This window comes from Notechis scutatus, chromosome 3 (assembly GCF_049901735.1).
Source record: "Notechis scutatus isolate UNSWTSFEM ecotype Mainland chromosome 3, rNotScu1.2, whole genome shotgun sequence".
NCBI lineage: Eukaryota > Metazoa > Chordata > Lepidosauria > Squamata > Elapidae > Notechis > Notechis scutatus.
This window is the reverse complement of record NC_142011.1, coordinates 3,821,811-3,958,727: the sequence shown is the minus strand read 5'-3', so window position 1 is coordinate 3,958,727 and position 136,917 is coordinate 3,821,811. Positions and strand designations below refer to the sequence as shown.

General features: G+C 46.5%; 4 protein-coding genes across 7 annotated transcripts in view; 1 reads left to right on the top strand and 3 right to left on the bottom strand.

Annotated features, from left to right (window-relative positions):
- The first annotated feature begins 8,495 nt into the window (after positions 1-8,495).
- SNPH (syntaphilin) lies at positions 8,496-44,126 on the top strand. Of its 4 annotated transcripts, none has more exons than XM_087959139.1 (6): positions 8,496-8,599; positions 8,807-8,985; positions 31,445-31,529; positions 35,415-35,522; positions 39,183-39,332; positions 40,354-44,126. In XM_087959139.1, exons 3-6 carry the CDS (start codon positions 31,486-31,488, stop codon positions 41,594-41,596), a joined length of 1,545 nt encoding a protein of 514 aa, XP_087815265.1. In that variant the 5' UTR covers positions 8,496-8,599; positions 8,807-8,985; positions 31,445-31,485; the 3' UTR covers positions 41,597-44,126. The 4 variants fall into 4 exon arrangements, with proteins under 4 accessions (XP_087815265.1, XP_087815263.1, XP_087815266.1 ...); XM_087959137.1 differs by having other exon boundaries at positions 35,316-35,522; XM_087959140.1 differs by lacking the exon at positions 35,415-35,522.
- Positions 44,127-53,910: 9,784 nt separating this feature from the next.
- SDCBP2 (syndecan binding protein 2) lies at positions 53,911-83,170 on the bottom strand. Its single transcript, XM_087962380.1, has 9 exons — positions 83,090-83,170; positions 78,093-78,281; positions 74,021-74,111; positions 72,188-72,297; positions 71,071-71,232; positions 65,514-65,689; positions 62,822-62,993; positions 58,518-58,609; positions 53,911-55,530 (listed from the first exon to the last, which is right to left on the bottom strand). The coding sequence occupies exons 2-9, from the start codon at positions 78,144-78,146 to the stop codon at positions 55,476-55,478; spliced, it is 912 nt and encodes a 303-aa protein (XP_087818506.1). The 5' UTR covers positions 78,147-78,281; positions 83,090-83,170; the 3' UTR covers positions 53,911-55,475.
- A 12,163-nt stretch (positions 83,171-95,333) lies between these two features.
- Positions 95,334-118,786, bottom strand: FKBP1A (FKBP prolyl isomerase 1A). Its single transcript, XM_087962415.1, has 5 exons — positions 118,630-118,786; positions 118,446-118,493; positions 99,924-100,036; positions 96,970-97,135; positions 95,334-95,401 (listed from the first exon to the last, which is right to left on the bottom strand). Exons 1-4 carry the CDS (start codon positions 118,664-118,666, stop codon positions 97,007-97,009), a joined length of 327 nt encoding a protein of 108 aa, XP_087818541.1. The 5' UTR covers positions 118,667-118,786; the 3' UTR covers positions 95,334-95,401; positions 96,970-97,006.
- A 14,392-nt stretch (positions 118,787-133,178) lies between these two features.
- NSFL1C (NSFL1 cofactor) overlaps positions 133,179-136,917 on the bottom strand; it is a 25,800-nt gene continuing 22,061 nt past the window's right edge. Inside the window, exons 8-9 of the mRNA XM_087962372.1 lie at positions 135,682-135,846; positions 133,179-133,820 (exon numbers count right to left, since the gene is read on the bottom strand). Coding sequence (XP_087818498.1) covers positions 133,658-133,820; positions 135,682-135,846 — 328 coding nt within the window. The 3' untranslated portion in view covers positions 133,179-133,657. The remainder of the gene's footprint in view (positions 133,821-135,681; positions 135,847-136,917) is intronic.

Below are 136,917 nucleotides of genomic sequence, written 5' to 3'. Positions count from 1 at the left end.
ACAGAAAGCTGTTTGAAACACATGAATGGTCCAGTTAGCTCAATTTTGCCCGAGGGATCTCCTGCCATGGTACCACTGAGCTCTGAAGGCTCTATTTTGATCCAGCATTTGCCCCTGCCTCCTTTTTTTCCTCTCAATTTTTAAGAAGAAGCTGGTATGCCAAGAAGCAAAGTATCCTTCTCAGCATATGCCTAAATTTCCAACTTGCTCTTAGGAGTCCATTGAGACCCATCATCAGCCTGGCGAAATAAATAATTGGAATGTGGGATCACAGGTCCGGTTACAGCAGCAAATTTAAAAGGGACCGCAGCGTATTTCGACATTCCCCAGTGTGCACCATTAAACGGCATCTAACCAGCCGCGTTTCCCAACTTTGCAGAAGACATTTCCGAGCTGTTTTTTGTGAGCTTCCAGGCATAACGCATAAGAGCTTTTACTTCAATCCCTTTTTTTTTTTTTTTTTGCAATATGTAATCGCAGAATTTTTACGGGGGAGAATGGCAGGAGAATGGAGCATTCCAGCTGGCAGTTAGAGAGCAATCCGAGGAGGAGGAGGAGAAAGGGCCTGCTGTGAAGTGTTAATACCACTTTATAATGCCTTGGTAAGGCCACCCTTGGAATCCTGCATCCAGTTTTTGTCGCCACAGTGTAAAAAAGATGTTGAGACTCTAAAAAGAGTGTGGAGAAGAGCAAAAAAGATGATTAGGGAGGCTGAAACATACAAAAACGGAGGCTGAAACATACAAAAACGGTTGCAGGAACTGGTTATGTCTAGTTTGGTGAAAAATAATAGATAGCAGATAATCAGAGTTGGAAGGGACCTTGTAGGTCATCTAGTCCAACCCCCCGCCCAAGCGGGAGACCCTACACCATTTCTGACAAATGGCAGTCCAATCTCTTGAAAGTCTCAAGTGATGAAACTCCCACAACTTCCGAGGGCAACTTCTGTTCCATGGGTTGACTGTTCTCCCTGTCAGAAAGTTTCTCCTTATTTCCAGGTTGAATCTCTGCTTGTTCAGTTTCCATCCATTATTCCTTGTCTGGCCTACAGGCGCTTTAGAAATTAGCTTGACCCCCCTTCTCCTCTCTGTGGCAGCCCCTCAAATATTGGAAGACCGCTATCCTGTCTCCCCTGGTCCTTCTCTTTAGAAGAAGGACTAGGGGAGACATGATAGCAGTCTTCCAATATCTCAGGGGCTGCCCCAAAGAAGAGAGACTCAATCTATTCTCCAAAGCCCCTGAAAGCAGGACAAGAAGCAATAGATGGAAACTAATCAGGGAGAGAAGCAACCTAGAACTAAGGAGAAATTTCCTGACAGTTAGACCAATTAATCAGTGGAACAACTTGCCTCCAGAAGTTGTAAACGCTCCAACACTGGGAGTTTTTAAGAAGAGATTGAATAACCATTTGTCTGGAATGGTATAGGATCTCCTGCTTGAGCAGGGGGGGGGTGGACTAGAAGACCTCCAAGGTCCCTTCCAACTTTGTTATTCTAATCTATTATATTCTTCCTGCTTAGTTCCAGACTCAAAAGTTGGAGGCCAATAAATGGCACAGGGACTTTAGACTGCCACGGCATCTTCACAGTAAGGTGATAAATAATTTGAGTCCGAAAGGTGCTTTTTCAAGAGGCAACTGGACTTTCTGGTTTTTCTTTGAAGACATTTTGCTTCTCATCCGAGAAGCTTCTTCAGCTCTGACTGGAATGTGTGTGGGGCGGAGGGGGGGTTGGAAGTCTGCAAGGAGTGTAAGTCCTTCCATTTCCTACCATCCAGTAAGAGCTGAAGAAGCTTCTTGGATGAGAAGCAAAACGCCTTCAAGGAAGAACCAAAGAAAGTCCAGTTACCTCTTGAAAAAGCACCTTTGGGACAACCATGACCTGGATGTTGGAGAATCTCCGTAGACATTTAAAAATCCGGGTGTATTTACAACAGTTGCAGCATCCCAGGGGTCACGTGATCACCATTTCCAACCTTCCCAGCGGGCTTCCAACAAGCAAATTCAACGGGAGAAGCCGGATTTGCTTAACGACCATGTGATTCACTTAACGACTGCAATGATTTACTTAACTGGCAAAAAAAGTTCGTAAAATTGGGTGCCACTCACTTAACATCCTCTGCTTAGCAACGTTAATTATGGTCCTGATTGTCATAAGAGAAGGACTACCTGTATTCTGAGAGATGCAATTTAGGCTTATTTCATCCTTCATTAATCCATATCCGCTAATATTTGATTAGCTTTTATTTTTCCTCCCAAGAGCATGACAACAGCGTAATAATAAATGAGTAAAGGGAAGGGAAGAATTCACACTGTGATGAGGCTGAGAGAAAGCTATCTAATAAAACATTTAAGAGGAGAACATTATTACTGCTAAGCAGGTGATGTAAACCTCCAGGGAATAATAGCACACAATGAGGAAAAAGATATCCCTGAATTTAGAAATGGAAACATTAGAGAACCACAGAATGAAACTCTCTTCACCAAACTACTAGGAATTACAGGTAAACATCGAGAATACAGAATAACAAGAACTGGAAGGTCTTCTAGTCCAGTCCACTGTTTAGAGCAGGAAACCTTATATGATCCTGGTTTTCCAATCTGTCTTTGAAAATCTCCAGTGATGGATCACTGATGAAAGCAAGCCTTTCCACTGATTAATTGTTCTCACTGTCAGAAAATTCCTCCTTAATTCCAGGTTGCTTCTCTCCTTGATTAGTTTCCACGCATTGTTTCTTGTCCTGCCTTCTGGTGCTTTGGAGAATAGCTTGACCCCTACTTCTTTGGGGCAGCCCCTCAGATATTGGAAGACTGCTATCATGTCATCCCCCTAGTCCTTCTTTTCATTAAAGTAGACAGACACAATTCCTGCAACCATTCATCACGTATTTTAACTATCATGCTATTTCCAAAATAATATCTTTATTTCATGTATTGTGTTAAATTTTTAAGACACCAAACTCCATGCCAAAATTGATTAAATAAATATCGTTTTCCCTTTTGTAGGGGATTCCTGTATGATCCGGTACTAACAAGTCTACTAACACCTCCAAGTGTAACTCCTTAGCTACAGTCCTTGACTTACGACCACTGTTGACTCCGAAATTTCTGTTGCTAAGCCAAACAGTTGTTAAGCGAGTTTTGCCCCATTTTTCGAACTTTCTCCCGCAGTTGTTAAGTGAATCACTTCAGTTATGAACATGGATGTTGAGTAAATCTGACTTCCGCCTTGAGTTTGCTTGTCACAAGATCACAAAACATGAACCCAGGGACGCTGCCAAGGTCATAAATACATTCCATTGCCAAGTATCTGAATTTTGAACACGTGACCATGGGGATGTTGCAACAGGCGTGAAAAATGATCGTAAGTCACTTTTTTCAGTGGCCTTTGTAACTTTGAACGGTCATTACCAAACGGTTGTTAAGTTGAGAACTGCCTGTATTTGAAGAAGTAGTGATACTCTGGATGTTTCACTACCCAGCTAAGTAGCATCATCAGTGCTAGAAGTGAATGGAGTTTGTGTAGTGAAGGCAGAGAAGGACTGTGAACTCCTTAAATGGTTCCTAAGCTTGGTTGATTTTTTGCAGACATTTCATGACCCAGCTAGGTAACTACATCAGTGCTTGAACAAAATGGGGTTTTCAGAGTGGAGGAGGAGGAGAATTGTGAGGTCCTTGGTGCTCTTTGGGACACGTTTTCTGGAATATCATGGTTTGTTTTATTATAAAATTCCCTTCAACAGGATTTTCCATTCTTACTCGTGTACTCAAACCCAATATTTTACTAAAATGTACTAAATTTTGTCTGTCTGTCTCTGTCTACATGCTTCTGTGATCTGTCTCTATTATCTATATGTCTGTCTCTACCAGTGGTGGGATTCAAAAAAATTTGCTACCAGTTCTGTGGGCATGGCTTGGTGGGTGTGGTGTGGCTTGGTGGGCATGGCTTGGGAGTGTCAGGGGAAGGATACTGCAAAATCTCCATTCTCTCCCCACCCCACTAACCTGCTTTCCAGCTCCCTTCTCCTGTGCAGGGCAACCAAAGTAGACCCAGCCGATCAGCTGGGACTCAATGGGAGACAGAGAAGAGATGGGGTTGATGGGGCCAGTCAGAGGTGGGATTTCCCGGTTCTCCGAACTACTCAAAATTTCTGCTACCGGTTCTCCAGAACTGGTCAGAACCGGCTGAATTTACCACTTCTATGTAGATGGATAGATAGAAAGAGAGAGAGAGATAATTTATCTATCTATGTATGTATCCATCCATCCATCTATTTCGCTATCAAATTTATATGCTGCTTATCACACAGTTTGGTTTTTCTCTGGGCAGCTTACAATATAATAAAAAAATGGAGATATAAAAACAATTATAACATAACATGATTACAATTACAAAAGACTAATACAGACTGAATAGTGTATGTAAAGATAGATAGATAGATAGATAGATAGATAGATAGATAGATAGATAGATAGATAGATATGTGTGTGTATAATTTTTCTACCTATAAATCTCATATACTCTGTGCATATATAATAAAATATATCATGGTATTTAGGTTTCTTCGGGTATTTTCCCACGTATATCAAGGAACTATCATGTTTACCGATCAGATCGTGAAATTCGTAGAGGAGGTGGTGTTGCTATCTTCTATAAAAAGTCCTTACATCTAAAAAACATCCAAGTTACCCAGGAGCTTGCTCTTCCTGAGACCATCATCTGTGAACTATCCTTAAATATCACAATTCGATTCTTACTATGTTACAGAGCACATGATTATGACATCGAACATGTAAACAAGCTAAATACATTACTAACATGGGCTGCATCCTGCCCATACCCTTTTATCTTTCTTGGTGATTTCAATCTACCTCATATTGACTGGACCCTAAATGAATGTACAACTGAAATCATACACACAACTTTCTACAATGCTATTACAAATCTGGGACTGGAACAACTAGTAACCAACAACACTAGACTAAACAACTGCCTCGATCTCATCTTCTGCAATAGTTTGAATTTAATTTACGGAATACAAACTAAAGAACCTTTTTCCAGCAGTGACCACAATATGATTGACTTTTGTCTCAACATACACCCACACAAAAATCACCACAATGATGTAATCCCCAATTGTAACTTCAAAAAAGGCAACTATGATCTTATAGACAACGATCTCTCATCCCTTGATTGGCAATTTCTATTCACTGGATGCAATACAGTTGAAGACCATTACAACATATTTTTACTTAAAGTCAAAAGAGTCATCAAACTATATGTACCAACAGCAACTCCCAAAACAAAACAAAAAAGCAGATTACCCATAACAATAAGGAAACTTCAATCCAAAAAGAGATCACTCTGACGGAAAAACAAATCTGGTCACGTTGCCAATTTCAAAAGCCGATACAAAAATTTATGCCACCAGATAAAGACCGAATGCACCAATTATCACATTAAACAAGAGGAAAACCTTCTAAGCACCAATTCCACCCGTGCTTTTTACAATTTTGTAAACAACAAACTAAAAGACTCAAGGTCCATCCCACCCTTGATAGGACCTGATGGTAAAGACTGCAACGACGACACCATTAAAGCCAACCTCTTTAACACATTCTTCGGCTCAGTATTTGTAAACAGCAATGGATCATGCCCAGTATTTCCTAGCCGTACCACAGATAACAACAATGATCTAATACATATCGATTTTACAGAAGACAATGTTGAAAAAGCACTACGCAATCTAAAACCATCTCTATCTATTGGACCGGATGGAATATGTGCCTACTTCTTAAGAAAGCTATCCACTGCCATAGCCAAACCTCTAAGCATAATCTTTGAAAAATCTTTCAGGACCAGCTCCTTGCCTAACCTATGGTCACAAGCCACTGTCATCCCCATCTTCAAAAAGGGAGACCCAAGCCTAGTTGAAAATTACAGACCAATCTCCTTATGCTGCGTCACCTGTAAAGTCATGGAATCAATTATTAACCAATCCATCATCCTCCACTTAGAGACAAACAACCTACTCTCCAATAAACAATTTGGTTTCAGAAAAAAACTATCATGTAATCTGCAACTCTTACACTGCAAAAACGTATGGACGACACAACTTGACCAGGGCAAAGCAATAGACGCAATCTACATAGACTTCTGTAAAGCCTTTGATTCAGTGGTACACGACAAACTACTCCTAAAAATAAAATCCTATGGTATCTCTGGACAACTGAATAACTGGATAGAAGCATTCCTGTCAAACAGACAACAAATGGTCAAAATTGGGAGCGTCCTATCAAATTCTGTACCTGTCAATAGTGGTGTCCCCCAAGGCAGTGTTCTAGGACCAACTCTCTTCATACTCAATATATATGAACATTGTAATATGTAAGCTTATTAAAATGTTTTTAGTTTTTTCTATTTTAGTTTTTTTTAAAAAAACATTTAATATTATTCATTTTTCATATTCCACCCTTACAATGGTCTATGATCCTAATAACGATTTGATTGATATTCCCAAGTACATTACTTGCTTAGCTCTTGCAGGGAGGCAGACAGGAGAAGTCAGAAGGTGCAGCTGCATGAGATTCAAACCCAATTGCCAGCTGTCCTTCTAAGAGAATTCATTACTTGGCTGTTGTCTTCCATTAGACAATGTCAAGATAAAATGCCTTTGACCTTCTGCTCAACCCATCTTGCCTTATGAAATCTCACTTCCAAATATTTCCCATCAACCCCACCACTCACCCGATTTCCAATGAATAATAATAAAGCATGAAGTCATTGTAATGAAAGCTTTGGACAAAGGAAGAAGGCAGAAATACCCTCAGAAACAGAAATACAGGTAGTCCCTGAATTACGACTGCAATTGAGTCCAAAAGTTCCCTTGCTAAGTGAGACATTTGTGAAGTGAGTTTCACCCCCTTTTTATGATTTTTCTTGCCACAATTTTAAGTGAAATCATTGCAGTTGTTAAGTGACGAACACGGTCATTAAGTGAATCTGGCTTCCCCATTGACTTTGCTTGCCAGAAGGTCATAAAAGGGGGTCATATGACTCCAGGACACTACAACTGTCGTAAGTACGAGTCAGTTGCCAAGTATGTGAATTTTGATCACATGACCATGGGGAATGCTGCAACGGTAAAAAAATGATCATACGTCACTTTTTCCCATGCCATTGTAACTTCAAACCGTCACTAAATGAACTATTGTAAGTTGAAGATTACCTGTACCTTTTAAAACATTGATCTCCAATAGTGCCTGTATTCACTCCAAAAATCACTTTGGATTGTTAATGTGACAGTGCAGGGGGAAATGTGAAATACATAGGATAAATTATAATTAACTATAAAATTAGATTTATTTGCGTAATACTAACTGCTTCTCTATTTATCTTTTTATCATCTTCAAGCCACTCAGAATCCACTTATAAAGAAGCATATATATTTAACTAATTAATAAATTTAATCTGATGGGACTATTTATCGTGGAAAAGCAAATAAGATTTTAATAAATGAATGCTTTGAACGTAAATTTAGACAGTGAGAAGGGTGGCGTATAAATTTAATTGACAAATAAAATAATACATCTTTAGATATAGAAATGGAATCAAATTCAGCTTTTGCATGAATCTGTGTTTGCCTCTCTCTCTCCCAGCATTCCCTTAATCCTTTGCCAAGAAAATTATTTAATTAAATTAACACTAAAACTATTAAATTCTTTATCAGTTGTGGCCAATTAATACATTCAGAAATATCTCCTTTGCTAATGATCTCAGATAAATTCATTTTCAATATCAGATGTGGATCGAAGGTCTGAAAATAATCTTGTCATACCCCCATCACAGAAATAACAGAATAACAGAGTTGGAAGGGACCTTGGAGGTCTTCTAGTCCAACCCCTTGCTCAGTCAGGAAACCCTATCACATTTCAGACAAATGGTTGTCTAATCTCTTCTGCCTATCCCAGATCCTTGAGAAGGACTCCATGAGCAGACAAAAACGCCAGATCCATTCTAAGCACCTATGTAACCAATAATAATAACAATTTACTAAACGTATATGCTCCCCAACTCTCAACAACTCTGGGCAGCTCCCAATAAAACCCCAAAAACTGACAATAAAATGTTTAAAAATAAATAAATAAGGGAAATAGATGGGAACTGCCATGAAGTGATTCCATTCACAAAGGGGGATTTTTTTGCTAGTGGCTGTGGTGCTTTTAATCACAGACGTGCAGAAATGAAGTTTTTGCCACATACACACACACACACATAGACACGAATTGATGCAAAACACTTTCACCCTTGCTGGGCTGAAGACGGAAGTGAGAGCAGGGGGACCCATTTAAAGGTATAGCCATAGGTGAGAAATTCAATCTAGTTGGAAATCCCTTTCAGGGAGCCGGGTTGACGGTCGGCGGTCTCTTTAAGACGGAGCCAAAGTACGCAGCTGCCTGGGCAAAGCCATCCTCCTCTTCCTCCTCCCCACCCTTCTGGGCCCCAGACAGCGAGAAGACCTCAGCTCAGCTGCCTCTCCTCCGAGCACCCACCCCCCCTTCCCCAAAAGCTCAGCACCATGGAAGGGGCCAGCAGAGGAGGTGAGGATGCCATAATGTTGGTCCTTTGATTACGGATGCTTTTTTGGTGATGGGGAGGAAGAGGGGAGTGGAGGATGCACCTGAAGGGCTGGGGGTGAGGGAAGAGCATCCTTCATCTCTCCACCAGCTGCATCCATGTGTGTGTGTGTGTGTGTGTGTGTGTGTCTCATCCCCGCCTTTTCTCTTGTCTTCCTCGGCTGTCGACAGGGCACTAACCGACTGGCAAGCATCACCCGCCTCCTATGAGCACTGCAGTGGGGTTGCACGCTCCCCCCCCCTCTTCCTCTCTCTTCCTGTGTCTCCCAGGCTTTCGAAGTGCTCCCCAAGATAAGATCTGTTTCGGGGCATCCATCCCTGCTATCTATTTCCCAGCTGGCCTCTCTCAGGTAAGTACCTCTGTTGTCGTCATCACCGCCACCGGTGCAGTGGTCCTGAGGGGGAAGGGGTTAAAATTGCACGGGTGGAGAAGTTGGGACTTGTGCAAGTGTGCAAAAGGGACGGGTTTGGTTGATGTTGAGGGGTGGGTGGGGGGGGACATTCGGTTGTCACAGATCAGAGCCCGGCGGGGCGTCAGCATGACTCACATTTTCCCGCCGGCCTTTTGCAAGGGAAAAACCGTAAAGGTGATCGATGAAAGGCAGATGGTTTGCTTGCAATTTAAACAAATAAATAAATGGATTTTTGCAAGCAGGAAAACTGACTCTGGGGGTTGGGGGAGTTTGCAGGGTTGTGCACAGAAGATTTCTGGATCTCCCTGGGGGGATATATATGTATATTGTTAAATCTTTCCCTGGTTAGAAAGGTGGGTGGATGGCTGAGGATTCTTCATCGTCCTTCCCTAGAACATCCAGAGGTATCTTGGTTTGGATTACATAGCCCGTAAATAAGCAACAATGCAGGGCCAAGCAGGGTTTGAAACAAGCCAGAGCTTCTCCTAAAATTTTGCTGAAAAATACATTTTGGATTCATTGCTGCAGTCTCTTAAAATGAGGACGAACTACCGAAATTAAATTTGTCTTTCTGGCCTTATTCTCCCTTTCTCCATTCAAGGTCATTGGTAGGTGTTCTACCTTTAGAATAACCTTGCTTAGTTCTGGTTTAAAGGGGCGTGAAACAGATTGGTTAAAAAGCAATGACTTCATTGGGAATTGGTGTGGCATTTAAAAGAACATTTTGTTTCTCTGACCTTCCCCCTGTCTTGGACACCCCAAAATCTTTCAGTCTTAGCCCTGACTTTTGCATCAAGTTCTCTGCGGTTTCCCAGGCTTGTTCAGGCGTAGGATGGGAGGAATCGCCTTCTGTCCCCAGAGAACGGTGATTTATAATGGTGGATTTAGTTTCTTCCTTGGGAAACCTTTAATTTTGCTATTTGACACCCTCTTAAGCACTGTTCTCAGTCGAGCAGGCCCTCCTTGGATGCAAAGGTGGCATTTTGTCTGCTGTAAACAACCAAATTCTGCATCTCATGACTTCTGAGTCATCAGTAGGTCCTTAGCATCCCTGAAGAGGTTGGAATAGATTTTCAAATGTTATTAACGTCGTGGCCACCTTGTTATGTAGGAGATTTCCTTCCCACAACCTTGTCAAAGGATGCAAGCTTGGGGGTTTTCTGATGACAGTTGTACGTGCCATAAGTGATCACGTGAAAAGAATGCAATAACAGAGTTGGAAGGGAGCTTGGAGGTCATCTAGTCCAACCCCCTGCTCAAGCAGGAGACCCTTACAGAATTAGAGTGGAAGGGACCTGGAGGTCATCTAGTCCAACCCCTGCTCAAGCAGGAGAGCCTTACAGAATTACAGAATAACAGGAGTTCGGGGCAAGGGAGGGAGGAAAAGAGGAAGGGAGGAATGAAGGAACAAAGAGAATAGAGGGGAGGGAGGGAGGGAGGGAGGGAGGGAGGAAGGAAGGAAGGAAGGAAGGAAGGAAGGAAGGAAGGAAGGAAGGAAGGAAGGAAGGAAGGAAGGAAGGAAGGGTGCTTCTAAACAACATTATTTGTGGGTCCTTAGTGCTCTCTGAGCTTGTTGTTTTCTTTCATACGTTTCATGACCCAACTGGGTAACATCATCAGTGCTAGAAGAGAGAGGAGGTTGACCTCTGTTTATATGCAAGTGGCTTGGCCTGGCAGTGTTGTTGGAAGCATGCTTTTTTTCTTTCCTAGTTCCTTCACTAGGATGTTTCCTCCTTGATTGTTTGTCTGGTGTTAATCCATGGTTATCTGGTTTTCTCTTTCTGTGGAGTCCTTGGTACTTTCTGAGCTTGGCTGTTTCCTTGCACACTGTGGTCAGTATGTTGATGAAGTTCACTAGTTGGGTCATGAAACGTCTGCAAGAAAACCCCCAGCTTAGAGACCCCCCCACAGTTCAATCCTGAGCTGCAAATATTCTCTCCTATCAGTACAGCGTTACTTGCATTGTGAGTCACACAATCACATTTTTGCTAGCAAGCCCCTTGTAGGACTGAATTACTGCGACACCATGGGGCTCAGCAAAACTTGGGAGAAATGCACCAATTCGCTAAAGATTTCATCAAATCATCCTGTTGGGCCTTGTGAAAATTGTCACACATTATCCGGATAGTTCAAATATCAAAAGGCAATGTTGCACGTTCGTTCCCCAATAGAGAAGGTTGGAAATTGGGCTGAGTGGCACGATGACTTTGTCAGCCCCAGTCAAGAATTCAACCACCTGATTAAACTTTCTGCCTATAAAGGTTCTTCTTGACTGACTAAGCCAGCATTGTTTTAGTTCACCTTCGTTGTTTTGTTCTCTCTCTGTTTTTTGACCTGGATGAGCCACAAACCTTTAACTGGTTCTCTCTTGAGCTGATTGTAAATGCTTCTATGCTGGACTTGCCAACTCACCTGGAAAGCAACTCTCTAGCTATGGACTTGTCTGTTTACTTTGTCCTCCAGGATCAAACCATCTTCTTATATTTTGCATAATTGTGGCACCATAAGTCTCTCAATAATAAATAGATGGAACCCAAGCAAGGAATTTAACACAGTGGCTTGAGGATTTCTGCTTTTAAAAATAGAAACTGGACAAGAGAAGGAAGGAAAGAAGGAAGGAGCAGGGAGGAAGGAAGGAGGGAGGAAGCAAGGAAAAGGAAGGAAGAGAAGGAAGAAAGGAAGGAAGGAAGGAAGGAAGGAAGGAGGGAGGGAGGGAGGGAAGGAGGGAAGGAAGGAAGGAAGGAAGGAAGGAAGGAAGGAAGGAAGGAAGGAAAGGAGAACAAGGAAAAGGAAGCAAGAGAGGGAAGGAAGATAAAAAGGAGGGAGAGAACAAGGAGGGAGGGAGGGACGAAGGGAAGGAAGGAAGGAAAGAACAAGGAAAAGGAAGGAATAGAGGGAGGAACGGAGAAAGGGATGAGGAGTGAGAAGGAAGGAAGGAAGGAGGAGCAAGGAAAAGGAAAGAAAGGAGAGAGGCAAGGAAGGAAGGGAAGAAGGGAAAGAAAGGAGAAAGGAAGGGAGGGATGGAGGAAGGAAGGAAGGAAGGAAAGGGGATCAAGGAAAAGGAAGGAAGAGAGGGAGGGGTGAGGGAAGGAAGGAGAGAAAGAAGGAAGGAAGAGAGGGAGGGAAGGAAGGATAGAAAGAAGGGAAGGAAGGCGATAGAAACTGATTGGGAGGAGCCCAGTAGGAGAACCCCACACTGCCGCTTGAGCTGGTCCAAATCATACAAACTAATTGTGACATACTACCAGTAGTAGCTGCATGAAGGTGGAGGACGTCACATGTATTCCTGCCCTTGAAAAATGCTTAGTAACCTAGGCATGTGCTGAGTTAAGCTAATCCTGCAGACCATTCAATTTTTTTTTACTACAGGTTCTGTGGGCGTACTTGGTGGGCGTAGCAGAGAAAGGATACTCTAAAATCTCCAGTCAGAGATGGTATTGGCCGGTTCTCCAAACTACTCAAAATTTCCTCTATCAGTTCTCCAGAACTGGTCAAAACCTGCTGAATACCACCTCTGCTGCAGACCAACAAACCAATGTTAGTTAGAGGAGGAAGCAGAAACATGGGAGTGCACACAGGATGCGATGCCTAAGAGATAAGCAGGCCAACGACCAGGCCAACCAAGCGTGCCGGTTCTCCTGGCACCCCAGAGAAAGCAAAGTGACATCACCCCCTCAAGTTAACTCAATGAACATGAATCGCTCAACGCTCAAGTTGGCTGGCGCCTTAGAAAAACAGTTTTAAAATGACCGGTTGCTTTTTAAACAAGTTTTTGAAAATTTGGTAGCGGTTGTTGCATTTGTTTTCCAGATGCGAGAAGAGTGAAAAGCTAAACTGTGGGTCCTTGGTGCTCTTTGGGCATGGTTCTTTTCTTGCAGGCCTTTCATGACCCAACTAGATCACATCATCAGTGCTAAAAGCAAGTGCGGTTTGCATGTATAGAAACAGAAAACAAATTCCCCCTCCTTTACAGCACTGATGATGTGGCCTAGTTGGGTAATAAAATGTCTGCAAGAAAGCAATCAAGCTCAGAGAGCACCGAGGACCCCACAGTTGTTGTCCTCCTTCTCTTCTCTGCAAATCCCCCTCCCTTCCAGCACTGATGATGTTACCTAGTTTGGTAATGAAATGTCTGTAAGGAACCAACCAAGCTCAGAGAGCACCAAGGACCCCACAGTCCTCCTCCTCCTCCTCCTCCTCCTCCTCCTTTCTAGCACTGATGATATTACCTAGTTTGGTAATGAAATGTCTGTAAGGAACCAACCAAGCTCAGAGAGCACCAAAGACCCCACAGTCCTCCTCCTCCTCCTCCTCCTCCTCCTCCTCCTCCTTTCTAGCACTGATGATATTACCTAGTTTGGTAATGAAATGTCTGTAAGGAACCAACCAAGCTCAGAGAGCACCAAGGACCCCACAGTCCTCCTCCTCTTCCTCCTCCTCCTCCTTTCCAGCACTGATGATATTACCTAGTTTGATAATGAAACATCTGCAAGAAAACAATTAAGCTCAGAGACCACCAAGGGCCCCTTAATTCAACCCTGAGCTACAAATATTCTCTTCTGTAACAATGGTAGCTAAATTTGACAAATAAATCAATACACAAACAGGCAATCAAACTTAGACTGCTGTAGGATACTTTCTGCATGGGTTCCGAAGAACCTCAGTACAGGTAGTCCTCGACTTACGACCACAATGGAGCCCAAAATGTATGTTGCCAAGTGAGGCCTTTGTTAAGTGAGTTTTGCCCCATTTTATGACTCTTCTTGCCACTGTTGTTAAGTGAATTGTGGCACTTGTTAAGTTAGTGACACGGTTGTTAGCGATTCTGGCTTTCCCATTGACTTTGCTTATCAGAAGGTCGCAAAAGGGGGAATCACTTCACCTTGGGACGCTATGACCGTCATAAATATAAACCAGTTGCCAAGCATCTGAATTTTGATCACGTGACCCTGGGGGGGGGACTGCAGCGGTCTTAAGTGTGGAAAAACCGTCTTGAAGTCATATTTTTCGGTGCCGTTGTAACTTGGAACAGTCACTAAATGAACTGTTGTAAGTCGAAGACTACCTGTATAGCATCTTTGGCAGCTGCTCGTCTGTTCTCTTCCCATTTCTGCTACGCTTCCCTGAAAATGTTATTGCAATGAAACTCAGGCTGGCTGACAGTTGCAAGGATCAAAATACCCCTAAGAGACCGATATCTTACTGTTTTCATTTCATTCCGCAAGATGAGTAGAAGCTGCGGGCATTTGGATGCTTCTCCATTATACGTCGCACAGAATTCTTTTCTTTTCTTTGTTTGTTTTTTCAAACCAAAACTGTCCCAGTAGAGGGAATCCGTTGACAGGTAGCAGATAGAATATATAGTCAGAATTAAATACTGTCCTTCTTCCATCTCCGACGGAAATAAAAACACACTCAGATCTCCAAGGCAGCGTTTTCCGTGCCTGAATATGAGCCATGTGCAAATACAGGATTGCATTGGATTTCCCTTGTCCTTCCTACAGTGTAAATTGGATTTCTGTGGAGATTCTCAGCCATCCAGAGTCGCGGTTCTCCCGAAGGTGCTTTTTCAAGAAGCAACTGGACTTTCTGGTTTTTCTTTGAAGACAGATCTGTACATTGGGGAAACAAAACAGCCACTTGACAAATGCATGGCTCAACATAGGAGAACAAAGCCATCGGGATAAGATTCAGCAGTCCATCTGCATTGAAAAGAGAAAGGCTGGTCTTTTGAAGATAGCAAATCTCACATTTTGGATGGAGTGGGGTTTGAAAGAGGGGTCCAAAAGGCCATCTATGCCAAAATTGAACAGCCCTCCCTCAACAGACGGGGAGGGATAGGACATCCTCTATCTCCAATCTACAACACAGTCCTTTCAGCAGTTCCAGGAAGGCTCCACACCCATTTGCACCACTCAGGTGACCCCGAAGACACAGATAAACCTCCAAGTGGCCTCAATAACTCTCTAAAAGGATGCAAATGACCAGTGGTCTGTAAGGAATATAAATCCTTCCCTTCCACCCCACATCCAGTCAGAAGAAGCTTCTTGGATGAGAAGCGAAATGTCTTCCAAGAAAAAAAACCAGAAAGTCCAGTTGCCTCTTGAAAAAGCACCATTGTTAATTGGATTGGACAAAGAGCAACTTGGTTTAAGAAAAGGTGCGTCGCACTGAGTTTTCTCCTTCATATCCTTTTCCAGATTTTTAGTTTCAAAAAGCCCCTGCCATTCCATGTGAGCCTGACTTGTGACATTTAAAGTCGTGTCATCTCTATTTTACGGACATTGATGCTTCTGGAAATTATCACTGAGATTTCTCTAAGGTGTAGAAGTTGTTTGGGTTAGTACGTAGGTTGCAGGGCAAAGATAACCAAGTTGCTCTTGATCGTTGCTGAATCGTGGGTTGTTTTTCCAGCACGTCAGTGAAATGTTGGCTGAGCTCTTAAATAATTAAATCTGAGATTTGGGACCTTGGACCTTCTGCCTGTCCTTCACAAAGTGCTTGAGATCAGGATCTACCATGTCAGAGTTGCCCATCAGTCTTTCTAGAACAAACAAATTCAAGATGATTATAAAATGTCCTGCCAAAAGGTCACTTCCAGCCCTTGGATTCTATTCTGTTCTAGTCTAGTCTATTCTTCATTCTGCATTCTGTTCTCTTTTCTATTCTATTCTGTTCTATTGTATTCTATTTTATTTTATTCTGCATTCTATTCTCTATTCTGTACTCTATTCTATTCTATTCTAGTCTATCTTGCATTCTATTCTATTCTGCATTCTATTCTAATCTACATTCTATTCTCTATTCTACGTACTCTATTCTGCATTCTATTCTCTATTCTACTGTACTCTATTCTCTACTCTATTCTATTCTGGATTATATTCAAGTATATTCTATTCTGCATTCTATTCTATTCTACATTCTATTCTCTATTCTACCATACTCCACTCTTTTCTATTTTGCATTCTATTCAATTCTGCATTATATTCTCTATTCTATTCTGGATTATATTCTAGTCTATTCTGGATTATATTCTCTATTCTGCATTCTATTCTCTATTCTCTACTCTATTTTATTCTGCATTTTATTCTAGTCTATTCTGCATTCTATTTTATTCTATTCTACATTCTATTCTCTATTCGACCATACTCTATTCTAGTCTGCATTCTATTCTCTATTCTATTCTGGATTGTATTCTAGTCTACTCTATTCTGCATTCTATACTATTCTGCATTCTACTCTCTATTCTACTTTATTCTATTCTGCATTCTACTCTCTATTCTACTCTATTCTATTCTGAATTCTAGTCTAGTCTACATTGTATTCTCTATCCTGTCCTATCTTATCCTATTCATCCCTGGACTTTGCAGAAAGCTGCCCACTTCAGATGTGTTTCTATCCATGGGTAGGAAAGCTTGAAATGACCAGTTCTTGCTTCTTTCAGCACCGAGTGTGTGGCTGTTTGAGAGTTGACCTAGCTTCATATCTCAGAGACATCAAACACAAATATATCCTGTAAAATTTACAATGCACATGGGAAGCCTCAAATATATGTGATCCTTCCTGGGGTTATGCAGACTAAGATTTTAGCTCTCTTGCTTTCAGATGTCCTGGTTTTGGTCTGGCCTAAATTATTAAAAAAAATCAGACTCCAGGCAGGAGACTTTGGGCCAATCGCTAAGAGATGTTGAATTCTAGTCTTGCCTGTGGCATGAAAACCAGCTGGGTGACTTTAGACTAATCACCAGGAGACAGTGAATTCTAGTCCTGCCTTAGGCATAAAAGCTGACTGGGTGACTTTGGACCAATTACCAGGAGACTGTGAATTCTAGTCCTGCCTTAGGCATAAAAGCTGACTGGGTGACTTTGGACCAATTACCAGGAGACTGTGAATTCTAGTCCTGCCTTAGGCATAAAAGCTGACTGGGTGACTTTGGACCAATTACCAGGAGACAGTGAATTCTAGTCCTGCCTTAGGCATAAAAGCTGACTGGGTGACTTTGGACCAATTACCAGGAGACTGTGAATTCTAGTCCTGCCTTAGGCATAAAAGCTGACTGGGTGACTTTGGACCAATCACCAGGAGACTGTGAGTTCTAGTCTGACCTTAGGCATAAAAGCTGACTGGGTGACTTTGGACCAATTACCAGGAGACAGTGAGTTCTAGTCCTGCCTTAGGCATAAAAGCTGACTGGGTGACTTTGGACCAATTACCAGGAGACTGTGAATTCTAGTCCTGCCTTAGGCATAAAAGCTGACTGGGTGACTTTGGACCAATTACCAGGAGACTGTGAATTCTAGTCCTGCCTTAGGCATAAAAGCTGACTGGGTGACTTTGGACCAATTACCAGGAGACTGTGAATTCTAGTCCTGCCTTAGGCATAAAAGCTGACTGGGTGACTTTGGACCAATTACCAGGAGACTGTGAATTCTAGTCCTGCCTTAGGCATAAAAGCTGACTGGGTGACTTTGGGCCAACCACCAGGAGGCGGTGAGTTCTAGTCCTGCCTTAGGCATGAAAGCTGACTGGGTGACTTTGGACCAATTACCAGGAGACTGTGAATTCTAGTCCTGCCTTAGGCATGAAAGCTGACTGGGTGACTTTGGACCAATTACCAGGAGACTGTGAATTCTAGTCCTGCCTTAGGCATAAAAGCTGACTGGGTGACTTTGGACCAATTACCAGGAGACTGTGAATTCTAGTCCTGCCTTAGGCATAAAAGCTGACTGGGTGACTTTGGACCAATTACCAGGAGACTGTGAATTCTAGTCCTGCCTTAGGCATAAAAGCTGACTGGGTGACTTTGGACCAATTACCAGGAGACAGTGAGTTCTAGTCCTGACCTTAGGCATAAAAGCTGACTGGGTGACTTTGGACCAATTACCAGGAGACTGTGAGTTCTAGTCTGACCTTAGGCATAAAAGCTGACTGGGTGACTTTGGACCAATTACTCGGAGACTGTGAGTTCTAGTCCAGTCTTCGACCTGAAAGCCAGCTGAGTAACTTTGAGCCAATCACCAGGAGACGGTCAGTTCTAGTCCCATGTTAGACACGAAAGGCAGCTAGGTGACTTTGGGTCAGTCTCTCTCTCTCTTAGCCCAACCCACCTCACAAGGATATTGTTATGGAGAAAAATAGGAGGAGGAAGGAATAGTAGACAAAATGTTCATTGCCTCAAATTGCTTTTAAAGCAATTAAAGGTGGGATTAAAATTAAATAATAAATGTGCAGAGTGTCAAGAATGGAGAATAGTGTCCGGTGTTACTTTGGATCAGAGCCCAGCTATGGTTGTGTAAATTGTCTCCTGCTGCAGAGGCATCTTCAGTAGATGACCTTTTGGCAAGGTTTCCTAATTGTTCCCTTTACATATTACGTAAGGTCTTCTCTGCCACCCATAACAGTCATTTTCCTTTCCTCCCACACATGCCAATCCTTTCCTGAGGATTAAAGGCCTTGTGCTGAATTCCCTTTGGCTTGGATCAGCCTAGAGGCATAGATGCCTGTGTTATTCTGAATTTTATACGTGGATCTGGTTGCACCCTCAGCCCATTTTTCAGTAGCTTTATTTATGTGATTTTTATCCCACCTTGATTATTGTTTATAAATAACTCAAAGTAGTGAACATACCTTCCTCTTCCTGTTTTTCCCACAACAGCAACCCTGTGAGGTAGGCTGGGCTGATAGAGAGATAGGCCCAAAGTCACCAGGCACTTTTCATGCTTAAGGCAGGACTAGAATTGACCGTCTCCTGGTTGATTGGCCCGAAGTCTCCCAGGTGGCTGTCCTGCCTAAGGCAGGACTAGAACTCACAATCCCCTACTTTCTAGCCTTGTGCCTTAACCAACAGATCAAATTGGCTTCGTCCATCTTTGGTGTCATTCTTATTTTGATGTGTTACTTCGATTACCCTCTGGTTCATGTTCAGCTTGTTGTCTGTCGGAGATCACAACAAGCTGAAAGACATTCTTTCTCTGATGTAGCTCTTCCGAGTCACGATTCCTTGTTCATCTTGTAAGTATATCCTGTTGATCTGACCCCCTTCCTAAGAGGCCGGTAGGGGCGTGCCATCAGTTGAGACTTTCAAGAAGAGATTGGACTGCCATTTGTCAGAAATGGTGTAGGGCAGGGGTGTCCAACCTTGGCAACTTTAAGACTTGTGGACTTCAACTCCCAGAATTCCTCAGCCAGCTTAGCTGGCTGAGGAATTCTGGGAGTTGAAGTCCACAAGTCTTAAAGTTGCCAAGGTTGGACACCCCTGGTGTAGGGTCTCCCGCTTGGGCGGGGGGTTAGACTAGATGACCTACAAGGTCCCTTCCAACTCTGATTATCTGTATATGTATCTGTAACGATATGCATAAGTGCACCAACGTGCCAACCATCCCTGTCCTATTGTTTCTTTTTTTATTTATTTATTTATAATTGTTGTTACATCCTCTAACCCCCGTTCCTTTACCCTTAAACTATCCATTATTGACCTCACCCTCTTCCTAAGAGGCCTGTAAGGGGCGTGCATAAGCGCACCAACATGCCTACCGTCCCTGTCCTATTGTTATTTTTTCCTTATAAGTATCTATCTCATGTATTCAAAACTATATATTCTTACACCTGTATCTTGTAAGCGATTGACAAATCAAATAAATACGAAAAAAAATACTGAAGTGTTGGTATGAATGTTTTATCCTTGATGGTTCTTTGATTAGGCTGTTGTTTACTGTTTGAATATTTGTCTGACTTGTAGTTCCTTGATAAGGGTATTGTATTGGTATAATTCTCCTCCTCCTTCTTCCTCTTCCTCCTTCTTCCTCTTCCATCCTCCTCTTCACAAACTCCTCTCCCTTCTAGCAATGATGAGCCCAAAGAACACCAAAGACCCCTCATTCATTCATTCATCCATCCATCCATCCATTGACCCAACTTATTAAGCCATTCAGTTTATATGGCAGCCCGTCTCAAAAGCATAACCTCAGCGACTAACAATGAAGCAGAGCAGGATTAAAACAAAGCATTATAAACAGATCATATTCAGCAGCCAAGATAAAAGAGATCAAGACCAAGACAACATTTAACACAACCACAAAACAGGCTGAACCGCATACATCCAAACCCAAGGCTTCTATATCAATGTCCCAGGTCAGTTGAGTTGAATACAAAGAATAAGCTTGTTTTTTCTGTTGATATTTAACCATAATGGAAGCTAATGTCCCTTGGCGTTAATCTTCTATCCTGTTTCTCTATATACTCTGGTGAGTTTGTTTCCATGCTGCAGCTAAAGACAGAACTTTGCCTAGAGTGAAAAATGCAGAATAACAGAGTTGGAAGGGCCCTTGGAGGTCTTCTAGTCCAACCCCTTGCTTAGGAAGAAATCCTATATCATTTCAGACCAATGGCTGTCCAATCTCTTCTGAAAAACCTCCAGTGTTGGAGCACCCACAACTTCTAGTGGCAGGCAGTTCCACTGGTTGGTTGCTCTCACTGTTAGGAAGTTTCTCCTTAATTTTACCAGGTTGCTTCTCTCCTTGATTAATTTCCATCCATTGCTTCTTGTCCTGCCTTGGAGAATAGCTTGACTCCCTCTTCTTTGTGGCAGCCCCTCAAATATCAGAACAATGCTGTCATGTCACCCCTGGTCCTTCTTTTCATGAAACTAGCCATGCCCAATTCCTGCAACCGTTCTTCATATGTTTTAACCTTTAGTCATCTTTGTTGCTCTTCTCTGCACTCTTCTTTTGAGGTGGAACTTCATACACTGTGTATCTCTTTTGTTTCTTCTCCCTGGCAAGTTTCTAGTCCATAAGGCTGGTAAACAGCCTTGTCTTAGCATTGCCTGATGAAATTTTAGAAATTAAGGGAAGGAGGGCTGAGACAGATGGCTGAAGAAGGATCAAGGAGGCGATCTTTTACTCCCTCCTCACCGGAAAGACCAATTTTGTTGTCACTGTGGTTCAGTCGCTAAGTCGTGTCCGACTCTTGCAACCCCATGAACCATGGTAAGCCTAGCTTCCCTGACATTGTTGCGGCCCGCCAGTGACCAGCGAAGCTGATGGCAGACTCAGACAGTGAGGAGGTTGGGAGGAACCTGGGCCAGTCCTGGAGTCTGGGGAAGGCTCGGACGAGGGCTCTGCGTCGGACACATAGATGGGGCCAGGGCTATCCGACAGTTATCAGCTGCCTTCGGAGTCGGAAGTCAGTGAGGCAGAAGAACAGCTGGAGCCTGTTCCCAGTGTGCGCATGCACAGAGCTGCCAGATGAAGGGAATAGCTAAGGAACAAGGGCTGACTCGGGAATAAAGCCACAGGTGGACAGTGAATGGCTCCTCCCATAGGGAATAAAAGAGGAGTGAAAGGAGAGTGGGGTTTGCAGAAGACAATTAGTTCAATTCATTAGGGTGAAGATCTGTTCCTGACTCCTTGCCAAGTCATTGCTGCTACAGCGTGGCGTTTGGAAACTATCGGCCTGGCAACTCTCCCAGCCTGATAAAGGTCTGTGGTTGCAATTCACCCTTGAAAGACTGTTTGCCGGGACTTTGCCAGATGTGAATGAGAGGAATTCACATTATAGCCTAAATAAAAGGGGTTTTGTCGAGACGAGGAGTCGGCTTCGTGATTTTGGGAAGCCTGGGTCAGCGCAGCCATTCATTATCTCCCGGAGTTTGCCAGAATTCATGGTCACTATGTCAATGACCCTATCTAGCCACCTCATCTTCGGTCATCCCCTTCCATCTTTCCCTTCCTCAGGGTCTTTCCCAAGGAATCCCTGCAAAATACAGGTAGTCCTCGACTTACGACTGCAATTGAGCCCAGCGTTTCTGTTGTTAAGTGAGACATTGTTTAGGTGACTCTTGCCCCCATTTTATGACATTTCAGGCCCATATTGTTAAGTGAATCACCGCGGTTGATTAAGTGCATCCGGCTGGCTTTCGCTCATCAGAAGGTCATAAAAGGAGGAGTCATGTGACCCCGGGACACTGCAACCGTCATAAGTGCGAGTCAGTTACCAAACATCTGAATTTGGATCAGGTCACCCCGGGGATGCTGCAAAGGTCGTAACTGTGAAACACAGTTGTAAGTCACTTTTTTTTTTCCCGGGCCGTCATAACTTTGAATGGTCACTAAATCAACTCTTGCAAGCCGAGGAGTGCTTGTCACTGTGCAGAAACATGCACAGCTGATTTCAGTTTTGGAATTTGGTTTTTTGGTATGGCTGCAGGATTATTAATCAGAGTGAGAGAGAAAAAAAAAGGGGGGGGAACTATGGATATAAATAAGTCTTCTAAAGCTTCTGCAATTCCGTCTCTATTTTTTTATTTCTTTTTTGCTTGCAGCTGTAATGGTGACAGTTTCTCCTTGCTGAGTCACTGTTCTTCCAAAGGCCTCTCCTAATGTTCTTCTCCTTCACCGAAGAAGGCCTGTATTTAGAGCGCTTAGTGAGGGCTTCCCATTCAATTTTTATTTTTATTTTTCTATTTCACCAGTAAATATAGGTTTAGGCCACTCATCTGTTGCACTGTATTGTCCTCCCATGTCAGGAAATGGGGAGCAAATTCCCATCTGCCTTTCCTTTGTCACAACCTGTGTTTTTTCCACACTACCAAATTAAGGGAGGGAGGAAGAAAGGAAGGACAGAGGGAGGAGAGCTGGGAAGAAGGGAGGGCGGGGGAAGGAGGGAGGAGAGATGGGAGAAAGGAAGGAGAGATGGAAGGAAGAAGGAAGAGGGAGGAAGAAGGAAGGGAGGGAGGAGAGATGGAAGGAAGGGGGAGGAAGGGAGGAAAGAGAGATGGGAGGAAGGAAGGAAGGAAGGAAGGAAGGAAGGAAGGAAGGAAGGAAGGAAGGAAGGAAGGAAGGAAGGAAGGAAGGAAGGAAGGAAGGAAGGAAGGAAGGAAAGAAGGAAGCAAGGAAGCAAGGAAGGAAGGACAGTCTGAAGTTTAAGATGGAAGGATCATAGAATTATAGGATTAGAAGTGACTTTAGAGGGCCCATGTGCACACACATAAATACCATTTAATTAAAACCCATTTTAAAAGACCAGGTTGAGAATTGGTTGTCTTGGAGAAAATCTATATGGTTGCTAAGAGTCAATAGTGGAAAATAATCAGTCAGTATGAAGACCCACCTCTCTGGAGAAGAGGGGAGGGGAGAGGAAATGAAAGAAGAGAAAAGGAAGGAAGAGAAGATTAAGGAGAAGAGAGGAAAAGGGAAGGAGGAGAGAAGAGAAGGTGGAGAAAAAAGAAGAGAAAGGAAGTGAAGGAGGAGGAAAGAAGGAGATGAAGGAGAATAGAAAATGAGAAAAGGGAAGGGTAAAGAAGAGAAAGAGGAGGGAAGAGGAAATGGAAGAGAAGAAAAGACACAGTTACGATCGTGATGGGGGACCTGAAAGACCAAGTTAGGGACCAGTTGGATGGACTAAGTTAAAGCGAGAATGGGGGCACCATTAGAAGACTTGAAAGACCAGATTGGGGGACAGATCCTCCTGGAGAAGACACACCTACCGACAAAGGAGAAGATTTGTCGCTCAGGGTTGAACTGTGGGGTCCTTGTTGCTCTCTGAGCTTGGCTGGTTTCCTTGCAGATGTTTCATGACCCAACTAGTTAACCTCATCAGTACTGGTAAGGAGTGGGGATAAGTAGAGGAAGAGGAGGAGGAAAAGGAAGAGGAGGACAACTGTGGAGTCCTTGGTGCTCTCTGAGCTTGGTTGTTTTCTTGCAGATGTTTCATGACCCAACTAGAAGGGAGGGAGGATTGCAAAGAGGAGGAGGAGGAGGAAGACTGTGGGGTCCTTGGTACTCTCTGAGCTTGGTTGGTTTCTTGCAGACATTTCATGACCCAACTGGGTAACATCATCAGTGCTGGTAAGGAGTTGGGATTGCTCTCATTTTATATTCCAGTGGCTTACCCTAGCAGTCTTTGCGGGAGTGGCCTTTGTGGTTCTTTGGTTGGACTGTTTACTATTGGCTTGGTTGCCAGTTTCTTGATGAAGGGATTGTTTATTTGATTGTTGTCTGATGTTAATCTTGGGGTTAATCTATGCTCCTCCAGGGGTGGATTGGTCTTTTTGAGCTTTCATCGTTTTTTTGTCTCCTTTTTGGCTTGTTGGTTGCTTCTTTTGCACGGCATGTAGATATTGTTTATGTCTATGTGTCTATTAATGGCCAATTTGACCAAGCACCAAGCTTCTAGAAATTCCCTAGGTTTTTTTCCCCCTTTTGGCTTGGTCTAGGATGGTGATGGCTTCCCAGATGAAACTATGGTTTATAAACCCTACCAAACAGTCGCTGATAGAGAGATGGATAGCATATGAGTTTAATAAATACATTTGAGTTTAATAAATAAATCCTAAGGCTGGAAGTGACCTTGAAGGCCTTCTAGTCCAACCCCCTGCCCAAGGCAGGGGTCCTTATTCCATCCAGGACAAATGGTTGTCCACAGAAAGGAAGGGGTCAATCTATTTTCCAAAGCATCTGAAGGCCAGACAAGGAATAATGCATGGAAACTGAACAAGGAGAGAGATTCAACCTGGAAATAAGGAGAAACTTTCTGACAGTGAGAACAATCAACTCATGGAACAGAAGTTGCCTTTGGAAGTTGTGGGAGCGCCATCACTTGAGACTTTCAAGAAGAGATTGGACTGCCATTTGTCAGAAATGGTGTCAGGTCTCCTGCTTGGGCGGGGGGGGGACTTTTTTTGGGATTTTTCCAGGGTCTCTGGTCTACGGGACTTAAAATGATGAGTTTGGTGGTCCCTGAGGTCCAAAAGGTTGGCGAGCCCTGTCCTAGTCCAACCCCATGTTCAAGTAGGAGATCCTATACCATTCTAGACCAATGGCTGTCCGGAATGTACGAATTACACATATCCTTCACACCTTCCTTTGTGTGTTGTACTGATGCTCCTGAATCTTTGATTAGATGGAAACTAATCAAGGAGAGATTTAACCTGGAAATAAGGAGAAACTTTCTGACAGTGAGAACAATCAATCAATGGAACAAAAGTTGTCCTTGGAAGTTGTGGGAGCGCCATCACTGGAGGTTTTCAAGAAGAGATTGGACTGCCATTTGTCTGAAATGGTGTAGCATAGATAGGTAGGTAGGTAGGTAGATAGATAGATAGATAGATAGATAGATAGATAGATAGATAGATAGATAGATAGATAGATAGATAGATAGATGATAGATAGATAGATAAACAGAGTTGGAAGGGACCTTGTAGGTCATCTAATCCAACCCCCCACCCAAGTGGGAGACCCTACACCATTTCTGACAAATGGCAGTCCAGTCTCTTCTTGAAAGCCTCCAGGGATGAAGCTCCCACAACTTCCGAGGGCAACTTCTGTTCCATTGGTTGATTGTTCTCACTGTCAGAAAGTTTCTCCTTATTTCCAGGTTGAATCTCTCCTGGATCAGTTTCCATCCATTATTCCTTGTCTGGCCTTCAGGTGTTTTAGAAAATAGCTTGACCCCTTCCTCCTCTCTGTGGCAGCCCCTCAAATATTGGAAGGCTGCTCTCCTGTCTCCCCTGGTCCTTCTCTTCACTAGACTAGCCAAGCCCAGTTCCTGCAACCGTTCAACGTATGTTTTAGCCTCCAGTCCCCTAATCCTCCTGGTTGCTCTTCTCTGCACTTTTTCTAGAGTCTCAACATCTTTTTTATAATGTGGTGAACAAAACTGGATGCAGGACTCTAGGTGTGGCCTTACTAAGGCTTGATAGAGTGGTATTAGTACTTCCCTTGATCTTGATTGTATCCCTGCCCGAGCAGGGGGTTGGACTAGAAGACCTCCAAGGTCCCTTCCAACTCTGTTGCTTTGCATTCTGCCTCTCCAGCAAAGCTGCTGAGATCCTGACGGTCCACAGGGATGTTTCCCGGAGAATTCTCTGCTATATAGAAACGAGACTGAGTCCCATTTGCCACCCGAGTTCCTCCGCTGGCTTCAACGCAGGCGAGGCTTTCCAAGAGAGAAAATAGTGGCCGACTTGAATTTTGAAAAAGTGCTAAAAAGATGATGAGCCAACTTGTTCTTGATGCTTTCGTCAAGCACACTGTGTCCCTCAGGATACTGTTGTAAAAAGAAGCAGTGTTCCAATAATCGAGGGGCTGTCACGGAGAAGAAAGGAGTCAAGCTATTCTTCAAAGAACCTGAAGGCAGAACGAGAAGCAATGGATGGAAACTAACCGAGGAGTAGAGGCAACCTGGAATTAAGGAAAAACTTCCTAACAGTGAGGACAATCAACCAGTGGAACTGCTTGCCACCAGAAGTTGTGGGTGCTCCATCCCTGGAGGTTTTTAAGAAGAGATTGGGCAACCATTTGTCTGAAATAGTATTATTTCAGGGGGTTGGACTAGATGACCTCCAAAGCCCCCTTCCAACTCATGTTATTCTACGTTCTAACAGCCAGTTTGAAAATTGTGCCGTCCAGCAATTCCTCACCGAATTGCAGTGAAAAATATTTAGGCATGCCAAAGAGTCTGGTCTCGGGCCCAGATTTTAATAATGGCTCAAATAAAAAGGTTTGGTGGATGCTGATCAAATCTGTGGATGACACAAACTAAATGGGCTGCTGAATATAAGATAACAACAAACGGCCTTGGTAAGGCCACACTTGGAATATTGCATCCATTTTTGGTCACCACGATGTAAAAAAAAGGTGTTAAGACTCTAGGACAGGGGTCCCCAAACTTGGCCACTTTAAGACTTGTGGATTTATTTATTTATTTATTTATTTTTATTTATTTATTTGATTTGCCAATTGTTTACAAGATAATAAGTATAAGTGTATACATAGTTATGAATACATGAAATGGGTACATATAAGAAAAATAAAATAAAAATAAAAGAAACAATAGGACAGGGATGGTAGGCACGTTGGTGCGCTTATGCACGCCCCTACAGACCTCTTAGGAAAGGGGTGAGGTCAATAGTAGACAGTCTAAGGTTAAAGTTTTTGGGGTTTGGGGAAGAAACTACAGAGTCGGGTAGAGTATTCCAGACATTGACCACTCTATTGCAGAAGATTTCCAACTCCCAGAATTCTCCAGCCAGCATAGCTGGGAGTTGAAGTCCACAAGTCTTAAAGTGGCCAAGTTTGGAGACCTCTGCTCTAGAAAAAGTGCAAACCACAAAGAGGATTAGGGGACTGGAGGCTAAAACATACAATGAACGGTTAAAGACTGGAAAGCCATTTGTCTGAAATACCATAGGGTCTCTTCCTTGAGCAAGCGGGTTGGACTAGAAGACCTCCAAGGCCCCTTCCAACTCATGTCATTCTGTTCATCGGCCCACCCTCTCCTTCTCCCCGCTTCCCTCCTGCAGGCATCGCTATAGCTGCATCCTTTTAACTCACAGCATGCAAGCAAGCCGGCTGATGATTAATTTTGGCGCATTGCTTCCCCCACTCCGGGTTTCTTGGGGAACATTATCTTGGGAGCTTTTATTCAGACAGGCAGCTGGCTCCATGCTCAGCTGCCAAACTCCCTAATCCTAAATTGCATTAACAGAGGGATACAATCAAGATCAAGTGAAGTACTAATACCCCTCTGTAAAGCCTTAGTACTGCACCCAGAGTACCGCATCCAGTTTTGGTCACCTCACTATAAAAAAAGATGCTGAGACTCTAGAAAGAGTGCAGAGAAGAGCAACCAGGATGATGAGGGGACTGGAGGCTAAAACATATGAAGAACGGTTGCAGGAACTGGGCCTGGCTAGTCAAGTGAAGAGAAGGACCAGGGGAGACAGGATAGCGGTCTTCCAATATTTGAGGGGCTGCCATAGATAGATAGGTGGGTGGGTGAGTGGTGGATGGATGGATAGATGGATAGATAGAATGAATTCTTTATTGGCCAAGTTTGATTGGACACACAAGGAATTTGTCTTGGTGCAAATGCTCTCAGTGTACATAAAAGAAAAGATACATTCATCAAGAGTCAAGAATCAGAACGTACAACACTTAATAGAGAGGAAGGAGTCAAGCTTTTTTCCAAGGCATCCGAAGGCCAGACAAGGAATAATGGATGGAAACTGAACAAGGAGAGATTCAACCTGGAAATAAGGAGGAATTTTCTGACAATTGAGAATAATCGACCCATGGAACAGAAGTTGCCTTCAGAAGTTGTGGGAGCTTCATCCCTGGAGGCTTTCAAGAAGAGACTGGACTGCCATCGGTCAGAAATGGTGTCGGGTCTCCTGCTTGGACAGAGAGTTGGACTGGATGATCTATAAGGTCCCTTCCAACTCTGATTATCTGTTATCCCACTGTTTTTAAATTCCTTTTTAACAGAGGAAAGACTAGTAACAGATTGACACCTGAAGAAGGATTCTCCTGAACTGTTTTCTCGTTTGGTTGTTATCTTGATGGCATTTTTCTCCGCAGGGAGGACTAGGGAGAAAAATCTGGCCTCTTGGATGAAAAAGAACAATTGCCAGGAAAGGTATTACAGGCGGTCCTTGACTTATGATCGCAACCGAGCCCCAAATTTCTGTCGCTAAGCGAGAGGGTGGTGAAGTGAGTTTTGCGAGTTTTGCGACCTTTCTTGCTGCCGTTGTTAAACGAGTCGTTGCACTCCATTTAGTTCGTCGCACGGTTGTTTAATGAATCTGGCTTCCCCATCGACTTTGCCCGTCAGAAGGTCGCAAAAGGAGGATCGTGTGACGCATGCGCACACACACACGCACACACACACACGGGGACATTGCGACTATCGTAAATATGAGTCGGTTGCCAAAGCGTCGGAATTTTGATCGTGTGACCATGGGGATGGTGCAACTGTCGTAAATGCAAAAAACGGTCATAAACATTTTTAGTGCCTTTATAACTTTGAATGGTCATTAAACAAATGGCTGTAAGTCAAGGATTGCCTGTGATTCTGCATTTTGCCATGTTAAATATTATCCTCTTATTTTCAGTTCATTTCCTTGGTCTGTGAGATGGTTCTGGGGTGTAGAATAGAATAGAATAGAATAGAATAGAATAGAATAGAATAGAATAGAATAGAATAGAATAGAATAGAATAGAATAGAATAGAATAGAATAGAATAGAATGGAATTAGAATAGAAAATAGAATAGAATTGAGTAGAATAGAATAGAATATTGGAATGAAGAATAGAATAGAATTAGAATAGAATAGAATATTGGAATGAAGAATAGAATAGAATAGAATAGAACACAATAAGAATAGAATACAATAAAATAGAATGGAATTAGAATAGAAAATAGAATAGAATTGAGTAGAATAGAATATTGGAATGAAGAATAGAATAGAATAAGAATAAAATAGAATAGAATTAGAATAGAGTAGAATAGAATAGAATATTGGAATGAAGAATAGAATAGAATGGAATAGAATAACAGAGTTAGAAGGGACCTTGGAGGTCATCTAGTCCAACCCCCCATCCACCCAAGCAGGAGACCCTACACCATTTTTGACAAATGGCAGTCCAGTCTCTTAAAAGCTTCCAGTGATGAAGCTCCCACAACTTCTGAAGGCAACTTCTGTTCCATGGGTTGTTTATTCTCACTGTCGGAAAATTCTTCCTTATTTCCAGGTTGAATCTCTCCTTGATCAATTTCCATCCATTATTATTCCTTCTCTGGCCTTCGGTTGCTTTGGAAAATAGCTTGACCCCTTCCTCCTCCTCTCTGCGGCAGCCCCTCAAATATTGGAATATGCTCTCCTGTCTCCCCTGGTCCTTCTCTTCCCTAGACTAGCCAGGCCCAGTTCCTGCAACCGTTCTTCTTATATTTTAGTCTCCAGCCTCCTAATCATCTTTGTGATTCTTGTTTGCATTTTTTTCTAGAGCAGAGGTCTCCAAACTTGGCCACTTTAAGACTTGTGGACTTCAACTCCCAGAAGTCCACAAGTCTTAAAGTGGCCAAGATTGGGGAACCCCTGTTCTAGAGTCTCAACATCTTTTTTTACATCGTGGTGACCAAAAATGGATGCAATATTCCAATTGTGGCCGTTTGTTGTTGTCTTATATTCAGCAGCCCATTTAGTTTGTGTCATCCACAGATTTGATCAGCATCCACCAAACCTTTTTATTTGAGCCATTAATAAAATCTGGGCCTGAGACCAGACTCTTTGGCATGCCTAAATATTTCACTGCAGTTCGGTGAGGAATTGCTGGACGGCACAATTTTCAAACCGGCTGTTAGAACATAGAATAACAGAGTTGGAAGGGACCTTGGAGGTCATCTAGTCCAACCCCCTGCTCAAGCAGGAGAGCCTATTCCAAATATTAGCCTCTCTCCGGTTAGACATGCTTTGCACTCGACAATTAGCTGTTTGGCGATCAGAGTCCCATGGTGTACTGGTAGTTCTCATCTTATGACCACGATTAAGCCCAAAATTTCTGTTGCTAAGCGAGGCAGTTGTCAAATGACTTGATCCCATGTTACAACCTTGTTTGCTGTGGTTGTTAAGTGAATCACTCCAGGCGTTACGTTCGTAACACGGCTGTTAAGTGAATCTGGCTCCCCCCATTGACTTTGCTTGTCAGAAGATCACAAAAGGGGATCATGTAATCCCTTGGAGACTTTGCGACCGTCGTAACTATGAGTCAGTTGCCAAGCGTCTGAATTTTCATCATGTGACCCTGGGATGTTTCTAATGATCCTAAGTGTAAAACATGGTAATCAGTCCCTTTTTTCAGTGCCGTTGTACCTTTGAACAGTCACTAAATGAACTATTGTAAGTCGAGGACAACCTGTACTTTATAGAATGGTTTGCTAAAATTGAGACAGTTAATACTCATCAGGTTCCCATAATCTGCATTCAGAGCTATTTAGAACAAGCTCCAGGCTAGATTTTTTTTTAAAGTAATTTTATAAAAGCATGCAATCTATGGTAGATATTTTATGGGTCTCCTCTTTATCTCAATGCCTCATTTAATGGGATAGGAACAGAAGAAAGAAAGGAAGAGAAAAGAAAGAAAGAAAAAGAAAGAAAGAAAAAAGAAAGAAAGAAAGAAAAGAAAGAAAGAAAGAAAGAAAGAAAGAAAGAAAGAAAGAAAGAAAGAAAGAAAGAAAGAAAGAAAGAAAGAAAGAAAGAAAGAAAGAAAGAAAGAAAGAAAGAAAGAAAGAAAGAAAGAAAGATGTAGGAGGGTGGAAGGTTGGTGGGGAAGGAGGGAGGGAAAGCTAAATGAAGGAAGGAGAGAGAGGGTAGAAAAGGGAAGGAGATAGGGAGGAAAGAAAGAGAAAGAAAAAGAAAGAAAAGGAAGGAAGGAAGGAAGGAAGGAAGGAAGGAAGGAAGGAAGGAAGGAAGGAAGGAAGGAAGGAAGGAAGGAAGGAAGGAAAGTTGATTGGATATGAACCCACAACTCATCTGCTAGATTTCGCAGCTGCCTGATTTTAATTCTCACCCTCAACCTTCCTCTTCCTCTTTCTCTTTTCATTTTCTCCCCATCCCAGCTGGCCTTGGCTTCACGGCCAAAATCGGTGCTTTGACTGCTATGTCCTTGCCAGGAAGCCGAAGACCCTCGACGGGATCCCGAAGGTGAATATGATTAAATTCTTTCTCCTTCCCATTTGAAGGTGGGTGGTTGCAGCAGTTGGTCCATTCCCAGCAAAGCCTCTCTCTTGCGCTTCATTCTGTAAAGTTTTCCCGTGAAAATACGTCTTATCTGGCGGTAGTGGCGGTCAGAAAAAATGGGAGCCATCACGGAGTATCAAATTCCACCCACATTTTGTTTTAATTTATGATTTTTTATTTTGTTTACATGTTTTATTTTATTATTTTTATATTATTTATTTACCGGCCTTTATCATTTTTATAAATAACTTAAGGCGGTGAACGTACAGATTTATAACGGTGTTGGAAGGGACCTTGGAGGTCTTCTAGTCCAACCCCCTGCTCAACATAATTATTCCTCTTCCTCCTCCTCCTTTCCCCACCCTGTGAAATGGGTTAAGCTGAAAGAGATTTACTGGCCCAAAGTCACCATATCGAAAGCAGGACTAGAACTCACTGTTAACTTCATGATTGGCCCAAAATCACACAGGCAACTTTCACACCTTAAGGCAGGACTACCGTGTGTTCCCCGAAAATAAGACCCAGTCTTGTTTTCTTATTGGCCCCAAAATAAGCCCCAGGTCTTATTTTCGGGGCATGTCAGCTAATCTCATTGTGCATATGTTGTACTCTGACAATAAAGGTTCATTGATTGGTTTTACCTGCTTATTTTGGGACCGCCTAAGCCAGGCCTCCCACACCCTGACACCTGTCGCACCGCTGCCCGATGTCTTCTGCGGTCGCTCACAGCCGGACGCCACAAGTTCATCATGCAGGTGCCACCACTTGCAGCAAGAGGCTGCGTGGTGTGTTGTGCCATTGCACATGTGAGTGGTGGTACAATGAGCCTTGCGGCATCCTTCTGCAAGTGGTGGTACCAGCACAATGCGTCATGTGGTGTCCGGCTGTGAGCATCCACAAGCAGCTGCAGAAGTCGGGCAGCGGAGTGACAGGCGTGTCGGGGTGTGTGGGAGGCTCGGATGCTGCAGTCCTAAGTTAAGCGAGTGTGGGGCATGTTGGGCGGCTCAACCACCCCCATCCCTGCCCTGGCTTGATTTTTACACCTGCGCCTCTCTCCACATCATACAACCAGACAGTGAGAGGGGCTTAACTGAAGCTTATTTTGGAGGTAGGGCTTATATTAGGCACAGGCATGAAACAGGGAAACATGGTAGAACTCACCATCTCCTGGTGATTGGCCCAAAGTCACCCAGCCGGCTTTCCTGCCTAAGGCAGAACTAGAACTCACCGTCTCCTGGTGATTGGCCCAAAGTCACCCAGCCGGCTTTCCTGCCTAAGGCGGAACTAGAACTCACCGTCTCCTGGTGATTGGCCCAAAGTCACCCAGCCGGCTTTCCTGCCTAAGGCGGAACTAGAACTCACCGTCTCCTGGTGATTGGCCCAAAGTCACCCAGCCAGCTTTCATGCCTAAGGCAGGACTAGAACTCACCGTCGCCTGGTGATTGGCCCAAAGTCACCCAGCCAGCTTTCATGCCTAAGGCAGGACTAGAACTCACCGTCTCCTGGTGATTGGCCCAAAGTCACCCAGCCAGCTTTCATGCCTAAGGCAGGACTAGAACTCACCGTCTCCTGGCTGCCTTAACCACTAGATCAAACTGGCTCTTTTCATAACCATTATATAAACTTTATACAAAAATAGGCAGTGCTTTGATAGCACCATCAATGCTGCCATCTTGATTTGGTTTAACCATATCCTTGGTCCTTCTAGTTCTATTTGGCTTCTGGTCAAAGCTCCAAAATGAATGTTGGGATCAAAGAAACCCATCCAGAATTAAAGAGTTGTTGGGTGACACTATACAACATGACACAAGTGTTATTTATTGGCCATGTTTCGACAAACGGTTGCCTGCCTTTCTACCTACATGAATCCCTTGTTCTAATTTAGTTCTGTGGACACAAGGGCAGATTCCTCAGCATCAGGAAAGATGGGTATCCCAAATGTTTGTTTGCCAGTGAAGTGATGTTTGCTTGCTTGCCAAATGCTTGTTTGCCAGTGATACTTTGGGAATTTGTAAAATAGGGAATTTAGTTATCCTTGGTAAAAAGACTGCCTCCATCATTAACACGCATGGATTTAAAACTGAATTGAATTCAATACTTTATCCATTCTCGTATGATTAGACACACAAGGAATTTGTCACACCAATAAAAGGCAGAAGTAAAGAACAAAAAGGATAAACAATAGCACTACAGCCACACCGTATGGGTTAACATGCATTGTGTATAAAATAAATTTGTGAAGCACTCTCTTTGAAAGAGCAGAACAATTGGATAGCTGTGTTTCTATCACACAAAATATGCCAACAATGAAAACGAAGCTTACAATTCTTCAAATCAAGCTCGTTGACCTTATACAATAATAAAATTTGGACCAACATATGGCTAAAAAGATTTCTGTTTAAATAGAAAAATGTCCATGCTATTCCAAAGATTTTGTCCCATTCAGAACCGGAACTTTTAATATTTACTGTTAGCAACAATCAACCAATAGAACAATTAACCAGTTGCCTTCAGAAGTTGTGGGACCTTCATCACTGGAAGCTTTCAAGAAGAGACTGGACTGGCATCTGTCAGAAATGGTGTAGGATCTCCTGTTTGGGCAGGGAGGTTGGACTAGATGACTTCCAAGGTCCCTTCCAACTCCGTTATTCTATTCTACGCTATTAGGGTTAAACAGTTCATGGAAGTTGTTTTTAAGTTTCTCATAGGAGGTAAGAAATATTCCAGGGTAAAACAAAGTAGATTTAAACCACTGTTTCTCAACCTTAAGATGGGTGGACTGAATAGATGGACATGATGAAGCAGATGGACATGTTTTGGCAAGGACAAAGACAATGATTTGTGTTAAATGGTATAGTATAAACTAGAGTTAGACTTCCTGTTCTTTCTTATTTTCTAACTTTCATTTTCTCATCCCTTTTTGCGTAACTTTGCTTAACCTGAAAAAAAAAAATCCTTATTTGATGGCTGTGTCCATGATCTGGAACTTCTCCAACAAGTTCCTCTTCTTTTATTTGCCTTTTTTCCCCCTCAACTTCCTTAAATATCAAGGGATCCACCCCACGTCATTCTGCTAGCTTTCTTTCTTTCTTTCTTTCTTTCTTTTTTTTTGCACCTTTTCCAAATAGTGTTACAAATCACCTTTCTGGGATCCAATGACCAGCAAGAACAATTGTTGGTAGTCCAAGGATGGGTTGCTCTGTAGATTTGCATGTTGGCATTGTGATATTGGAAATTTGATTTGCTTCCTTCTGTATGTGATGATTTAATTAATGGTAGCTTGATTTTCTTTCTTCCTTATGTGATAACTTAATTATTCATAGTTTGATTTTCTATCTTCTGTGTGTGAAAATTTAATTATTCATAGATTGATTTTCTTTCTTTCGTCTATGATAACTCAATTATTGGTAGTTTGTTTCTCTTTCTTCCATATGTGATAAATTAATTTTAAGAATTCTCTAGCCTGCATGGCCATCCCTGAGAGTTCTGGGAGTCAGCCCACATATCTGACTATGCCCAATTTGAGTTAAGGAGGGCAAGGAGGGGGGAGTGATCTGTAGACACACCCACAACCACATCCACCCCTATATGCAGCCCTCGGTCCTGCTGCTGCTACTCGTAGAGAAGCTTTTACCCGCCCCCCTTCCATTGTGATCCCCCCCTCTTCTCTCTCCCGTTTGTATGGTCCTGCTTTTTACCTTGACTCTCTTCTCCTGTCTTGTGCATTTGTGTTCCCTCGGGTTGTGGAAGCCGTGAGTTTTACGGAAGGAGTGGCTCAGCCTCCCTCTTTAAGTCTGCAACGGCCCCAGCCACTCCGACTGAGAAACAGCCTCTTCTTCCTGCCTCCAGGCGCCCCTCCCCGCCCGTCAGTATGCGCGACACCTACGGCACCTCTTCGCTCAGCAGCAGCAGCAACTCCGGCTCCTGTAAGGGCAGCGACAGCAGTCCCACACCAAGGTAACCCCCAGGGGGCACCGCTGAGCATGCAGGTCCGGCCTGAAGGGCCAGTCTGCCCAGTCCAGGGGGCAGCGACATGGCATTTACCCTGATTTTAAACCCCACGCTGTCCCAGTTTGCTTCACTTTGTAATGCTATATACTGCGATGCTGACTCTGCCCACTGTCTCCAGTTCGATTCTCAAGGTTGACTCAGCCTTCCCTCCTTCCACAGTCAGTAAAACGAGGACCCAGATTGTTGGGGTCGAGAGGCTGACTCTGTGAACTATTTAGAGAGGGCTGCAAAGCCCTGTGAAATGTTATATAAGTGCTGTTGCTATCTATCTCTGTCTCAGCTCTCTCTCTTTGTCTACGTCTCTCACTGTTTCTCTCTGTCTTTTTCTCTGTGTCTATCTATCTATCTCTGTCATCTATATCTATCTATATTTAATCTATCTCTATCATCTATTTCTGTCTATATCTATTTCTATTTATCTATCTCTATCATCTATGTCTATCATCTACCTCTATCTGTCATATATCAATATCTATATAATCTATGTCTATCTATCTCTGTCATCTATCTACCTATCTCTTTATCTATATCATCTATCATCTATCTCTGTTATCTATCTATCTCTACCTACCTACCTACCTACCTACCTTCCTACCTGCTCTATCTATCTATCTATCTATCTATCTATCTATCTATCTATCTATCTATCTATCTTATCTATCTATCTTATCTATCTATCTATCTATCTATCTATCTATCTATCTATCTATCTATCTATCTTATCTATCTATCTTATCTTATCTTATCTATCTATCTATCTTATCTATCTATATCTATCTATCTATCTATCTATCTATCTTATCTATCTATCTTATCTTATCTATCTATCTATCTATCTATCTATCTATCTATCTATCTATCTATCTTGCAGGTCACTTCCAATTTTAATAGCCTACTGATCCTCTTCATGTATGTTGATCCCAAAATTTCTGTTGCTAAGTGAGACACCTGTTAAATAAATTTTGCCCCATTTGACAGTCTTCCTAGACACGCAAATCACTGCAGTGGTTAAGTTAGCCACACGGTTGTTAAGCGAATCGGGCTTCCCCATTGACTGTGCTTATCAGACGGTCACAAAAAGTGGAACCATGTGACTCCAGGACGCTGCAACCGTCATAAGTATGAGTCCGTTGCCAAGTGCCTGAATTTTGATCACGTGAGCATGGGGGTGCTGCAACAGTCGTACGTGTGAAAAACGGTCATAAGCCACATGTTTCAGTGCCGTTGTAACATTGAACGGTCACTCAATGAACTGTTGTACGTCGAGGATTGCCTATAATAACAATACAAAAGTAATAAAAATCAATTGAAAACCCTGGGAAGATGAAACGGCCTCCGTTGGATGCAGAAATTAAGTTAGCATGGAGGTCAGGCCAGCCCTGCTGGAGAAGGACCACATGGACGGGAGGCCGCTGTCAGGGCTCCGGCAGTTCCCCCCATTTAAATCATGAATCTCGAGCCAAACTTCCAAAAGTTAAAGAAGATTTATTAGGAGTAAACATGTCCGGCACTGCCTGGGTGTAGCCAACTCTGAGACACAAAATTCATTGTCACCCTTGACCCTGGTTTTCCCCCACCGCCTGGGTGTGTTGTAATTCACATTCTCCAATGGGACACCTCCATAGCCAAGAGTCATCAATCATGCTCTCCAGTTAGAATTTTGCTCAGCAGAAACTTCGGTCACCTCGTTACTATCTTTGAAAACATTTATGGAATGCACTTTCAGTTTGCAAGCTGCCGCACTGCTCCCCCCCCGCCCTTTCTGTGGGCCACTCTAAAAAAAGACCCTAGAAACATTTTATGAGTTGACAGCCACCACAGAAGCAGCTCTCCCCTTGTAGAGGTCCACCTCACTTCGTGGTGAGGAGAAGGCCGGTTCTGGCTGGTTGGCCATGAATTTGGGGAAGAGGCAATAAAATGCAGAGTCTGGCTAGACTGGTGGTGGGGCTGCAACCGGTTTAACAGCCGGCTCTGTGAGCGCACGTTTCGCTTTCACTTGGCTGTGTGAATCAGCTGGGCTGCAAAAGAAGGAACGGTAAGGCAGGGTAGGGTGGGGCCGACTGATCGCCACCTCTGGGCTAGTCCCTCCTAGACCTGTGTCTTTTGTGTTGTGAGCTTAAAGTCCTGTCTTATGTTAGTGTTTGGGGATTAACCCCTAGCAGAGTATTGCAGCAGTAGTCAAACCAGGCAGCTAAACGAGAGTGGAAGGGCCCCAGAGTATACACACACTGAACACAAACACTGTTTGTAGTTTAAATAGTTTTTATTCCTTTTAGAGTTTAAAGCATTGTCATTCAGTCCATTAGTCATTCACAATATTTCCATCCAGTAAGACTCACTATTACAGTCCAAGTTAAGAGTCCTTGCAATATCTTTATCAGCCGATAAAGATATCTTCTCCTCCTCCGGTGCCTCTCTCCAGAGGAACAAACGCTGGATATTCAGCAAGAAGTTCAAACAGTAGAACAGTAGAATTACGCAGTAAATCAGCAAACAGTAGCAGACAGGAACATCTCAGTCACAGGCACAGTCACAGTAACACAGAGTTAGTCGCAGTAAGACACAGTTAGTCGCAGTAAGATTTCCAGCTTCTAATGCTTCCTTATATTGTAACTTCTAACCGCACCCTTAATCGGCTAATTGCCTGCAGCATTGTGCTTAAAGTGTCCTTCTAAATGTCCGTCCGGTCTTCTCCAACCCCGCCGTCCGTGCCATGTCCTTTGTCTCCATCAATCACTCTAGAGTCTCGAGCAAGGAGAAGACCAAGATGGTGGCTTTCCCCATCTCTTGGAAACCTGGGGGGGGGGGGAGGAAAGGAAGCATCTTCAGAACCGAGCAGAGCTTAAGCATAGAGCACACCTGAGTCTGGCACAAGTAGCAATGCAGTTGGCGGGAGGGAGGGACAGCAGGGTCACGCAGTTGTGTGAACACCTGGGCAAAAGTGGACAAACATCCTTGCAGGTCCATGAGGAAGGAAGGAAGGAAGGAAGGAAGGAAGGAAGGAAGGAAGGAAGGGAGGGAGGGAGGGAGGGAGGGAGGGAGGAGAGGAAGGAAGGAAGGAAGGAAGGAAGGAAGGAAGGAAGGAAGGAAGGAAGGAAGGAAGGAAGGAAGGAAGGAAGGAAAGGGAGGGAGGGAGGAAAGGGGGAGGGAGGGAGAGAAAGAGAGAAAAAGAAAGGAAAGAAAGAGAAAAAAGAGAAACAGAAAGGGTGATGTTGGTGGCGGTGGGAGGGAGGGAGGGGGATAGATAGAAAAGGGAGGGGGGAGGGAGGGAGAGAAAGTGAGAGAAAGAAAGAGAAAGAAAGAAAGAAAGAAAGAAAGAAAGAAAGTGATGTTGATGAGGGAGGGAGACAGGATAGAAGGAAAAGGAGAGATAGGGGAGGAAAGAAAGAAAGGGAAAGAAAGAAAGAAAGAAAGAAAGAAAGAAAGAAAGAAAGAAAGAAAGAAAGAAAGAAAGAAAGAAAGAAAGAAAGAAAGAAAGAAAGAAAGAAAGAAAGAAAGAAAGAAAGAAAGGGAAAGACATAGGAAGGTGAGAGGTTGATGTTGATGAAGGAGGGAGTGAGGAAGGAAGGAAGGAAGGTTGTTAATTCTGTTTTCCTTTCTTTTCAGGCGCCCCGTTAAGTATCTCCTATGTAGTGACAACCATGGGATCAAGCCCCCAACTCCTGAGCAATACCTCACCCCTCTCCAGCAGAAAGAGGTCTGCATCCGGCACTTGCGGGCCAGGCTGAGGGACACCCACGAGCGGCTACAGGACAGGTGAGCCTCTGGGGCAGAGAAATGGGGGTTTCCTCCCTGCCTGATTCAGCAGGATCTTGGGTCACTCGTGGTTCCTTGAGACCTTATTGCTGTCTCCCGTGCCACCAAGAGGTACGCGACGAACTACTTGGATTACAGCATGCTGTGGGAAGCAGCCCCTGTGCTAGCGTGCTTAGCAGCTCCTTCAACAGGAGTGGTGCATGCACTAGACAACACCCTTTGGGATAGTCCTGCAACTGATCCAGTGTTTGCCAGTAAGAAGAGAATCTCTGTAGCTCGAGGTTGAACTGTGGACTCCTTGGTAAGCTTGGTAGGGTATTTTTTGCAGACGTTTCATGACCCAACTATATAGCGTCATCAGTGCTAGAACGGAGTGGGGTTTGCGACGAGGAGGAAGAGGAGGAGGGCGACGACTCTGGTGCTCTCTGAGCCTGGTGGTTTTCTTGCCGACGTTTCATGACCCATAGAAATAACATCGTCAGTGGGAGTAAGTGTGGAGTTTGCTCATCAGTGCTAGTAGGGAATGGGATTTGCAGAGTGGGGGAATGGGAGAGGAGGAGGAGGACAATGACTGTGGGGTCGGTCGTTGGTGCTCTCTGAGCCTGGTGGTTTTCTTGCCGACGTTTCATGACCCAGCTAGGGAACATCAGTAGTGTGAGTGTAGAGTTTGCTCCCTGTTTATATACAGTCGTTTTCCCTGCCAGTGTTGGTGGGGGTGTGGTTTTCTCTTTGGTAGTTCCTTGATTAAGATGTTGTTTTCTCTTTGGTTCCTGGTGTTAATCCACGAGGTTCTAAGTCAAGGACTAACTCCTATATCAAATGGGGTCTCTGAAATATTATCCTCTGCCTACCCAAAGCTCTATTCAGCACTGTGTGAGTTATACTCTCCAGTAAGTGCAGAGGGGGTTGCAGAAAACAAGCAAAGACATCAGTGCTACCCTACGTGTAGAATTTAACCCAACCCTAAAATAATGTGCCTTGTAATCATCCCCGTGAATATCTGCTTGTTTGTCCACTGCAGGGATTCCGAGATTGAAGATCTGAAGACCCAACTCTCAAGGATGCAGGAAGACTGGATTGAGGAGGAATGTCACCGAGTAGAGGCCCAACTGGCCCTCAAAGAAGCCCGGAAGGAGATTAAGCAGCTCAAGCAAGTCATCGACACCGTCAAGAATAACCTGATCGAGAAAGACAAAGGCCTCCAGAAGTACTTTGTGGACATCAACATTCAGAACAAGAAGCTGGAGACACTGCTGCACAGCATGGAGGTTGCACAGAACGGGACGGTCAAAGAGGAAGGGCACGCCGAGTCGGCCGGGGGGTCCCCCGCACGCTCGCTCACCCGCAGTTCCACGTACACCAAGTTGAGCGACCAGGGAGCGACGGACAGGAACGTTGGCGGCTCTCAAACCATCTCGGTGGACGATGGAGCCGATAGTGGCTTCGTGGCTGCAGAGAATTCCTTGAGCCGGACAGATTTGCTGGACCACAGCAGCCTCCTGTCCTCGGGGGTGGAGTGTGGCCCCGACGATGCCTCGTCCTTGCACACCTCCTACACCTTGGGGTCCCAAATGCCCACCAGCTCCACGTACGAGAAACTGATGGGGTCTCAGCACAGCGTGGAAGCCGCCGTACAGGTTAGCTGCATGCAGGAACAAGCCATCCAAACAGACTTCGGAAATTACCAGCCAGATCTGGACACCATCTTGGAGAAAGTCATGAAGTCTCAAGCGGGCAGCCTCGCCAGTCCCACCTCAGAGTGGCCCTCTGAGATAGAAGAGGTTGCCGAGCCCACCAGCTCAGAGAGCGGCGTCCCCGACTGCTTGAACCCCACGAACAGGACGGCCCCGGAACCCTTCTCGGATGTGGTGGTCAGTGCCGGAGAACCCACCGAGAAGCCCGAAGGCCAGGCGGCCTCGCGAAACCCAGCTGTGCATCAGCCGCGCAGCGCCAGCCCATCCGTGAGCATCCTCTGTACCCCGGACGACGAGGCAATGGAGCCAGGAGAGGACACCACAGGGGCAGCAGTCCCAGCCGAGCCCAAAACTTACTGGAGCCGCCATTTCCTCGTGGACCTCTTGGCGGTGGTCGTGCCAGCTGTGCCTACCGTCGCCTGGCTGTGCCGTTCGCAGCGGAGGCAGGGGCAGCCCATTTACAACATCAGCTCTCTGCTACGAGGCTGCTGCACCGTCGCCCTGCACTCGATCCGGAAGATCAGCTGCCGGTCGGTCACCAACACGAACAGCTCCTGCTCACAGCCATAACTTCGTCCTTCTTCCCCGCCCAACCAGCTCTGTCGTGTGCACGCACATCTGCTTTGTTGCCCTCAGAGCCACCAGGGTTTCGGGGACCACGATTGTAAATCCCGTACGCAGACACTTGAATTTCTCTTCCCTGTTAACCTGGTTTATTTAGCGCACAGGCCAGTGACTTGACCGGCATCCTGATGTGCTGGATCTTGATTTATGCAAATAGCTTGGGAGAAGCCATTGCTGTGGCGACCCTGGCGCAGCGAGGACAGGATTTGAACCGTCTTCTCCTTGCTGAGAAGACGTCTCCTTTCAGGGCTGCTGCTTGTTGAAAACTCAGTTTGCTCTAGGAAACGGGTGTCGCATTTCCTACACGTTTGGCTAACTCACTTCTCCCTCTTCTCTGAATGTTTTTGAGCGATGCGGAAAATGTTACTCCGTTGTCGCAGCCTCCCTCTTCTCTCTTCCCTGCTTTTTCCACGTTTCGTCCTCTAGCCAGCCCTGAGTTTACCTCACCTTCCCTAAACCATTCCCCGTCCCGCTTTAAGTCCAGGTCCATCTGTGTTCTTCACCCTACAGGACCCTGTCTTGCAGCGTGGCTCTCTGGGGAATTCTGGGAGTTGGAAGTCCACCCATCTTTCAAGTGGCCAATTTTGAAAAAACACTGCGGTAGAAGAAGGACTGTATCTGTTTTGCAGAGAGGAGGCAGAGGGCACATGGAAAAGATGTTTGTGACCGCAGCTCCTCAAATGCCACTTGTCCCCTTTCCTGCCTCCCCTCAAATTTCCAGAGGTCTGATCATCTCCTGTCTCCTTGCAAACTGGTGGCTTCTTTCCCCATGTTTCTGGTTACCTGAGACAGAGGTCCCTAACCCTCAGTGCGCAGTCGGGACCCAGTCTGTGGCTTGTGGGGAAGTGGGCTGTGCAAGCAGTGGGCAAGTGCGCAAACGCATGTGAGGCTCCGTTCGCGAAAGCGGCGAGCACGCGCTCAAAACCATCCCCTCTCCCCACCACAGCCGCCAATGCCACTGCCAGTCTGTGGAGCCAGAAAGGGGACCACGGATCTAAGAGAGATAAAAACAGAGAGCAAACCCCACTCCCTTCTAGCACTGATGATGTTATCAAGTTGGGTCCCGAAACGTCTGCGAGAAAACCACCAAGCTCAGAGAAGACCAAGGACCCCACAGTCGTCCTCCTCTTCACAAACCCCTTTGCCTTCCAGCACTGATGATATTGCTGAATTGGGTCATGAAACCCAAGTCGTCCTCCTCCTCTTCCTCCTCCTCCTCTTCCTCCTTCTCCTCCCCGCAAACCCCATTCTCTTCTAACACTGATAATGTTACCTGTTGGAGTCAGGAAATGTCTGCAGGAAAACCACCAAGCTCAAAGACTACCAAGGACACCCTAGTTCGACCCTGAGCCACACATATTCTCTTCTAATGGTATCTAAGATGGTGCGTAAGCCTTGCAGAACCCCAAATCTTGATCTGGACATTTAGGGGGGGGGAGGCTTGCTAGAATAACATGAATCCCAATACTTTCTAGCTGACCCCAGTTCAATAATAGAATCACCAAATTTACACGCTTGTTCCATACCCACCATCATCGTCACCTGCCCTTCCGGTGCCGATATTGTCCTTAGTCAAACTACCCTTGTGTTTCCAGTGAAGAGAGTACACACCCAATCACCTTTGTACTTTGCGTAACGTTAGAATGACCCTTCGTGCGAAGAGCTGCCGTCTCACTGGGTTTTATAATGCAAACTGTAGGCCAGCCTCCACATCACGTCCACTGTTCGGATTTCTCTCTTCCCCCAATCCTCAGTCGAGTAGAGCTAGTTGATGTACCGTAGGGGGGGGGGGGGAAAGCACACTCAGCACTTTGTTCAGAGATTGTCTACTATCCTGTCGCCTCTTCCGCGAGGCTAACCCTTGACGAACCTTGCCTCAAGATTACATCCCGTCTGCAGGTGCAACACAACGCTGCACCATTTTGGAGGGTTACCCGGGAACACAACGTCGGAGCTACCCACGCTAGAGGAAATGTAGTCGGGGGGTTCCCCGTTTGCCCTGTCGGTGCCAGCCCTTCCTTTCAAGAAATGCTTGTGCGAGACGGAAAGAGGATCCGGGCGTCGTTCACCTTCCCCTCCAAGAATGTTGTGAAATGTGTCGGATCGTGCAAGGGTGCCTGCCGACGCATCGCTCACCCCCCCGTCATGTTTTGTGAGACTTTCTGAACCGTTGGGCTCCGAGCCTGCTCTGCTCTCGGCGTTTTGGGAGATGCTCCTGGGAAGAAAGACCAAGAGAAGGCAGAGATATACCTCACACGGAGCAATCTGCTGCCCCCTCCTGAGGGGTGTCAAAGAAGCCCTTAAGTTCGTCGTTGTTTAGCTTTGCACTATGTTCACTTTTGGCAAAACTCGAACGCTGCTGTCCTGGTTGATCGGCGGGGGGAGTTCCAGTCGTGGCTTGCTCTCTTCAGCGATGCTAACCCTGTCTTTGCAAACTGGAGAGGCTAAATATGGAGCAGGCTCCAGCGTACTGTGTGCCCCCCACCTGGTTGCGACTTAGGCGAGAATGTTGAGCTACCAGCTTGATGCAACCCCTTCCGTTGATCAAAGCCTGGACATGGACCATCGTTGTAGTCCCGGCCTAGGAAAATGTGCCTCCTTTGGGTTTCCATGGTTTGCTTGTAATGTCTAAGACAAACAATCAAGGGAGTAGAGAAACTGACTAGGTAGGGATTAAACTCCACATCCGTTTGAAGAGGGGGAGGGGGGGAATGTGTAAAACAATGTCACACTGTCTTAATTCCTGTTGCTACCATTTCATCCAAGTTAGCAAAAGACCCCCTATTTACAGCCCTCCGTGAGCAAATGCAACGGCTAGCTAGGTCCCCTCTGGCAAGAGAAGGCAAACTCTCTTACGATCCCTTTCGCTGGGAGCTAAGCCACACAATGACCGGCTTCACTCGCCACACTAAACTCTTATACGGCGGGCTTGTTTGTGTGGCGTGCGTGGGTTTGCACTGAATCATGAGGAAGCCAAGGCTGACTTGGCACCATGTGTGAGGCTAATTTCCGTTAGGGAAAGCCGAGGGATCGACTTGTCGGGAGGGGGGGAATTTATGCCCAAGAATAAAAGTTAGTTGCTCATTTATTTATACAGAAAATGTTTTGATGGGATGAGAAGAGTCACCTCCGCTCCCAGGTATCTGTGGACACCTGGAAAGAGCCAAAGTGATGATTTTTTTTTTTTACCACTTGTTCTGTTCCAGAAAAAGGTTATTGCAGAGTTTATTTAATTCCTGGACATCTTTCTACACAGCTGCCCAGCTCTTTCCCAAATGACACTGTGGTTGTGTTTCACACAACCTGCAAAACACAATCACACAATACCGATCCATCTTGTTGCATAGGCAGAGGAGCGAGATGATAATCCCACCAAACGGTTGGCATTGATTCTGTGCACGAAAAGCTAAACCAGATCTTCAGCACGTCATGCTGCTAAATTCACTAGACTCAGTCATGTTCTGTAAATATAGGTAGTCCTTGACTTACAACCATTTGTTTAGTGACCATTCAAAGTTACAACAGCACCGTAAAATTAACTTATGGCCATTTTTCATGCTTACAGGGGTTTTAGCATCCCCTGGTCCCACAATCAAAATGGGCACCTGACTCATACAGGTAGTCCTCGACTTATGACCACAATTGAGCCCAGGATTTATGTTGCAAAGTGAAAAAAATTCATTCAGTGAGTTTTGTCTCCATCTAACGACTTTTCTTCCCACCTTTCTTCAGTGAATCCCTGCAGTTGTTAAATGAGTATCATGGTTGTTAAGTGAATCCCTTTGACTTTGCTTCTCAGAACGTCACGAAAGATGAACACATGGAACTGTCATAAATGGGAGTCAGTTGTCAAGTATCTGAATGTAAATCTCGTGACCCTGAGGATGCTGAAATGGTCATAATGTCGGGGCTCCGGTACTGATCCCCATTTAAATCATGTGTCAGGATTCCGGCAGTTACTCCAATTAAATCATGAGCCTCGAGCCACACTCCCAAAACTAAAAAAGATTTATTTGAAGGTAGCATTCTACATCTGGCATATACCTGGGCGTAGCCAACTCTGAGATACGTAATTCACTGTCACCCTTGATCCTGCTTCCCCCCCCCCCTCTGGGTGTATCATCCAATGAAACACGTCCATAGCCAAGAGTCATCAATCATGCTCTCCAATTAAGATTTTTGCACATCAGAAGCTTCAGTCATCTAATCAGTCTTTGAAGAAAATATGAATGGAATGTACTTTCGATTCCACACTGCTGCCTGCTCTTTGAAACTCCCCCCTTTCTTTCTGTTGACAACTATAAAAAGTGTGTACAAAATGTTTTATGAGTTGACATCATGAGTCTCTAGCCTGATTTTCAAAGCTCAAAGAAGATTTATTAGGAGAAGACATGCTGGTGCTGCCTGGGTGTAGCCAACTCTGAGGCACATCATTCATTGTCACCCTTGACCCTGGTTTTCCCCCACCGCCTGGATGTATCATAATTCATATTCTCCAATGGGACACATCTATAGCCCAGAGTCATCAATCATGCTCTCCAGTTAGAATTTTGCGCGGCAGAAACTTCAGTCACCTAGTTACTATCTTTGAAAACATTTATGGAATGCTAGTTGCCCACTGCCTTTCTGTTGGCAACTCTAAAAAGACCATAGAAATATTTTATGAGTTAACACCTAAGTGTGAAAAACGGCCATAAGTCCCTTTTTTTCAGGGCCTGTGTCACTTCAAATGGTCACTATATGAAAACCATTGTAAGTCGAGGACCTTGTAAGTATTTATGACAGTTGCAGTGTCCTGGGGTCATGTGATCAACTTTTGACAAGCCAAGTCAGTGGAGAAGTCAGATTCACTGAACAACTATGTTACTAACTCAACAGCAGCAGTGATTTGCTTAACAGCCGTGGCAAATAAAGGTCGTAAAATGGAGCAATTTTAAATTGTAAATTACGTAGGCCAGAGTGGGCTTGCTATCAGGATTCCAGCAATCACCCTAATGAAATCATGATTCTCGAGCCAAACTTCAAAAAGCTTCATAGGATTCATTAGAGGCGACCTACTGGCCCTGCCCTGCATGAAGCCAACTCTGGCCTACGTCATTTCCAGGCCCCTGGGACCCTGTTTCCCCCCTCCCCCCGGGTGTCTCCTAAACTTGATTCTCCAATTGAGCACCTTCACGGGCTGGGTGTCATCAATCGCATTCTCCAATTACATTCTGGGTGTCATCTATCACATTCTCCAATTACATTCTGGGTGTCATCAATCACATTCTCCAAATCAATATATTCCCGGGCAAAAGCTCTGGTAGTTTAGTTACAATCTTTTAAAGATAAAGAGTTGGAATATACTTCTGCTTTCAAACCGCTACACTGCTCTTCCAGATTTCCTTCCCACCTCCCTTCTTTTTTTATGGCAACTACTAAAACAGGCATAGAGATGTTTTACGAGTTGACAATTCACTTAACAAACGACTCGCTTAGCAACAAAAATTTGGCGCTCAATTGTGGTCGTAAGACAAGGGCTACCTCCGAAACCGGTGTCTCTGACACCAGACTGGCTCCCATCTACAATGGCAGGCGGTGGGATTTCTCATTCTGCCCAGGGACTGGCTGGAAGGGTTTATTTATTTATTTCTATTTGATTTATCAAATGTGTATGTCGTCCATCTCATGGTCAGGTGACCGTGACTCTTGGTAGTTTATAACATCGTAAAAGCAAGTAAGTCAAAAACGAACAAGAAACATTTAAATAAGTTAGGGACCGATTCCAAAAGGTTGCCCAAATTTCTTACCCTGGAGGCCAGTTTTCCCAACCATTCATAGCTAACCGGGGATTCTCAGAGTCAAAATCCAACATATAAAAATGCCCCAGGATGGGAAGAACGATATAAAGCAATTCTTTCTTTTTTTAAAATGTTTATAGCAATTGTGTTAATTTATGATATAACGGGGGGGGGGGACACAAAAGCAAAAAGGAGGAAAAATAGAGAAGGTGTGGGGAAAAAAGAGGAAAAAAGGCATTGACTTCCGACTCCCTTTGGTGCAGTAGAATAAGATAATAACATCAACCCACAACGTTGTACTTTTACGCAGTAATTTAAACTAGCCATTTCCGTAACTCCGTGTCTATCTAATCCAGGGATCTCCAAACTTGGCCACTTTAAGACTTGTGGACTTCAACTCTTGAGTTGAAGTCCACAAGTCTTAAAGTCGCCAAGTTTGGAGACCTCTCTGATCTAATCAGTAAAGCCCACAATCAAAGTTTTATATATATTTTCTACCTTGAGCACAAAGTCCAGAAGTGGTTTCCAGGTAGAAACAAAAATATTTGTATTTATTTTTCCTTGATCAAAGCAATCAATTTAGCCATCTCTGCTAACCCCATTTTTGCAGCCATTTGTCCATTGTGGGGATCGAAATGTCCTTCCATTTTTGAGCATAATCTTGCGGCCATCAAAACATCAAAGTTCCCCCCCAAAATTTATTTCCAATTTTTTTTTCCATTAAGCCCATTTAAAAGTCCCTGGTTTTATGAGCTATAAAGCAATTCAACAGATTTCTCCCCAAGAGCTTGAGGGAGACCCACAGATCTGGGACATGCTGAGTGTGCAGATTCCACACGAAAATGCTCTAAAACATAAAAACATAGAATCCTACGGCTGGAAGGGACCTTGGAGGTCTTCTAGTCCAGCCCCCTGCTCCAGGCAAGAACCTCATACAGACAGTGCTGGACTTACAACCATCATTGGGCCCAACATTTATGTTGCTAAACGAGATAGTTGTTAAGTGAGCCTTGCCCCATTCTACACCCTTGCCCTGCCACTGTTGTTAAGTGAATCACTGCATTTGTTAAATTAGTCACACGGTTGTAGAAGTGAATCTGTCTTTCCGTTGGCTTTCCTGGTCAGAGGTCACCAAGTGGGCGGGATCTACATGACCCCCCCAGGACGCTGCAACCGTCGTAAGGACATGCCAGTTTCCAAGCGTCTGAATTGTGATCATGTGACCACAAGGATGTTGCAACGGTTGTGACGGTGGTGGGATTCAAAAAAATTTTACTACCAGTTCTGTGGGCATAGCTTGATCAGCATGGCTTGGTGAGCGTGGCAGGGGAAGGTTACTGCAAAATCCTCATTCCCTCCCCCACCCCGCTAACCTGCTTTCCAGCTCCGTTCTCCTGGGCAGGGCAACCAAAGGAGACAACCAGCCGATCAGCTGGGACTCAATGGGAGGCAGAGAAGAGATGGGGGTTGGCGGGGCCCAGTCAGAGGTGGGATTTCCCGATTCTCTGAAAAATTTAAAATTTCCACTACCCGTTCTGCAGAACTGGTCTGAGGCGGCTGTGAATTCACCACCTCTGGGTTGTGAGTTGTGAAAAAGGGTCACAAGTAGTGGTGAGGTTCAACCAGTGCACAGCCATTTAAAAACCACCCAATTTCAGCTCTAAAACTTCGGCTGCAGCTCCAGTGAGTGAAACAGCTGATTCACGCAGCAATCCGCAGATCAGCTGGGCTGCAAAACATGGATATATATATAGGACAGACTAAGGCAAGGGGTGGGCAGGCGAAGCCAACTAAACATCGGAACCGGCTGAATCCCACCCCTGTCTGTAAGGCTGTGCATTTTGCACCTGGTAGACGGAGCTACCTGTGAGGAGAACAGGAGCAACCCATATCAAACAGCCTAGCCTACCCCTTGTGTTATTCTGCACCCTTCATGACACCAAGTCTGACCCGCAATTTCCACCTTTGTTGTTGTTGTTGTAGTTGGCTAAAATGTGGTGGTTTCTTCTGCCAGCATTTTCTCCTCAATGGTGAAGAGCGGAATCGCCTCTAGAACAGGGGTGTCCAACCTTGGCAACTTTAAAACTTGTGGACTTCAACTCCCAGAATTCCTCAGCCAGCAAAGCAGGTGGCAAGCTGTTCCACTGGTTAATTGTTCTCACTGTCAGGAAATTCCTCCTTAATTCCAGCTTGCTTCTCTCCCCGATTAGTTTGCTTCTTTTCTTGCTTTGGGGTGCTTTGGAAAATAAGTCAATTCCCCCTCTTCTTTGTGGCAGCCTCTCAAATATTGGACTGCTATCCTGTCACCCCTAATTCTTTTTTTTCTGTAGATTAACCATAGCCAAATTCTGCAGCCATTCTCCAAAGATTTTAGTCTCCAGGCCTTTAATCATCTTAGTTTGCTCTTCTCTGCACTTTTTCCAAAGTCTCAACATCTTTTTTTTGTAATGTGGGGACCAAAACTGGCTGCAGGATTCCAGGGGTGGCCTTACCAAGGATTTATAAAGCGGTAGTAATAACTTCACATGATTTTGAACCTGGTTTATAACAGAGCTGGGGTGGTTGGGCTCCATTGAGATGCCATTTGCAAGCATCTCTACCCTGGATAACAATTGAAAATGGCAGAGCTGTTATGTGAACACTCAACTTTGGTTCAAAAACACCGGTCTTCTGTTTAATCCAGGTTGACAAGCCAGGTTAACATAAGCTAGGATGCTGGTGCTAATCCTTGCTTAGTAGAGAGCATTCGTATCCGCCTCTCTCCAGGACAATCCAGGAGCCGAGTTCTCCATCAGCCCAACTTCATCCTGACTGGGAGCAGCCCCAATGGATGGAAACCAGTCAAGGAGAGAACCAACCTTGAATGGAATAACAGATTTGGAAGGGACCTTGGAGGTCTTCTAGTCTAACCCCATGCTCAAGTATGAAACCCTGTACAATTTCCAACAAATGTTTGTCCAATCTCTTCTTAAAATCTCCCCGTGTTGGAGCACCCACAACTTCTGAAAGCAAGTTGTTCTACTGGCTAATTGTTCTCATTGTCAGGAAATTCCTCCTTAGTTCCAGGTTGCTTCTCTCCCCCACCCGCCCCCGAAACGGAGCTGAAAAGCAGGTTAGGAATGTGGCTGCCTTGGAGGGTGTGTGTGTGTGTGTGAGGGACCTCTGTGTGTGTGTGTGTGTGTGTGTGTGTGTGTGTCTAAGGGAGAGAGAGAGAACACCGCCAGCCCTCCGCGGTTAGATCGGATCTCTCTCTCCCACCAAACGTCAGCAAGCCACCGTCACTCAAAATTCATATTAGTGGTCCGCGGGATTTAAAATTATGAGTTCGGTGGTCCCTGAAGTCCAAAAGGTTGCCGACCCTTGCCCTATACCAGTCCAGACAAGGGGCTGCCCAGTCTCTTCTTAAAAAACCTCCAGGGATGGAGCACCCACAATTTCTTGTGGCAAGCTGTTCCATTGGTTAATTGTCCTCACTGTCAGGAAGTTTCTCCCCTTAATTCCAGGTTGCTTCTCTCCTAGATTAGTTTCCATCCGTTGCTTCTTGTCCTGCCTTCTGGTGCTTTGGAGAATAGCTTGACTCCCCTCTTCTTTGGGGCAGCCCCTCAAATACTGGAATATTGCTATCATGTCCCCCCCCCCCAAGTCCTTATTTTTGTTAAACTATCCATACCCAATTCCTGCAACTCTTCATATGTTTTAGCCTCCAGTCCCTTAATCATCTTTGTTGATTTTCTCGGCACTCTTTCTAGAGTGAGGGCGAATCTATGGCACGTGTGCCACAGAGGGCACACAGAGCCGTTTATGCTGGCACGCAAGCCGCACGCAAACTTACCTCACTGCACATGCACACACCTCCATGCTGATTTTTTTTGGCCTGTTTGAGGCCTTTTCAACCTCTCGGAGGCTTGAGGAAGGCTTCAGCAGGAGGCCCGTTTCATCATTTCCTGTATTTCCAGAAATACCGGAAGTGACAAACGGCCCATTTTTCGCCTGCAAAGCCTGCAGAAGCTTTCCTGAAACCTCTAGGAGGCGAAAAGGCCTCAAACAGCCGAAAATCAGCTGGGAAGTGCAGTGTAGGTAAAGGGGGTTGCTGCCACAGATGGCACACAGAGCCGTTTATGCTGGCAGCAAACCGCACGCAAACTTACCTCACTGCACATGCACGCACCTCAATGCTGAGCCTGTTTGAGGCCTCCCAGAGGCTTGAGGAAGGCTTCTGCAGGCAAAAATAGGCCCGTTTCATCATTTCCTGTATTTCCAGAAATACCGGAAGTGACAAAACGGGCCCATTTTTTCGGCCTGCAAAGCCTGCAGAAGCTTTCCTGAAGCCTCTAGGAGGGCGAAAAAGGCCTCAAACAGGCCGAAAATCAGCTGGGAAGTGCAGTGTAGGTAAGGGGGGGGGGGTGTTGCGTGCGCCTTGCCTTCTGGGTGCTGGCACGTGAGTGCACAATTTTTGGCACGGGAGCCCCAAAAGGTTAGCCACCACTGTTCTATATTCTATCCTAAAATAGAATTCTATTTTTTTATATCGTTCTATGTAATATTGTACACCTAGAAACTTCCTAACAGAACAATTCATCAGTGGGATGACTCGCCTTCCGAAGTTGTAGGCGCTCTCCAACACTGGAAGTTTTTAAGGAGAGACTGGACAGCCATATGTCCTGAATGGTATAAAGTTTCCTGGGGTTGGACTAGAAGATCTCCAGGGTCCCTTCCAATTCAGTGAAAAAGAGAAGCCTCTACAATAGGAAACTTTCCTGCCCCAGAATCTTATCAATGTACAAGGTCTTTCCTGAAGAACTGAAATGGGATGGAGAGGCGAGAGAGAGAGAGAGAGAGAATATGGGGAGGGGGATAAGCAAAGAAACTTCTGATAGGGGCCAAAGAGGAGCAGAAGTGAAGTGGGACATAAAGTCAGCAAAGATTGAAGAATGATCTTCCGCACTTGTGTTTGGCCAAATGGCACTCCTGATGACTTCTGGCAGGGCAAACACAACCCCAGGCTTGGGGGGGTCCCCAGATAGGAAAATCTGGGGACAACCCCCCCCCCCTTGTCACTGATACACCCTGGAAATTTGAGCGTAATAAATTCTAGCTGCTGGTGGGCGCAGAAAATCGGAATTATTTGGAATTACTTGAAAGCAAGAGGCCTCGTTTCAAATGACACATCTTCTCAAAATGTGTCATTTGAAACGAGGGAGCAAGACACTAAGTCATACACAATGCCCCCCTCTGCAACATTTGGGGGTCTATTTCCAAAGTTGGCTTGCCTTTTGTGTTTATACGACTCGAGAAGTGACCTCTGCAGTGTTCCAGAATGGTCTCGTCAGCCACCGACTTGCTTTACGTCCGCCACTTTGCAAACCATTTGTCCCGAGGACAGCCGGTCCCAGGTGCTCTTTAAGCCAGCTGTGTCGGCAGTCAAGTTTCCACACCGACAACCCATCCTCAGCACCTCGGGTTCAGATTGGAAGCAACCTCTTCAAAGACCCCCCAGAATCTTCTTCCCCTAACGCTCTGGGGTGAGGCTGCACAGTCTCTCCTGCCACGGAGTTTTTTTTTAACGTCTGCCACTTTGCAAACCATTAGTCCCCGAGGACAGCCGGGCATTCTTTAAAGCAGCCGTGTCAGCAGCCCACTTTGCAAACCGGCAACCCACCCTAGAATCTCCCCTATCACCCGTGGGGCGGTGAGGCTACACAGTCTCCGCTGCCATGGACTTGCTTTACATCGGCCACTTTGCAAACTGTTGGTCCTTAAGGACAGCCAGGCACTCTTTAAAGCAGCCGTGTCAGATTTGCAAACCAGCAACCCACGCCAGAATCTCTCCTCTTTCTGTGGGGTGAGATGGCACAATCTCACCTACAGACTTGCTTTACGTTTGTCCCAAGGACAGCCGGTCCCAGGCGCTCTTTAAAGCAGCCGTGTCACAGCCAAATTTGCAAACCAGCAATCCACGCCAGAATCTCTCCTATTTCTGTGGGGTGAGACTGCACAATCCACCTACAGACGTGCTTTACGTTTGTCCCAAGGACAGCCGGTCCCAGGCGCTCTTTAAAGCAGCCGTGTCACAGCCAGACTTTGCAAACCAACAACTCATCCTCACCACCTCGGGTTTGGATTGGAAGCAACCTCCCCAAAGACCCCTGAATCTTCCTCATCCCGCTGGTGTGTGTGTGTGTGCAACTGAGAGCGCCTGGTTTGAAAATGGGCAAAAAAGGTTGAGTGCAAACTTCCACAGCTGGGCAGAGGTGGTCACTGCACATCTGTTGAACTAGCCCGTCTCGGCGGAATGGGAATTTTGTTGGGGAAAAGGTGTTTGGTATGCTAGGAAACCAGCCTCATGTGTGATGTATTTGTGGATGTGTGTGTGCGTGCGTGTGGGTGTGCATTTGTTAGGCTATCCAAAGCTCTGCCAGGAAATGCCACGTAAGACTATATTTGGATGAAGGAGATGAAAAAAAATATATATATTTTTAAATACAGAACTGAAACGGCTGTGTGCACTCCCTTGGGAGTTTAATTCCCATTGTCCTGTAACCTTTGTCTGTTTGGTGACTGTAATAAAAAAAATTGTTTGGGTCACTGGAGGATTCTATTTTTATGGGCAGCCAGAAAGGAGACACACCGTAGAAACCAAAAATGAAATACAGATAATTCACATCACTTAGCGACTATTCGAAGTTACAACAACACTGAATAAAGTGACTTATGGCCATTTTTCATACATATGACCACTGCAGTGGCCCTATGGTCACATGATCAAAATTTCAGACAATGTTGGCAACTGACTTGTCCTTATGACGGTTGCAGGGTTAAGCGATCCTCTTTTTGTGACCTCCTGACAAGCAAAGTCAATGGGGAAGCCAGCTTCGCTTAACGTCCATGTTGCTAACTTCACAACTGTAGTGATTCACTGAACGAATGTGGCAAGAGAGGTCGTAAAATGGGGCAAAACTCAACTGTCTCGCTTAGCAACAGAAAGGTTGGGCTCCCTTGTGGCTGTAAGTTGAGGGCTTACCTCTAGGATGCAGAATGCAGAATAAACAAGAGTTGGAAAGGGACCTTGGAGGTCTTCTAGTCCAACCCCCACGCTCGAGCAGGAGAGCCTGTGGCAGGGATGTCCAATCTTGGCCACTGGAAGACTTGTGGACTTCAACTCCCACAATTCCCCAGCCGGGAATTCTGGGAGCTGAAGTCCATTCCCACTTAAAACAGATTGGCTGGAGAATTCTGGGAATTGAAGTCCACACATCTTAAAAGTGGCCAACTTTAAGAAACATGGCTAAACCCAGGATGGGGGGCTTCCAAAAATTTTAGCAACCGGTTCTCTGCCTGGTGGATGGGTGGGCGTGGCCATGGTGGGCGTGGCCTAGCCAGCCTCCTGCACCATGTTGGGAGGGGGCACTTTCATCCTCCCCAGACTCCAAAGGCTTTCATAGAAAATGGCCTCCCCGGACTCCGGAGGCCCCCTGGAGGCTGGAAATGGGCCTGTTTTCGGCTTTACAGAGCCCCCCTCCGTGTGAGCCCTGCACTTACCTGGCATCCAAAATGGGCCACCTGGGATCCTGAGAGGAATGGGGTGGGCAGGGCCAATCCAGGGGTGGAATTGACCAGTTCGCCAAACCGGCAATTAAAAATGATAAAATTAGCAACCGGTTCATGCCAACCGGGGCGAACTGGTAGTATCCCACCCGCTGGCTAAACCATGTTGAGTTTTGTTCCAGCAGTAGCCACTGGGGGGGAAAAAATGGAATTTTCTCCAAAATCATATCTGAGCTGTAACATTGACTTCTTCTTTTTCTACTATTGCCGAAAGCGATAGCCAAGATTGAAACACATTTTTTCAGTGATTAGGGGTAAGGTGAATTACTGAGGACTAGAAACTTGAAGGCACATCCAAAAGATTAAAGCAATATATTTGTCCGTATATTTTTCCCCCCCTTCTTCTTGCGAGAATAATTCGAGGGAAATTCCAAGCCAGTTCCAGACAGTCGTCGTGCAGCTCACGTCGGAGGTTAAAAAAAATGAAGGGAGCGAAAAATTTATATATCGGGGACTGAACGATCCATGGACGACTTCACTAGTCCGCTTGAAAGCCTTACAAAAGAGAAGCAAAGAGACAAAAAAAAATTTTTTTTTAATAGAGGTAGTCCTCGACTTACAACAGTTCATTTAGTGACCTTTCAAAGTCACAATGGCTGTGATGACCCAAAGGGGCGTGGCACAAAGACAACACAGTCAGATAAGCAAGAAGAGTCCCTTTTATTATCTCCAACTTTGCCCCCAATGTCCAAGTTACCTTCAGCTGGAAAAAAACTGTCCCAGGAAGAGCCTTTAAGTGGAGGAAATTCAGTCCGAAAACAAGGTACGTACAAAAGGTAACTAAAAATCCAAAACAAACCACGCTGCAGTAATTAACTTGGCAGGGCAGGAGAAGGAAGTGCAGGCTTGAAAGGCCAACAAAACTCACCCAGTTGGGAAGATGCCAGGAGCCCAGATAAGCCTCGAGGATACCAGATAATTCACGATTTGCTCCTAATAGTTTGCTGTGGGCAGCTTCCCTTTACAAACACTGTGTTCCCAGCTGTGGCTAATGAAGGGAATCAGGACCCTTTCCTCCCCTGTAAGCCACACAAGCCACGTTGCTCCCTTCTCCGTTCCTCCGTTCCTTCCTTCTCCCTTCCTCCGTTCCTCCCTAGGATGAAGAGGGGGTGGGCCTGGGTCTTCCTCTGAACTCCCTCTCTCTTGCTCTACCTCTCCCTTGCTCTTCCCCAGTTTCCTCTACAGCCAATGGAGCCACACTCCCGCTCCGTCAGCTGCTCGGCCTCCCCCTCTGAATCAGATTCCGACAGGGATATGACAACGACACTGGAAAAACGGACTGATGTGCATTTTTCACGCCTAACAACTGTTGCAGCCCATTGCAGTGGTTCATGTGATCAAAATTCAGACGCTCGGCAAGTGACTCGTATTTACAACAGTTACAGGGTCCCCTTTTGTGACCTTCTCACAAGCAAAGTCAATGGGGAAGCCCATTTCACTTAACGGCCATGTTGCAAACATAACAAATGCAATGATTCCCTTAACAACTGTGGCACAAAAGGGGACCCTGTAACTGTTGTAAAATGGGGGGGGGGGGAATCACTTAAGAAATGTCTCACTTAGCAACCAAAAATTTGGGTTCAATTGTGGTCGTAAGTCGAGGATTCCCTATATCTACTGGGGTTGCTTTAAAAACAGCATCACAACTGCTTTTTCCTCTTCCAGTAATACAGGTCAGTCCTTGACTTACGACCACACTTGAGCCCAAAATTTCAGTTGTTAAGCAAGACAAGTTGTTAAGTGAGTTGTGCCCTCTTTGACATCCTTTTTTTGCCACAGTTGTTAAGCAAATCACTTTCGTTGTTAAATGAATCATGGGGTGGTTAAGCAAATCTTGCTCCCCTCATTGACTTTCTTTGTCAGAAGAAACTAACTTATGACCGGTTTTCACACTTACGACCACCAGCATCCCCAGTGTCACATGATTAAAATTCAGGTGCTTGGCAACTGACTCATACTTACGACGGTCACGGGGTCACGTAATCCCCTTTTGCGAGCTTCTGGTGAGCCAGATCCATGGGGGAGCCACATTCCCCTCATGACCGAGTTACTAACTTATCAACAACAGTGATTCGCTTAACAACGGTGGCAAGAACAGTCGTAAAACGGAGGGGAAATTCACTTAACCAATGTCTCGCTTGACAACAGAGATTTTGGGCTCAATGGTGGTCGTAAGTCTTATATACTACCTGTATGTACACACAGGGCTGATCAGCCAGTCTGGTACCCTTTGTTTGTTTGTTTGTTTGTTTTGAAAATTTTATTTGGGTTTTCACAAAAACAAAATACAAATAAAACATCTTTTTTTGAAAATAGCCTGGTCCCAGGTTATCACTTCTTCATACAGACACAAAAACTCAATTTCATGCTCATTTTTATATTCTATTCCATATTTTCTACATACCGTGTTTCTCATATAATAAGGCTGGGTCTTATTTTTTTTTTTGAGCCCTGAAAAAATGGCTAGGCCGTCTTTTCGGGGGTGACTTAATTCCGCCCCCCTTGCATCTTCGGGCGGGCGGCGACGGCTTGGATGTTAACCTCGGCGTTGGTGGGGCACTTCGTATCGGGGTCAACGCAGGCAGCACCATATCCGGGTGTGCAACAAAAGTACTTCCTAACGGCAAGCCCCCCCCCCCCCATTTCCCTCCCATGACTTTTTCTTTTGTCCTCCTTGGGCAATTAAACTTTGGATATTTGCTGATGCTTAATGAGTAAACTTAACAGGTAACAGATAATCAGAGTTGGAAGGGACCTTGTAGGTCATCTAGTCCAACCCCCTGCCCAAGCAGGAGACCCTACACCATTTCTGACAGATGGGCAGTCCAGTCTCTTCTTGAAAGCCTCCAGGGATGAAGCTCCCACAACTTCTGGAGACAATCCATTACACTGATTAATTGTTCTCACTGTCAGAAAGTTTCTCCTTATCTCCAGGTTGAATCTCTCCTTGTTCAGTTTCCATCCATTGTTCCTTGCCTGGCCTCCAGGTGCTTTAGAAAATAGCTTGACCCCCTTCCTCCTCTCTGTGGCAACCCCTCAAATATTGGAAGATGCTCTCCTGTCTCCCCTGGTCCTTCTCTTCCCTAGACTAGCCAGGCCCAGTTCCTGCAACCGTTCTTCGTATGTTTTAGTCTCCAGTCCCCTAATCATCCCAGTTGCTCTTCTCTGCACTTTTTCTAGAGTCTCAACATCTTTTTTTATAATGTGGTGACCAAAACTGGATGCAGTACTCTAGGTGTGGCCTTACTAAGGCTTTATAGAGTGGTATTAGTACCTTCCTTGATCTCGATTGTATCCCTCTGTTAATGCCACTTAGGATTGCATTAACTTCAGTTTGAGTTTTTGACATTGGAAGTTTGCTCTGATCTGGATCTAGGCACCGACTGGGAGGGCGCAGGGTGCAAGTGAAACTAGAATTCCCCATTGTAATTTCCCTGCATCCCCCCCCCCAAGACTCGCTCGTTCAGACCTCGGAGACCTACTTTTTAATCATGTGCTCATAGATCACAGCCGGGACGATGGTGAGAGTGATGATCTTCCCAGCGTTGGCGAGGATTTCGGTGATCTCCTTGTCCTTGAGAAAGGAGAGGTTACAACCAGGTTACAAAGCATTGCAAAGAGGGAGCAGAGCAGCTTTGGGAGGAGTCCCTGGGGCTCTCTAAGCTGGGTTGTTTTCCTGCAGATGTTTCATGATCCAACTAAGGAACATCATCAGTGCTAGAAGGAGTGAGTACAGGAGAGGAGGAGGGAGGGAGGAGAGGAAGAGAGGAGGAGGAGATGGAGGAGGAGAGGAAGAGAAGAAGAAGAAGAGAGAGAGGAGGAGGAGGAGGAGGAGGAGGGAGGAGGAGGGTGGAGTAGAAGAGGAGGAGGAGGAGGAGGAGGAAGAGAAGGAGGAGGAAGAGGAGGAGGAGGAGGAAGAAGAGGAAGAGGAGAGGGGAGGAGGAGGGGAGGGGGAGGGGGAGGAGGAGGAGGAGGGGGGGAGGAGGAGGGAGGAGGAGGAGGAGGAGGAGGAGGAGGAGGAGGAGGAGGAGGGGGAGGAAGGAGGAGGAGGAGGAAGGGGAAGAGGAGGAGAGGGAGGAGGGAGGAGGAGGAGAGGAGGGAAAGAGGAGGAGGAGGAGGAGGAAGAGGAGGAAGATGAGGAGGAGGGAGGAGGAGGAGGAGGAGAGAGGAGGAGGAGGAAGGAGGAGGAGGAGGAGAAGGAAGAGGAGGAGGAGGGAGGAGGAGGAGGAGGAGAACTGTGTGCTCCTTGGTGCTCTCTGAGTTTGGGTGTTTGGAGACGTTTTATGACCTAACTAGGTAACATCACCCATGGTAGAAGGGAGCAGGGTTTGCAGATAGGAGGAGGAGGAGGAGGTGGTGGAAGAGGAGGAATGTCGGGTCCTTGATTGTTTTCCTGCAGACGTTTCATGACCCAACTAGGGAACAGCACCAGCGCTGTAGAAAGGAGCAAAATTTGCTCTCTGCTTATATACAATGGGAGCAAGCCCCCTTCTCTTCTAGCCCAGATGATGTCAGCTAGTTGGGTCATGAAACGTCTGCAGGAAAACCACCAAGCTCAGAGAGCACCAAGGAGCCCACAGTTCAACCCGGACCTACAAATATTCTCCTTTATTGATGAGTGAGGTTTTTGCCCCAATGAAGAATTTCTGCAGAGTTGCACAAGGGGGATTCTTGCTCACATGCAACACACACACACACAGACACACACAGAGAGACACACACACACAGAGACACAAACACTTTAACTGCAGTTTAACTGCACACATATCTCCCTATGTGTCCTTCTGACAAGCGAAGTCCCTGGGGAAGCCCGATTCGCTTCACAACCATGTAACTAATTTAACAATGGCAGCGATTAACTTAAGGAACTGTGTCAAGGAAGTTCGTAAAAATGGGGCAAAACTCATTTAACAACTGTCTCACTTTGCAACAGAAACGTGGTCGTTAACTAGAGGACTATCTGTAGTCAGTAAAAGGGCTACAAATGCCTAGGGATTTTTTTAAAATCCTCTAAGAACATATTTATAGGGTTTATATAGGTTTAGGTGCCTGCCTGAGCAGGGGGGTTGGACTAGAAGACCTCCAAGGTCCCTTCCAACTCCGTTATTCTATTCTAACATGCAGCAAATTTTCATTTTTTTTTCTTTATTTTTACCCCCCCCCCCCTTTTTTTCTTATGGCTTCCCTTCCTGTCCAAAAGATTATAGACATTGACAGGAGCCATAAACAATTCAGGCATTTTTTTAAAAATTATTTTATTGTTGCCTGAATTGGAGACGCTGTAAATTCAAGTGCTGTAGATAGAAATGCAGGGCTTCAGCAGGGCTGAAAATAAGACACAGCTGCACAGATCTGCCAGATCACGGATTATAAAATGGGATACAAAATTCGCATACACGTGTACCCGTGGTGGGATTCTACCGGTTCGGCCCGGTTTGAGTGAACCGGCAGTAAAAAAAAAAAAAATGCTACTGTTCAGCCAAACTGGTAGTAAAAAAAACAGCTACTGGTTGGGCGAACTGTTATTTTTTCCCCCCTCCCAATGATCAGCTGTTTGGAGGATCCACTGTGCCGTGATCCCCCCTCGCTGTTTAACTGCTTCGCCCAGGAGGGTCCCCTGAAGTCGAGGAGGCCAAAAAACTGGGCCATGTGTGTTAGGGATAACATGGTTTACCCTAACTGGTTTGGGTAAAAATAATAAATATGGTATCATGGTTTGTTAGTTAAAGTGTGTGTAACTTTAACAGCAAGAATGTAATTAAGGGTGTGGTTGTATAAGCACTATATAAGAAGCGAGGCAATTGCAGCTCGATCTCTCTGGCTTACTGATCCCTAATTACTGGATGGATTGATGACTGCGTTCTTGCCGAAGAAGGAGTGTTGATATTTTCTCAACGGAGAGAAGATAAAGATTGGACTGATTTATTGTAAGTGTACTGACATTGGCTATTCAACACGGATTTTGCAAATAGAGTATCCTCAACAAGACTTGACTGAAATTGATATATGACTAATGGACCGTTTGTTTGACTATGCTATAATTCTTAAATGGAATAAACTATATTTTTGATAGCACAAGCGTATCTGTATTTTTACTGCGTGTTAACTAAAAAACTTATCTCACACATTTACCTGTCTTCCTATCTGACTTCGCTGCACGTTCTGTTTAGTTTGTTTTCCTTAACACCCGTTGGGGAATCCAGGCTTAACAATGTGGGAGGGTGCTGCACAAAAACAAACCACACCCACCCAGTCACATGGCCACACCCACCTAGCCACGCCCATCTAGTCCTGCCCACAAAACCGGTAATAAAAATATTTGCATCCCACCCTTGACGTGTACACACACGCGCACCTCCTGTCAAGCCCGGAATTGAGATACGTGTAGCCATTTTAGTTAGGCTTAGTTATATATTCTTTTCGTTACTTTCTCTGTGGCAGTCATGGGGGGGGGAAGGGTTTGGGGCTTGACACCTTCCTAAGGGGGGGAGGAGTGGAGATAAACAGAGTTGTTTTGGCTAGGTGGTTCTTCTTCCCGTGGGAAAATGAGCTGTCCGTGCTTGGGCCCCTTGAGGTGAAGATTTATGACATCAAGCAACGTTGAATTACTTCTATTGGAGACTGTGACTTTTGGGGGTTGTTTCTAACTTGTAATATTGTGGGGTAATTCCGGGTTGTGTCAGATCTGGAATTACCATGGATTTTGCCAATTGGATGTTTTCCTAAATAAAAAAAAAATTGTCTTGGAAGATGGAATTTGCTCTTTTCTTTTTGAATGGATTTTATCACTTGGAAACCTCAAAACACACACACACACACACGAATATGGAGGTTTTCAACACAACCTGCTTGGTTTCTTCCTGACTGCATCACTCCACCCTGGTGTGATGGATGATATTAACAGAAAGTCCTCAACTTATGCAACCATTCATTTACTGACTGTTCATATTTACTAGGGTACTTTCCACCAATCAAAATTTGTGCTCTCCGCAAACTGGCATCACTTTAACGACGGTCGCTGGGTTCCAAGGTCACGCAATCGCTATGGGCGACCTTCCCCCACCGGCTTCCAACAAGCCGAGTCCGTGGGGGAAAGCTGGATTCCACTTAACGACCGTACGATTCGCTTAACAACTTCAGTGGTTCGCTTAACAATGGGGGCAACGAAGGTCGCCGGTCGGGTGTGACTCGCCAAACAGTCATCTTGGTCTAGCAATGGGAATTCTAGCTGCAGTCATAAGCCGAGGACTACCTGTATTCTAGACTATAAACATAGGTGCATAAGGCAACTTTTTAAAAAAACAGCTAAGTTTCTAGTCCTGAAGACCTGGAACAGGCTGTCAACTCATAAAATATTTCTGTGGTCTTTTTGGAGTTGCCAACAGAAAGGGAGGGGGGAGCAGTGCGGCAGCTTGCAAACCGAAAGTGCATTCCATAAATGTTTTCAAAGATAGGAACTAGGAGACTGAAGTTTCTGCCGTGCAAAATTCTAGCTGGAGAGCGTGATTGATGACTCTTGGCTATGGAGGTGTCCCATTGGAGAATAGGAATTATGATACACCCAGAAGGGTGGGAGAAAACCAGGATCAAGGGTGACAATGAATGATGTGCCTCAGAGTCGGCTACCCCCAGGCAGTGCCGGCATGTTAATTCCCAATAAATCCTTTTTAAGTTTTGGAAGTTTGGCTTGAGACTCGTGATTTAATTGGGGGTGACTGCCGGAATCCTGACAGAGGCTTTAAGTCATCCAAGCTTTCTTCACCACCATAAAAGCATCAATGCTCACCTTCAGGCCAATGACGTTCTGTCCATTCACTTCGCAGATGTAATGCTTGGTGAGGAGCCCGTTCCGGGCCGCAGAGCTGTCTCTGGCCAGCGAGGTGATCTGGCCCCGCTTAATGACGAAACCCACATGGCCGCTGCTGTCTTTATGCATGGTCACCGTTCGCTGGAAAGGTCTAGCAAACACGGGTGTGGGGGGAAAACTGAGGTCAGGCTCTCTCCTGACTGTTGCAATTGAAATATTGGTTTTCGACAATCGACAGACAAGAACAAAGTTGGAAGGGACCTTGGAGGTCATCTAGTCCAGCTGGGGAACCACTGGTAGTCTGCGAGAAAATTTTGGTGGTCCGCAGAGAAATGTCCCCCCCAAAGCAATTAATCCAGGCTGTGCAGGAACACAAGGCTTGTGTCGCTTGCATTGCGAACAACACGAGGGAGTGAGGGGAGGGGGGAAAGAGCAGAGGGGGGGAACTTGCCCCACTCATCCCACGCGCCTGGCCTGGCCACTGGGCTGCTTCTTTCTTCTTCTGCTTTCTCCTTCTGCTTTTGGCTGCACGCAAGGAAAGCAGCCAAAGTCTTTCTTTCTCTCCCCCCAAACTCTGCCAGGAATGAGTCTTTGGGACCCTGCAAGGCCTCCTGCTCCAAGAGGCCGCGCCGGCAAAGACTCATTCCTGGCGGAGTTTGGGGGAGAGAAAGAAAGACTTCTGCGGCTTCTGCTGCTTTCCTTGCATGAAGCCAAAAGTCTCTCCCCCCCCCCACACACACACACATCTGAGAACGGAGCTGGAGACAGTATCCTGCGATCCCAAATAAAGAACGATCGATCGGTAGGAAAACGGGGTGGGGAATTTTCCTGCAGACTTTTTGGGGGATTTTCCCAGGATCTCTGGTCCGCGGGATTTAAAATGATGAGTTTGGTGGTCCCTGAGGTCCAAAAGGTTGGCGACCCCTGATCTAGTCCAACCCCCTGCTCAGGCAGGAGACCCTATATATCATTCTGGACAACTGATTGTCCAGTCTCTTCTTGAAAAGCTGCAGTGTTGGAGCATCCACAACTTCTTGAGGCAAGTTGTTCCACCGGTCAATCGTTCTCCCCGATAGGAAATCTCTCCTTATGATTTAATATCTTGTCCTGAATTCCAGGTTGCTTCTCTCCTTGATTAGTTTCCATCCGTTGCTTCTTGTTCTGCCCTTCAGGGGCTTTGGAGAATAATTTGACCCCCTCTTCTTTTGGGGCAGCCCCTCATATACTGGGACCCTGCCGTCATGTCTCCCCTGGTCCTTCTTGTCATTCAACTAGACCTACCCAATTCCTCCAAGGACTCACCGTATTCAGCGTGTAACAACTACCGTTGATTTCTGAGATGTTTGTTCTCCTCCTGCCTTCTGGTGCTTTGGAGAATAGCTTGACTCCCTCTTCTTTTGGGGCAGCCCCTCAAATATTGGAAGGCTGCTATCCTGTCACCCCTGGTCCTTCTTTGGTTTTCTCACTTCCTACAACTGTTCCGCCATATTTTGAGAGGAATTGGCCAGACACGGAAAAAATGGGAAAGTTCTTAATATTATGGTCATCCTACAAGCCACCGGAATCCTTCCATGGGGTCATCAAGGTTTCCGGGTATAGTTATGTTCCAAGATTTAAGGGGCTGCCATAAAAGAAAAGGAGAACAACTTATTCTCCAAAACACCTGAAGGCAGGACAAGAACCAACGGATGGAAATGAACCAAGGAGAGAAGCGACTTAGAACTAAGGTAGAATTTCCTGATAGTGAAAACAATGAACCAGTGGAACTGCTCGCCACCAGAGGTTGGGGGTCCTTCATCAGCGGAGGTTTTTAAGAAGACACTAGACAGCTATTTGTCTGAAATGGTATAGAGTCTCCTGCTTCAGCAGAGGGCTGGACTAGAAGACCTCCAAAGCCCCTTCAAGTTTTATTCTGTTGAGAAGTTGTCAGTGGTCTCCAGAACAGTGGTTGCCAACCAGTGGGTCGGGGACCACTAGTGGTCCATGAGAAAATTTTGGTGATCCGCAGAGAAATGTCACCCCCAAAGCAATTAATCCAGGCTGTGCGGGAACACAAGGCTTGAGTCGCTTGCATTGTGAACAACACGAGGTAGTGAGGGGAGGGGGGAAAGGGAGGAGGGGGGAATTTGCTCCACTCGCCCCACGCGCCTGGCCTGGCCACTGGGCTGCTTCTTTCCGCTTCTTTCTTCTTCTGCTTTTGGCTGCATGCAAGGAAAGCAGCAGAAGTCTTTCTTTCCCTCTCCCAAACTCCTCCAGAAATGAGTCTTTGGGACCCTGCAAGGCCTCCTGCTCCAAGAGGCTGCGCCGGCAAAGACTCATTTCTGGCGGAGTTTGGGGGAGAGAAAGAAAGACTTCTGCGGCTTCTGCTGCTTTCCTTGCATGAAGCCAAAAGTCTCTCTCTCTCTCTCTCTCTGCCCCTGAGAAAGGAGCTGGAGATGGTATAAAGAATAATCGATCAGTAGGAAAACGGGGTGGGGAATTTCCCTGCAGACTTTTGGGGGGGATTTTCCCAGGGTCTCTGGGTTTTAAAATGATGAGTTTGGTGGTCCCTGAGGTCCAAAAGGTTGGCGACCCCTGCTCCAGGAGACCACCTGGACAGAAATCTCATAGGTGAGGAATGTGGTCACACTGGGCATAAAATGGACCCCTGTCCCCAGTTCCCAATCCTCACCTGTCCCGAACCACCATAACGATCTTCTCCGGCGAGGCCTTCTTCAGCACCCGCTTTGCCTTCTCTATGTTCCACCCGGCGCAGTTCTTCCCATCGATCTGGAGGATCTGATCGCCAAAACGCAGGCCCGCCAGAGCTGCCGGAGAATTGGCTTTGACCAACTGCACGAAGAGCCCCTGCGCGATAAGACGGGACCGGTGTGAGGCATCTTGCTGATATGGAGCTGCTGTTACCACCTTGTGAGAACCTGTTCTGACCCGGCTCCCCAAACACGACAAACCCTCTGAAGTGAACTCAAAAGATTCCTTTATTAGGAACACCAGCAGCCCCAGCCCAAATTATCTCTCTCACCCACAGGCTAACAAGTCCATCCGTCCGGGAGATGAGTAGTTGTCTGCCACATCTGTTCATCTCCGCCTCCTGCCTTTTATCCTCATAGCTAGGGTGGGGCTTCCGTCCCAAGGACCGGCCCATAGATTTCCACTGCTCTCCTCTCCTCTGCCTTCTGCAACCCTCCCTTAAGCAGGAGAGCCTATACCATTTTAGACAAATCATTGTCCAATCTCTTCTTAAAAACTTCCCATGTTGGAGCATTTAAAACTACCGGTGGCAAGCAGTTCCACTGATTAATTGTTCTTAACTTCCTGCACCTGTGTCTGGTTTGCCAATTGCACTGTGGCAGATAGGAAAGCACTCCAGAGGGTGAATGTCATTGCCCAGAAGATCATGGGTTGCCCTCTCCCCTCTTTGGAAGAGCTTTATAGCTCCCGCTGCTTTAAGAAAGTTCAAAACATTCTCAAAGATCCATCTCATCCTGGGCACCCCCCCCTTTTTTTGAACTATTACCATCTGGATAATAAAAACAAGGACAAATAGGCTGAAAAACAGCTTCTATCCCAGGGCAGTAACTCTATTGAATTTTACTGTATAGTACACTGAAAATGTTATTTAATTTTGTTATACGATGCGCAATGACAATAAATTAGACTAAACTAAACTGTGCATCTGTTTGTCAGGCACTGGACCCGGCTGTTTCTCCTCTTCTCCATCAGCCACCTCCAGACCTGGCTCTTTGGTCTCAAGGACCGGCCCATAGATTTCCACTGCTCTCCTCTCCTCTGCCTTCTGTGCATCTGCTTGTCAGGCACTGGACCCGGCTGTTCCTCCTCTTCCTCATCAGCCACCTCCAGACCTGGCTCTTCGGTCTCAAGGACCGGCCCATAGATTTCCACTGCTCTCCTCTCCTCTGCCTTCTGTGCATCTGTTTGTCAGGCACTGGACCCGGCTGTTCCTCCTCTTCCTCATCAGCCACCTCCAGACCTGGCTCTTTGGTCTCAAGGACCGGCCCATAGATTTCCACTGCTCTCCTCTCCTCTGCCTTCTGTGCATCTGTTTGTCAGGCACTGGACCCGGCTGTTCCTCCTCTTCCTCATCAGCCACCTCCAGACCTGGCTCTTCGGTCTCAAGGACCGGCCCATAGATTTCCACTGCTCTCCTCTCCTCTGCCTTCTGTGCATCTGTTTGTCAGGCACTGGACCCAGCTGTTCCTCCTCTTCCTCATCAGCCACCTCCAGACCTGGGGGCTCTTGACTCTCCATCTCAGGGCTGACGGATGGCCCAGGCTCCTCTCTCTCTCTCTCTCTCTCTCTCTCTCTCTCTCTCTCTCTCTCTCTCTCTCTCTCTCTCTCCCTCTCTCCTCCCTCCTCCCTCCCTCCCTCCCCTCCCTCCCTCCTCTCCTCTCTCTCCTCTCTCTCTCTCTCTCTCTGCCAGCTCCATTTCCTCTTCCTCCTCAGAGCTCCCAGGTTGATGTCCCTGACTCCTCCTCCTCCTCCTCTGATTCAGCTGCCAACAGGCTACAGCAGAACCGGAACTTGTGGTTTAAGGTTCTATTCTAAAAACTGGGAAACGGTGACTTCAAATTCAACTTGTGTCTTGGGCCCAAAGACAGATAGGTGACCTTGGGCCAGTTCATCCCTCCTCCCCCTCCCCCAAGGAAGAAGGTGATATAATGGCTCACAGGTTCTGGAAAGGTTGCCAAGAAAGCAGCAGGACCGTGTCCACGCAGTTGCCAGGGGTCAAGTCTGGCTTGAAAGCCCGCCAATGAAAATCAATCACTTGCAGGCACCCTACCAGCTTCTAATTAGCCACCATCTGGTCTTCAAAGGCCGTTGGATAAATTAACGGAAGACAGCTCTATCCAGGGCCTTGAAGGTTGGGGCAGAGCGTCCTCCAACATCACTTGTGGGCAAAGATTCTCTCTTTCTGTCCTGGTTTGGGGTTCTCCAAGGTGGGTGTCTGAGCTGGACCCCGGAGAAAGAAAATACTGGGCTGGTGTTCCTCAACATTGGACATGTCAAGATGGGTGGACTTCAACTCCCAGAATTCTCCAGCCAGCACAGCCTTCACCAGTGAGGATATGCTGGACCACTGTTCCTCAACCTTAAGATGAGTGGACTTCAACTCCCAGAACTCTTCAGTCAGCATGGGTGGACTTCAACTCCCAGAATTCCCTAGCCAGCACGGCCTTCACCAGTGAGGATATGCCGGACCACTGTTCCTCAACCTTAAGATGAGTGGACTTCATTCAGTCAGCATGGGTGGACTTCAACTCCCAGAACTCTTCAGTCAATATGGGTGGACTCCAACTCCCAGAATTCCCTAGCCAGCACGGCCTTCACCAGTGAGGATATGCCGGACCACTGTTCCTCAACCTTAAGATGAGTGGACTTCATTCAGTCAGCATGGGTGGACTTCAACTCCCAGAACTCTTCAGTCAACATGGGTGGACTCCAACTCCCAGAAGTTGAAGTCCACCCATCTTAGCATTTCCAAGGTTGAGGAGCACCAGTCCAGCATTTTATTTCTCCAGGGTTCAGCTAAGACATCCACCTTGGAGAACCTCAAACTTGGGAGTCCCAAAGTTGCTTATTCTAGGGGCAACTGGACTTTATCTTGTTGTTTTTTCCTTTGAAGATGTTTCGCTTCTCATCCAAGAAGCTTCTTCAGCTCTGACAGGATAATGGGGAAGGGAAGTCAGAGCTGAAGAAGCTTCTTGGATGAGAAGTGAAACATCTTCAGAGAGAAAAAACAAGATAAAGTCCAGTTGCCTCCAGAATAAGCAACTTTGGGACAACCATGTCCTGGATGACGGAGAATCTCTACAGCAGGGGAGGGTCTCCAAACTTGGCAACTTTAGGACTTGTGGACTTCAACTTCCAGAATTCCTCAGCCAGCCATGCTGTCTGGGGAATTCTGGGAGCTGAAGTCCACAAGTCTTAAATTTGCCAAGTTTGGAAACCCCCCTGATCTACAGAGTCAAACTGGGAGAAGACGTCAGTGTCCTTGTCCACAGCTGGTGTCAGGAGACACACTGTCCCAATCTTCAAAGATAGAGCTGCCTTCCTTTAATTTGTCCAACTGCCTTTGATGACCAGATGGTGGCTAATTAGAAGATGGTAGGGTGCCTACAAGATTGATTGATTTGTGGGCCTTCAAGCCAGACTTGACTTCTGACCAGTCCCTGCTGGATGCAACAGAGCTCTTCTCGAGTTATTTTTTATATTTATAGTTTATTTATACATGTTTCAATTAACAGTGTAAACTTTGAGTCAACTGCTTACATAGTCAGGTTTTTCCTGCCCCCTAATCTCCGCTTCTATTATCCAACTGTTAATAAAACAAATCCCATGTTTGAAAATATTCTGAATCTTCCTTCTCTTTTATCTTTAATGTCAGTCTATCCATTTCTGCGCAATCTATTTTTTTTTTATTACATCTTCTTCTCTCGGTGTTACTTCATTTTTCTAAAATTGTGCAAATTCAATTCTTGCAGCCGTCAAAACATGCAATATTAAATACGAATTCCCCTTATTATATTTTTCTGGTAGTATTCCTCACAAAAATATTTCTGGCTTATGCACTATGTGCAATTTTAACTTTTTTTTTTCTAACTCTGTATGTATTTTTATCCAATAGTTCTTTACTTTCGCACATGTCCACCACATATGACAGTATGTGCCTAGTGTTTGATTACATTCCCAGCATTTGACGGGATTGTTTTTAAATATCTCTTCTCAAGTTCTTATTGGGCACCTGGAAACTTGGTGTCAACTCGTAAAATATTTCTATGGTCTTTTTAGAGTTGCCAACAGAAAGGGAGGAGGGAGCAGTGAGGCAGCTTGGAAACTGAAACTGCATTCCATAAATGTTTTCAAAGATAGTAACTAGATGACCGAAGTTTCTGCCGTGCAAAATTCTAACTGGAGAGCATGATTGATGACTCTTGGCTATGGAGGTGTCCCATTGGAGAATAGGAATTACGATACACCCATGGGGTGGGGGGAAAACCAGGGTCAAGGGTGACAATGAATGATGTGTCTCAGAGTCGGCTACCCCCAGGCAGTGCTGGCATGTTAACTCCCAATAAATCCTTTTGAAGTTTTGGAAGTTTGGCTTGAGACTCATGATTTAAATGGGGTGATTGTTGGAATCCTGACACTTGGGGGGTTGCGCAGATAACTGAAGCTAAATAAAGACAAGACGATTTGCAGAGATTCCTGGTGTGTCCATCTTTCTCTGTCATTGTGCCTAAGCAGATTGACAGGCCTAAGAAAGTTCCAGAAGGTATTCCTCTTGGATTTAGCCAGGAAACTTAAACTTTTGACTCAGGCATTGATTCGATGCCAACATTGCCACCGGATTAACTCAGTAGGTCACAATTAAATAATCCCCTACTCTTCAAACGCCTCTCAAAGGGATGAAGCATTTTATTGCTGGGTTTAGCCAGCTCTCAAAGGAGATAAAACCAACTTGGAGCTCATTAAACCAGCTAACTCTTAGCTGTCCTATTATTTCAATCCTCCATCCCGATCCACCTATGAAGACCAGATGGGAAAATGGTGGTGGTCCCAGGGTGGTCCAGAAATTGTAAATTTCCCCAGGTCTTGGGTTGCTTAGGAGCCCCTTTCCAAAACTGACCTTATCTTTTTAAAAATATATTGTTTTATTGGTACTTTTTAAAAATATACATAAAAAGTCAGTGTTAGCTGGGTGCAGCCAACTCTAAGACACCATTCATTTCCCCCTTGACCCTGGTCTTCCCCCCACCCCCCGGATGTCTATTCTCCAATGGGACACATCCATAGCCAAGAGTCATCAATCATGCTCTCCAGTAATAATCTTGCGGGCCAACAGTTTCGGCTGCCTAGCAAATTATCTGAAGCATTTAAGGAATACACGACTTCCCCCACTCCCTTTCTGCTGGCAACTAAAAAGACCAAAGAAGTATTTTTTAGTTGACATGTATGTTAGTCCAATATTTTTTTTGCCTTTGGGCATGTCCACCACATATGATAATATGAACCTGGTATCTGATTACACTTCCAACATTTAGCTGATATATTTTCAAACATCTTTGCTAGTCTCGCTGGTGGTAAAAATGGCATCTATAAAACATTTGGTATAGATTTTTCTTAAATGCTGTTGACATTGTTAGTTTACAGTTTCTATCCCGCAGTTTCTGCCATTCATCTAGTTCTGTTGAACAACCGGAACTGACCTTATCAATGGTCCTCAGCTTCAGTCCGGTTTTCCCACGTTCGTCCTTGCACAGGTGGATCTCGCGCAAACCCGGTTTGATCTCTGCTCGACGCAGCCCCGCGTCATTTCCGGTCACAGGGGCCACCAACAGACCTGGGGCTGAGGAAGGTGGACCCGCGGCCTGCCAAGGAAGCCAAGTTGAAGAAGCCATGTGGAAAGAGAGAAATTAGTTCCACTTCAACTTTTAGGGTTGACTCCATCAACCCTGAGGAGATTGGAGGCTAAAACGTACGAAGAAGGGTTTTGCAGGAATTGGGTATGTCTCGTTTCATTAAAAGAAGAAATCTTCAGAAATTGTGGTCACTCCATCCCTGGAGGTTTTTAAGAAGAAACTGGACAGTCACTTGTCTGAAATCGTATAGGGTCTGAGCGCTGGGTGGGACTAGAATGGGGGTCGCCAACCTTTTGGACCTCAGGACCACCAAACTCATAATTTCAAATCCCGCAGACCACTAATATGAATTTTGACTGACGGCCACTTGCTGACGTTGGTGGGAAAGTTGGTTCCATATTCCAGAGATGCCATAGTCACAGGACCTCCATCCGGGTGCACCGGCCGACCATGGACTGGAGGACGCTGCTCCGGGATGACCAAAGGGCCAGTCCAGTGACTCCTGCAACTCTGGAATACGGGACCGACTTTCCCACCAACGTCAGCAAGCCACCCCGGAGTGGATTTCCCTCCCCCGCCATTGGTCTTGCCTTCCAGTTCCAGATGATGTAGCTCTACTCCGGGTAAGGTTTGCGCTCGGCCAAAGGGTGAGGGGCCAACGGGTGGGCAGGCTGTGTGGGCGGCACAGCCTTATGTTCCTGCACAGCCTGGATTAATTGCTTTGGGGGGGGGACATTTCTCTATGGACCACCAAAATTTTCTTGCGGACCACCAGTAGTCCTCAGCCCACTGGTTGGCCACCACTGGACTAGATGACCTCCAAGGTCCCTTTCAACTCTGTTATTCTATTCTAAGATCCCTCTCATAGGTTAGTGGCAAACTATCATCTCCTGCGTGAACATGAATCTATGAGGGAAAAAAGGCACAAGGAATCTCTTCCACGACTGCGTTCAAAAATGCTTACAGAATCGCCTGTCGGGACGAGACCTAAATTCCTCTGGATCTCGTCGCTGGAAAGAGAGAGGCCCATGTAATCATTGAGATCGGCGAGATTTGGGTACAAAACTGGCGGTGCTGGGAAAAAAAAGAAAGAAAAGGAAGAAATAACACTTCATTCAAAGGATTGGCTGGCTGGCGTATTTTGGTCTTGGCTCAGGCGAAGCTTGCTAGATCCCACCAGCTCAGCCCGCCTCGAGATGGTGTCCACGAATGAAGGAGACATCTCGAATTATTTTTAAGGGCCAAATGTCCATATCAGCTCAGCAGGGTTGAACATAAGATAAGATAAGATAAATTTATTGTCATTGTACTCAGAACCTGAGAACAACGAAATAAGGTGCTCTTTCACAACATACAACTGAACAACACCAAAAAAACATATACAAATAACAATGTAAAACAAATAAAACAAATAACAGTTAAAAAACTATATAACCGGGATATATATATGTTGACCACCAGATTCATAACTCTGCATTTAACCTGATCTTGGGTAAAAGCTATGTTTAAATCTACTTGTCCTGACTTTCAGCACTCTGTATCGTCTTCCTGATGGTAGGATCTCGAACAGCGAGTGGCCTGGATGTGAAGGGTCTCTCAAGATCTTTTGTATCTTCCTTCTACATCCCAAATCCTACAAATCCTCTAATGAGGGAAGAGAACATCCGCTGATCTTTTGTGCCCTTTTTATCACTCTTTGGAGTGCCCTTTTCTCCGCCTCTGTACAACTCCTAAACCACACACAGAGGCAATAAAATGCTCTCTATAGAGCTTCGATAAAAGGCAACCAACAGACTCTCTGGCAGTTGTTGTGATCTTAAAAGTCTTTAAAAATACAGTCGTTGATGAGCCTTTTTTTCAGGGTGATACCTAGAAACTTACATTCTGCCACCTGTTCTACCAAAACACCATCGATGTACAACGGCTGGATATCCGAACTGCTCTTCCTGTAATCCACTATGAATTCCTTCGTCTTATTTATGTTAAAAATAAGACTGTTTACTTTGCACCAGAGGGACAACTGATGAACTTCATCCCTGTACGCAGACTCATCATTATCAGAAATGAGCCCCACCAACGTTGTATCATCTGCAAACTTAATGATCTTATTACTCAGATGAATGGAGGTGCAATCAGACGTATAAATAGTGAATAAAAGTGGACTCAATACACAGCCCTGAGGAGTGCCAGTATTGAGGATCTTCACAGAAGAGAACATGGTCCATCTCAGGGGTGGGATGCAAATATTTTTTTACTACCGGTTCTCTGGGAGTGGCTAGGTGGACGTAGCCACGTGACTGGGTGGGTGTAGCTTCTTTCTTGCTTTTGTTTTTTGCATCGCCCCCCACCCTGCGCTTCATTTTTTGACCTCCTGGGCCTCAGGGAAGCTTCCTGGGCAAAGCAGTAAGACAGAGAGGGGGATCCCAGAACAGCTGATCATCAGGAGGAAAAAAAAGAAAAGAAATACCTCAATCGGTGACTGGGTGGGGGAAAACGCAGTCAGCGATGTTGGGCCTGCGCGATAAGGACTGACTGGGTGGGGAGGGGAAGGGAAGGGAGGGCCGAGAGGGGAGGGACCAGCCAGGGACACAATTTGCCAGCTCTCCGAACTGCGCAGAATCGTAACAACCGGTTCTATAGAACCGGTGCGAACCGGTAGAATCCCACCCCTGCTCCATTTCCATGTTTTGTCTGAATTGAGCAACCTCCTCGCTGTCGGAGTCTTCCGCCAGATCTCAACGGAAGAGCTTGTTTGGATGATGACCCGAAAGATGGGATGATGTCTGAAAGACCTTACCATCCGCTTTGGGAGGTTCCGGCATCTCTCTTGCAGTAGGGGCTGGAGCTGGGGCCCTGGGCTGGGGACCGACGGTATTGTTGTCCTGGGCCTATAATGACAAAAACGAGAAGGCATGAGGGACTCCTTAACTTGAAAGAGAAGGCAACGCCGATCTCTTAGTTTCGTCTCTAAAGGACATTCCTTGTTGGTCATCCCCATGAAGGACCTTCTGGGAGTTGAGGTCCACCCCTCTTAAAAACTGCCAAGTTTTGAGAAATACTACTCTACAAAGAGATCATTGCACCGTGGACAGATCTTATAGGCCAGAAGTTGTTGTTGTTGTTTTTTTATCCCTAATATTAAAATGAAATTTGAAAAGATACAACTTCCGCCTGTGAATTCTGCTTACTTCTGCAGCAGAAATAGAACAGAAAATAGGAATCAGCCACAAAGGCCCCATGTTATTTTAGAAGAGAGCATCTAAATCATGACATAACACTCCAGACAGACCAGAGTTGGGGTTTGATGCTCAAATTTAGACACCTTTGAACCAGGAAGAGAGGAAACCAAGGGGATCCGGGATCTGAAGATGAAATTTTCTGAAGGCCATAGGAAAACCAGGTTGAGTCGTAAGAAAACTGATGGAGCTCCTGGAAGCACCTTACAAAGCAGAAGACGCATTAACTGAGTATTGGTTTCCCAGTTGGCTTCAATAAATATTCCTTGAAGTTCTTCATCTTGCACCCAAGGTTAGAGTGTGTGGGGTATAACAGAAAAACAGAAGGGACCTTGGTGGGCTTCTAGTCCAACCCCTGTTCAAGCAGGAGATCCTATTCCATGTCAGACAAATGGTTGTCCAATCTCTCCTTAAAAACCTCAAGTGATGGACCACCACAACTTCTGGTAGCAACCAGTTCCACTGACTATTCTCACTGTCAGGAAATTTCTCCTTATTGCTAGGTTGCTTCTCGATTCGTTTCCATCCGTTGCTTCTTATCTTGCCTTCAGGTTTGGAGAATAGGTTGACCCCCTTCTTCTTTGGGGCAGCCCCTCAAATATTGGAAGACTGCTATCATGTCACCCCTTCTTTTCGTTAAACTAGACATGCCCAATTCCTGCAACAATTCTTCGTGTGTTTTAGCCTTCAGTCTCCTAATCGTCTTTGTTGCTCTTCTCTGCACTCATGAACCAATACAGAATAACAAGAGTTGGAAGGGACCTTGGAGGTCTTCTAGTCTAACCCACTGCTCCGGCAGGAGATTCTGTACCATGTCAGCCAAATGCCTGTCCAATCTCTTCTTGAAAACCTCCAGTGATGGAGCGCCCAGCAATTGCTGAAGGCAAACTGAAATGGTATAGGGCAGAGGTCTCCAAACTTGGCAACTTTCAGATTTGTGAACTTCAACTCCCAGAATTCTCCAGCTGGCTGAGGAATTCTGGGAGTTGAAGTCCACAAGTCTTTTTTTTTTTTTTTGAAAACAATTTTATTGATTTTCTACAAACAAACAAGACAAACAAAACATTAAAACATCAACTCTCTTATGTACGTACAGTGTGTCGGTTGGTTCATCGGTTTTGTGCATTCATTTCGTAGTCTCAATTGCAGTTATAATACATAACAACTCATATTGTCAATCCAAACTTATATATCCTAATATCGCTATTAATAAATCATTTGACTATACTTTTAATCATTCATGCTTTATGAGAGAACAATACTTTAAACAGTTTATTCTATAACAAATCATATAATCATACCAAATCTATCCTAAAAACACTTTATAGATATAATGTCAAATAACATAGGCAAAAGAAAAAATAAAAGTATTCCTTGCTATCTAACTTTCTAAATATTCTATTATCGAGAAGTCCACAAGTCTTAAAGTTGCCAAGCTTGGGGACCCCTGGTATAGGATTTCCTGCCTAAGCAGGGGGGTTGGACTAGAGGACCTCCGAGCTCCCTTCCAACTCTGTTATTCTATTCTAATTGTTCTCACGGTTATGAAGTTTCTCCATAATCCCAGGTTGGATCTCCCTCTGGCTTCACCTCCCAGAATTTCCCCAGCCAGCATGCCTTAAGATGGGTAGAATCGTAGGACTGGAAGGCACCTCAAAGGTCTTCTAGTCCAACCCACTGCTCAACCCACATTCCGGACAACTGGTTATCTTCTTGAAAATCTCCCTTGATGGAGCACCCACAACTTGTGGAGGGAAGCTGTTCCTTTGATTAAATGTTAGGAAAGACTGTCCAACTTGATAGCAAGATCTCAACCATCCGGTTCCCGGTGTTGAAATCTAGCCCATCGAGAGCACATCGGACGATGGAAGTTGGAGAACAAGAAAGGTAACTAGAATTATTTCATTGCATTCTTCTTGGCCAAGGTGGGAAGACTTCCCACTCCCAGTGGATTGGTAGGATAAGGCCCTCTTTCACCTGGGTTTTCCACCTAGGAAACCTACAGGAGCCTCTACAAATACTTTGGACCAGGGGTGGGATTCAAAAGTCTCAGCAACCAGTTCGCCGCCTGGTTGCTTGGTGGGCATGGCCTACCAGGAGGGCCATTCTTCACCTTCCCCAGAGTCCGGAGGCTTCCCTCAGGCCTCTGGGAAAGCAAAAACAGCCTCCCCGGGCTCCGGAGGCTTTCCGGAAGCGAGAAACAGGCCCATTTCTGGACTTCTGGAACTTCTGGATCGGCCTGTTTTTTCCCACCCAGAGCCCCCGTGCGCGCCCTGCCCTTACCTGCATCCAAAACAGGAGACTCCTGGAAGGGGAGGGGAGGGGTGAGAGGTGCTAGTTAGTCAGTTCAACTCCCAGTTCGTTGAACCAGATGTAAATTTAACAACCGGATTGCTCAAACCGGTCTGAACCGGCTGAATCCCATCCCTGCTTTTGGATTGAAACTCCCATCGTCCTCAGCCCCAGGAGTTCCTTAGAGCTTGGGAATTATGGAAATGAAGTCCCTGATTTGGAGTCCTAAGGCGGAGGAAGGATTGATGGATCAGATGGAGAAAGATATTCAAAGGGAAGGGGCTGGCCTTTCAACCTCTTTTTTGAAACTCCGATTTTTCAGCTCTTTTTGCTGAATGTGGAAGCACCATTCGTTCTTTTTTGCTAGAGGTATTCCTCCACTTACGACCGCAATTTAAGCCACCAATTTTTGTGGCTAAGTGAGTTCCAACCCCCAACCCCCGTTTTATGACCTTGCCACAGTCGTTAAGGGAATCGCTGCAATTGTTGAGTTAATCACGCAGCCGTTCTGTGAAATCTGGCTTCCCCCGTTGACTTTGCTCATTTGAACGTTGCAAAAAAAAGGATCACACGAAACCGGGATATTGTGACCATCGTAAGTATGAGTCGGTTGCCAAAGGTCTGAATTTGTTTTTATCACGTGACCCTGAGGATGCTGCAATGTTCGTAAGTGTGAAAAACGGTCCTAAGTCACTTTTTTCCAGCATCGTAATTTTGAACAGTCACTAAATGAACTGTTGTAAGTCCAGAACTACTTCCGTCTGTTGAAAGCGGTTAGAACATTAATTATAATTTAATTAAATATTTTTGCTCTAGTTGAGTAATACAAGTAATCCTTGATGAACAAGCATTTCCTTTAGTCACCATTCCAAGTTGCAACGGCACTGGAAAAAGTGACTTATGACCGATCCTCACACTTATGACCATTGCTGCATTCCCACGGTCACGTGATCAAAATTCGAGGGCTTAGAAACCGCCGTACACTCACAGCAGTTGCAGTGACCTCCAATCATGCGATCCCCACTTGTGACCGTCCCAGCCGACTTCCGACAAGCCAAATCACTGCAAAAAGCCAGATTTCCACTTAATGACCACCTGGTTCATTTAATGGCAGGGATTCGCTCAATAACTGTGGCAAAAGAAAAAAATTGGGTGTGACTGACTTAACAACCACCTTGCTTCGAAACAGAAATTCTGATTCCAATTGTGGTCATAAGTCAAGGACTACCTGTGGTTGGCACCTCTTAAGACCCAAAATGGAATCCGTCTATCATTTTGTCCCTTCCATTGCCCTACTCCAAGCGGTGGCTTCCGCAGAGATGAGAAGAAAGCAGTTCGCACCGTCAACATGTGATAAACCTCCATATCTTCCAGCGATGGGTACAAGGTTGACATAGTGGAGTCTCTAAAGAGAGCCAACTGGAAAGGCGCAGGGGACACAGTCAAGCTGAATGGTCCTAAATCATCCAGCTTCTTTCCAGAGAAGATGTCCTTGGTGTTCAGCTACAACTGTTGGCTTGTAGGACAACCCTTTAATTAAAAACGACCAAATTAACGAGGTTTGATTAAATCCGATTGGCAATAAACAAGTTAAACATTCCCCAGCCAACATTTTTAAATGCCGCCCGTTATTTTTTTTTTTATCTACAAATTCTAATTTTGCTCTTTTTAAAATAACTATCCTTTCTGGCTAAGATTTCTGCCTCTTGCAAATTACAGGCAACGCTTGAACGACCGTTAGTTCAGGGAACCGATCCAAGTTACAACGGGGCTGAAAAAAGGGGGCTTGGGAATCACTGTTCACACTTACGACCGTTGCAACATCTCCAAGGTCACGTGAAAATTCAGATGCTCAGCCAACCGGTTCATATTCATAACGGTTGCAGTGTCCTGGGGTTGCAAAGTCCCCTTTACAGGGGTGGGAATCTACCGGTTCGGACTGGTTCTATAGAACCGGTTGTTATGATTCTGCACAGTTTGGAGAACCGGCAAATCATGCCCCGGGCTGGCCACGCCCCTCCCCGCCCAGTCAGTCCTTATCGTGCATGAGTGACATCGCTGACTGCATATTCTCCCCTGTCCAGTCACTCCTTTTTTTCCCTTCCCGATGATCAGCTGTTCCAATGATCAGCTGTTCCAATGATCAGCTGTTCCAATGATCAGCTGTTCCAATGATCAGCTGTTCCAATGATCAGCTGTGCCGAATCCCCCTTGCTGTCTTACTGCTTCAACAAGAGGCTTCCTTGCGTGCCACTCCCGGCTCCGTTTTTCGCCGTCGTGGACACCAGGGAATCACTGTTCACACTTACGACCGTTGCAACATCTCCATCTTCTCCCTTCTGGGAGCACAAACGCACCCCCAGGAGGCTTCCCTGAGGCCCAGGAAGCAAAAAACATGGCGGGGGCCTGCAAAAAAGCTATGTCCACCCAGTCACATGGCCATGCCCACCTAGCCATGCCCACAGAACCGGTTGTTAAAAAGTTTAAATCCTACCCCCGCCCCTTTTAGCGACCTTCTGACAAACAAAGCGAATGGGGAAAACCAGATTTATTTAACAACTGCGGCAAGAAACGCCATGAAAATGGGACCAAACACCCCTTAACTGTTTTGCTTTGCAACGAAAATTTGGGGCTCAGTTGTGGTGATGACCCCAGAGTATCTCAGAAATATAACAAAAATCAAAATGTAACTAAAAGTCCTTTAGTGCCTTCGACTTGGCTTTACTGTTTCATTGTTCGCAGTGGAGGAGTAAACTATTTTCAAAATAACATTTCCAAGGAAAGAAACACAGTTCAAATTCAAAGAGCCGATAACGAAGCAAAAACCAAAAACAAACCGCATTGAATAAAGTTCCATGACAGTCCAGGACAGATAATTGCCAACTTCACGAAGATAACCAGGGACAGCAGGCTGGAAGAATGCCAACCAAGATAAACCTTCTTTAGGAATAAAACCCTAATTTGTCTCCGGCGTCTGTTGGCACGCAGGTCCAACCTTTTATGCAGATCTCCCACTTGCAAGCCACGAGGAGGATCATGGCCGCTTCCTCTCTCGTAAGCCAAGTTGTTTCCTTCTCAGTTCCTCCCTGCGTGTCCTTAGGATGGAGAGGGGATGGGCCTGGGTCCTCCTCTGACTGCTCAGCCGGCCTCTGCCCTTCCCCAGCCTCCTCCACCACCTCTGGAGCCACACTCCCACTCCCTGTCGGCTGTTCCTCCTCTCCCTCGGAGTCAGTCTCCACCAGGGGCATGACAGTTGTGGTCGCAAGTCAAGGACCGCTGCACTCGCTTTCATTTAATCTCACTGAAGATTTAACAGATAACAGATAATCGGAGTCGGAAGGGACCTTCTAGGTCCTCTAGTCCAACCCTCCGCCCAAGCGGGAGACCCTACACCATTTCTGACAAATGGCAATCCAATCTCTTCTTGAAAGTCTCAAGTGACTTGGTGATTCTAACTAAATGCGCTTGATTAATCCGATCGTAGGTCTCAAGAGACGGAGATATGAATCTGGTCACTTGGTTGCCTGAACACAGAATAACAGAGTTGGAAGGGATCCTGGAGGTCTTCTAGCCCAACCCCCCTGCCCACGTGGGAGACCATGTGCCATTTCAAATGGGCTCCCAATCTCTCCTTGAAAGCCTCTAGTGATGAAGCAGCCGCAACCTCTGGAGGCAAGTTGTTCCACTGGTTAATCTGTTCTAATTGCCAGGAGATTGTCTATCTCCTTAATTCTAGGTTGGGTCTCTCTTGGGTAACTTTCCATCATCATCCGTTGCTTCTTGTCCTACCTTCAGGTGCTTTGGAGAAAGAATTCTTGTTGGGTTTTGAGTGTTGAAATTCCCCAGGGAATCCCAATTCCCAGGTTTACAAAACCAGAAGGAAGAATCAGAATCAGAAAAGAGCTGGAAGGGGCCTTGGAGGTCTTCTAGTTATTTTATTTATTTGATTTGATTTGTCAATCACTTTACAAGATAATAGGTGTAAGAATAAACATAGTTATGAATATATGAAATGGATACATCTAAGAAAAATAAAAAGAAGCAATAGGACAGGGACGGTAGGCACGTTGGTGCACTTACGCACACCCCCTACAGACCTCTTAGGAAAGGGGTGAGGTCAACAGTAGACAGTCTAAGGTTAAAGTTTTGGGGGTTTGGGGAAGAAACCACAGAGTCAGGTAGAGTATTCCAGACATTGACCCCTCTGTTGCTGAAGTCGTATTTCCTGCAATCAAGTTTGGTGCGGTTTACTTTGAGTTTGTATCTATTGTGTGCTCTTGTGTTGTTATGGTTGAAGCTGAAGTATTCATTGACAGGTAGGACATTGCAATGTATGATTTTATATACTACACTTAGATCGGACCGGAGGCGGCCTAGTTCTAGCTTTTCTAGGTCTAGAATTTCGAGTCTGGTGGCATCAGGTATTCTGCAACGAGTAGAGGAGTGGAGAACTATTCTTGCAAAATATTTCTGGACTTTCTAGTCTAATCCTGTTCAAGCAGGAGACCCTATACCATTCCTGTGATGTCCCAAAGGGATGTGACACAAAAGCAACAAAGTCACAAAAGCAGGTAAAGTCCCTTTAATTCCTCCAGCCTGGCCTCCAATGTCCAGTTATCATCGGCTGGAGAAAAAACTCTCCCAAGAACAGTTTTTAAAGGGAAGAAATTCAGTCTGAACCCAAAGTACATATACATTATAAGTAAAAACCAACACAAACCACAAAGCTGCAGCAATTAATGAGAGGGGGCAGGATGAGGAATTGCAGACTCCAAAACACACACAGTTGGGAGGATGCCAGAATCCAGATAAGACGTGACAAACAAAAATAATGCACACTTTGCTTCCAGCAACCTTGCTGTGTGCAAACGCCCTTTTAAAATCTTGTTTTCCCAGCTGCAACTAATGAAGGGAATCAGGGCCTTTTCTTCCCCCATAAGCCACATTGCTCCCTTCTCCGTTCCTCCCTGCATGCCCTAGGATGCAGAGGGGGGTGGCCCTGGTTCTTCCTCTGAATGCCCAGCCAGCCTGTGCCCTTCCCCAGTTTCCTCCACAGCCACCAGAGCCACACTCCCACTCCCTGTCAGGTGCTCGACCTCCCCCTCGGAATCAGATTCCAACAGGGGCATGACAATTCCAGACAAATGTTTGTCTAATTTTTTCTTAAAAGCCTCCAGGGATGGAGCACCCATAACTTCTGGTGGCAAGCAGTTCCACATGTAAATTGTCCTCACTGTTAAGAAGTTTCTCCTCAATTCCAGGTTGCTTCTCTCCTTGACGAGTTTCCACCCATTATTTCTTGCTCAAAGGAAAATATTAGTCACTTAAAGAGGCTGGAAAATAAAACTGAATCTCTCTCTCTAGTTTCCATATTGCATGACTGGGAAAAAATAAGCTGGAATTTTTAAACGAAACTGCAAAAACTATGGATTTTAGATCAACGAGCCAGCTCTGGTGGCCAAGAGGTGGAGCACTTGCATCACCAAACTCGATTGCAAGAAATACGACTTCAGCAACCGAGGGGTCAATGTCTGGAATACTCTACCTGACTCTGTGGTTTTTTCCCCAAACCCCAAAAACTTTAACCTTAGACGGACTACTATTGACCTCACCCCTTTCCTAAGAGGTCTGTAGGGGGTGTGCATAAGCGCACCAGTTGTGCCTGCCGTCCCTGTCCTATTGTTTCTTTTATTTTTTTCTTATATGTACCCATTTCATGTATTCATAACTATGTATATACTTATACCTATTATCTTGTAAGCGATTGACCAATCAGATAAATAAATAAATAAAATAAACATATCTATATATAAAAACATCCATCCGTCTATCTATCAGTATCTATCTATTTATTTATCCATCTGTCTATCCATCCATCCATTCGTCTATCCAACTGTCTATCCATTGGTATCTATCTATCCATCTGTGTATCCATCCATCTATCTGTGTATCCATCTGTGTATCCATCCATCTGTCTATCCATCTTTCTGTCTATCCATCCATCTACCTATCCATCCGTCTATCTATCAGTGTCTATCTATCCATCCATCTCTCTATCCATCGATCTATCTACCCATCTATCCACTATTGGTCACCATCTTACCCAGTTTACAATATTAAAAAGACAAAAGCTATACTGATAACATAGCACCAAAATACAATACTAATAATTCATTTGGTTCCTCCAACATTAAATACCTTCCACTTTCCATACCATTTACCTGCACAGGTACATTGCACTTACAAATCCCGTTGGAGGAAGAAGTTTGAAGGAGCAGACAGAAGGGAAAAACCTCCCCAAAGAGCTGGATCCCACTGATGTTAAGCAGGTTCCTTACCTGTCAGACTCCTCAGGTGAGAATGCGGTTCCTGGCTACTGTAGTCCTCCCAGCCTTCCTGCCAGGTGACGAGAGAGGCTGGGAGAGAAGGAAGAATCAGCTGACTGGGAGCGAAACTGAGCTAGGTGGCGAAAGAACCAGGTGAGGCTACTTGGCTGACGTCAGGGAAAGAAGCTGGCCGGGGTTTGGTCCTCCCTCACCTGCGTGGTTTCCGATCTGCTGGGTGATGAAGATGATAGGTAGGTGCCAAACAGCATTCCTTCCCAGGTGACTTTGGAGCAAACGAAGAGTTTTGCTCTAAACCCCCTTTTTTTTTCCTTCAAACTTGGCTACTTTAAGATGGGTGGAGTTCAACTCCCAGAATTCCCCAGGTATCATGGCTGGCTGGGGAATTCTGGGAATTGAAGCCCACTCATCTTCAAGTCACCAAGGTTGAGAAATCCTGTTCTACACAGATGCACCCAGATTTCTGCAGGGCCTCTGTGTAATATACCCAATAGCTAACAGCAAAATTCCAGCTATAAATCCAAAGGCTTGCAAAGAAGCTGTACCTCAAGAAAATCCAAACCTTCCCCTACCCCAGATTTTGAGATTGTATGTTTGGTGCCTCTCGCCAGTTGTTTCTGTTGCAGGGGTCTGGCGGTATTCAAGGATTTGAGGGGCTGCCCCAAAGAAGAGGGGGGTCAACTTATTCCCCAAATCCCCTGAAAGCAAACCAGGAAACAATGGATGGAAACTCATCAAGGAGTAGAAGCAACCTGGAATGAAGGAGAAACTTCCTTGCAGTGAGGGCAATTAGCCAGTGGAACTGCTTGCCACCAGAAGTTGTGGGTGCCTGGAGGTTTTGAAGGAGAGACTGGACCGCCATTTATCTAAAAGGGTTTAGGGTCTCCTGCTTGAGGAGGGGGCTGGACTAGAAGACCTCTAAAGTCCCTTCCAGCTCAATTCTGATTCTGATTTTGCAAATCCAGCCCAACGGGGCTTCCTACCTGCCTTGCCAACCTTCCTGTGGGCGCAGCCCCATAGCCTGGCACCAAGAGCCCGTTGCCCAAATCACGATTGCTGGCTTCGGGATTCGGGTGGCAGGCTTAGATTCCAGAGCCTCCACATCACCAGCTGGTATTCAAAGTAATTTCCGGTTAAGTTTTCCTTCGCTGATGCAACCCTCCCACGCCTTGAAGTAGTGGCCCTTCTGGATCTTCATGCCAGCCTGTTAAATCATGATCTGTGTTTATAAGACGCCGAGCTGGTTGATCCAAAAAAGTCGGCAGTTCGGCGGTTCGAATCCCCAGCGCCGCGTCATGGAGTGAGCTCCCGTTACTGGTCTCAGATACTGCCAACCGAGCAGTTCGAAAGCACGTAAAATTGCAAGTGGAAAAATAAGGACCACCTTTGGTGGGAAGGGAACAGCCCTCTGTGTGCCTTCGGAAGGTGTTCAGTCCTGCCGGCCGCCTGACCACGGAGACGTCTTCGGACAGCGCTGGCTCTTCTTTGGCTTTGTAACGAAGATGAGCAGCGCCCCCTAGAGCCGGAAATGACTAGCATGGATATGTGAGGGGAAGAATCTTTACCTTCGTTAATGAAGAGAAGGACTAGGGGTGACATGATACCGTGTTTCTCATAAAATAAGGCCGGGCCTTATTATTATTATTTTTTGAGCCCCGAAAAAACGGCTAGGCTGTCTTTTCGGGGGTGACTTAATTCCCCCCTTTCATCCTCATCTAGAGCGCCCGTGGGCAGCCTCGCCACCAGCCTCTCCAAACGGGTGATCATGGTGAAGCGCAGAGAGCTCCCTACTCCCACCAAACACCTTTGCTGCAGACCCAAGACCTTTGGCACCCGCCGCTGTTGCTTTCCCTTCTGTCCATTCCGCCGCCATGTTTGGAGCTGCCTCTTCCGTGTTTGGAGCTGCCGCCGCCATTTGGAGCACCACCGCCACGTTTGGAGCTGCCGCTTCTGCATTTAGAGCACTGCCGCTGTTTGGAGCACCACCGCCATTTGGAGCACCGCCACTCCAAACACGGCGGCAGCTCCAAACACGGAAGCGGCAGCTCCAAACATGACGGCGGCACTCCAAATGGCGGCGGCACTCCAAACGGTGGCGGCAGCTCCAAACACGGAAGCGGCAGCTCCAAACATGGCGGCGGCACTCCAATTGGTGGCGGCAGCTCCAAACGGCGGCGGCAGCTCCAAACACGGAAGCGGCAGCTCCAAACATGGCAGCGGCACTCCAAATGGTGGCGGCAGCTCCAAACGGCGGCGGCAGCTCCAAACACGGAAGCGGCAGCTCCAAACATGGCAGCGGCACTCCAAATGGTGGCGGCAGCTCCAAACGGCGGCGGCAGCTCCAAACATGGAAGCGGCAGCTCCAAACGTGGTGGAGGAATGGGCAGAAAGGAAAGCAATAGCGGCAGGTGCCAAAGGTCTTGGGTCTGCAACAAAGGTGTTTGGTGGGAGTAGGGAGCTCTCTGCGCTTCGCCATAATCACCCGTTAGGAGCGGCTGGTGGCGAGGATTTGCTGCCCGCGGGGCGCTCCTAACGGAAAGTCCCCACACCCTTCCCCCCATTTTGCATGTTTTAAACTAGGCCTAAATTTGGGGGGAGGGGCTTAATTTGATTTTATGCCTAGAAAACATGCTGGGTCTTCCTATTGGTGGAGGCCGTATTGTTGGAGAAACACGGTAGCAGTATTCCAATATTTGGGGGGGGGCTGCCCCAAAGAAGAGGGGGTCAACCTATTATCCAAAGCACCTGAGGGTAGGACAAGAAGCAACAGATGGAAACTCATCAAGGAGCGAAACAACCTGGAACTAAGGAGAAATTTCCTTTAAAAAAAAAAAAAAAGTTTTATTTTCAAGACAAACAATACATAAATACACATAAACACAAAATATAAAAGCGTAAAAAATCTCTTTTCTGAAAGTTGCTTAGTCCTGGGTTAAAACTCTTGGTACAGACACAAATTCAAATTCATATTCATTTTACATACCATTTCATATCTTATTAACATTTTCAATTTTCTATATGACTTCTCCTCTCCTTTAAATTTTCTCAATTTTATTTTATTTTATTTATCTCCTCTCAATATAAGGAGAAATTTCCTGACAGTGAGAAGAATTAACCAGTGGAACTGCTTGCCACCAGAAGTTGTGGTTCTTCATCACTGGAAGCTTTGAAGAAGAGACTGGGACAGCCACTTGTCTGAAATGAAAGGGTTTCCTGCCTGAGCCGGGGGCTGGACTGGAAGACCTCCAAGGTCCCTTCCAATGTTGTTATTCTGTTAATTTTGCAAGTCTGCCTAAATGTCCCACCGTCTCTTTTACAGTTTTGAGAAATTACGGAGGGTTTTTCCCTCGTCTGTTATTCAGCTCAGGGTTATGCCGTCTCTTATCTGACCTCTTATCTAGACAGCGTCTCTTCATCCTATCTCCCAAGGCCGGCTGTTAACTGAGTCGCAGCCAATTTTTTTCTTTCTTTTTTGCTACAATTGCTAAGCAGATCAAAGCAGTCGTTGAGTGAATCATGCAATCGTTACGTGAAACGGGATTCCCCCATTGGCTTTGCTTGTCAGAAAACCCGGCTAGGAATGTCACAAATAGGGTCCTCAGGATGTTGCAATCATCATGAATACACGCGACCGAATTTTTTTTGTTCACATGACTGTGGGGAAGCTGCGACGGCCATAGCTACGAGGATCAATTATAAGTCCCTTTTTTCAGTGCTGTCATTATTTCAATAATGACATATATAATACAACCTGTATTATATACATCATGGCCAATGCTTTTAGATTAGCAAAAGGAAACGATGGGGAACGTAGAAAATTATTAAAACTAACTGGAAAATAAGACCTAATGTATCTTTTGGAGCAAAAAAAATTACCGTATTTGCCGGCGTATAAGACGACTTTTTTGCCCTGAAAAACATGCCTCCAAGTGGGGGGGTCGTCTTATACGCCGGGAGGACTCCGACTCCCACTTCGAGCTTGAGTTGCAGCCGGGAGGGAGGCTGGGGGGGGAGCGGTGTGTGTGTGTGTGTGTGTGTGTGTGTGTGTGTGTGTGTGGCGGGTGTCACTCGCCACGCGCTGCGCAACCTTTCCCCCTCTTCCTTCCTTAGCGGTGTGGGGAGGAGAGGATTCGAAGATCCTCACGTGCGGCGTACTTTTTCTTTTTTTCTTTTTGCACGCAGGTTTTGCATGCGGGCGGCTGTAGGTTAAGGATGGGGGAGCCCCCGGGTGGGTTATCAGGTTTTACGGTGCTTCCAACATGTGCGAACGGTGGGAGAGCGGAGAAGAGAGCGAGCGAGCGCCCCGCTGTGTGAAATCCTGCCGTCAAAGCAACACTGGGGGAGGCAGGGTATAAATTTACCAGGTTAATGTAGCAATGGTGATTAATGCCCAGAACATTGTTTGCGGGTATTGGTGTGTGTGTGTGTGTGTGTGGTGGTGGTGAGGAGAGGTTGTCCTTTGAATGCGGAAAAGTAGGTGTGACCTTGTGTAGGAAAATAAAGAGATCCTTTTTAGCGTGTTTGGCTTCTTTGCCTCCCCTCGTTCGTTTTGACGTGGAGATAATGGCCTTCGGGCGGGAGGGGAAGAAAACGGTAGCTGGATCATTTCAAATTTCACTTACTCTCCTGCCTCACTTCAATATGTCTGAGCGACTCCAGATACTGGAAGACTTTTTGAATGAAAGTGTTACCTCCATATTTTTTTTTTTTTAAAGAGGGTCACTTGGGGAAAAAAAAAGATTCTAAGGAATTCCTTGTTTCTTGATTAAAGAGAAGGCATTGAATATACTGTTCCTTGGCAGCCTTTTCAGTGTCCGGGTTTTTGGTGTGTGTGTGTGTGTGTGTGTGTGTGTGTGAGAGAGAGAGAGAGAGAGAGAGAGAGAGAGAGAGAGATCAGCTGTATTGAGAAGAGAACGTTTCCTGTGTTCTCATTTTATTTACAACATATTTTACGCTTAATGGTAAGCAATGAAAAATATTTTTAAAACTCATTTCTAAACTCCATAGCTATTTGCATATTCTTGGTTCAAAATTGGATTAGCTCATTTCAAAATTGTCCAAAGCAGAAAAGTGCGTCAAAAAAAAAAAGTGCAAAAGTGGAAGGTGTGTGGAAGAGGGGGTAGTCTTATACGGCGAGTATATAACAAACTCTATATTTTGAGTGGAAATGTTGGGGGGTCGTCTTATACGCCCAGTCGTCTTATACGCCGGCAAATACGGTACATGTAACAGGAATATTATTGCAATACCATGGGAATACTGCAGGTAATCCTCAAATTGCAACCACAACCGAGCCCAAAGTTTCCATCCGTCCCTAAGCGAAACAGGGGTTGTGAGTTTTGCCCCGTTTTACGACCTTCCTTGCCACCGCTGTTAAAGTCTATCCCTGCAGTCGTTGAGTAACAACAGTTGTCATTTGCTTGTCAGGGGGTCACAAAATGGGATGACGTGGTCCTGGGACGCACTACCACCGTCGTTAAGTACACGCCAGTGGCCAAGCCTCTGGATTTTAATCACTTGACCCTGGGGAAACGCTGCAACCGTCGCCGGGGTGAGAAATGTTCATCGCCACGCCTTCCTGGCCACCCATGTGGCCACATCCTTCCACGGTGCCTGGATCACCCGCAGCATTTAACCAGAGTAAGCCCCGTTGGCAGAATCCAACCTTATTCCAAGGGGAAGTTACACCTATTTGCAATATTTGTATTTGTTAGCTTTGCTTCCAAGATGTCAATCCTGGTGTCAGGAAGAGAATTCGTTTTTTTAATAATATTTTTTTTATAATTCATTTTTAAATAATTCATTTAAAAAAAAAACCACCGCTTCTGCGGGCGTGGCCAGGTGACTGGATGGGCGTGGGGGGCCTTCTGGGCCTCAGGGGAGCCTTCTGAGGGGGGCATCTTGCTCCCAGGAAGGGGAAAAAAATGGAGCCCAGGGTTAGGGTGGGTGGGAGCTGCGCCCCCCCTCCATTTTTTGTCCTCCTAGACCTCAGGGAAGCCCCCTGGGCAAAGCAGTGAGACGAATCCTGGAACAGCTGATCCTAGGAACAGCCGATCGTCAGGATGGGGGAAGACAACCTTACGGAGTGACTGGCCAGGGAAGAACCCAGTCAGCGATGTCGGGCACGTGCGCGATGTTGTACATGCGCAATAAGGACTGACTGGATGGGGAGGGCGGAGAGGGGTGGAGCCAGCCAGGGGTACTGTTAGGAATAACATAGGTTACCTAACGTAGTTTGGGTAAAATAATATATATAAACTATGATTGTGAGTTTATATCTGTGTGTCACTTTAACTCCAAAGCATGTAATTTTGGGTGCGGCTGTAAATCGCCGTAAGAGGGAGCAAGAGAACTTGATTGATTGCTGGCTTACTGAATTGCTTGCTGACGATGATGGATTGTTAACTGCGTGTTCTTTGCTGTTGCTGAAGGAAGAAAAGAGGTTTGACTTCTTCATATCTCTACTGCGAAGAGATATTTTAGTGGACTGATATTTGTAAGTTTAATTACCTCTTTTTCGACACTGGATTTTGCTAATGAATAATCCCCGGACGGACTGAACAAGTGTATGATATATGGACTGTTTGACTATGCTATAAATCTTACTGGAATAAACTATTTAACTAGCACATTGTATCTGTTTTACTGAGTGTAAGCTACAACAACGTTTATCTCACATATTTGCCTGCCTGCCTGACTGCCGTGCAGGTTCTGCTAGGGTGTATATCCCTAACAGGTACAATTTGCCAGTTCTCCAAACTGCGCAGAATTAACAACCAGATCTATAAAACCGGTCCGAAACCGGTAGAATCCCACCTGACTAGGAGGAACACGATAGCAGCCTTCCAGTATTTGAGGGGCTTCCCCAAAGAAGAGGGGGGTCAAATTATTCTCCCAAGCCCCTGAAGCAACGGATGTAAACTAATCTAGGAGAGAAGCAACCTGGAATTAAGGGGAGAAATTTCCTGACAGTGAGGACAATTAACCAATGGAACAGCTCGCCACAAGAAACTGTGGGTGCTCCATCCCTGGAGGTTTTTAAGAAGAGACTGGGCAGCCCCTTGTCTGGACTGGGATAGGGCAAGGGTCGGCAACCTTTTGGACTTCAGGGACCACCGAACTCATAATTTTAAATCCCGCGGACCACTAATATGAATTTTGAGTGACGGCGGCTTGCTGACGTTTGGTGGGAGAGAGAGATCCGATCTAACCTCGGAGGGCTGGCGGTGTTCTCTCTCTCTCCCTTAGACACACACACACACACACACACACAGAGGTCCCTCACACGCAGCCACATTCCTAACCTGCTTTTCAGCTCCTTTTCGGGGGTGGGTGGGGGAGAGAAGCAACCTGGAACTAAGGAGGAATTTCCTGACAATGAGAACAATTAGCCAGTAGAACAACTTGCTTTCAGAAGTTGTGGGTGCTCCAACACGGGGAGATTTTAAGAAGAGATTGGACAAACATTTGTTGGAAATTGTACAGGGTTTCATACTTGAGCATGGGGTTAGACTAGAAGACCTCCAAGGTCCCTTCCAAATCTGTTATTCCATTCAAGGTTGGTTCTCTCCTTGATTGGTTTCCATCCATTGGGGCTGCACACACACACACACACACCGCATTCCTAACCTGCTTTTCAGCTCCATTCGGGGCGTGTGTGTGTGTGTGTGTGTGTAAGAGACAGTATCCTGCAATCCCAAATAAAGAACGATCAATCGGTAGGAAAATGGGGTGGGGGGTTTCCTGCACTTTTGGGGGGATTTTCCCAGGGTCTCTGCAGAAAAAGCAGCAGAAGCAGCCTGGATTAATTGGTTTGAGGGGTGCTTTGGGGGGGGTGACATTTCTCTGCAGACCACCAAAATTTTCTCTGCTGGACCACCAGTGTTCCCCGCCCCACCGGTTGGCGACCACTGGCATAGGGTGTCCTGCTTGAGCGAGGGGTTGGACTAGATGACCTCCAGCTCTATTCTGGTGAAATGATTAAACATGGGTGCCAGGAAGGCACCAGGCTAGGCACCTGGGCGTTATCGGGGTAGGGGGGTGGGGTGGCTTCCCAGAGACGCCTCTTGGGGACAAGCCAGCTCCAAACAGCCGGAGATAATGGCTGACCTCTCTCCTAGCAGAAGGAAGGTCAGCTGCCGTAAACATGCTGCGGGCTTTTTCCGGGAATTTTAATTTGCAAGAACAGCAGCTGGAAGGAAGGACGGCTTAGGGAGGGAGAGGGGCAGTTTGGTGATAAAAAGAGCAGGATTTGGCCACGAGTCCAGAGCTGGTTTTTAGAGGAGGCCCCAAACAAATGGAAATACAGGTAGAACATTGAATAATAGAGCTGGAAGAGGAGAGAGGGAGGGAAGGAGGGAAGGAAAAAGGAGAGAGGAGAGGCAGAGGGAGGGAGGGAGGGAGGGAGGGAGGGAGGGAGGGAGGGAGAGAGAGAGAGAGAGAGAGAGAGAGAGAAAGAAGAAAGAAAGAAAGAAAGAAAGAAAGAAAGAAAGAAAGAAAGAAAGAAAGAAAGAAAGAAAGAAAGAAAAAGAAAGGAGGGAGGGAGGGAGGGAGGGAAGAAAGAAAGGAGGGAAGAAGGGGAGAGAGGAAAGGAAAGGAAGGGCAGAAAAATGGGGAGGGAGGGAAAAGGAGAGGTGAGGCAGAGAGAGAGAATAGGGGAGGGAGGGAGGGGGAGAAAGAAAGAAAGAAAGAAAGAAAGAAAGAAAGAAAGAAAGAAAGAAAGAAAGAAAGAAAGAAAGAAAGAAAGAAAGAAAGAAAGAAAGAAAGAAAGAAAGAAAGAAAGAAAGAAAGAAAGAAAGGAGGGAGAGGGAAGAAGGGGAGAGAGGGAAGGAAGGAAAGGCAGGAAAATGGGGAGGGAGGAAAAAGGAGAGGTGAGGCAGAAGGAGAGAAAGGAGAAAGAGAACAAATGAAAGAGAGAGAAAGAGGGAAAGAAAAAAGGGGAGAGGGAAAGGAAGGCAGAGAAATGGGAAGAAGGAAAAAGGAGAGGTGAGACAGGAGAGAAGAAAGAGAACGAATGAGAGAAAGGAAAGAAAGAGGAAGGGAGAGGGAAGGGAAGAAGGAAGGAAAAAAGGAAGGCAGAGAAATGGGAAGAAGGGAGGGAGGAAAAAGGAGAGGTGAGGCAGGAGAGAAGGGAGAGAGAGAATAAATGAGAGAAAGGAAAAGAAAGAAAAGAGTTTTGACTCCAGAGCTGATTTTTGGAGGCCCTAATCAAATGGAAATATGGGGGATCCTCAACTCAGGGCCACAAATGAGCCCACACTTTATGTTGTCAAGTGAGAAATGTGTGAGGTTTTGCCCCGTTTTATGACTTTTCTCGCCACATTTGCTAGATGAATCGCTGCCGTTCTGAAATCAGTAACCCAGTCGTTAAGTGATTCTGGCTTCCCCTTTGACTTCGTTTGCTGAAAGGGGATCCCAGGACCCTGCGACCGTCGTAAAGGAGAACCACTTGAGAAACATTTGAATGCCAACCACGCAACCATGGGGGTGCTTGCAAGTCAGAACTGTGAAAAATGGGCACTTTTTTCCGATGCACTTGTAACTTTGAATGGTCACAACTTCAAAGGAAGGAAGGAAAGGAGCATGGGGAAAGAGGGAGGGAGGGAGGGAAGGAAGGAAGGAAGGAAGGAAGGAAGGAGGGAAGGAAGGAGGAAAGGAGCATGGGGACAGAGGGGGAGAAGGAGCATAGTAGGGAGGGAGAGAGGAAGGAGCATGGGAAGGAAGGAGGGAAGGAAGGAGGAGGAGAGAAGAGAGAAGGAAGGAAGGAAGGAAGGAGGAGAGAAGAGAGACAGGAGGAAGGAAGGAAGGAAGGAAGGAGGGAAGAGAGACAGGAGGAGGAAGGAAGGGAGGGAGGAAGGAGGAAGGAAGGAAGGGAGCATGGGGAAAGAGGGAGGGAGGGAGGAAGGAAGGAAGGAAGGGAGCATGGGGACAGGGAGGAGCATGGGAAGGAAGGAGGGAAGGAAGGAAGGAGAGAAGAGAGAGAGGAAGGAAGGAAGGAAGGAGGAGAGAGAAGAGAGACAGGAGGAAAGGAAGGAAGGAAGGAGAAGGAGAGAAGAAAGACAGGAGAAGGAAGGAAGGAAGGAAGGAAGGAAGGAAGGAAGGAAGGAGGGAAGGAAGGAAGGAGAGAAGAGAGAGAGGAAGGAAGGAAGGAAGGAAGGAGGAGAGAAGAGAGACAGGAGGAAAGGAAGGAAGGAAGGAGAAGGAGAGAAGAGAGACAGGAGAAGAAAGGAAGGAAGGAAGGAAGGAAGGAGGGAGGGAAGGAAGGGAGCATGGGAGGGAGGGAGGAGCATGGGGAGAGGAAAGAAGAGGGAGGGAGGGAAGAGCATGGGGACAGAGGGAGAGGAGGAGGAGCATGGGAGAAAAGGAGAGGGAGGGAGGGAAGATCTGGAGTTTAAGAGGGAAGGAAGAATCACAGAATCCTGGAGCTGGAAGAGCTCTTCTAGATCCAACCCCTGCTTGAGCAGATCCTATAAATACCATTTCAGACAAATGGCGCTCCAGCCTCTTTTTTGAAAGGTTGGGGAGGAACCTGGGCCAGTCCTGGAGCCTGGGGAAGACTCTGACGAGGGCTCTGAATCCGACAGTTATCAGCTGCCTTCGGAGTTGGAGATCAGTAGGGAAGAAGAACAGCTGGAGCCTGTTCCCAGTGTGCTCATGCACAGAGCTGCCAGATGAAGGGAATAGCTAAGGAACAAGAGGCGACTCAGGAGTAAAGCCACTGTAAATGGCCCCTCCCATAGGGAATAAAAGAGGAGCGAAAGGGAAGTGGGGCTTTGCAGAAGACAATTAGTTCAATTCATTAGGGTGAAGATCTGTGCCTGACTCCTTGCCAAGTCATTGCTGCTACAGCGTGGCCTTTGGGAGCTATCGGCCTGGCAACTCTCCAAGCCTGATCAGGGTCTGTGGTTGTGAAATCTCTTGGAAGACGGTTTGCCGGGACTTTGCTGGAGAGGAATTCCCTTGAACCTAAAATAAAAGGGGTTTTTATCGGGACAAGGAGTCCGGCTTCATCCCTCTTCGGAAGCCTGGGTCAGAACACTTCAGCCGCAGAAATTTCGATTCCGGTCGCTAAGCTGAGGACGATCGGTTAAACAAACAAAAAACAAACAAAAAGTCAAAAGAAAACCACTCACCTCCCAGACCCAGGGTGGGGGGAAGAGTTTTGAGAAAAGCCGGCATAAAGCATTTTTTTTTATTGCAGTAATAAAAAACTCTATACGTTCACATGATGAGAAAGAGGGCGGACGTGAGGGGAAGAGGGGGTGGTGATTCTCTTTACCAAAACTCACGACGGCCGTGGGGAGGGGAGGGAAAGGGGGCCAGAGAGGGAAGGGCTGGGTTGGGGGAAGGGGACCGCCGAAAGAAGGAGGGGGCACGTTTGGGGGAGGGGAGCATGGGGGGAGGGCAGGGTCGCAAGAGCTGCAGACGACCAGCATCAGTTTTCCATGGGGAACCTACGGGCATTTTGGGTGGGTGGGTGGGTGGGGGGGAGGCATGGTGGCTGGGGAGGGGGCGGAGGGCAGGGTGTTTTCCCTCCCTCCCTCCCTCCTCACTTTTACAGCAGGACTTGAGTTGCGCTCGTCGTCCGGGACTGCTGGAAGTTTTTTTTTTTTAAAAAATGGAGTTTAAAAGCCCATTAAAAAGCCGTCTTTCTCCTCAAATGGAAGCTATTTTGGGAGTAGGGGATTGTTTGGGGGTTTGAGGAGAGGACCCTCTCAACTCTCGGGTGGCTACTAGGTCCGGTGGGGAGGGGGCTTGTTCCCGCCTCTCTAAAGCCCCTGCAACAGCTGGGCAAAAAGGGCTTCCAGCCGCGTTTTAAAACGATCCTTGCAAAATAAAAATAAAAATAAAGATATATATATATTTCTATCGAAGGGGGACCAACTAGACCACCTCAGCTGTGTACAACGCAAGCCTACACTCCCCCAAAAAAACCCCTCCAATAATAAAAGGACATGGTTGTGCCCCCCTTCCCAACCCACCCCACAAAAATTAATAATAATAGCTGAGGTTTATAGCAGAGAGCAGGGGGAAGCCCACAAACACGGCCCCTTTAAGACGGAGGACTTCGACTCCCAGAATTCCTCTGGGAGTCGAAATCCGCTCGTCTTAAAGGGGCCGTGTCCCCCCACAAAAAAAAAAAACGTCAACGGAGGAAGCGGAACCGAGCGGCTCAGAAACATTCAAAATTGGGGGCGGAGGCGGAGGGCGACACCAAGAGAGTGGCGGGTAGCCGGGAAAGCTCCATACAGATTAGTGTGCATTCATCTCGAAGCAAGGGCGCCTGGGGTTCTCCGTGTGCCGAACCTGTGGAGACAAAATAAAAGGGGTTGACAGACTGCCCTCCTCCGGAGGGGGTTTCGGAGAGGGTTAGTTCAACCGGGCGTGGTGCCGCCGGCAAGAGGCCGGCGCTTCCTTGTCTCCTTGGGATCGAATGCTCTCGGAGCTGGTGTGCGTGTGTGTGTGTGTGTGTGTTGTTTTTTCTCACAGACGTTTCGCAACCCAGCTAGGTAACGTCATCATGGCTAATGCGTTTCCCCGAAAATAAGACCCTTCCATCTTCCATTAAATGGCGCGTCGCCTGGGTGCAAATGTCTCTACATTTATGATATTCGTAACATCGATAAAAATTCTCTACTCTTACAATAATAATAATAATAATCAGCATTATAACTCTGAACATATCTTCTCATGAAAATATCATGCATGAGGTATAACAATCATATTAATAACAGTCACATTCTTTACTTCTTCATTGTAACATATATTCCTTATTTCACTCATCTTCATTTATTTCTCACTTCTGTTTTTATTCTCCAACCATCCATAAAATAGCGCCCATGTCATACTGTGTTTCCCCGAAAATAAGACCCCTTCTTCTTCTTTCTTCCTTCTTCTTCTTCTTCTTCTTCTTCTTCTTCTTCTTCTTCTTCTTCTTCTTCTTCTTCTTCTTCTTCTTCTTCTTCTTCTTCTTCTCCTTCTCCTTCTCCTTCTTCTTCTTCTTCTTCTTCTTCTTCTTCTTCTTCTTCTTCTTCCTTCTTTCTTCTTCTTCTATTTGTATATAACCAGAGAGCAAATCCTACTCTCTTCTAGTGCACAAAGAGCTACAAGGACCCCACTCCTTCTCCTCCTTCTCTCCTCCTCCTCTCCTATTCCTTCTCCACCACTCCTTCTCTTCTTCCTCCTTCTCCCCTGCTCTCCTCCTCCTCCTCCTTTCCCTTCTCGTTTATTATCACTCCTTTCTTCTCCTTCTTCATCCTTCTCCTCTCTGCAAACCCCATCCTCTTCTAGCACTGATGATGTTCCCTAGTTGGGTCGTGAAACGTCTTCAACAAAACCACCAAGCCCAGCAAGCACTAAAGACCCCACCGTTCTCCTCCACCTCCTCCCTCCCTTCTAGCACTGATGATGTTCTCTAGTTGGCTCGTGAAACGTCTGCAAGAAAACAACTGAACTCAGAGAGCCACCAAGGACCCCGCCGTTCTCCTCCACCTCCTCCCTCCTTTCTAGCACTGATGAAGTTCCCTAACTGGGTCATGAAACGTCTGCAAGAAAACAACTGAACTCAGAGAGACACCAAGGACCCCACGGTTCTCCTCCACCTCCTCCCTCCTTTCTAGCACTGATGAAGTTCCCTAGCTGGGTCGTGAAACGTCTGCAAGAAAACAACTGAACTCAGAGAGCACCAAGGACCCCGCCGTTCAACCCTGAGCTTCAAACTTCTCTTCTGTCGGTGCACCTCGCTCTGCCAAGCCGACGGACCCCGATGCCTCCCTGCCAAAAGGATCCTCCTCCTCCCCCAATCAGCCCCCCGCCATCCACAATGCCCAATTTGGCAAAGGCCGGCCCAGAAGCCTTCCGCGATGATCCTTTACCCCAGAGCAGGGAAATGGGAGGACGGAGGCCTCTCGCTCATTCCAACTTTAGAAGCTCCACGTCAAAAATTAGGGTGGCGTTTGGTGGGATGATGCCAGGGTGACCGGTCGCCCCGTAAGCGTAATCTGGCGAGATTATCATCTTGGCTCTCTGACCAACGCTCATCTGGAAAATAAAAGAGGGAAGTTAAGGGGGTGAAAAGCCGCTCTGGGTTCAAGTGACAACTGCAGAGCCCAAGTAGACAAGAGTAACTGGAGGTCATCTGGTCCAACCCTCCCACCCAAGCAGGAGACCTTAAAACCATTTCTGACAAATGGGAGTCCAGTCTCTTCTTGAAAGCCTCCAGGGATGAAGCTCCCACAACTTCCGAAGGCAACTTCTGTTCCATGGGTTGATTGTTCTCCCTGTCAGAAAATTCTTCCTTATTTCCAGGTTGAATCTCTCCTTGATTAATTTCCATCCATTATTATTCCTTCTCTGGCCTTCGGGTGCTTTGGGAAGTAGCTTGACCCCCTTCCTCCTCCCTGGGGCAGCCCCTCAAATATTGGAAGGCTGCTCTCCTGTCTCCCCTGGTCCTTCTCTTCCCTAGACTAGACTAGCCAGGCCCAGTTCCTGCAACCATTCGTTGTATGTTTTAGTCTCCAGGCCTTTGATCATCTTAGATAGATAATAATAGGGTTGAAAGAGACAGATTCAGGTTAACAGAGTTGGAAGGGACCTTGTAGCTCATCTAGTCCAACCCCCCCACCCAAACGGGAGACCCTACACCATTTCTGACAGATGGGAGTCCAATCTCTTCTTGAAAGTCTCAAGTGATGAAGCTCCCACAACTTCTGAAGGCGACTTCTGTTCCACTGGTTGATTGCTCTATCAATAAAATTCTTATTTCCAGGTTGAATCTCTCTCCTTGTTCAGTTTCCATCCATTATTCCTAGTCTGGCCTTCAGATGCCTTGGAGAATAGCTTGACCCGCCCCCCTCCTCTCTGTGGCAGCCCCTCAAATATCAAGTCTTAAAGTTGCCAAGTTTGAAGACCCTTGCTCTATTCTATCTATCTACCTACCTACCTACCTATCTATCCTATCTCTATCTATTCTACCTCTTTTTATTCTATTCTATCTATTCTATCTTTCTCTCTCTCTCTTCTATATGTCTCTCTCTTTCTTTATCTATTCCAGGGCTCTTCAAACTTGACAGCTTTTAAGACTTGTGGACTTCAACTCCCAGAATTCCTCCTCCAGTCATGTTAGCTCGGGCATTCTGGGAGTTGAAGTCCACAAGTCTTAAAAGCTGTCAAGTTTGAAGACTCTTGTTCTACAGTCTCAACTTCTTTGAGTATGAAGAGATCGTGTGGATGAGAGGAGGAGATTTATTTACCCAGGATTGGTGTTTCTCAACCTTGAGAGCCTTTGGATGTGTGGGCTTCCAACTCCCAGAATTCCCTCGCCGGCCAGCTTATGTGAGCCTATTTATTTTCTTGGCAGACGTTTCATGACCCACCTGGGTAACATCCTCAGTGCTAGAAGGGAGAAGGGGATTTGCTCTCTGTTCATATACAAACAGCGCTTGTCCTGTCTGTGTCGGTGGGAGTTTTCTCTTGCGATTCCTTCATTCGGCTTTTAATCGCCTTCTAACACTGATGACGTTGCCTATCTGGGTCACGAAATGTCCCCAGGAAACAGCCCAATTCAAAGAGTATCAAGGACCACACAGAGCATTATGATATGTGATGGACAGGTGTAGAAGCTAAAAAATATTGGACAAAAAAAAAACATACGTGGTTGGAAAAGATGATGCAACAGCATATTGATTTAAAACCTGAAATATTCCTGTTAGGCGATCTTAGCTGAAACTTACAGTAAAGAAGAAAGTATATTGGATTATCCATGGATTAACTGCAGCTAGAATTGTATTTGCTCAGAATTGGAAAAGCGAAAATGGGATTAGGAAAATATTAGAACGGGCAGGAATTAATAGATTAACACTTGCTATTAAACAGGAGGAACAAACTGAATATTGTAAGATATGGGAACTATTTTATGGAGGGCTGGAGGAAAAAATATGAAAGCTAGAAATAGCCAAGAGATCAGTGAGGTGTAGAAAATAGCTTTATAGATAGATCGTGTATTATAAGGTATTAAAAAAAATGAGATAAACTTATTTGAGGGTCATCCAAATATAGATACGGATAAGATGTGCGTCTATGATACAATTTAAGAAGAAAAGATCTTACAAACTGTCGAAAGGGAAAATGTTTTTAAATGTTCACCCTCCCTTCTTTCTTTTTCCTTTCTTTTTGCGTTTCTTTCTTTCTCCCTTTCTTGCTTTTTTCTAGTTTTGTTATTGGTGTATATGTTGTAGATTTGTTTTTTTTTTAAATTGTAAAATAAAAAAAATTTGTTTGTTTTTTTTAAAAATAAAAAAATAAAATAGCTTTATGGAATTAAACACGTTAAGAAGAGGAGTGTTATAGAGATATTATGTATGTTAATAAGAACAGAGAATGAATACCGAAGTAGTGAACGTGGATGCAAATTTTAATTGTTATTGCACAAGATATTTGTACCCAGACACTAAAGGGGAGATGAATTGTATGTACTTTAAATAAATAATTTTTTAAAAATTACCAAAATAAAAGGACCCCACAGAGCAAGGTGTACAACTGAGATACAAAAAAAGGAAGCGATGGGGAGGCCAGACCCTAATCCTAACCCCGCTAAGCTGCTTGTCTGCTGTGGAAACCCCGGCGAATTAGCTACCCCTCCCAAGCCCCCTCCATGCTGGCTGTGGATTATGGGAGTTGGAAGTCCACCCATCACCTCCCACAGGTTGAGAAACGCACCAGCCCGGACCCCGGTGATCTCCTTGCCTCCAAACTAGGATGGACGGTTGGAGGGACAGCAAGGTGAGCTGCTTCTCCTTGGCCTCCCAAGGCGGAGACCCCCCCCCCCTACCTGGGCGACCCCTTCTTCCCAGCCGCGGATGACTTCCTGTTTGCCCATCACGAACTTGAAGGGCTTGCCCCGGTCTCGGGACGAGTCGAACTTCTTCCCGTCTTCCAGCATGCCTGCGGGGAGGAAGAAAATAAAAGTTTTCTTTTTTTTCTCTCTCCTCCCCCCACCCCCAACAAGCGGGGTGGGGGGAGCTGCACGAGGGAGGGAGCTGGGGGAGAATTCGGAGCTGGGGGGAGGGGAGACAAGGACTCGGGTTTAGGATGAGGACGTTCCAAGCCTTGGAGAGGAGACAGAATAACGGAAGAGTTGGAAGGGACCCCGGAGGTCTTCTAGACCAGCCCCCTGGCTCGAGCAGGAGCCCCTGATAGAATGAGAGAATAAGAAGGGTGGGAAGGGACCCTGGAGGTCTTCTAGTCTAGCCCTCTGCTCAAGCAGCAAGACCCTGACAGAATTAGAGAATAACAAGGGTGGGAAGAGACCCTGGAGGTCTTCTAGTCCAGCCCCCTGGCTCCAAGCAGGAGACCCTGACAGAATAACAAGGGTTGGAAGGGACCTCGGAGGTCTTCTAGTCCAGCCCTCTTGCTCAAGCAGGGGACCCTGACAGAATAACATGGGTTGGAAGGGACCCCGGAGGTCTTCTAGTCCAGCCCCTGGCTCCAAGCAGGAGACGCTGACAGAATAACAAGGGCTGGAAGGGACCCCGGAGGTCTTCTAGTCCAGCCCCTTGCTCAAGCAGGAGACCCTGACGGAATAACAAGGGTTGGAAGGGACCCCGGAGGTCTTCTAGTCCAGCCCCTTGATCAAGCAGGAGACCCTGACGGAATAACATGGATTGGAAGGGACCCCGGAGGTCTTCTAGTCCAGCCTCCTGGCTCCAAGCAGGAGACGCTGACAGAATAACATGGGTTGGAAGGGACCCCGGAGGTCTTCTAGTCCAGCCCCTTGCTCAAGCAGGAGACCCTGACAGAATAACATGGGTTGGAAGGGACCCCGGAGGTCTTCTAGTCCAGCCCCCTTGCTCAAGCAGGAGACCCTGACAGAATAACATGGATTGGAAGGGACCCCGGAGGTCTTCTAGTCCAGCCTCCTGGCTCCAAGCAGGAGACCCTGACAGAATAACATGGGTTGGAAGGGACCCCGGAGGTCTTCTAGTCCAGCCCCCTTGCTCAAGCAGGAGACCCTGACAGAATAACATGGGTTGGAAGGGACCCCGGAGGTCTTCTAGTCCAGCCCCTTGCTCAAGCAGGAGACCCTGACACAATAACAAGGGCTGGAAGGGACCCCGGAGGTCTTCTAGTCCAGCCCCTTGCTCAAGCAGGAGACGCTGACAGAATAACATGGGTTGGAAGGGACCCCGGAGGTCTTCTAGTCCAGCCCCCTTGCTCAAGCAGGAGACCCTGACGGAATAACAAGGGTTGGAAGGGACCCCAGAGGTCTTCTAGTCCAGCCCCCTTGATCAAGCAGGAGACCCTGACGGAATAACATGGATTGGAAGGGACCCCGGAGGTCTTCTAGTCCAGCCTCCTGGCTCCAAGCAGGAGACGCTGACAGAATAACAAGGGCTGGAAGGGACCCCGGAGGTCTTCTAGTCCAACCCCTTGCTCAAGCAGGAGACCCTGACACAATAACAAGGGTTGGAAGGGACCCCGGAGGTCTTCTAGTACAGCCCCTTGCTCAAGCAGGAGACCCTGACAGAATAACAAGGGTTGGAAGGGACCCCGGAGGTCTTCTAGTCCAGCCCCCTTGCTCAAGCAGGAGACCCTGACGGAATAACATGGGTTGGAAGGGACCCCGGAGGTCTTCTAGTCCAGCCCCCTTGCTCAAGCAGGAGACCCTGACGGAATAACATGGGTTGGAAGGGACCCCGGAGGTCTTCTAGTCCAGCCCCCTTGCTCCAAGCAGGAGACTGGCTGAGATAGGAGGGGGAGGAGTCAAGAGGGGAATTATCTGGGAATCTTGACATAGGCACAAGAAGGTTAAGTTCCTACTCCCTTTGAATGTCATTGAACTTGATATCTAGTCTGGCCCGGGTGCAAACTGGCAGTCGGGGAAGATTCCCGTAAAATAGGCCATAAGCAGTAAAGTAAGCTCATCAAAAGAAGAACAAAATATAATAACACAGTTGGGAAGGGACCTTGGAAGTCTTCTAGGACAGGGGTCTCCAACCCTTGGCAACTTTAAGCCTGGAGGACTTCAACTCCCAGAATTCCCCAGCCAGCAAAGCTGGCTGGGAATTCTGGGAGTTGAAGTCCTCCAGGCTTAAAGTTGCCACGGCTGGAGACCCCTGTTCTAGGAGACCCTGACAGAATTAATTGCCTTGTCAGAAGGGAGCCAAAGGGGAAATCGCGGGACCCCAAAGGTTTGAAGCGCCCTGTCTCTGAATGCAGAAAGGAAGTCCATTCATGGAACACAAGATTGGGATGGGACCCTGGAGGTCCTCTAGTCCAGCCCCTGCTCGAGCAGGGGACCCTATACCACGTCAGACGAAAAGGCCTGTCCCAATCTCTTCTTAGAACCTTCCAGGGAGGAAGCCCCCGGAACATCTGGGTGGCAAGCAGTTCCACGGATGAATTGTTCTCCCTATCAGGAAATTTCTCCTTAGTTCTAGGTGGGTTTTCTCCTTAGTTGGTTTCCATCCATTGCTTCTTGTCCTGCCCTCAGGTGCTTTGGAGAATAGCTTGACCCCCTCCTCTCTGTGGCAGCCCCTGAGATATCAGATAAGTAACAGTAACAGATCATCAGAGTTGGAAGGGACCTTGTAGGTCATCTAGTCCAACCCCCCGCCCAAGCGGGAGACCCTACACCATTTCTGACAAATGGCAGTCCAATCTCTTCTTGAAAGTCTCAAGTGATGAAGCTCCCACAACTTCCGAAGGCAACTTCTGTTCCATCCGTTAATGGTTCTCACTGTCAGAAAGTTTCTCCTTGTTTCCAGGTTGAATCTCTCCTTGGTCAGTTTCCATCCATTGTTCCTTGTCTGGCCTTCAAAGGTGCTTTAGAAAATAGCTTGACCCCCTTCCTCCTCTCTGGGGCAGCCCCTCAAATATTGGAAGATGCTCTCCTGTCTCCCCTGGTCCTTCTCTTCCCTAGACTAGCCAGGCCCAGTTCCTGCAACCGTTCTTCCTATGTTTTAGCCTCCAGTCCCCTGATATCATCCTGGTTGCTCTTCTCTGCCCTCTTTCTAGAACAGGGCTCTTCAAACTTGACAGCTTTTAAGACTTGTGGACTTCAACTCCCAGAATTCCTCCTCCAGTCATGTTAGCTCGGGCATTCTGGGAGTTGAGGTCCACAAGTCTTACACTTGTGGACCTCAACTCCCAGAATATTGGAAGACGGCTATCCTGTCTCCCCTGGTCGTTCTTTTCGTTAGACTAGACCAGTGGTAGCTAATCTTTTGGGGCTCCTGTGCCAAAAACGGTGTGCGCATTCGTGTGCTAGCATCCAGAAGGCAATGCACGGAGGGGGAGGGAGGGGGGGCTACACATGTGCACGCAATCCTCACCCCACCTCCTTACCTGCACTGTGCATGCGCCCTAATTTTCCCGGCTGATTTTCGGCCCGTTTGAGGCCTATTTTCAGCCTCAGGGGAAGCCTCTGCAGCCCGAAAAATGGGCCCGTTTGGTCCGTTCTCTTTTACAAAACCTGAGTAGGGCCACGCCTAGAATACTACTCCGAATACGACACCACATCAAAATATCGGAAGTGGACAATATGGGCCTGTTTTTCGGCCCCCTGAGGCTGCAGAGGCTTTCCCTTGAGCCTCTGGCAGGGCAAAAAAAGGGCTCGGACGGGCCGAACATCAGCTGGGAGGCGCACATGTAGCGCAATGCAGGTCACTTTGGCTGGGGCTCGCGTGCCCGCACAAATGGCTCTGCGTGCTACTTGTGGCACGCATGCCATGGGTTTGCCATCACGGGACTAGACCTACCCAATTCCTGCAACCGTCCGTTGTATGTTACAATGGAACAGAAGTTGCCCTCGGAAGTTGTGGGAGTTTCATCACTTGAGACCTCCGAGAAGAGACTGGACTGCCCTCCGTCAGAAATGGTGTAGGGTCTCCCGCTTGGGCGGGGGTGGACTAGATGACCTACAAGGTCCCTTCCAACTCTGATGATCTGTTATGTGTTATATCATCAGTCTATCATCTACATATCTCTCTGTGCCTGATCTATCTATATCTGTCTGTCTGTCTGTCTATCCTCTCATCACTTGAGACCTTCAAGAAGAGGGGGGTTGGACTAGATGACCTATAAGGTCCCTTCCAACTCTGATGATCTGTTATGTGTTATATCATCAGTCTATCATCTACATATCTCTCTGTGCCTGATCTATCTATATCTCTCTGTCTGTCTGTCTGTCTGTCTATCCTCTCTCATCACTTGAGACCTTCAAGAAGAGGGGGGTTGGACTAGATGACCTATAAGGTCCCTTCCAACTCTGATGATCTGTTATCTGTTACCCTCCAGCCCCCTAATCATCTTTGCTGCTCTTCTCTGCCCTCTTTCTAAAACCTCGACACCTTATTTTTTTTTGTATCATGGAGACCAAAACTGGATGCCATGTTCCAATTATGGCCTTACCGAAGCACTAACAAAGCAATATTAACACTTCACCTGACCTTGATTCTCCCTCCCTGTTATAATGCAGCCTAGGACTGTGTGGGCCTTTTTTGGCAGCTTGCAAGCAGCGCATATTTAAGCAAATCATGTTCTGCCAACACCGTTTGCAAAAGGCTGGTTTGCTTAAACGGGGCTGTAAAAAAAAAACAAAAAAAAAACAACAACCAACAAGGCCACCACCGACCGTATTGCAGAGGGCACCCATCTCATGTTTAGGCTGCTCCCAATTTTGAGTGCGATCTTCCTTGAACAGCTAATCTGACGCCTCTTTTAATTGCACAAGCCAGAATTACAATCCATCTCGGCCCGCTGGCCTTCCGGCACAGATAGATAAAAACCCAATGTTTGTTATCTGTCAAATGTCCTTCCCAGAACCCAGTGGCTGGTTGGCGAAAACCCTTCTACACAAAAGGGCAGGACGAGTTGCAACGCAAAGCGAAACGCAACAGCCCCACAAATGGGACCTGTATCCCCGGGGCAACGGTGGCGTGCGTGTGCGTGCAAGTTGGAAGCTGAAGGAAGAATTAGGTGGTTTTTTTTTTCCTTTCTTCTTCAAGACAAGAGAGGCAGGCGGGTGTGGCTCATTCACTCTGCCCTGTGAATGAGACGGGATGGCCGGATGCCCACCAGAGCCTTCCAAAGGTCGTATGCCACCAGGAATGAGTAACAGAATAACAAGAGTCGGAAGGGACCTTAGAGGTCTTCTAGTCCAGCGGCCGCCAACCGGTGGGCCGAGAGAAAATTTTGGTGGGCTGCAGAGAAATCTCACCCCCCATCAAAGCGATTAATCCAGGCTGCGCAGGGCCACTCACTCCTTACCCGGCAAACTTGACTTCAACTCCCAGAATTCCCCAGTCAGCTTTGCGGACTTCAACTCCCAGGACTCCCCAGTCAGCAAAGAATTCTGGGAATTGAAGTCCGCCAGGCTTAAAAGTTGCCACGGTTGGGGACCTCTGCTGCCAGGGGTATATAGATTTATGAAGCTGGCACTCCCTTGGTTAAATCCACTTAATGCTTTACGCCCCACCGAAAGCTGCTTTTAAAGATTTTCGGAGAAGAACGGACTTAATTGGCATGCCTAGAAGCTTTTTCCCCCACCCTCTCAAACAAACAAAAAAAAAAGAAAATTAAAAACCTGAATTACTGCCGTTCATCAACAATTCTGCTTCCAACTCTCTTTAAAAAGCACTGGTTAAAAAAGAAAAGAAGAAAGAATTAATCAGCCTGTTCTTTGTCATCCCGATCTCTCGCGCCCACGCTGGCACCGGAGAACGGCATTCACAACTGGGCAAGGGGAGGAGAGGCAGAAGGAATTGGGCAGAGGCTCAGTTAGGACGCGTAGATGTACAACCCTTGCGAGCCCAATGAGAAAAAAAAAAAAAAAACAGGATCCAGAATGAGGATCAATTGGTGGTTAGGGAACTGGAGGGTAAAACATACAAAGAACAATGGCAGGAATTGGGTAGGTCTACTTTAATGAAAAGAAGAACCAGGGGAGACAGGATAGCAGCCTTCCAACATTTGAGGGGCTTGCTACAAAGAATAGGCGGTCAAGGCTATTCTCCATGCGATAGAAACATCGAATAATAAAGCTAGAAAGGGGCTTAGAGGTCTTCTAGTCCAACCCCCCTGGTCGAGCAGGAGACCCTATTTCAGACCAATGCTCGTCCAGCATTGGAATAAGGAAATAACCTGGAAATAAGGAGAAACTTTCTGACAGGGAGAACAATCGACCAGTGGAACAGAAGTTGCCTTTGGAAGTTGTGGGAGCTTCATCGCTTGAGGCTTTCAAGAAGAGATTGGACTGCCATCTGTCAGAAATGGTGTAGGGTCTCCCACTTGGGCGGGGGGGTTGGACTAGATGACCTACAAGGTCCCTTCCAACTGATTATCTGTTGAGAAATTTAAATTAACAGTCTCGAAAGCAAGCTATTCCATTGGCTGATTGCTCTCACCCATTAGGAAATTTATGTTTATATTTGCATTATTGGCTATTTATATTTGGGTGACGAGGCCATTTTCTTTGCTGTTTTTCTTCTAAAAGTGACAGGTCTTCTAAAAGGGATTCAGAGGAATCCGAAGGCAGGACAAGAAGCAACAGATGGAAACTAACCAAGGAGAGAAGCAACCTAAAATTAAGGAGAAACTTCTTAACGGGGAGGACAATTAACCAGAGGAACAGCTTTGGCTTCAGAAGCGGTGGGAGCTCCAGCACTGGAGGTTTTTAAGAGATTGGACCACCCTTTGTTTGGAACGGAATAGGTAGAGTTTCCTGCCTGAACAGGGGGGCTGGACTAGATGACCTCCAAGGTCCCTTTCAACTCTGTCGCTTCTCCAAAGCACCTGAAGGCCAGACGAGGAATAATAGATGGAAACTGATCAAGGAGAGAAGCAACCTGGAGCGAAGGAGGAATTTCCTAACAGGGAGGACAATTAACCAATGGAACTGCTTGCCACCAGAAACTGTGGGTGCTCCAACACTGGAGGTTTTTAAGGAGAAACCAGACAGCCGTTTGTCCAGAATGGTATAGGACAGTGATGGCTAACCTTTTCAGCTTGGTGTGTCAAAAATCGGGAAAAAGTGTAGCCTTCCTCGGGTCGTGTGTCACTTCAAGAAATATCAATAATTTGGTTTATGACGGACTGGGCTGGGGTGATCACACAGGGCTGTGAAACTCATCTCCCTGGTCTCAGGGCTGCAGGTGCAGGATGTGGGGATCGGAAGGCCACCTTACAGGGCTGTGAACCTCATGGATCTCCTCTCCTCCTGTAGCGTTCCTGAGGTAATGAAACTGACAAACCTCAGTTTATGGCGGTTAAAACTGGTTCTCTGCTGCAAAGATCTTGCGGCAGCGGTGACACCACGCCTCCACGCCACAAGCAGGGAGCAGGGATTGGAGCAGGGCACAGGCAGCCTCTAAATGTGCAGGTTTTCCCCACACCCAACAGGCGTGTCAGTCAAAGTGCCTCGGCGTGTCACGAGTGACACGCGTGTCATAGGTTAGCCATCATTGGTATAGGACCATGATGGTGAACCTGTGGCACGCAGAGCCATTTGTGCCACAGGCAAACTTACCTCACTGCGCATGCTTGGCTTGAGGCCTTTTTCGGCCTCCCAGAGGGTGAAATAGGCCCATTTCGTCACTTCCTGTAATCCCGGAAGTGACAAAACGGGCCTATTATTCCTCCTGAAAAGCCTTGCAGAGGCTTTTTCCAAGCATCTGGGAGGCTGAAAAAAAGGCCTCAAACCAGCCCCAAAAAACCAGCAGTGAGTTACAGTGCAGTAAGGGGGTGGCAGGAGTGGGGGGATCGCACGTGCATGGACAGGGGTCACGGGGAGGGGGCGCATTGCATTGTGGGTGCTGGCACACGCGAGGGCGCGCACCATTTTTGGCACAGGAGCCCCCAAAGCCACCCCAGGCCTCCTGCCTGAGAAGGGGGTTGGACTAGAAGACCTCCGAGGTCCTTCCCAACTCTTATTTATCCTGTTAACCAATTTAATCCCGGCAAGATGATGGTGAGGGTAGGAAAGTAAGTCGGTTTCTTCAGTGCTCTTCGAACAGGCATTAGATGGGCGCACGTTGAGGGCTGCCAGTAAAAATAGAGGACCTCGAGAATGGGGTGCAGGGGAAGGGTGGGACTTGGGGTGGGTGGGAGGGCCTCTTCCAGAGGGTATCTGCTGGACCCCCCCCCCCAAGGCTGGGGGAGAGAGGGGCATGCTCCCAAGTTCTTGCTCTCTGATGCTGCCCTCTGGCAGGATTTGGGATAGCCCCCCACCCCCCCCCCAGCCTTCCAGAAAAGCCTCAAACTATATAAACAGAGGGCAAACCCCTCCTTCCTTCTAGCACCAATGATGTTACCTAGTCGGGTGATGAAACGTCTGCTAGCAAACAGCCAAGTTAAGAAATCACCAAAGGCCCCATGATCCTCCTCCTCCTCTTTCTCTCTGCAACCCACACTTCCTTTCTGATGATGTTCTCTAGTTGGGCCATGAAACGTCTGCAAGCAAAACCCCCAAGCTCAGAGAGCATCAAGGAGCCCAGAGTGTCCCTCCTCCTCCTCTTTTCCCACTCCTCTTAACAAGCCCCTCTCTCTTCCAGCACTGAGGACGCTGGTGCATTTTATCACCCTGAACAAAAAGATGGTAAGCATTTCATATGTCGGAAGAGGTGCACACATTGCGTGTTCTCCCCCCGCCCCCCAGTAGAAAGGCCCAAGTCCCAGGATATTTATTTGTATTCCACCTTTATTATTCTTTACAAATAACTCATGGCAAATATATTGGACACACCTTTCCTCCTTTTCCCCCACAACAACCCTGCAAGGTTGAGGGTTGGGCTGAGGGACTGACTCAAAGTCACTCAGTTGGCTTTCATGCCTAAGGCGGGACTAGAACTCACCGTCTCCTGGTGATTGGCCCAAAGTCACCCAGCTGCCTTTCATGCCTAAGGCGGGACTAGAACTCACTGTCTCCTGGTGATTGGCCCAAAGTCGCCCAAAGTCACCCAGCTGGCTTTCATGCCTAAGGCGGGACTAGAACTGTCTCCTGGTGATTGGCCCAAAGTCACCCAGCTGGCTTTCATGGCTAAGGCGGGACTAGAACTCACTGTCTCCTGGTGATTGGCCCAAAGTCACCCAGCTGGCTTTCATGCCTAAGGCGGGACTAGAACTCAGTGTCTCCTGGCTTTCATGCCTAAGGCGGGACTAGAACTCACCATCTCCTTGTGATTGGCCCAAAGTCACCCAGCTGGCTTTCATGCCTAAGGCGGGACTAGAACTCACCGTCTCCTTGTGATTGGCCCAAAGTCACCCAGCTGGCTTTCATGCCTAAGGCGGGACTAGAACTCACCGTCTCCTGGTGATTGGCCCAAAGTCACCCAGCTGGCTTTCATGCCTAAGGCGGGACTAGAACTCACTGTCTCTTGGTGATTGGCCCAAAGTCACCCAGCTGGCTTTCATGCCTAAGGCGGGACTAGAACTCACTGTCTCTTGGTGATTGGCCCAAAGTCACCCAGCTGGCTTTCATGCCTAAGGCGGGACTAGAACTCACTGTCTCCTGGTGATTGGCCCAAAGTCACCCAGCTGGCTTTCATGCCTAAGGCGGGACTAGAACTCAGTGTCTCCTGGCTTTCATGCCTAAGGCGGGACTAGAACTCACCATCTCCTTGTGATTGGCCCAAAGTCACCCAGCTGGCTTTCATGCCTAAGGCGGGACTAGAACTCACCGTCTCCTGGTGATTGGCCCAAAGTCACCCAGCTGGCTTTCATGCCTAAGGCGGGACTAGAACTCACCATCTCCTGGTGATTGGCTCAAAGTCACCCAACCGCCTTTCATGCCTAAGAGGTGTGACTAGAACTCCTAGCCTCCTGATTTCTAACCTGTTGCCTTAGCCACCTGGACCAAACTGTCTGCCATTTTTATTTTTATTTTGGTATTTCCTCCCCTTTCCTCCCCCCTTTCCTCACTAAGGCAATTCTCTTGCCTCCCTGCACAAAACAACCAAGTTTGGGGGAGGGGGGGGGCAGAGAGGAAACCCCGTAAACCCAAGAGGTCAAAGCAAAGAAAGGGGCATCGTCCGGCGCAAAAGGCGAACGGTGGAGTGGAACAGCCAGGCATTCAAAGGGCGACCCTCCAACGGCCTTCTAAGGCTGACCATCTTCTCTCTCCCCCGCACCCCTTGAACCTCTGCCAAGCCGCCCCCCCCCTTTTGTTCTTCCTGTCAGACCAGAAGCAGCCTGCTGGTTTCCTTTCCCCACCCAATGGCAGCAGGAAAGCGAAGGAAAGCGAAACAGATGGAGAGGCCGGCAGGCGGGAGGCGAGAGGAGGTGGAGGGGTGGGGGGGAAACAAAGAGGAGATGGGGGAACCACTGTTTTGGAAGGGGGGGAGGGCCTGAATCCCTGGGGGAGGGGTTTGGCTCCTGTTCTGGAGAGCATAAACAGATGCCTTTCCCATTCACGGACAGGCATTGAGGGGGGGGGATGAGGGCCATGCATTAGGGGGCATTTGGGGCGCGAGCCCCCCCCCTCCGCTGTCAAAAGAGCATCAAAGCATCCCAATCTGCTGTGGGTCCTTTGGAACATCTTGCCTTCCTTCCCCCCCCACCTTCTGGGATCTGCTTCCACCCTACGGACCTTCCTGAAAACCTGGCTCTGCCAGATGGCTTGGGACCCCAGATGGGGGAATTTCCCCCACTGGAGGGGATTGATGGACCAAAAGGCAGATCCCCCCCCCCCCCCGCACTACATACCATGTTCCCCTCCCTCCCTCATCTTTCTACCGTAATTTTAACCACGGTTTATATATTTTTTATTGCAGATAGATTAAATGTAGACACATAGAGATCAGAGGGATATTAGAGAGCAAGGGTCTTTCAAACTTGACAGCTTTAAGACTTGTGGACTTCAACTCCCAGAATTCCTCCTCCAGTCATGTTAGCTCAGGGATTCTGGGAGTTGGAAGTCCACAAGTCTTAAAAGCTGTCAAGTTTGAAGACCCTTGGAATAGAAAGATATGCTAGAGATATAGATGAGAGAGAAAATAGAGAGGATAGAGTGATGGCGAGAGAGATATATAAAGATATGCTAGAGATATAGATGAGAGAGTAAGGAGAGAGAGAGAGGGAGGGAGGGAGAGAGAAAGAAAGAGATGGCGAGATAAAGATATGGTAGAGATATAGATGAGAGAGTAGAGAAGAGAGGATAGAGAGATGGATGGATATATATATATATATATATATATATATATATATATATATATATATATATATATATATATATATATATATATATATATATATATATATATATATATATATATATAAAATTGTTTTCTTATATATATATATTGCTAGTGATATAGATGAGAGAGAAAATAAGAGATGGCAATATATATATAGAGAGAGATATAGATATGCTAGATATAGATGAGAGAAAATAGAGATGGCAATATAGATATGGTAGAGATATAGATGAGAGAGAAAATAAAGAGGATAGAGTGTGATGGCGAGAGATATATATAAAGATATGCTAGAGATATAGATGAGAAAGTAGAGAGCGATATATCTATATCTATATATATAGATAGATAGATAGATAGATAGATAGATATATAGATGATGATAGATAGATATAGATAGATAGATAGATAGATAGATAGATAGATATATATAGATATATAAAGATATGCTAGAGATATAAATGAGAGAGATAGATAGGTGGGCGATTGATAGATGATAGATAATAGATGGATGGGTGGGTGGATGAATGATAGGTAACAGTGATGATTGATAGGTGGATATATATAGATAGTAGAGTGATAGATATAAATTATAGTTAGCCTGCAGTACTGCATTCTGGTAGATGATATACAGATGAGAAATAAACAGAGATATATTTGAAGAGTTTTACTGCTTTTAAACCCTATAAGCTCTCCAGTCTCTCCTTAAGGTGGGATGGACAGCAAACAAATTTAATAAAATTAAATCAAATTGGCAGCATCAAGGATTCCAGTTACAATACACAAGGAAAGGAAGAACCAGAATAATCTTCTTGGCATTTTCTTCCCTGACAGGGTTTCTGGGAGTTGGAGGTCCACAAGTCTTAAAAGTGACCAAGGTTGCAGACCCCTGATCTATGGCAACCTTCCTGCATCTGGCATTCCCACAGAGCTAGGGATTTGGGTTCCAGACCGGACCATCTCCAAGTTCTTGTTGAGGATAGACTGGGCCAAGCTAGCTAGGTTCAACTTCCCTCCACCTGATGTCGTCTGAGCACCTTCAGGCAACCTGGCCCAGGTTCTTCTTTCTGAATGAGCGTCACACCTTCCAAGAACTCTTAATTTGAAGTCCCTTAATTTGAAGCAGAGCTGCTGAAGTCTACTGTTCCTTGTTGCTTTTTCTTTTTTTTTTATCGGCCTGCTTTCCAGCTAAGTTCTGGTGGGTGGAGAACCAGCTTGAAGGCTGCTGGCTCTCTCCATTTTGCTGCAGCTCTCCATACGGGCTTTTCTGAGCGCAGTCACAAAATTAAAACAAGGCGTGATCTACTGCATCAGAATATTAAAACAAAAAACCCCAATTACAAATAAGGGAAAAGGTCTGGCTAGGCCATCACACCCAAATTAAAAATAAAATAAAACAGATAAAAAGCACTACAGGCAGCCCTTGAGTTACAAGTTCGTTTAGCGACCGATCCAATTTACAAAAAAAAGTGGCTTAGGACCGTTTTTCACACTTATGACCGTTGCAGCATCCTTCTGTGATCAAAGGATCAAAATTCAGATGCTTGGCAACGGGTTCGTATTTATGACCGTTGCTGGGTCATGTGATCCACTTTTGCAACCTTCTGACGAGCGACGGGGACACCCGATTTGCTTCACAACCAGGTTACTAACACATCAAGGGCAGTGATTCACTTAACAACCGTGGCAAAAAAAGGTCATAAAACGGGGCTAAATTCACTGAACGAATGTCTCACTTAAGAACAGAAATTTCTGAGCTCTGCTGCGGCTGCAGCTTGAGGAGTACCTGTCCTGACAGGTTCTTCCTTTGAAGAGCATCTTACAAGCAGTGTTTTTCAACCTTGGCCCCTTGGAAGACCTGTGGACTCCAACTCCCAGAATTCCACAGGAATTAAAAGTGGTTGAGCAATAGTCATTTTCACTCTTTTTGAGCCTGGCTGATGTTTCCCAATCGTCCAAGTCCGACCCAGAAAGCTATCTTGAGAATGGAAGAAACTTATTTTCTCCCTGCAGGAAATTCAAAATTTAGATTAGATAGAATAACAAGAGTTGGAAGGGACCTTGGAGGTCTTCTAGCTCAACCCCCCTGCTCAGGCAGGAAACAACTACAGACCATTTCAGACAACAGGTTGTCCAATCTCTTCTTTAAAAACTTCCAGGGTTGGAGCATTCACAATTTCTGGAGGCAAGTTGTTCCACTGATTCATTGTCCCCACGGCCAGGAAATGTCAGGTCGCTTCTCTCTTTGATTTGTTGGGGGTGAATGGCTGGGCACCTTACAGCACCAACCATCAACAAAATCAAAAGCTCCAAAGCCAACCTTCAAATCAGAACCATAAAATCCTAAGGCTTGAAGGGACCTCACTCTACTGCAGTATTAACCAGAGCAACCCAGATGGCAGAATCCAACATATTACAAGGGGGAAACCACAGCTATTTGCATTTTTTCCCCTTTTTTTCCAAGATGTCAATCCTGGCGTAATGAAGAGAGGGATTAGGGGGGTGGGACACGATAGCCGTATTTGAGGGGCTGCCACAAAGAGGAGGGGTGTGTGTGTCAACTTATTCTCCAAAGCACCTGAAGGCCAGACAAGAAACAACGGATGGAAACTAACCAAGGAGTGAAGCAACCTGGAGTTAAGGAGAAACTTCCTAAGAGGGAGGACAATGAACCAGTGGAACTGCTTGCCACCAGGAGTTGTTGGTGCTTCGTCGCTGGAGTTTTTAAGAAGGGACTGGACAGTCGCTTGTCTGAAATGGTATAGGGCATCCTGCTTGAGCAAGGGGTTGGACTAGAAGACCTCCAGTGTCCCTTCCAGTTTCTATTCCGATTAGGCCTCGTGCCACTGATCACCGTTCGGATACTGACACCTGCGAGGTTCTTTTCTAGATTCCATCCAGAGTCAAGTCAACCAAGGAAGCTGTGAGAGGCCCACCACAAAGAAAAAAAAAAATGCAAGAAAACCCGAAGAGAAAAACCTGAACCTGCGATTTAGGGCTTGGGATTTCATGGCACCCCCAAACCCCACAACTTCTGCCTCCTCATATACTGCGCATGCAGTTTTCTGATATGTGAGGGCAGTGTCACGGAGGGGTCAAGGTGAAGAAGCAATGCAAAATGAGTTCCTCTCCCAGACCAGAAGGTATCTTGGGAGGTCCAATGAAACCTCTCAGCCCTTGGGGTTGAATCCTTCGATCCTTTAAGGCAGGGGTCCCCAACCGCCGGTCCGCGGACCGGCACCGGGCGCGGAACAAGCCTTACCGGGCCGCTGGTTGCTGGGCGCCGCCATCTTTTTTGGTAAAAAGCGCTTCTGGTGAGCTTTTCCGGGTAGAAAGCTCACCGGAAGCGCCTTTTCATCAAAAAGATGGCGGCGCCAGCGCCCGTGAGCTTTTCCGGGTAGAAAGCCATTTCTACCCGAAAAAGCTCACCGAAGCGCTTTATCATAAAAGATGGCGGCGCCCAGTTGACGCCGGTACCGGTCGCGCGCCCAGCTGATGTCGGAACCGGGCCGCGGCGTCGAAAAGGTTGGGGATCCCTGCTTTAAGGGACTGGAACCTCAAACATATGAAGAACGGTTGCAGAAATGGGGCGTGTCTATTTTAATAAATAGGACTAGGGGTGACGCAGCAGTCTTCCAATATTTGAGGGGCTGCCCCAAAGAAGAGGGGGTCCACCTATTCTCCAAAGCCCCTGAAGAAGGCAGGACAAGAAGCAACGGGTGGAAACTCATCAAGGAGAAGAAGAAGCAACCTGGAATTAAGGAGGAATTTCCTGGTAGTGAAGACAATCAATCGATGGAATGGATGACCTCCAGAAGTTGTGGGTGCGCCAACACTGGAGGTTTTCCAGAAGAGATTGGGAAACTGTTTGTCTGAAATGGAAGAGGGTCTTCCTGCTTAAGAGGTTGGACTAGAAGACCTCCAAGGTCCCTTCCGACTCTGCTACTCAGCTTTCCATTCTGTATATGCCGATTTTATGCTTCATATTTGAAAGTTAAGCACAATCCTACAAATAGACCTCGACCATCTCCGGGTTAAGATGAGACCGGACAGTCAAATTTGCCTGAGAATGGTATAGGTTCTCCCGCTTGAGCAGGGGGTGGACTAGAAGACCTCCAAGGTCTCTTCCAGTTCTAGTCTATTCCTAAGGAAATTTCTACGGTGATGAAGACTATGACGCCAAGCAAGAACCTCTTCGCTGTCAGTCCCCACCCAGCTTTGAAAACAACCAAGTGAAATTACCTGCCAAAGAAAATAATGTGGAAAAATGAGCTTTTCGGCACATCCGAAGCCTCCACGGAAATCAGACAGATCATCCGAAGAGAAAAGGCAAACAAACAAGGCCATGGAAAAATTCCTCTTCTATTGTTTAATTTTACAGATAAAAACCTTCCCAGAATGAAGCCCAGACCTTGATGGTGTCTAATTTTCTGTATCAGGATGATCACTTCCTAACCACCTCGGTTTCAAGGTTGCTATAGCAATGTGTGCCTTTTAACCAACGTTTTACTCACTTCTGGACAGCGAAGATGGGCAGCATGTAGGTTTTAATAAATAAAAATAAAATTAAAGGAGCAAAGATAAGATTCAGAGAGAGAGAGAGAGAGAGAGAGACCGTTTTGCAAAAGGGGTTTCTACAAGCAAGACTAAAGACCACCAGGTCAGAATGAACCTTGCACATGAACAAATCCATCGACACAACCATTTTCGAAGGTGCAATTCCTGCCAAATTCCTCACCTAGTGAAAATGGATCACGCAACTTACAGATGAGGTATTATAACAAGCGGAGAGCATCGTTACTTACTGAAGCAGCGCTTTTTTAAAAAAAAAAAAACTTGCAGGATGAATTACTAAGCAACACAGGCTGTCCAGTAAGACAGCAGAAGCTGCATTTTGCACTAATCAAGGCGGCATGCAAATAAAAAAAATAAAATCGAGGAAAGGGGGATGCAAAAGCACGAGACCAAAATGAAAAATAAAAAATGCAACCGACACAACTTTGCTACTGATAACTGAGAAAGACAGGATTTTTTTTTCTCAGGCCCAGATTGTTGGAAGTACCAATCCAGCAGCTCTTAAAAGCACAACGTTTTGGATCAGGAATGTGAATTTTATTTTTTTCCTCAGGGGGCACATTCCAGTCCACACGCACCCCCCAGCCCCCCAAAAAAGAGCACCGAAGAGCAAGAGGAAAACACAAATCCACACAACACGAAACAGGGTACAAGAAAAACAGGGCAGGAGAGGGGGAAGCGCCATTAAAGGAGTCACAAGGGAAGGAGAGATCGTGCAACGGTCGCCATGAGTGGCAGGAAGGAAAAAGGCATCGCCGAGGAGGCTCAGGGTTGGGGGGGTCTGTATCTCGGGAGGGGGCAGGGAGAGCTCCTCCCATGCCAGCCAAAAGGCAGCCGTGGGAGCATGGGAGGAGAGGGCAGAGCACGGGCACCCAGGTGCCACACCTGGCAGGCGAGGAAGGGGGTGAGTGGGAGGCTGCCAGCCTGGAGCAGGGCGAAGGTCCAGGACTGCCACTCAGATCAGAAGGGTGCAGGTGCCAGTGTGTGTGTGTGTGTGTGTTGGGGCAAGATGCCAGAAGTTCGGGGTGGGGGGAAATACCAGCAGCATGTGGGTTGGGAGGTGGGGGAAGAGAAGATGCCAGGAGCAGGGAAGGGAAACAAAATGCCAGGAGTGTGTGTGTGTGTGTGTTCATGTGTGTAAAGGTGCCAGGAGTGTGTACATGTCTGTTGTTGGGGACCAAGAAAACAGTGTTGGGTTGGAGAGGTTTTTTTACAAAATACCAGGTTTGTGTGTGTGTGTGTGTGTGTGTGTATGTGTGTGCTGTTGGGGAAGGCAAGATGCCAGGAGAATGGGGGGGGGGGGCAAAATGCCAGGAGTGTGTGTGTGTGAAGATGCCAAGAGTGTATATGTGCAGTGTTTGGGGAGGGGGCTAAGAAGCCCAGAATACTGGGGTAGGGGATAGACAAAATGCCAGAAGTTTGTGTCTATCTGTCAAGATGCCAAGAGTGTGTATCTCTGTATTGGGTTTTTTTTTGGGGGAGGAGGGGGGAGAAGCCAGCAGTGGTAAGATGTCAAAAGTATGTGTGGCTATGTGTGCATTTGAGAGAGAGGGAGAGAAGATGCCAGGAGTGTATGTGTGCATGTGTGTGTGTGTGTGTGTAACATTGGGGGCCAAGACTGTGTATTTCTATGTGTGAGACAGAGAGAGAAGATGCCAGGAGTGTGTGTGTGTGTGAGTGTGTAATGTTAGGGGGCAAGATTGTGTATTTGTCTGTGTGTGTGTGTGTAATAGTGGGGGCCAAGACTGTGTATTTGTGTGTGAGACAGAGAAAGAAGATGCCAGAAGTGTGTGTGTGAGAGTGTGTAATGTTAGGGGGCAAGATTGTGTATTTCTGTGTGTGTGTGTGTGTGTGTGAGAGAGAGAGAGAGGGTGCCAGGAGTGCGTGTGTGTATGTGTGTGTGTGTGTGTGTAATATTGGGGGTCAACACTGTGTATTTCTCTGTGTGTGAGAGATATAGAGGACTCTAGGAGTGTATGTGTGTGTGTTTGTGTAAGTAATGTCTGGGGACAAGATTGTGTATTTCTCTGTGTGTGGGTGACAGAGATGACACCAGGAGACAGTGTGTGTGTGTGTGTGTGTGTGATGTGGGGGGGGCAAGATTGTGTATTTCTGTGTGTGGGTGACAGAGATGACACCAGGAGACAGTGTGTGTGTGTGTGTGTGTGTGTGTGTGTGTGATGTGGGGGCAAGATTGTGTATTTCTGTGTGTGGGTGACAGAGATGACACCAGGAGACAGTGAGTGTGTGTGTGTGTGTGTGTGTGTAATGTGGGGGGCAACATTGTGTATTTCTCAGAGTGTATGTTTGGGGGGGGGGGAAACTCTCCAAGCATGAGCCCCACCTGACAGCTGCCCCTTCCCAGGGCCACCGGCTGGGGATGATGGGAAGGGGACCCCCACCCCACCCCCAACATCCAAGACCCCAAGGATCGGTTGGGGGAGGGGAGATTTGGGTGCTCAGGAATTTGGGTGCTTGAGGAAGCCCCCGAAGGGTGAGGAGGGGGCGCCTTTCCTCCCCTCCCTTTGGAGAGACCCCCTCCCCTTCACCCCCTCCTCCACCCCACCCCACCCCCTCCCCCCTCCACTCACCCGTGTAGTGCACCACGCAGGTCTGGCCGCGCTTGGGGAAGGTCCTCCCTGCGTGGGGGGAGAGAAGAAAGTCCGGTCAAAAGGGGGGACCGAGTAGGGGAGGGGGAGACCCCCACCCCGCCCGGCATCAGGAGGGGCGGTTTGGTGGGGGAGGTGGGGGATCCCGGGCCCGCCCCTGGCTCACCGTCCCCGGGGGCGATGGTCTCCATGCGGACGCCCATCTCGCGTCCCGGCGTCGAAATCCGCACCGCGAGGACGAGGACGAGACGAGGCGCGGCCGGCGAGCGGCACGAACAGGACTGAGGAGGAGGAGGAGGAGGGGGCGGAGCCGCGCCTGCGCGTATGGCCCTTCGCCGCCCGGCCCCAGGCCCCACCCCCGCGTCCCAGCAGGCCATGCGCGCGCAAACGAGCGAGCTATAGAGAGAGAGAGAAAAAAGAGAAGAGAGAGAGAGAGAGAGAGAGAGCGGCGCGGGGGCGGAGCCAAGAAAGGCGGTGCCGCCGCCATTTTGGCCGTCTCATTATGAGGCGGTGGGGGGCGTGCAGTGGTGTGGTTGTCCTCCCACCGGGTGGGAGTTACATATCCCATCGTCCGCGTCTTCGAAGGCGGTGCGCGGACTGCTTCAACCGCGCGGGAGAGGCGGACACGTTGGGCCCCTCTCGTTAGACCTCTTCCCCCGGGTCATTGGGCTGCAGCACCGTCAGCGGCCGCTAGGGGCGCACAACGAAGAGGCACTCGTCGCCCCATATAAGGGGGTGGGGGGCCTCTTTTTTTTTTTTTTTGCAACCTGGTTGCTGCAGAATTGCAAGATTGTCAGTCAAGGGCGAAATGTGTAGCTGGAGGTTGCGACGAGGGGTTCCATGGGGCTCTCCTTGAGCGGTTTCCTAGGGAACATCATCAGTTGCAGAACGGATTTGGGGTTGTGGGGTGGAGGAGGACGGTGGGATCCTTGGTGCTCTTTGAGCTTGGGGGTTTGTTTTTTGTTTTTCCTGGCAGACGTTTCATGATCCAACTAGGTAACATCGTCAGTGCCAGAAGGGAGCGGGGTTGTACAATGGAGGAGGAGGACTGTAGGGTCCTTGGGGGCTCTCTGAATGTAGTGATTTTCTTGCAGACCTTTCATGACCCAGCTAGGGAACATCATCAGTGCTAAAAGGAGAGAGAGTGGAGAGGAGGTGATGGAGGAGGAGAATAACTGGGGGGTCCTTGGTGCTCTCTGAGTGCTAGAGGGGAGGGTGTGCGCAGAGGAAAAGAGGAGGATCATATGGGGTCCTTGGTGCTCTCTGAGCTGGGTGGTTTTCTTGCAGATGTTTCATGACTCAACTAGGGTACATCATCAGTGCTACAAGGGAGTTGGGTTTGCAGAGAGGAAGAGGAGGACTGGGGTCCTTGGTGCTCACTGAGCTGGGTGGTTTTCTTGCAGAAGTTTCATGACTTAACTGGGGTACATGGTCAGTGCTAGGAGTGAGGTTTATAGAATGGAAGAGAAGATGGCATAGAAGAGCAGGAGGAGGGAGGAGGGCTGTGCATCCTTGGTGAACTCTCAGCTTGGTTTTCTTGCAAACATTTCTTTACCCAACTGGATAATATCAGTGCTAGAACGGGGTGGGTTTGTGGAGCTGGAAGGGATCTTGGAGGTCTTCTAGTTCAGTCCCCTGCTCAGGCAGGAGACCCTATACCATATCAGACAAATGGCTTTCCAGTCTCTTCTTGAAGGCCTCCAGTGATGGAGCACCTGCAACTTCTGAAGTCAAGCTGTTCCATTAGTTCAGGGGTTTTCAAACTCGACGTCTTTAAGACTTGTGGACTTCAAGTCCCAGAATTCCTCCTCCTGTCATGTTAGTTCAGGAATTCTGGGAGTTGAAGTCCACAAAGTCTTAAACTTGCCAAATTTGAAGACACTTGGATTAGATAGATAGAGAGAGAGAGAGATAGATATTAGATGAAGAGAGAATCAGATGAAGAGATATCTAGATAAATAGGGAAGAGATAGATAGATTAGATATAGACAGTTATAGATAGGCAGATAGATTAGATAGATATTAGATGAAGAGAGAATCAGATGAAGAGATAGATATCTAGATAAATAGGGAAGAGATAGATAGATAGATAGATAGATAGATAGATAGATAGATAGATAGATAGATAGATAGATAGACAGACAGACAGACAGATAGATAGATAGATATTAGATGGAGATAGATATTAGAGATGGATGGATGGATATTAGATAGATAGATAGATGATAGATTAGATAGATAGATAGATAGATAAGATAGATAGATAAGATAGATATGGAGATAGATATTATAGATCAGGGGTCTTCAAACTGACAACTTTAAGACTTGTGGACTTCAGCTTCCAGAATTCCTCCTCCTGTCATGTTAGCTCAGGAATTCTGGGAGTTGAAGTCCATAAACTTGCCAAGTTTGAAGAGCCTTGCATTACTTAATCATCCTCACTGTCAGGAAATTACTCCAAATTCTAGGTTGCTTCTCTCCTTGATTAGTTTCCATCCATCATTTCTTGTCCTGCCTTCAGATCCTTTGGAGAATAGCTTGATCTTCTCATTGTTGCAACCTCTCAAATATTGGAAGGCTGCTATCATGTCACCCCTAATTCCTCTTTTCTTTAGACTGGCCAAACCCGAATCCTGCAACCGTTCTTTGTATGTTTTAGTCTCCAGGCCTTTGATCCTCTTAGTTGCTCTTCTCTGCACTTTTTCCAAAGTCTCAACATCTTTTTTGTAAGGAGACCAAAACTGGATGCAGTAATATTCCAGGTGTGGCCTTACTAAGACTTTTCTAAAGTGGTACTAATATTTCACGTGATTTTGATTATGTGCCTGTTTATATAACCAAGAATCGTATTAGCTTTTATGGCTGCCGCCGCACATTGCTGGCTCCTGTTTAAGTGATCATATACTAGGACTCCAAGGTGCCTTGAGAATTATCTATATTTATTCCCGGATGTATTTAGCTTATATACTGTCTATCCCATGTGCAAAGCAATTCTGGGTAGGTATAGGAACGGTGACCCCAACTGATCCTTGGTAAATCTGAGCACTAGAAAAAGAAATCCCATTTTCTTCCAATTTTTGAGGCTCAGGGAGATGCTACCATTAAGCTGGCTTTGATTTTTTTTTTAAAAAACTAACCTGGTTAATAGGAGGTAGCTAAAACAGGGCAGTGCATGAGGTGGCAATGTCCAGTTGTGGCTGCCAAGAAAATTGCAGGAACTCCTCAATTGACGACGTCAATTAAATCCAAAATTTACGTTGCTAAATGAGCATTAAGTGAATTCTGCTCCATTCTGCGACGTGAACAATGCCACAGTTGTTTAAGGGAATCACTGCAGTTAAGTTGGGAATATGGTGGTTACGTGCCAACGTAGCTTCCTCACGTCAGAAGGTCAAAAAAGGGGATCACACAACTCCGGGACGCTGCAGCCGTCATAACTACGAGTCAGTTGCCAAGCATCTGGATTTTAATCATGTGACCATGGGGAGGCTGCAAGTGTGGAAAAACTTCCATAAATCCCCCCCTTTCCCCCCCAATGACTATATCACAGAATAGAACAGAATTGGAAGGGACCTTGGAGGTCTTCTAGTCCAACCCCCTGCTCAAGCAAGACATCCGACCAAAACCATTCCGGATAGGTGGCTGTCCAGTCTCTTAGAGAGTTTGGAAGGGATCTTGTAAGGTCATCTAGTCCAACCCTCCCCCCCGCCCGCCCATACTATGCCAAGTGTGCCGGAAGTGTCACGCAGAGCCATTTCCCCGGCAGGTGAGAACTCGCCCGGAAGAGCTTCATTGCACATGCATGCCACCGCCGCCGCCCAGCAGCTGATGGTCGGGTATCTTGCGTGCATGCTGGAGGGTCGTGGGCGCATGCAGAGATGCATGGCGCATGGAGGCATCGTGCACGCATGCGCAGATGGATGGCATGTAGAAGTGACCGTGCGTGCAACGCGCAACACGCAGCAAGGAGGATCGTAGGCACGTGGCGCACAGCAAGGGGATCATGTGCGCAGGCGTGCAGCGCGCTGCAAGAGGATTGTGCATACAGGTGCAGGATTGTGCATGCAGGGAACCGAAAAAGGTTTGGCACCACTGCCCTACACCATTTCTGGCAAATGCCATTGTAACTTTCATCAGTCACTAAACGAACTGTCGTTAATAAAACACCCGTTCGTAAAAGTAGGGACTTACTCTGAAGTCACAGAAGGAGATTTTAATCTGCAATTAGTTTTTTTTGCCCCCAATGCTTTACAAGAGAGTTTCACCTTGCAACTTGAAGAGGGGTGGACTCAGGGGTGGGATTCAAATTTTTTAACAACCGGTTCTGTGGGTGTGGCTTAGTTGGTGGGCGTGGCTTGGTGGTCATGTGACTGGTTGGACGTGGCTTGGTGGTCATGTTATTGGCTGGGCGTGGCTAACTCAATATCACTCACATTGAGGCACGCATCTCCTCGCCTGGCCTCTCGTGACTGTGAGGATGCTGCAACAGTCGTAAGTGTGAAAAATGGTCATAAATCACTGTTTTCAGTGCCATTGTAACTTTGAATGGTCCCTCCACACAAGCAAAGTACCAGCAAAGGAGGGGAAAAAAACTCCAGAGAAGTTCCTGAGACAGGAAGTCTAGTCCTGCCAAGAATGTAATAAGGGTTAACGGAGAGTCAGTTTCTGTAAGCAACACCAGAATGTTTCCTTCCTGCCTTCCTTACAGGATTAGCCCAGTAATTTCTTCTCACAACCGGTTCTCCGAACTGCTTAGAATGTTAACAAGCGGTTCTAGCAAATAGGTGCGAACTGGTAGAATCCCACCCCTGGGAGTCCGCCCCTCTTCAACTGGCCAAGCTTGAGGAAAAAAAAAAACCTATTGTAATCTATAGACACGACATATCAGCGTAAGGGGAAAAAGGCAGCACGTAGGCAGAATAAAATTAAAACCTATTTTTCCCCCCTCGTCAGCGGGAATCGCACAATCCCAGAGCTGCCGGCAGGAAGCAACGGAAACCGATAATGCCTTCAAAGCTACAAAACATAAATCCCAGCGTGATCCCCTTTCTCTCTCTCTCTACCCACGCCGAGCAGCAGCGTGTAAATTACACCAGTACCCGAATATCAGTTCTGCCCATTGTGAGGTTCGTGGCCCGGAAACAACCACCGCTGCTTATTTTATATTTTTAAAAATTATTTTATCTCCGGCCATCCAAAGGCCTCTTTTATTTCCTGGGAAACTGGAAATAAAAAAGCCAGCACGGTGCTGCGAGAAAAGGTACACGGTGTATACGCAGCCCACACTTCTGCGGCGTTGCGTTGGCTCAGGGAAAAGAATTACAAAGCGTTCTTTACAGAGGCACGTAATCGTTCAGATGGGAACAGCAGCCCTGGCTGGCTTTTTGGGTCTTTTCCAAGGAAGGTGAGAGAGGAATACACACACACACACACACACACACAAGTGGCACTCTGACCTGTGATGCCCAACATTGTGAGTGACCGCAATTGCATGCAGCCTTGGAAAAACTGAGCCAACCGGTGAGTTTTCGGCTTCTGCTCCAGAAGAATTGCGGTGGCAACCAATCTGTAGGGCTTTGAATTGAGCTGCGATGTAGGGATGCTTGCCGCTGCCAAGAATACAGGTATTCCTTGAGGACTGGTTGCTTGCTTAAAGACCATGTACTTAAAAAATTGCACTGATGGCGTTCCCTAGTCTGGTGATGAAACGTCTGCAAGAAAACCACCAAACTCAGCACCGAGGATCCCACATTCCCTCGTCCTCATCTTCTCCTTCCTGCCTTCCTTCCTGCCTTCCTGTACTGATGATATTCTCTACTATGGTGATGAAACGTCTGCAAAAAAAAACCCACCAAGCTCAGGGTGGTGGAGGATCTCACATTCCGTCGTCTTCCTCCTTCCTTCCTGTACTGATATTCTCTAGTATGGTGATGAAATGTCTGCAAGAAAACCACCAAGCTCAGAGAGCACTGAGGATCCCACAGTCCTCCATCTCCTCCTTTCCTCCGTCTTCTATACTCCTCACATCCCATTCCCTTCCAGTACTGATTATGCTTGCTTGTTTTATTTATAGACCGCCTTTTATAATTTTTACAAATAATTCAAGCCAGCAGACTTATCCAATATTACTCCTGTTTTCCCCACAACGACCCTGTGAGGTGGGTTGGCCTAAGAGGGAGGGACTGGCCCAAGGTTGCCTGGTCCAATTATCATGCCTTAAGGAGGAACTAGAACTCCCAGTCTCCTGGTGATTGGAGCGAAGTCTCCCAGCCTGCATTCACGCCTAAGGTGGGACTAGAACTCCCAGTCTCCTGGTGACCAGGGGTGACATGATAGTGGCCTTCCAATATTTCAGGGGGTTGCCCCAAAGAAGAGGGAGTCAAGCTATTCTCCAAAGCACCAGAAGGCAGGACAAGAAGCAACGGATGGAAACTCATCAAGGAGAGAAGCAACTTAGAACTAAGGAGAAACTTCCGAACAGGGAGGACAATGAACCAGTAGAACTGCTTGCCACCAGAAGTTGTAGGTCACTGGAGGTTTTTAAGAAGAGATTGGACACTTGTCTGAAACGGTACAGGATCTCCTGCTTGAACAGGAGGTTGGACTAGAAGACCTCCAAGGCCCCTTCCAACTCTGTTACATTGCTATTCTATCTGGAAAGACCAAAGAGCAACAGAACGGCATCTGTCAGTCAGGTTACCGAAACAACAAGCACCGAAGGGTTCCCACGGTTGGTAAAAATTTTCCTCGATTTTGAAAGCTGAAGACAAGGGGCCTGCTGGAATGGGCAGGTGGCCGTTGGCAAAGGGAAGATGGCAGGCAGGCAGATTGGGTGGGGGGGCGGGACTGCTGAGATGGCAAACCCACTCCTCAGGTGCTCTCAGCCAGATGGGGTGTTAAGGTATTGAGACAGCTGACCAGGTAAGGCTGATGCAATGAGGATGAATCAGCATGGTTATTGCCGCTTTAAGACTGAGAATGGGTCCCACAGGGTTTTACCACTTTAAGAAGCTGTATGTATATAAATGAAGCCATGAGAGGATGGACCCTCTCTCTCTTTGTGTTCTGTCTCCATTATAGTTCTCGGGGTAGAGTAATGAAGACTGCTTGCCAGGTATTTGCCTACCACATATATGTATGTATATAAAGGAAGGACAAACCCCCCACCACCCCACCCCCCACCTTAAGTTTTTTTTTTTTTTTTCTTTTAATAAATCAAAAAAAAAAAAAAAAAAAAAAAAAAACAAAATAAATATATAAAAATAAAAAAAAAAAAATGTATATATATACATGTATGTATATGTGTATGTGTTCTGTCTCACCTGTATCCACAGGTGAGAATCCAAAGTTCCAAAGTTCAAATGCTCAAACAAACCTAGACACGACAGAGTTAATTGCTTCTGTTTACACAGTCCTTGGCAGTCTTCCTGGAATCTGTCTGGCAAGTCCGAGCCAACCATAAATCAAGACGCTGCAGACGAGAGAGTCAGACGCAATCTCCAAACCAAAAGACACTTTGCTTCGAACAAGCAATAAGAGCTAGCACGTTTCCTTATATCCCCTGAAGGGGCGTGTCAGTCTCTCTAACTAATCCCTGGCCTGACCTTTCTTTGCAAATTGAGATTGACGTCTCAATCTTCTTCTAGTCCTAGCATCAAGCCAACATCCGTCAGTCTCGTCATCACTCGAAGCCTCTGGCACGTTCTGTGGATCAGCTGCTGACACTTGAGGTATGAATGAAGTGGAAGGTTCTGGAGATGATCGTGTCTCCGACACTCTCTCATCCTCACCACTCACACCTGTGTCCTCTGATACATCAGACTCCAAACTCACAGCAGGCTCAAACCTTCCGTCTTCAGATGCATCAGATTCAAAACTCACAACAGGCTCAACCCTTCCAGTCACAACATGTATGTATACGTCTTGTACATAAACCACTGTTAAAAGTCAAAGCCTCCGTGTGTGCTGTTTTGCTCCTGGGTTGTCCCACAACAGTAGTCACGCTGACACAACACTCTGACGTGGGGTTGAATCCTGGTAGGATCACCAAAGAGGGTTTCTGCTTAAGATGGTGCAGTGGGGGGGAAAATAGGAATGATGCCACCCACCACCTTTTGCAAAGAGGGTTGTTAGGAATAGAAATCACCTAACAGTTATTTGGGTTGGAAATATATAAACTAGGATAGACATTTTAATACTGTGTCTTTAAGAGAATGCTAAAACTGTCATTGGGTGTGGTTTCGCAAATGGCCATAAGATGGAGCCAGATACCTGGGTTGTTTAGTCTCAGTCTCAGTGAGTATCTGTTTCCTTCTGTTGGAGAGTGTTGCCGTTCCTCCTAATGACTGTTACTGATCGTTGATGTAAGTCTGTTACTGAACTGTTTTTGATACTGGGCTTTGATATTTGGATTATCCCTGGACCGAAAACTGACTGATTTAACCGTGAATGACTTGGACTGTGTTTGAACTTTGCTTAAATGTTTATTGAAAGTAAAAAAACCTACATTTACTGGACAGTGTATCTGTGTGCTCTGTGTGTATTATTCAAACACTACTCTCAAATACGTCTCCCTGTATGCGCTCATTCTCCTAACGGGGAATTACCTCAACAAGGGTGAAAAAAAATTACATTTTATAACAGAAAATGCTAGAAGAAGGAAGACGGGACTGGTGAGCGAGTGCAGAAAATCCCAGCTCAACGAATCTTTTTTTTCTTTCACGCATTTTAGAAACAGAAGTCAATTCATGTTTTTAATGAACTGCGTCATGTGTCGGGATTTAAATCCCTCTCGTACAGGAGCTCAAGACGACATTTGTGCTCCGGTCTGTTGTCAAGACTACAAGTAGTCCTCGACTTATGACCGCAACGGTGCCTAAAATTCTGGTTGGTAAGCAAGACGGTGAAGTGAGTTTTGCCTCATTTATTACTTCTTCTTTTTTGTGCCAGTTAAGCAAATCACTGCGGTTGTTAAGGGAATAACACCGTCGTTAAGCAAATCTGGCTTCCTCCGTTGACCCTGCTTGTTGAAAGCTGGTGGGAAGGTTGCAAATGGTTATCGCATGATCCCAGGACGCTGCAACAGTCAAAAGTACATGCCAGTTTCAAAGCACCCAAATTTTGATCATGTGACCACAGGGATGCTACAAACCAATAATGTATTGGGTGGGGGAGGGGTGCAGGAAATGTAACTTTCAGGATTGATTGTAAATAACTATATATTTCTGTGCAGTTCCTGATGCTCTGAGTTGGTTTCCTTGCAGACATTTCGTGACCCAACTAAATAACCCAGCTAGAACCAGTTTGATCCACTGGTTAAGACACCAAGCTACAGAACAGAAGATGGGGAGTTCTAGTCCCGCCTTAGGCATGAAAGCCAACTGGGTGACTTTGGGCCAAGCCCCAGGAGACTGGGAGTTCTAGTTCCACCTTAGGAACGAAAGGCAGCTGGGTGAATCACTAGGAGACGGTGAGTTCTAATTCCACCTTAGGCCTGAAAGCAGGTTGGGAGACTTTGCACCAATTGCTCTCTCACAGCCCAACCTATCTGCAGGGTTGTTGGGGAAATAGTAGAAGGAAGGAGTTAATTGGATAAGTTTTCCAGCTTGTGTTGTTTATATAACTATAAAAATAGCAGAAGGGGTATATAAAATAAACCCATTTTCTGCGTTTCTCCCATACCTCCACCTGAACCAACTTGGTTGAAGCCAAAACCACCTCCAAGAGATGGAGAACATCATTGCGCAAACAGTGTTTAAGTCACACAAGGCGGCACATTTGCAGCAACTCTCTACCTGAGATAAAAACTGTGTTAAATTGTGTGATTTGCACAAAGACCAGCAGATCTCCAAGGTCCCTTCCAACAATTATTCCATTATATCCTCTGGGCTTCCACAGATGTTGTCTTTTTCCCCAGGCCTTTCCAAAGACTCTGCTGCGTTTTTTTAATTCTTTAGGGGACAAAAAAAAAAAACCCTTTCTGGGTTGCCTGGCAGAAGTAGAATGTACAGTTAGTCCTCGACTTATGACCGTTCATTTAGTGATGGCGGTTCAAAGTTAGACGGCACTGAAAAATGTGGCTTTGAGGAATACCTCTATTTGAAGTGGAGGCTTAGCCTTTGACATGTCATCCTTGACTTACAACCGTTCATTTCGTGACTTCAAACAGCACCCAAAAAAGTGACTTACGACCGTTTTTCACACTTACAACCGTTTTTCACTCTTACAACCATTTTTCACACGACTGTTGCAGCACCCCCATGGTCACGTGATCCCAATTGGCATGTACTTATGACAGTTGCAGCATCCCAGGGTCACATGATCCCCTTTTGCAACCTTCCAACCAGCAGTCTCTGGGGGAGCCAGATTCACTTAATGACCGCATTACTCAGTTTAATGACCGCGGTGTTTCTCTTTAACAATCGTGACCAAAAAGAAAAAAAAAAAGATTGCAAAATTGGGTGGGACTCACTTCACAAACTGCATTGCTTAGCAGTGGAAATTCTGGTCACGACGGAGGCCGTAATTCAAGGATTTACGTGTATTTTTAGAGAATGCAGGTGAGCCTATAAATACATGAGGAGACCAGCCGGAAGGTGGTGGTGCAGGAAAGCAGGTTGGGATTCCTTCAGGCATCACATCTGCTCTCATTGTGTTACTTTCGAAGGTACAAGACAGGCGCCACCCCAGGCACTCTGCACGCCTGCAGAGGAACTGGCAAAGAAACTCCTAACTCAGGAATGCGGCATTGGGAGCGCTCCAGATTAACGGAACCGTTGCAGTGGCTATTAAGAGGCTGTCGTTTGTGGGCGCCAGGTGAAGCGTTGTCATGCCCCTGGCGGAAACTGACCCCGAGGGAGAGGAAGAACAGCAGCGTGCTGGTATTTCACCCTCTCTGCTCCATCGTTATGGAATGAAAGATCACTATGGTTTTACTGTTCTGTCTTTTAATTACTGGCTGAATATAAAGAGAGACAGACATCCTCTACAAAGACTTCCATACAAAGTTTCTTTATTGGTTCACAAGGCATCTTCAAATATAACTCACGGTTATGTTGAGATTCATCAGCTGTGCAAAGAATTGGACATTAGATGAATCTCGACGTAACCGTTATATTTGAGGATGCCTTGTGAACCAATAAAGAAACTTTGTATGGAAGTCTTTGTAGAGGATGTCTGTCTCTCTTTTATAGTCAGCCAGTAATTAAAAGACAGAACAGACGGAGTGGAAGTGTGGCTCCGGAGGTTGTGGAAGAGCAGAGGCCGGTTGGGCAATCAGAGGAGGGACCCAGGTCCATCCCCTCTCCATCCTAGGGCACGCAGGGAGGAGAGTGTAAGGGAGAGGCATGGTCTCCTCGGGAGGAGAGGGCCTTGATCCTCTTCATGGGCTGCAGGTGTGAGAACTGAATAAGAGTTTGGACCTGCGTACTGGCAAACGCCGGAAACAAAGCGTGTTTTATTTTGGTCTGAAGTTATCTTGGCATCCTTCCAACAGACTGTGCCTTGTTATCTCCTTGAATTTGGTAAATACTTCTCCTATTCCATTGTGGAAATTTCGTCACTGTAGTTTGGTTTTTTATTTCACCTCTTATCTGCTCATTAAGCGTGCATGTTTTGTTTTTTTTGGGGGAGGGGGGGGGGGGGGGGGGGGGGGGGGGGGGGTTTTTGTGGTTTTGGGGTTTTTGTTGTTTTTTTTACATTGGGGGTATGTAAGGGGGCGAAACCACAAAGGTGCCTCTTTGGGTGCCGAATTCAGAAAATAATCCCAAAACACCTTAAGGAATAATGATAGCGACCCCTGCTTTGACCCAGAGACCTATTCTCAACCAGGTCAAATTCCTCCTGATCAGAGGTCTCCAAACTTGGTGATTTTAAGATTTGTGGACTTCAATTCTCAGAATTCCCCTTGCCAGCCAGGCTGAGAACTTGTGAAGACTTGTGGACTTCAATTCTCAGAATTCCCCAGCCAGCCAGGCTGAAAACTTGTGAAGACTTGTGGACTTTAATTCTCAGAATTTAAAGACTTGTGAACTTTAATTCCCAGAATTTAAAGACCTGTGGACTAATTCTCAGAATTTAAAGACTTGTGGACTTTAATTCCCAGAATTTAAAGACTTGTAGACTTTAATTCCCAGAACTTAAAGACTTATAGCCTTTAATTCCCAGAATTTGAAGACTTGTGGACTTTAATTCCCAGAATTTAAAGACTTTTATACTTTAATTTTCAGAATTTAAAGACCTATGGACTTTAATTCCCAGAATTTAAAGACTTGTGGATTTTAATTCCCAGAATTTGAAGACTTGTGGACTCTAAAGTTGAATTCTTTGAAGTTTCTTGAAGATTGGCTTGAGAATCATGATTGAATTAGAGCGATTGCTGGAATCCTGGCACCCAACAGATGGCAGTTGGGGGGAGGGAGTAACCCAAGGAATAGCCGTACCACTTTATTGGACAATGTGACCTGTGACATTTGGGGAAGGAAACTTTGGCTCTTTTTAAGTAGGCTAAAACCGCGGGAAACTTCAGAGTTGGTTTTCACTAGCTGTGCTGATACGATGTATGCAATAAACATGTTCTTGGGGGGAATCTACTAGCCTCAGAGTTCTGCTTTCAATGGTTGCGTTACTCAGAACGCTGAGCGCCTGGATTTTGATCACGTGACCCTGTGGGTGCTGCAAGGGTCGGAAGAGTGAAAACCGGTCATAAGTCACTTTTTTGTCAGCGGCATTATAACTTGAACGGTTGCAAGTCAAGGACTACAGTCTGATTGGGACAATATAGAAAATGGATTCATGAAATGGATTCACATGCCTTCGGGCAAACCCACCCACCCCCTTAATTAAGGAATGTTTCAGCCTATCAGTTCCTTGGGCCACTACATTTCCACTTGAATGATTGCTACCAACTAATCAATCCTTAGGGACGCGGTGGCTCAGTAGCTAAGACACTGAGCTTGTCGATCAGAAAGGTCGGCAATTCGAAGGCGGTTCGAATCCCTAGCGTCGCGTCACGGAGGGAGCTCCCGTTCCTTGTCCCAACTTCTGCCAACCTAGCAGTTCGAAAGCATGTAAAAAATGCAAGTAGAAGAATAGGGACCCCTTTGGTGGGAAGGGAACAGCGTTCTGTGCGCCTTGTGTGTGTTTAGCCATGCTGGCCAGATGACCATGGAGACGTCTTTGGACAGCGCTGGCTCTTCAGCTTTGTAACGGCGATGAGCGCCGCCCACTAGAGCCAGAAACGACTAGCACGGATGTGCGAGGGGAACCTTTACTTTTACCTCACCAATCCTTCTGAAAAGCATAAGACTTATTTTCCCAGCACTATTGTTAACTTGCACCAAGCCACGTTTTGGAAAGGGTCGTCGTCCCCCGTCCCCCCCGAATCTTCCCTCTGCCCAAACCGACTCCGATGCCCCCCTGGATCTGTTTTGGGTTAGAAAAAGGGGACGGAGACTGTTGTCCTATGGTCAGTTTGAATTTTTTCCGTTTTTTTTTGTTTTAATGCACACATTACAATAATTTACAGAATTCGCCATGGACTCCCATTAGCTGAGACAAAAGAAGAAAAAAAAAGAAACAATAACATCCTTTTCCAAACCATCCAGCCATGTCTTAAGACAGAGTAAGGGGAAAACCTGGCTTGGATTAGAAACCCCTGGTCTGAAAGCAAAAGCTGATTTTTCCTCCCCAACGTGACCCACAGGAAAGAGAAGCCACGGGGAGACCAGATTTAGGGAGAAAACCTGCAAGCAAGGAAAACTATTGGGAGGGGGGGAGGCAGTTTAGGGATTTTTTTTGAAGACGGGAGGACTAATCCCAAAAAGCAGTTGGGGGACTGCGTCCAATTCTCAAAAAACAGTCAGGTTCTGGTTAGACAGACAGATAGACAGACAGTCCGCCCTAGTCCCCCTCCTTCGTGAACTTCCTTAGAGCCCCCCCCCCAAAAGAATGAACTCAAAGGCCAGACCCGAAGGCCAAAAGCTGGAGAATTAATAAAAAGATAAATCTTTGCATGTTGCACCGAGATGCAAAACTGCACCCACGGAGCCCTGCCTGGCGTCGTATCGTGTCCCAAAACTTTTGGGGAGAAGGAGGTTAGAAAGGAAAAAAAAGAGGCTGGGAAGGAAGAAAGGAAGGAAGGAAGGGAGGGAGGGAGGGAGGGAGGGAGGGAGGGAGGGAGGGAGGAAGGAAGGAAGGAAGGAAGGAAGGAAGGAAGGAAGGAAGGAAGGAAGGAAGGAAGGAAGGAAGGAAGGAAGGAAAAGATGGATGGAAGGAAAGGAAGGAAGGAAGAGATGGATGGAAGGAAGGAAAGAAGGAAGGAAAAGATGGATGGAAGGAAAGGAAGGAAGGAAAAATAGATGGAAGGAAAGGAAAGGAAAGGGAGGGACGGAGGGACGGAAGGAAGGAAGGAAGGAAGGAAGGAAGGAAGGAAGGAAGGAAGGAAGGAAGGAAGGAAGGAAGGAAGGAAGGAAGGAAGGAAAGGAGGGAGGGAGAAATTAGCCTGTTTTAGAAGGGGAGAACTTGACAATCACCGTCATGGCAATGTTTGTCAATCTTCGCCATTTTTTAGATGGGTGGATTTCAACACCCGGAATTCCCCAGCCAGCATAGCTGGTTGAGAAATTCTGGGAGTTGAAGTCCACCCATCTCAAAAGTTGACCAGATTGAAAAATAAAAATTTAGTTGACGATAGGAAGAGAGAGAAAAAAAAAGAGGTCCCTTTTTGAGGGGTTCACTTTATTTCATACACCGAAAGAGAAGGAAGATATGAGAGGGCCACCCGTTCCCAAACGGGACCTAGGAGACACTGTGGGACCCACAGCCTCCCTCCCTTTCACGCTCCCGCTTCCAAAAAAGCTGTCAGCATCCGTTCTCCAACAAGATTCCGGCAGGCACACCGGGAAACAGAAAAAAAAAAATCAAAACAAAACACCCAGTCTCGGTTTGGTACTTCGTTCCTTCCGTAAAAGTCCATGGATCAGCACAGGGGGGTGTGGGGGAAAAAGAAAAGAAATTAAAAAGAAAAGGAAAAAAAAAAACCCGAATATACGGGCAACGCAACCCCAACAGGCCAATCCGGAGTGCCGGGGAAAGCCAGCGTGATTGCCTGGTGGCCACCTTTCACGGTGAATGCCGCAAAGAGAGAGCGAGAGAGAGAGAGGCGATGTGGACCGGCGGGCGGGAGGATGGATCCATTATACGAACCGCTGGACGATGACGGCGTTCAGGAGGTTGGCGTCCTTCAGAGTCTGGTCCTCATCCGAGAGCTCCTTGTTGGGGAAAGTGGTCATGAGGACGAAGCCCGTGGCGGCCATAGCCGGCCGGGCGTCCACAATGAACAGCCGAATGTCACGGATCCTGTCCGGGGGAAAAACCTTGGGTTGGTTTCTTTTCAAAATGTTTTATTACTCCTCCACTTTTATTCTGTTTCCAAATAAGACGGCGAACGTGGCTAATAGGCCTTCCTCTTATTTCCACACACACCCCTCACAACAACAACCCTGTGAGGAAGGTTGGGTGAGAGAATGCAGCTGGTTCAAAGTCACCCAGCTGAACTTTGTGTCTGAGGCGGGACTAGAACTCACTGTCTCCTGGTGATTGGCCCAAAGTCACCCAGCCAGCTTTCATGCCTAAGGCGGGACTAGAACTCACTGTCTCCTGGTGATTGGCCCAAAGTCACCCAGCCATCTTTATGCCTAAGGTGGGACTAGAACTCACCGTCTCCTGGTGATTGGCCCAAAGTCATCCAGCCGGCTTTCATGCCTACGACGGGACTAGAACTCACCGTCTCCTGGTGGTTGGCCCAAAGTCACCCAGCCAGCTTTCATGCCTACGACGGGACTAGAACTCACCGTCTCCTGGTGATTGGCCCAAAGTCACCCAGCCAGCTTTCATGCCTACGACTGGACTAGAACTCACCGTCTCCTGGTGATTGGCCCAAAGTCACCCAGCCAGCTTTCATGCCTAAGGCGGGACTAGAACTCACTGTCTCCTGGTGATTGGCCCAAAGTCACCCAGCCATCTTTTATGCCTAAGGTGGGACTAGAACTCACCGTCTCCTGGTGATTGGCCCAAAGTCACCCAGCCGGCTTTCATGCCTACGGCGGGACTAGAACTCACCGTCTCCTGGTGATTGGCCCAAAGTCACCCAGCCGGCTTTCATGCCTACTGACGGGACTAGAACTCACCGTCTCCTGGTGATTGGCCCAAAGTCACCCAGCCAGCTTTCATGCCTAAGGCGGGACTAGAACTCACCGTCTCCTGGTGATTGGCCCAAAGTCACCCAGCCAGCTTTCATGCCTACGACGGGACTAGAACTCACTGTCTCCTGGTGGTTGGCCCAAAGTCACCCAGCTGGCTTTCATGCCTAAGGCGGGACTAGAACTCACTGTCTCCTGGGGGTTGGCCCAAAGTCACCCAGTCAGCTTTCATGCCTAAGGCGGGACTAGAACTCACTGTCTCCTGGTGATTGGCCCAAAGTCACCCAGCCATCTTTCATGCCTAAGGCGGGACTAGAACTCACTGTCTCCTGGTGATTGGCCCAAAGTCACCCAGTTGGCTTTCACGCCTAAGGCTGGACTAGAACTCACCGCTGTCAACTCATAAAGCATTCCTATGCCTGATTCCGAGTTGCCATAAGAAGGGGGGAAGGAAAAGGCCAAATGAAGACCAGAAGCACATTCCACTCTTATCTTGTGGTGATTGTAGCCTAGGCTACTGGATCTTCTGCCCGCCCCTGAAAATCTTTCATTGGAGAGTGTGATTGATGACACCTAGCCCATGATTGGAGAATCTGATTTATGACACACCCAGAGGGAGTGGGGGAGAAACAGGGTCATAGGTGATAGTTAATTACATGTCTCAGAGTTGGCTTCTTACAGGTTAATGCCGGACATGTTGCTGCTAATAAATCTTTTGGGATTCTTTTGAAGCTTGGCTCAAGGCTCATGATTTAATTAGGGCAATCGTCGGAACCCTGACAACTGTCTCATGGCGATTGGGCCAAAGTCACCCAGCTGTCCTTCATGCCTAAGGCAGGACTAGTACCTCACCATCTCCTGGGGGCCCAAAGTCACCCAGTTGGCTTTCATGTCTAAATGAATCGTTAAAACTGCTGGAAGTTCATATCCAGCATCAACTGGCGTTTTTGGCTGGTCCAACTATTCCTCCTTTGCCCCCACCCTTCCCACCTCCTTCCTTCCCCCCCCCCCACCCTTACCTGTGACTGTGGTTGAATTTCTGTACGAGACGCCCACCGTCTGCAAGCCGGATCTGGATGTTGGTGGTGGGCTCCGTCTCGTCGATGGTGATCAGGGAACGGGCTTTGGCTTCATTTTCCGCCTGCTGGGAAGGCGAGCTGGAGCCCATCACTTGGGGGGAAGTGCTGGGGGCAAAGCAGAGAAAACAGGAGGTAAGTCGGCTTTGCAAAAAAAAAAAAAAAAAAAACTTTTGAGTCCTTTGCAGAAAAGGTCAACTGGAAACTTCCAACCTCTCTGGCTGAGCTAGGATATCCCCTAACGGCCACTGATGAATTAAAGCTTCTTTGATGGGTTGCGAGGAAAAAAAGAACTATTTTTACTACTTTATTTCTTTGTATCCTGCCTTTTATTATTTTTACAAACAGCTCGAGGGGGCGACCGTGTTCAACAGAGCTTCCTCCTCCTATTTTCCCCACTACAATAACCCTGTGAGGTAGGTTGGGCTGAGAGGGTATCCAAAGTCTCCCAGCTGGCTTACATGTCTAAGGCGGGACTAGAACTCCCAGTCTCCTGGCAATTGGCCCAAAGTCACCCAGATGGTTTTCATGGTTGTGGTAGGACTAGAACTCACTGTCTCCTAGTGATTGGGCCAGGGTCAGTCAACTGGCTTTCATGTCTAAGGCAGGACTAGAACTCACCGTCTCCTGGTGGTTGGCCCAAAGTCACCCAGATGGTTTTCATGGTTGTGGTAGGACTAGAACTCACTGTCTCCTAGTGATTGGGCCAGGGTCAGTCAACTGGCTTTCATGTCTAAGGCAGGACTAGAACTCACCGTCTCCTGGTGGTTGGCCCAAAGTCACCCAGCCAGCTTTCATGCCTAAGGCAGGACTAGAACTCACCATCTCCTGGCGACTGGCCCAAAGACACCCAGCTGGCTGTCATGCCTAAGGCAGAACTACAACTCCCAGTCTCCTGGCGATTGGCCCAAAGTCACTCAGATGGTTTTCATGCCTAAGGCAGGACTAGAACTCACCGTCTCCTGGCGATTGGCCCAAAGTCACTCAGATGGTTTTCATGGTTGTGATAGGACTAGAACTCACTGTCTCCCAATGATTGGCCCAGAGTCAGTCAGCTGGCTTACATGTCTAAGGCAGGACTAGAACTCCCAGTCTCCTGGCGATTGGCCCAAAGTCACCCAGCCGGCTTTCATGCCTAAGGCGGGACTAGTGTCAGCATTCCAGAAAACCTCTATTCCA

What these genes read in the sequence shown, in the direction of transcription:
- FKBP1A (XM_087962415.1), bottom strand. Translation starts at nt 118,666, where the DNA reads ATGGGCGTCCGCATGGAGACCATCGCCCCCGGGGACG. An exon ending in CTGCGTGGTGCACTACACGG is followed by an intron (nt 100,037 to 118,445) that starts GTGAGTGGAGGG and finishes TCCTCCCCGCAG; the next exon opens with GCATGCTGGAAGACGGGAAG. An exon ending in GGGAAGAAGGGGTCGCCCAG is followed by an intron (nt 97,136 to 99,923) that starts GTAGGGGGGGGG and finishes TTTATTTTCCAG; the next exon opens with ATGAGCGTTGGTCAGAGAGC.
- SNPH (XM_087959137.1), top strand. Translation starts at nt 31,486, where the DNA reads ATGTCCTTGCCAGGAAGCCGAAGACCCTCGACGGGATCCCGAAG. An exon ending in CCCTCGACGGGATCCCGAAG is followed by an intron (nt 31,530 to 35,315) that starts GTGAATATGATT and finishes GGGTTGTGGAAG; the next exon opens with CCGTGAGTTTTACGGAAGGA. An exon ending in CACGAGCGGCTACAGGACAG is followed by an intron (nt 39,333 to 40,353) that starts GTGAGCCTCTGG and finishes TGTCCACTGCAG; the next exon opens with GGATTCCGAGATTGAAGATC.
- SDCBP2 (XM_087962380.1), bottom strand. Translation starts at nt 78,146, where the DNA reads ATGTCAACCTTGTACCCATCGCTGGAAGATATGGAGGTTTATCACATG. An exon ending in AGGTTTATCACATGTTGACG is followed by an intron (nt 74,112 to 78,092) that starts GTGCGAACTGCT and finishes TTGTCATTATAG; the next exon opens with GCCCAGGACAACAATACCGT. An exon ending in TCGTCCCGACAGGCGATTCT is followed by an intron (nt 71,233 to 72,187) that starts GTAAGCATTTTT and finishes CTTCCTTGGCAG; the next exon opens with GCCGCGGGTCCACCTTCCTC.